General features: G+C 43.6%; 2 protein-coding genes across 7 annotated transcripts; one reads left to right on the top strand and one right to left on the bottom strand.

Moving 5' to 3' along the window:
- Positions 1–40304: 40304 nt before the first annotated feature.
- On the bottom strand, positions 40305–44043 carry LOC124992909 (carbonyl reductase [NADPH] 1). 2 transcript variants are annotated; one of them, XM_047564267.1, is made up of 3 exons: positions 43386–44043; positions 42431–42538; positions 40305–41141 (listed from the first exon to the last, which is right to left on the bottom strand). In XM_047564267.1, exons 1-3 carry the CDS (start codon positions 43930–43932, stop codon positions 40594–40596), a joined length of 1203 nt encoding a protein of 400 aa, XP_047420223.1. In that variant the 5' UTR covers positions 43933–44043; the 3' UTR covers positions 40305–40593. The 2 variants fall into 2 exon arrangements, with proteins under 2 accessions (XP_047420223.1, XP_047420224.1); XM_047564268.1 differs by having other exon boundaries at positions 40305–41030; positions 43386–44021.
- A 4869-nt stretch (positions 44044–48912) lies between these two features.
- Positions 48913–84819, top strand: Setd4 (SET domain containing 4). 5 transcript variants are annotated; one of them, XM_047564794.1, is made up of 11 exons: positions 48913–49185; positions 58472–58575; positions 68583–68678; positions 70633–70670; positions 73132–73220; positions 74701–75130; positions 76401–76575; positions 77882–77963; positions 79095–79175; positions 82468–82591; positions 84599–84819. In XM_047564794.1, exons 2-11 carry the CDS (start codon positions 58503–58505, stop codon positions 84776–84778), a joined length of 1368 nt encoding a protein of 455 aa, XP_047420750.1. In that variant the 5' UTR covers positions 48913–49185; positions 58472–58502; the 3' UTR covers positions 84779–84819. The 5 variants fall into 5 exon arrangements, with proteins under 5 accessions (XP_047420750.1, XP_047420749.1, XP_047420747.1 ...); XM_047564793.1 differs by lacking the exon at positions 48913–49185 and adding an exon at positions 56961–57155; XM_047564791.1 differs by lacking the exon at positions 48913–49185 and adding an exon at positions 56992–57272.
- Positions 84820–144179: the final 59360 nt, after the last annotated feature.

Here is a 144179-nt window from a genome sequence, read left to right as displayed (position 1 = left end):
TTTTATCATCCTTAAAAGAAACCCTGTACCTGTTGGGGGTTATGCCATGCGGACTCGCCAAGATGGCGCCTGGCAGCCAGCCAGAAGCTGTTGTGACCACATGGGAGGTACGTGTGCACAGGTGTTCCCGAGTGCTCCTGCTCACGCCTGCTCGTGATTGGGCAGCTGGCTCCTCGCCTGATCTCAACTGGCATGGCCCCGCCCTCCGCCTCCTGGAGGGAATATAAGCGGACAGTGGGTAGAAGGTAAAGAGCAGCAGCCAGCAGAAAGAAGCAAAGAAGCCATTAGCAGAAAGGAAGAAGAAGCGGCAAGCAGATAGAAGCCACGAGTAGGGGCAGCGGCGGAAGGCAGATCGCAGAGCGGAGAACTGAGAACACATCTTTAGGTTGCAGATCACAGATCACAGTCCGCGGGACACATCACTAAAGCACCTTAGGTAGACGCACCCTTAGTTCACAGGATGCAGGACGCACCTTTAAGAAGCAGCAGCAGAACTAAGAAGACATGGATCTCTGAAAGTATAGTCTCTGTCTCTCTTAAGCATAGTCTCTCTTTCTCTCCAATATGCAAAGCCTCTCTCTCTCTCTCCTCTCAAAGCAAGTAAACCTCATTTCCTCTATCCTCCATAAACAAGCAAGCAAGTAAGGAAGTAGCTCAGAAATAGAAGTGGCTCAGTTTCCAGTTCACCACCCATAAAGACCCGCACAAATTGTTGCTGCAGGTGGTGACAAATACCTGCGTATTTGGTACCGCAAAGAGCCAGCGACATGTACCCACTGGTAGTCATTCCCCATTTCCTTCTGTGTCTCAGCCCTAGCCACCAGGACAGACTTTCCATCTCTATAGATCTGCCTATCCTAGACATTTGTACACATGGAATTACATGTGGTCCTTTGGGAATGACTTACATTTTACATAATGTTCAATCATGTTGGTGCATCTTACTAGCTTTTGAAGTTAGTACGCAAGTCTGATTGTGGATGGGGTTTGTAATGAATTTTTATTTGATAAATGTTCTATCGGGTTTTCATTGCTGTGACAAATACCAAGAAAAACAGCCTAAAGGAGGAAAGACATATCTTGGCTCCTGGTTTCGGAGGCTCTCAGTCCGTGGTCAGCCGGCTCTGCTGTGCTGTCCTGAGGTGAGGAAGCGCATCGTGGCAGAAGGGACACGGAGCAAGCAGAGGGGCTGGGCCAAACACGCCCTTCCATGGCCACCCAGCGCCAGTCTTCCCCCACGTAGGTGCCAGGTCCTCAAGTTCCCACCCATCCCAGACGCCATCAGATCAAGAATCCGTTCCTGGACTGGTCGCGGGTGATCCAGTCACTGCCAGAAGCCCCACCTCTGAATCTTGCTGCACTGGGGACCACGCTTCCAACACAGGAGGCTTGGGGGACATGGCAGGTCTAAACCAGAACAGATAGATTTGTTCCTAAAATTACTAACTGAGCATAAAGTTGATACAAAAAAAAAGGCAATAAAGACTCTACGGCTTTAGAGATCAGTTTTTCTAAATTCATGCATAAATATCAATATGGCCAGTTTTTCAGAATTTTAATTATGTAAAACTAACATTTCAATATTTTCAGCACCATCTCAACTTGTTCTAAAAGTTGATTTGGTTTAGCGTGTTCTTCAGAAGTGACCTCTGTAAGGTGTATTTTTGGAAGAGCAAATGGCAGAGTGGGGCCTGGTGGTGGCAGATGGCATCCGATGGCAGGAGCGCAAGAGGAGTGTGTCACAGGCAGGTGACACGTGGCAAGAGAGGGACCAGAGGCTGAGGAGGCCACTCCTTGATAACGGCCTGCTGCAACAGTGACCAGCCTTGTTCCCAGAGGGCAAAGACCCACCCGGAAGGCCTCATTCGCCCGAGGATACACTACCCGGCTCCAGCTGCCAGCCAGGAACCTCTAGGGACAAGCGTATCCATACTTGCATTTAAAGAAAAATTCAGCTTCTCAAGAATGCATTTCAGAATTCTTCATGAGCAATTACTAGTCAGTATTATAAACTGAGTCCTGAAGAATTATAAAGTTAGGGGCTGGGGTTGTGGCTTGCCTAGCACGTGTGAGGCATTGGATTTGAGTCTCAGCACCACATAAAAAGAAATAAATGTCTACTGACAACTAAAAAAAATTTTAAAAAATAAAGTCAGTAGACTAATATCTACACGTTTGAAGGAAAGGCTTCAGTGTTATTTATTGTTTTTTTTTTTTTTTTTTTTGTACTAGAGATTGAACCCAAGGGTACTTAACCACTGAGTCACATCTCCAGCCCTATTTTGCATTTATTTAGAGACAGGGTCTCACTGAGTTGTTCAGGGCCTCACTTAGTTGCTGAGGCTGGTTTTGAACTCGAAATCCTCCTGCCTTGACCTCCCGAGCCGCTGGAATTACAGGTGTGGGTCACCAGGACCAGCTGGTGTTGTTTTTAAATAAAACTGTGCATACCAGTTGCCTGTTGAACAATTGAAATATAGCTAGTCTGAATGAGACGTGTCATACACATAAATTTTCAAGGATTCAGTACAAAAAATTGTGAATCACTTCACTAGTATTTTTTATTTTGATTATATTTAGCAGTGATCTTATTTTGGTTGTCAGGTTAAAATATATTAAAATTAGTTTTTTCTTTAAAATGCAAAATTTAAAATTATGCTTACATTTGTGCCTCAAATTCTCCTCTTGGATAGTGCTTATTTGAAATGGAAAAGTTTGGATTTAAAATCGATTTACAGCATCATAAGAAAATATTAATTTGTGAATTTAAGGCAAAGTTGCTAGAGTTAAAGAATAGATGGTTCCTCAAGAGATTAGTTATCTGAAATCTTGTTCATGGTAAGAACAAAATATGCTGGGAAAATAAGGAAAAATAGTTTCTACTTATTTAAGCAAACAAATTTCCTCATCAGTGTTAATGCTAAAAAATTGAAGAAAGTCATCTTTAAAGAGTCGCTGAGGTGCTGCTTCTTGTTTCAGCTCCGTACTGTAAACAGGTAGGTCCGATAAGTGCCACATTTACCCCTTTTGTGCCTTTTGTTTGTGATTTTGCAGTTCAAAGTGGCTGAGCATGCAGAGAGAGAGAGCGAGGGCGGTCCAGCTTTGGGAAGCAGGAGGAGGCTGCGGTGTGGCTTAGGAGGTCTGGGTGGGTAGGCGCTCAGGTGTGAGTCAGAGCGGTGGCAGTGGCCACTGCGCTCAACTAAGAGGAAGAGGGAGTTCACCCATCTGTCCAGGAGGCTGCTCTGGCAAATGCTGAAATAACATCACAGTATATGACAGAGCTCTGAAGAGCGGTGAAATGTGTGGATTCACAAGATGAGAACCAATTTAGAAAGCAAGAGTTAACAGCATTGTCCTGAGGTTGACAACCGAACAATCGGAAAAGTGTTAAAGCCTTCTCGGGTAGTGCTGGTTGGCCGGCCCGTGTCAGAAAGGCGGTCCGGCATGACAAATGTGAACTTGCAGGCCAAGCAGATCCTGCAGATCAGCAAACTGGAACAATCGTTAAAAACACCTGCTTAGTATCATACAGGGCTATGTGGAAGAGCTTTTCAATGGTAACGCAATGGCTTGTTTCACCAGGACACTGGCAAATGAACCTTTGTAGCAAGTGGCATTTCAGTTGACATAAATGTGACCAGAGGCTTGTAGGAACCTTACTCTATTTCCTCTATGAACAACAGACTAGTATTCACTAATTCAGTGTTTATAGCGACTTATAAATAGTGACTTGACTAACAAGAATCAACTATATTTCAGGCATAAAACTTGATTCTAAAAATATCAAATCTTATAAAACCTGAAATTAAAAGTGAATGAATGGAAAATAAGGTCTCACTTAAAACATTGAAAATACAGGGTCCTGGGGGTTTGCTCAGTGGCAGAGTGTTCAATGAGCATACTCAAAGCCCTGGGTTCAGATTCCTAGCCCTGAAAAAAAACGAGACTCTAGAAGTTTTCATGCAATATCAATATCTAATATCTCACTCATTGCTCCCTATTGCTTTCTTATATACTATAAAGGAAATATAGTGGGCTGGGGTTGTGGCTCAGTGGTAGAGTCCTTGACTAGCATGTGTGAGGCACTGGGCTCCATCCTGAGCACTACATAAAAATAAATATATAAAATAAAGGTATTGTGTCCATCTACTACTAAAAATTTTAAAAAGAAAGAACATACAGTAACTTTTTCCATCAAAGCCCAAGGTGGATGACCTCATTCCTTCCCCTTCCTTTTGGTGTACTGTGTAAACACAAGCATGTCTGTGTGGACTATGAGATGAACACGGTCCGGAAGTACGGCTTTAGACCTACTAAAGACTTGTCTACTGACAAACAGCCTGACGACCATCCTAAATGGAACAGCCAAAGGCCTGTGCGATGGGAGCTGTACAGCCACTTGAAGGACTGAGACAGCTATCCAAGCTCGGTGGCTCATGCCTACAATCCCGGTGACTCACAGGTTCAAAGCCAGCCTCAGCAATGCAGCAAGACCCTGTCTCAGAAAATCCCCGGGACTGGGGGTCTAGCTGTGTTGGGGAGCCCCTGAGTTGGACAGCTCCAAATCCTGCATAGTGAAGAGGAAGAGGCTTTGAGATGGTTCTTGAGCACAGTCCAGCTGGTGGGGTGGATATTTCTTTCTTTTGTAGCTGCCATAACAAATTTTCACAAACATGGGGACTCGTGACATGCAATTATTGTCTTAAAGTGTAGGAAGCAACCCCCCTCATCCATGGACACCTCAGGGCCCAGGTCTTTCTGGAGGCTCTGGTGGAGTCAGTCTTGCCTCCTCCATTCCTGGGCTGCCCCCATCTTCAAAGCTGGCAACTTGGCAACTGCTCCCCCTCCCTCTCCCCCCACCCCCTTCCCACTGCTGCCTGGGAGGGAGCAACTCTAAGCTTCCTGCCACTGCAGCAGGCCAGCCTGATAATCCAGATCACCTTTCATCTCAAGATCCTTAACTGTAGTCACATCTGAAAAGCCCCTCTGCCCCCCACCCCCCAGAGGTCCCAGGGGTTGGGATGTGGACATGCTGGCAAGGAGACAGTCCTGCCTGGAGTTGCTCCTGTGGTAGGAAACTGTAGGCTAACGGGGGAGCTGGGGGACAGGAGGGCTAACATTTCACTGTATATACCGTTTGGTTTTAAATATATGCAAACTTAATTTAATTGAATAAAATTTAAAGCTCTTTCTAAATTTTTTTTAGTTGCTGATGGACCTGAGTGGTGCTAAGGATCAAACTCAGTGCCTCACACATGCTAGGCAAGCATTCCACCACCGAGCCACAACCCCAGCCCAACTTTAAAGTGCTTAAATTCATTTATCAGTGTTGTATTGTTTGTGTTCTTGTATATCTTCTTTGTTTTTGGTGCTGAGGTTAGAAACCAGGGCCTCACTCATGCTAAGCTGGTGCTTTACCACTGAACTATTTGTATATCTTAAATGCTAAGTAACTTACAAAAAAAGTCTTCTGAGCCTGTCAGGTCCAAGTGGAACATGCCTGTAATCCCAGTAACTCTGGAGGCTGAGGCAGGAGGATCACAAGTTTGAGGCCAGCCTCAGCAACTTAGTGAGGCCCTGCAACTGAGACCCTGTCTCAAAAAAATAAATAAATAAATAAAAAAGGGAAGTGGCTTAGTGGTTAAGCGCCCCATGGGTTTAATCCCTTATTCAAAAAAAAGTCTTCTGGATTCAGCCTCCAGGACTCACCACCACGATGGCCGCCAGATGGCGCGCTTTCGACGCGCCGGTGTGCCGGGTCACAGGGCTTGCACCTTGCCTGCTCTGTCGCTCATCAGGAACCCAGCAGGGATGAGAGGTGAGAGGCACGCTTGCAGGCGCAGGGCAGCTGCCATTACATTTGAAGCCTGCTTCCCCTTCCGGTTAACTCGTGGCCTCCCCCGAGGACTGAGAATCACGTGAACACCTCCCCAGTGCACGCCTGGTAAGCACTGGGTAAGTGCTGCGGTTGGTGACCACATCCACCCGCTGGAGAGTGAATTTCCCCAGCTCTCTCTGCGTCCTATTAAAGGGCATCCCCACCAGCCTTGGGGACCTTTCCTACCACTCTCCCACCTTCGTCCCGACCTGTGGGTTCTCAGGTGCCATTTCCTTTGTCTCCTGTCTCCACAACTTACCATCTTAGCTAAAATGGGATGTTGGATCTGCTCTCTTTTGGGGTCTTCGCTCTATGCATGTTCATCAGTCTTTTGTCAGTCGAATTTGTGGGGCTCATGGGGCACTGAGCTGGGTGTGGGGAGGTGACAAAAAGGTTTTGCTTTTCCTTCGCCTACAGTGACTTGCTTTGTGGAATGGAATGGGTCATGTGATCGAGCAGAGTTCTGAGAGCCGGGAGTGTCGTGAGCGGTGAGTGAGAGAGGAACCGAGTTCGGTTCCAACAAGTGGATTTTATTCACGCAGTGCACACTCGACTTAACCTTCCTAATGACAGCAAGTCACACATACACTGAAGATTCACTCCCTTGTCCACCTAGAGTCCAATCCCCATGGACTTACTCAATGCAACGTCTCTTAGCCAAGAAGTCAGTCAGCAAGACCGAGGGGACTCTTCTCAGCCGTAGCCTCTCTCAGCTCCTCGGGTGTCTTCGGATGTCCTCGGGTGTCCCATAAGCTGGAGGCTGCGTGGCAGTCATTGCCACGGGAGAGGTGGTCAGTCATATGGCCTCGATGACAATGGTCAATCAGCAATCAGCGATGGAGTGGACAGCAGCTGGGACAGTCAAGAGACAGAGTGATGTGGAGTCCTCTGGTCACGGTGCTGCTGAGGGTTTGCTCCAAAAGTCCAGGGGTTTAAGTGGTGGTTCTCAGCCCCGTCACGCTCTGGTCTTCATGGATAAAGACCAGAACACGACTAGACTAGGAGCCCCCACTCAAATCATAGGTAAAGGTTCATATCGGCACCGTTCAGGAGTGTCATCCTGCCACACAGCACGTTTGTCACCAGGCGTCTTTATTTTAGTTTTACAAGTCCAGACAAATACCAAATACAGCTTATTATTAGTGCATAACACACGACTGTGGCAATTCCTATGAATTCCTTGTCTCATTACATGGAGGGCTGGTCTTCTTGTACACAGCGCTAGCAGGGGTCAGGCCTGGGCTAGCCGTCTGTCCTGCAGGAGCTTGAGATACCTGGGGTAGTCACTCCCCGCTAAATTTAGGCTGAGTTGTTACATAGCAGTAGCTCATTTATAGAGTCGCTTTTACCTTTTTACCCTCTACAGGTCCAGGAAGGCACACAGAAGCAGGCCTGAATGAAGTTGAAGGGCTAGTCTTCTTTTCCCGACTGCTGAAAATTTTTTATACTATCAAAGATATTAAGTCCTATGCACGAGGCTATAAATGTTTTCCCCATTGTTTTCTTTGTATTTTCTTTTGTTTATGAACCTTCTTTGGTGAATAGAAGACACACACACACACTTCCAAATCACTCCTTCGCTTTGTGGATTCTTGTCCACACCTCACATTTCTGCGGTTCTGATATTCAAATATCCTTTTGCCACCTTCTAACCAAACCCAGTGGGTTTGTCCCTTGGTGAATGCAAAGGCAGTAAACACCTAGGAGATAAAAGAGTGAAGAAAGGTCCGTTACTTGCAGCAAGAAAGGAGCTGCACCGGAGATAATTCTCAACAATGTCTCTCCAAGGGCACTTTTACCAGTGAGCTACCTGCTCTGTTTATTTTTTTTTTTAATTTTTAATTTTTTAAAATTATTTTTTGATGTTACTGGGGAACTGGAGATTAAACCCAGAGCTGCTTTACCACTGAGTTATACCCACAGCCTTTTTATATTTTTTTGAAAGGGCCTCTCTACGTTGCTAAGCCTGGCCTTGAACTTGGGAACCTCCTGCTTCAGCCTCCTGAGTCTCCAGGATTAGAGTTGAGCGTCCTCAACTGCACGGTTCTTTTCTGGGGGAAATGTATACATATTCATTCAGGAAAGACTCATCTTTACATGTGGAGGTGGCCATATCCCTAAGCACACTCAGTTCAAGGTCCCACATTTGAAATTAAAAAAAAAAAAGGCAGATGGAATGTCTCTGGGTGGAGAATTTAATACCACAGTGTGCAAAGTTTTCCCCAGGGCACCTAAAAAGAGCAAGTCAGAGTGACTCGGTGACTTGGGACTGCCTCCTAAGTGTTTCAATAAGGCCTCACTGAAACAAAGACAAACAGAACCACCTGACTTCGTTAAGTCATTCAAAGGAGCAGCAGCAGCCCCTCCCGCCCCTCCTGCCCCTCCCTGCCCCTCCCCGCAGCTAGCCTGGGTGATTCTGCCTGAAAGCACCTGCCCAGGACTGACGCCTGGTGATCTTTTCTCTGAGGAGCTCCTTCCTTCCCACCGTCTAGCCTGGGATTTCAAGTTCCTCAAAGTCAGCTGACTCCCCTGCCGCCAGGCTCCAGGCTCCACAGCAGGGTGCACGTGAGGGCCAAGAAGGCTGTGGAGGAGGACGGGGTGGGTGCGTTGGCCGGAAGACAGTTCTCTGATGAAAGGTTCAGTGTTTAGCACCTTCCGAATGGAGATTTAGGAACAGTCTGTTATTTTTGCTGGCTCACTGCCGAGGCCCCTTTCTTGAGAATTCCATATCAGATGTACTGAGGACTGGGCAGCCGGGGACAGCTGGACTCTCCTTCCTGCCTCCCTCACAACCGTAGGAAGTGAAGGTCGTAGTTTTAGATTTTCACACTCTTATCGTTTTTTGGTTTGCGACCTGCTCCAGGAGTTATCTACTTACTTCGGCACCCTTTTACTGAGATAATCTAATCAAATAAAATATTGTTGCCCAGCTGACTCACAAGTGGAAAGGGCTCTGATTAATGATTTTTCAGCAACACTATTATGGTGGGTGGGGGACAGTCTATTCCATCTCTCCCACCCGTCCCATTCCACCACCCCTGGCTTCAGCAGGGATTAACACACTGACAGTCTTGTTTATAAGTGCCTCCCTCCACCCCCTCACCCTGCACCCCATAGACTGGGTTTAAAATCAAAGTCATTTTAATTTCTCCATATTTGCCATGGACCCCCAAACCTTGAGGACTCTTCTTTAAAATTCACGATCCTGATGTGATAGGGGCAAAGGACAGAGAGCTGATTATCAAAGAAAAGGAAATAAGTAGATAGCACTTCCCCATCACCTGGCTGCTAACAACCCCAGGGGAGGGAAGGATTGCACTTTCTGACACAGGTATTCACCCCCTGGACGGCTGTTTTTCTGCCTTTTGGTCAGATAGGGATGAGAAGAAAGGAAACCTCAAATCTGTGCAGGTGCAAGACACCCCCACTGCCATGGGCACAAGTTCTGGGTCCTGGCTCCTCTCTGGAGGTGTCTCTCTCTCTTGCTTTCTCTGTTCTAGTCCTTAAATAAAACTTGTTTTCTTGCCTTGGTGTTTGTTGGGTGTTGAATTGTTAATGCTGGAGGAATCGAGGACCCAATTCTGATTTTCAAGACTGGTGTCAGATAGGGACTTATTGGGATCGTCACTGAGGGAAGCTCTTCTGCACCCCACATCTTTCTGAGGTGCGTCTTTCTATCTCTTTCTTTCTGGAGGACAACAGTGGGCACTGGCTTGCTAATTAAATGCAGTTAGTGCACGCTGCCATTCTACAAGACTTGGTGAGAGGATTCAAGGTCTTGGTAGCTCCTGAGCACCTGTCCTGCAGGTCAGGTTGGGTTCTGCCAAAGTGAAGCCAGAATTAAGGACAGGTAGTTAGTGTGGAAATAGGGGATCGGGTCAAATTGAGGAAATGAAGCCATGAAGCCATCTGCCTTTGGAAGTTGGAGACCGCCCCTGGGAGAATGGAATACCAAGGATCTCCTGAGCCCATTGATTACCAAATTTACCTGCCTTCATCAAGGACTGCAAACAAGGGGCTGCTAATTGGTGCCCCCTGGGACCTTATCTGCCTGAATCACCCTGGCCCTCCCCCTGCCCATGGTTTCTCACTTAATGCAAAACCAGGCCTAGTCATGTAGGCAGGAAGGAGAGATAAGCGGGGAGAGAACTGGAGAACAAAAGAGCCTTTAACCTATAAAAGATGTAGGGTGCGCTCACTTCTTGGGACTTTAGAACATCAGCCATGGCCCCTTTCTTCCTCCCGGGAAAAGTCTGTATTATTACCTTTAAATAAAGCCTGCTTAATCTGCTTGCCTTGGCTGCTTCTCTAGTGTTCAAACTTCAACATTAGAAGGAGCAGAACTCGTCACCGGTAAACGGCGGTATCAAAAGCGGTTCCTCACTCTTCTATCTAGGCTCAGAGAGTGTCTGGTGTCTGGTGTCAGTAGACAGTGTCCCTAATCCCGTGTTGCCTTTGGATGCCCAGAGAGACAAAGAGGGGAAACAATGGGAGATTCTGGCTGGGGCCACTCCAGGTGCATCTCAAAGGTTTCTCCCACGACCTCCTCTTGAAATTACAGGAAATTGGGTTGAAACAAGGAATGGAGACCATCTGAGTCTGGGAAGTTGGAGACCACCCCTGGGAGATTGGAATGGCAGCGTCTTCTGAGCCCTTTTGACCACCAAGGTGACCTGCCTGTACTACCCCTCCCAAAAGGCTGCAGGCAGGGAATTGCTAATTCATGCCCCGGGGGCCCCCACCTGCCTGAGTCACTCCATTTGGCCCTCCCCCTGCCATCTCCTTCTCACCTTTTTGCCATCTCACCTGCATCTCCTGGGCCTAGTCACAGAGGCAGGAAGGAGAAAGATAAGTGGGGAAGGAACTGGAGACCAAAAGGAGACCCTAATCTATAAAAGATGCAGGGTGCACTCACATCTTGGGATCCCAGACCACCAGCCATGCCCCCTTTTCCCTCCCCGAGAAGTCTGTGTTACTAATTTTAAATAAAGCCTGCTTAATGTGCTTGCCTTGGCGTGCTCCTCTGCTGTTATACTTCAACATCTGAGGAAGCAGAACTCATCACCGATAAATGACGGTATCACTCTCCTGACAGCCCTCATAGGGTGTCTTAGGGGGACTGGTCAATCAGGCAGAGCTGGGTGAAAGTTCCAGGGACACACGCCTCCAGATGAGCCGAGCTGCACTCTCCTGTGCCCCCTCCTTCTGAGCACTTGTTCCTTGCAGGTCAGACTCTAGTCATCGAGAGAGGGACATTTTACATGGAGTGGTTCCCAGGAACTGCCTGGGTCCCTTTTCTTCACATATTAAGCCCTTACAAGCTTGTAGGGACTGTCCCCATCGTTGTTTTTACCATTTCTGTGCTCCACTGCTAGTTTCTTTGGCTATAAAAAAGGAGGTGTTTTCAATTCCTCTTCCATAAACTCTGGGGAGAAGGGTGATAAGCGTTCAAGAGCCACTCCATGTCCTCATCACCCTCTGGAGATTGCGTGGCCCACAGCGAGTGTAAACTCTTTATTCCAGCCTTTACTCCTAGTGTTCTGCTGCTGCCCAACATGGTCTCAATACAAACTCTCCGATAGAAAGTCATGGTCATCGGAGGGAAATAAAAATTTCAATACCATTCAGACTGTTCTATAAAAAGGAAGGAAATAAGCCAAAGTTTCTATTGTGCAGGCCTAAGGACTTTTCAGACCTTGTTTAAAAAAAAAACAAAGTGCACCACAGGTGTAAATGAGCTCTGATCCTTTGTTCTAAGTGAGGCCCGATTCTGCTCCCCCAAAGTTCATTAACAAATGGTGGACTCAACACAGAGGGATCAGGATTCATTACACAAAAGACTTGTAATGACTAACTCCCAGGGTTACAAGTCACATGGTAAGTGTGGATAATCCAGAGGCCTGCATTTTTTCATGGCTACCCATGAAAAAGCACGGGGGTTGTGACCACACTAGGGAGGCAGCAGTTAAATCCAGAGGTCATGCATGGAAGGAGGGGTGGAACTGCTGGCTGCTAGAGGCTCCAGCATCTAGAGGACAGGTAGCCGTCCCCTTGCCAAAAAGACAGTACTACAGTGCAGACACCCGTTCTGTTCTCTTTCGTTCATTGCATTTCGTTGTTCAGAGGGGAGCCTTGTACTTAAAGGTATGAATGGGAGATGATGATTTTCTGCATCCAAACCTGGCCTCATTACCAACTGGGGAATGGAGAATGGTCTCCAGAGGAAACACAAACTATAACACCACACCTTAAGAACTGATTTTACAAAGGTAAAAAATGGCCAGCGTGCCCTAGGCATAAGGTTTTGCCCCTCAAGCTCAGAACAGTAGCTTTCCTATCTTGTCAGCCTTCCACCAGATCTCCATCTCTCCAAGGCTTGGATCTAAAATGTAAGCTGCAGAGGTGATTATCCAAAACTGGTTTGGGACCAAAGGGGGAAAAAAGTGTCACTTTTAAATTCAAGCTGCTATGGGACCTAAATGGCTGGTTGTCTTATCTGCTCTTGAACTCTGCCACCTGCTTTCTTAAAAGTTCCTCCCTAAACACTACGGCACAGGGAGGAAAAATGGAATGTTCTTATGTATACAAGTCTTCTTTATCTTGAGACTCTTTGCCTGTGAATTTCAGGACTCACATTCTTTAAATATGAGTTTTGGGATCTAATATCAGATTAGATCCCAAAGGGCACTCTGATCTGATAAAGATGTTCTGCATGATTCCTTACTAGAGTAATTACAACCATGTCATTTTCTCTTTAGGACTCCCAGAAGAAATTTTAAGCATTTCAAGAATTTCTTAAGAATTTTTTAAGAATTTCTTTCTGAGGATTCATCACTTCTGTATAAAAATGCATTAGATTTATGAGCACTGATCTTATATCCTGCTACTTTATTGAATTCACTTATGAGTTCTAAAAGTTTTCTGGTGGAATATCCTGGTTCCTCTGAGTAAATAATCATGTCATCAGCAAATGGGGATAGTTTGAGTTCTTCTTTTCCTATTCGTATCCCTTTAATTTCTTTGGTCTGTCTAATTGCTCTGGCAAGAGTTTCAAGGACGATGTTGAATAGAAGTGGTGAAAGAGGGCATCCCTGCCTTGTTCCAGTTTTTAGAGGGAATGCTTTCAGTTTTTCACCATTTAGAATGATATTAGCTATGGGCTTAGCATAGATGACCTTTACAATGTTAAGGAATGTTCCCACTATCCCTATTTTTTCTAGTGTTTTGAGCATGAAGGGTGCTGTATTTTATCAAATGCTTTTTTGCATCTATCAAAATAATCATGTGATTCTTGACTTTAAGTCTGTTGATATGGTGAATTACATTTATTGATTTCCAGATATTGAACCAACCTGGCATCCTTGGGATAAAACACACTTGATCGTGGTGCACTATCTTTTTAACATATTTTTGTATGCGATTTGCTACAATTTTGTTAAGAATTTTTGCATCGATGTTCATTAAGGATATTGGTCTGAAATTTTCTTTCCTTGATGTGTCTCTGTCTGGTTTAGGTATCAGGTGATATTGGCTTCATAGAATGAGTTTGGAAGGGTTCCTTCCTCTTCTATTTCATGGAATACTTTGAGGAGTATTGAAATGAGCTCTTTAAAGGTTTTGTAGAACTCAGCTGAGAACCCATCTGGTCCTGGACTTTTCTTTGTTGGTAGGTTTTTGATGACTTCTATTTCATTACTTGAAATTGATCTATTTAAATTGTGTATGTCCTCCTGGTTCAGTTTAGGTAATTCATATGTCTCTAGAAACCTGTTGATGTCTTCAAGATTTTCTATTTTGTTGGAGTATAGATTTTCAAAATAACTTCTAATTATGTTTTGTATTTCATCATGTCTGTTGTGATATTTCTTTGTTCATTCTGAATTTTAGTAATTTGAGTTTTCTCTCTCCTTCTCTTTGTTAGTGTGGCTAAGGGTTTATCAATTTTGTTTATTTTTTCAAAGAACCAACTATTTATTTTGTCAATTTATTCAATTGTTTCTTTTGTTTCAATTTCATTGATTTCAGCTCTGATTTTAACTATTTCCTATCTTCTACTACTTTTGGTGTTGCTCTGTTCTTCTTTTTCTAGGGCTTTGAGCTGTAGTGTTAGGTTGTTTATTTATTGTTTTTTCTTCTTTTATTGAATGCACTCCATGAAATAAATTTTCCTCTAAATACTGCTTTCATAGTGTCCCAGAGATTTTGATATGATGTATCTTTGTTCTCATTCACCTCTAAGAATTTTTTTATTTCCCCCCAATGTCTTCTGTTATCCATTCATCATTCAATAGCATATTATTTACTCTCCAGGTGTTGGAGTAGTTTCTGTTCTTTATTCTGTCATTTATTTCTAATTTCAATCCATTATGATCTGATAGAATACAAGGTATTATCTCTATCTTCTAGTATTTGCTAACAGTAGCTTTGTGGCATAATATATGGTCTATTTTAGAGAGGGATCCATGTGCTGCTGAGAAGAAAGTGTATTCACTTTTTGTTGGATGGTATATTCTATATGTCCATTAAGTCTAAATTGTTGACTGTGTTATTGAGATCTATGGTTTCTTTGTTCAATTTTTGTTTGGAGGATCTGTCCAGTGGTGAGAGCAGTGTGTTAAAATCACCTAGTAGTATTGTGTTGTGCTCTATTTGATTCTTGGAATTGACAAGGATTTGTTTGACGTACATGGATGAGCCACTGTTTAGGGCATAGATATTTATGATTGTTATGTCTTGCTGATTTATGCTTCCCTTAAGCAGTATGAAATGTTCTTCTTTATCCCTTCTGACTAACTTTGGCTTGAAGTCCACATTATCTGATATGAGGATGGATACTCCGGCTTTTTTGCTGAGTCTATGTGCATGGTATGTTTTTTCCCATCCTTTCACCTTTAGTCTGTGGGTATCTCTTTCTATGCAGAATTAATATTGTCAAAATGGCCATACTACCAAAAGTACTCTATAGATTCAATGCAATTCCAATTAAAATCCCAATGATGTACCTCACAGAAATAGAGCAAGCAATCATGAAATTCATCTGGAAGAATAAGAAACCCAGAATAGCTAAAGGAATCCTTAGCAGGAAGAGTAGGGGTATCGCAATACCAGAACTTCAACTATACTACAAAGCAAAGTAATGAAAACATGGTATTGGTACCAAAATAGACAGGTAGATCAATGGTACAGAATAGAGGACATGGACACAAAACCAAATAAATACAGTTTTGCATACTAGACAAAGGTGCCAAAAACATGCAATGGAGAAAAGATAGCCTCTTCAACAAATGGTGCTGGGAAAACTGGAAATCCATATGCAGCAGAATGAAACTAAACCCCTATCTCTCACCCTGCACAAAACTCAACTCAAAATGGATCAAGGACCTCAAAATCAGACCCTGCATCTTTTTTTTTTTTTTTTTTTTTTTTTTTTTTTTTTTTTTTTGGTGCTGGGGATTGAACCCAGGGCCTTATGCATGTGAGGCAAGCACTCTACCAACTGAGCTATACCCCCAGCCCTGAGATCCTGCATCTTATAGAAGAAAAAGTAGGTACAAATCTTCACCTTGTTGGCTTAGGATCAGACTTCCTTAACAGGACTCCCATAGCACAAGAAATAAAAGCAAGAATCAATAACTGGGATAGATTCAAACTAAAAAGCTTTCTCTCAGCAAAGGAAACTATCAGCAATGCAAAGAGCGAGCCTACAGAGTGGGAGAAAATCTTTGCCAATCATACTTCAGATAGAGCACTAATCTCCAGAATATATAAAGAATTTAAAAAACTCTACACCAAGAATACAAATACCCAATCAACAAATGGGCTAAGGAAATGAACAGACACTTCACAGAAGATCTACAAGCAATCGACAGATATATGAAAAAATGTTCAACATCCTTAGTAACAAGAGAAATGCAAATCAAAACTACCCTAAGATTCCATCTCACCCCAATTAGAATGGCGATTATCAAGAATACAAGCAACAATAGGTGTTGGCGAGGATGTCGGGGGAAAAGGTACACTCTTACATTGCTGGTGGGGCTGCAAATTAGTGCAGCCACTCTGGAAAGCAGTGTGGAGATTCCTTAGAAAACTTGGAATGGAACCACCATTTGACCCAGCTATCCCACTCCTTGGCCTATACCCAAAGGACTTAAAATTAGCATACTACAGTGATGCAGCCACATCAATGTTCATAACTGCTCAATTCACAATAGCCAGATTGTGGAACCAATCTAGATGTCCTTCAATTGATGAATGGATAAAGAAACAGTGGTATATATACACAATGGAATATTACTCTGCCATAAAAAATAATAAAATTATGGCATTTGCAGGCAAATGGATGAAATTGGAGAATATCATGCTAAGTGAGATAAACCAATCTCAAAAAACCAAAAGCCAAATGATCTCTCTGAGTGGATGGTGATACATAATGGGGGGTGGGAGGGGGACAAGAATGGAGGAAGGAGGGACTGTATAGAGGGAAAAGAGGAGTGGGAGGGGAGGGGGGGAAGGAAAAAATAACAGAATAAATCAAAAACTATTACCCTATGTAAATGTATGATTACAGAAATAGTATGCCTCTACTTCATGTACAGAGAAACAAGATGTATCCCATTTGTTTACAATAAAAATAAATTTTAAAAAATTCTGGGATCTCAAACTCTCCTATATCATAGCTGCTTCCTCATCTATGGGTGTGATAGCTGCTGTCTATTTCCAAAATACATCACTTACATTAATCCTGTTTCCTCTGGGAGCTCTGGTTCCTTTGATACTATTTCTTCATGTACAGAGAAACAAGTTGTACCCCATTTGTTTACAATTAAAAAAAATTAAATAAATAAAAAAGAATTTCTAATTTTTTGATCTCATGATTTTATTCTGAATTCACATTTGATCTTGTGTGCCCAAAATTAATCTATTTTTTTGATCAGTCTTATTTTATGTAACTAGAGGTTTTTATACTCTGTCTTTGTTTGGATGCCAATTTTTCAAGGGTTAGGTCTCAAATACATTAGAAAATCTCCCTTTAAAGAGGCCATAGACATGGTGATGTTGAGAAGAAATCTGATAGCCATTGAGGACAAGAGGTTACCTGAACCTTTGATTTCAGTGTCCACCATGGCTGTCAGACTTTGTCAGGTCTGCCCTATATTTAAGTCATAATGTGAAAGTCTGATAGGCTCTATTTTAATTTCTGTCAGGTTAAATCTAATAGAGGCTTTAATAAACATCTGTAGGATTGCCTACTACCTGTGGAGATCTATGTGCAAAAATCTATAAGATCTTTGTTTCCTGTTTTATGTATGTGTGCACACCTGTGTATTGTATTGTTGTGTCTACATATGTGCTTTTGTCCATATATCATGTACATGGTATCAAAATTGTTATATAGATAGATGAGCTCTCATAAATTAAAATTTAAGTAAGAAAAGAATCTAAATACCTTTTAGTTCACATGACTTAAAAAATAGGTTCAATTTAAGTTGGCAAACAGATGAGATTAAAGAAATATTTAAAATGACTAATACAGAAGTTTTTCTAGGTGGTCAGACAATTAACATAGTGTTGGTTTCCATAAAAAAATCTATAATATAATATCAATTGCTTCTAGGAATTTTCTAGGAATTTTCTTCTAGGAAGAAGTGGCTAATGCTGTTAACTATACTTGTTTGCTATCTTACGTTTAAAAAATGAGTTAAGTTAGATTTCACACAAATGGGATTAATCTCCATAAATGTGTTTGTTAAAGGAGACATTTGATTAATTTACAAAGTTAAAATGGTAAAATGTCAACTGCTCCATATAAAATCAAGTACTCTTGATTTTTTAAATTCCATAAAGTAATATAGTTAAACATTAAGTGTGTTTTCATAAATTGGTAAATGGAAAAAGTTTAAGATTGCTTTGTTTCTGTGTCTTCACTGAAAACAAGATTACTTGTTAAGATTCTATCAGGTGCAATTCTGTATAGAAAGAGTACAAAAGATTTCAGTTAAGTTTCACTTAAAGTACTAATAAAAACATTTAAATATTTTGTCTTCTTAAAATGGAGTAATTTGTCTAAATTCAGAAATTTTATAAAGATTGTTTCAAAATGTAAATTTAAAAAGGGGTCAATATTAGGAAAGAGATATAAGGAAATTCTAGGTATTGAAATATATTTTAATATGGAAAGTAGAAGAAAAAAAGAAATGTTTCTGGATGAGAAAGTCTCTTATGTGGGTAAAGTAAAAAGTTGTCAAATGCCTAAATAAGTTGCATAAGGTTTGTGGAGAGTAAGTTTCAAAAAGTTTGTGTGTACAGCAGAATTAATTGGACATAACTTTCCTGTATTAATTTATGAATACACAACCAGTGTAACTCCACTTCACATACAACCACAAAAATGGGAAGTTATACCCCATGTATGTATGACATGTCAAAATACATTCTACTTTCATGTATAACTAAAAAGAATAAATAAAAAAAAATTTTAAAAATTGTTTGTAACTAAATTGACTACAATTAACACAATCAGTTAAAGTAATTCAAGGTTTTATCCTAAGGTCAAATATCAAAGTACTGCCATAAACCAAAGTTTAATCCTCTATATGTTGAAGTAACAAGGATTTTTAAAAACATCAATCTGCTCTTGTCCAACAAGATAATTTCTTATGCCTCTTAAGTTTTATCATTTAGAGAAATTAGTCTTAAAGGAATTAGAGTTTGTTCAACTCTGGTTAAACAACTGTTATTTTAGAGTATTATAGTACACTAAGATTCTAAATTTTTCTTTAAAAGCTAGACTTGGTTATATTAAAATGTCACTGTAATTGTGGTGCCATTACTGGCTTCTTTGTATATTAGATGTTTTCAAGTTTTTGAAGCATACAAATATCTTTAAACTGTAAGGGTTAATAGAATAGTTTACCAAGATGGTGTCCTTCAAACTAAAGTTTGAAGTAAAGGTTTGGGATTATTAAAATAATGTTTCTTGGTTCATAGCTATTATATGAACTAAATATGTTCTCATTCTTGTTAATCTTATTTTGTATTTTTCTTATAAACTTTGTAACTATTCTCTGCTAATGCCTTACAAAAGTACAACTTCTAATATAGCAACCTGACTTACTTTGAGATAATGCTATCACCTCTAAGACAGATAGGATATAAGGCTAACTTCCAGTACTAATACTGACCCCGATTAAATGGAAGGGAGAAATAAACATAAAGTTATAGACGTTAAAGCTAAAACCCAGTACTCCTACTCTAGAAGTGGTAAAACTGGCTTGCTAGATGTTTAAAACCAAAACTTGGAGACTAAAGTTAAGAAAATAAAAGGACCAAGAAAGAAAATAGTATTTGGCTCTTGTCTTCTGAGGTCAGCTCAAACCCAGGGGAAGAGGGGACTTCTCTGAGGGCTTTGCAACTCTGGGGCACACGATCAGGGGGATCAATGAAACCCTGGAGAACAGAAAGCCAACCGGTGTACATGCCGCAAAGAGGAGGGTCATCGGAGAGGGAAACATCCCTGATGCTTCCGGGGGAAACCTCGTGTGGCCAGCAAGACCCTGACCTATCCTGGCAGATGGCACTAAAGGAGCTAAGAGGCTTTTCTCAAGTTCCCAGAATGACCCTGTTGGAAGCTGTATGTGAACTACGGGTTTTGTTTGAGCCATTAAGATAGGGAAGCTGTTTTTCTGGGAACTCTTGGGCAAAATTTGAGAAAGCCCAGATAATGCTGGCACCCTGCCTTAGCTCACAGACACAGGTTCAAACGCAGCAGCCTGGAGATGGATGTAACCTGCCGAGCACCAACCTGTTTACCTCAAGAAGCCTGCCACACTGAAACCTTTGATGTGCTTCCCTTCAAATAAAGGATTGGAGCCTTTTTCAGTTGTTTGATTCCAGTTCCTAGCAGGGCTGGAAGACTCATCATGCACCCCCCTTTTTAAGTCTAACTTCTGTCTTTTTCTTTTATTCCTTAATGATTATTTTCAGACTTTTTATTTTCCCAGGTGACTCATACCTCCAAGCAGGAATCTGCTCTCCTGGGGTGCTGGTAGCCCCAGCATATGACCCCCTGAGAGAACTCAGTTGACTCTTAACAATAGATAGGAACAGGGTCAATTTGACCAGTGTGGTTTTAAACACCTGGCAAGAAAGTTATAACCAAAGCACAGCCATACCTGGGCATTTAAAAGGAAAGGTAATAGTTCTTTTAATGTAACTTAAGATGTATACTTGTGTCAGCCCCACCAAGAGAAAGTGAGATTGGAGGATATATAAGAGGGATTCTTAGACAAGACTGCCTAAGAGACTCTCAGAGTCAGAAGCTTTTTAAAATCAATTTAAGACCTACAAATATTCCTAACCTCCTACATAGGAAGATGTGATCTGTATTTGCTAGTCCTGAGGGACAGATATAAAGGAATCTCTGTGACATTGTAGAAACTAAGTGTGTTTACATTCCTGAAAACTGTGGCAATGTCACTAAGAGTCTTAAAGATTTACATTCCCAGGTAGAGGCCATGTCCTCACCAGCTTGTCATGGGAACAACTTCTTAGATCTTCCCAGTTCTGGTACCTCCTGGTGGACAAACTGCTGGTCTCCACTAGCATCATCACATTCCTTGACTTGTCTGCCTGCAGCAGTATTTATTGTATTAATCTCATCCCAGTACTCAAGTCTTCTTGTTTCTCTTATAGAAGCACCCACTTCTATATGACTTTACAACCTGTTCTTTCTGAACCAGAATTTTACCATGGACCCCTCGACTGACCCAAGATATTCCTAAAAGGGAAACCCAAACTGCTTGCCCGTGTTGCCCCCCTCAGCCTGAAGCAGCCAGAGCAGTCATCGCCCACTTTCCCTTAGAGCAGTAAGGGCTCTCTTCATCAGAGGGGGGAATGAGACAAGGACAAAAGACAGGTAGGCGGCATAGATAATGAATGATCAGGTTAGAAAGGGGATAATTATCAAAGAAAAGGAAATGGAATGCTAACACCTTCAGAGCATCCCCCCAAGCTTACAATACCTCCAGGGAATGGCTCCTCTCAAGCGGTTGCTTATGAGCACCCCAGGATGGCTCTTTTCCTGCCTTTTGATCACACAGGCAAAATATGAAGAGGAGGGGGTGGGAGGAAAGGAAACCTGAGATCTGTAAAGGGGCAAGGCACCCCCCTTCTGCAGATACCAGTTCTGGGTCTCCCCTGAGATCTGTAAAGGGGCAAGGCACCCCCTTCTGCAGATACCAACTCTGGGTCCCCCTGAGATCTATAAAGGGGCAAGGCACCCCCCTTCTGCAGATACTAGCTCTGGGTCCCCTGAGATCTGTAAAGGGGCAAGGCACCTCCTTCTGCAGATACCAGCTCTGGGTCCCACCTGAGATTTGTAAAGGAGCAAGTCACCCTCCTTCTGCAGATACCAGCTCTGGGTCCCCCATGAGATCTGTAAAGGGGCAAGTCACACCCCCTTTCTGAGGAATCCAGCTCTGGGTCCCCCCCTGAGATCTGTAAAGGGGCAAGGCACACCCCCTTATGCAGATACCAGCTCTGCGTTCTGGAGAAGTCTATTTCTGTTTGTGCCTTAAGTAAAACTTGCTTTCTAGGCTTTTCTCAGCATCTCGTGGGTGTTTGATCTTCAACACCAGGGGGATTGAGGACCCGATCTTGGTTCCTGAGACTGGTATCAATCACTCCCACAGTTAACAACTTCTCTACTTAGCTAATTGAATCAGAGTTTAGATTTTCTTGATCATTTCAAATATTTTAGAGTTGACTTTTACAAATCAGGATACGATTCACATTTACGTAGTACATTTTATTGCTCTGTCTCTTGATTATCTTTAACTTATGGGTTTATTGCTCCCCCTTTTAAAAAAACATGTCATTTTGTCCTATAGAATTATCCTATAGAATTCCCCACAATGCAAAGCTTGCTGATTGCAGCCCTGACTGTTCTTTGGCTTCCTTTATTTTATATCAACAGTCCCATATCTAGGAGTGTGGCAAGGTCCAAGTTCACTTAGTATGGCTGTTTCACAGGTGGAATGCCAGGTACTTTCATGAGGCACACTGTCAGCCCAAGGCAGGTAGGTGCCTATGGGGGCATTCACCTATGCATGGGGGAGGCAGAGCTGCTGGCCCTTTGAGTGACTGTCCACCATCCAGGTTTGTTTTGTGTGTGTGTTGCAGCAAAGGCCCTCCAGAGAAACTTCTAAGGAGTCAGCCAAAACCACTGAGTCACTCTGACTTGCTCCCTCTGGGTGACCTGGAGTAAACTCTACTCTTTGTGATACTGAGGTCCCTGCCTAGAGGCAGCCCGGTCCACTGGTTTTCTGAACACCTGGTGAATGACCCCTGCCACGGGGCTGATGGGTACCTCCTCTAGGAATATGTATGAGACCCTCCTTGCTCGCTTTGTCGGGGAGATACTGCTTTGAGAAGAATCTCCAGTCCACACCTTTCTAGCTGCCAGTAGTGAACCCTTCCCCACTCTTTCTTCTCTGGCTGTGATTCCTGGCTCTGCACTCACCAAGGGGCAAACTCATCAGGTTCCCTTATGATGTGCCATCTGGTTCTCTCACTTCATAATTGTGAAGCATCTTAAATTATACTCTCTGAATCTTAAGTCAAACCAGAGGGCCAATTGTCCCGACCCACGGGACATCAACGGAAGACGACGAACCTAAGAGAGAAGGAATGAAGGGACAAGAGACACAGGGAGTGACAGCAAGACAGGAGTTCTGATCAAGCTGCAAATTTTTATTGTTCACACGGGTATTTATGCTGACGGAATGAGGGGTATGACGAGACGCAGGCTGGTTGGCTGTGTTCTTCTATTGGGCTCCTGATAGGGTGCAAGTTCGCGCCGGCGGGAAGGTGAAATCCCGGAAGAGAAGCAGGGACGGTGCCCTAGGCGCCATATTGTCAGAACTATCAGCCAGGAGGCGGGAGGGGCGTGCCTTGTGAATCTGTCAGTTGCCAGTTGCAGGGTGTTTGTGCAGGGCAAGGCAACTGCAAAATGCACTGGGCTGCTGCTGATCGTAAAGGTCAGGACGTTCTCAGAATGAGAACTTCTTCTTGGTCACCGACAGTCAGTGATTTTAACTTCCTTTTAGGTAAACACACTTGTGTGTACCTGTGATGGTTTGGATGTGAGATGTCCCCTAAAAGCTCACGTATGAGACAATGCAAGCAAGTTCAGAGGAGAAATGATTGGGTTGTAGGAGTCTTAACCCAATCAGCGATTTAATCCCTGATAGGGATTAACTGAGTGGTAACTGAAGTGGTGGGTGTGGCTGGAGGAGGTGGGAATTGGGGCCTGGCTTGGGTATATATTTGTATCTGACAAATGGACTCTCTCTCTGCTTTCTGATCATAATGAGAACGGTTCCCCTGTGCCACACTCTACTGCCATGACGTTCAGCCTTACCTGGAGCCCCAAGGAATGGAGCTGGCCTTCTATGGACTAAGACCTCTGAAACCATGAGCCCTCACATAAACTTTCCCTCCTCTACAGTTGTGCTGGCGGGGTCATTTAGTCACGGCGGTGAAAAAGCTGACTAGAACAGTACCCTCTCCTAAGCATGCGTCTATACCCCCCACCCCATCCCACATAGAATGTTCTCTTATCCTTGGATAAGTAGCATCAGAAGGGCCCTAGCAGAGGGAGGGCCACCAAGGGGTTCCAGCTGACAGAAGGGGGCCAACGTTCTCAGGCATGAATGTGTGGACCAGCGGAAATAAAAGTACAGAGTTAGAGAAAAAGAGTCCCATTGTTAGATAGTTCAAGTAACCAAAGTAAACTTTTTCTAAAATGTGCTTAAAAACCAGACAAACAGCAAGTATTGATTAACAGTTGATGGCTGGAGATTTATTTTTCTTTCAGCAGGTATTGGTACTCCTCCATCCCCTGAGAGTTCATAATTTTTGAAGGGTGACAGACCATCTAGCTGTAACTAAGGACTGATTTCCTCAAGGGGAAATTCTCATGCAGAATGCCCTAATACAACAGAAAAGCAAGGCTTCAGATGTGAGGTGGATTCCTTTTGTGTTGAACTCACCAGGGAAAGCATCCTGTGGTCAAATAGAGCCAGCTGTGAATTGATCCTTTCTGTCCTGAATATTTGGATTTAAAAATTTGTTTCCTAGGGACTGGGGGGTGCAGCTCAGTGCTGGAACATTGCCTAGTATGTGTGAGGCCCTGGGTTCCATCCCCAGCACCACCAAAAACAAGAAAGAAAAAGAAAAGAAAATACCCCTGAAGGGTTATGGAAAATAATATGCCTACAAGACAGCCGCCCCAAGAAAAATGGAGGGACAGTGCAGCTCTGGAAAAGAGATGGGAAACTAACCAAGGATCAACCTCCCAGTAAATTCTTTCCTAATAACAATGGGCCCTAAAGGAAAGGGGCAGATGCTGAATGCTGGGTCCTGAACTTTGACCTTTCCCCATCACGAATTAGTCCTAAATGGAGGCACAGCAAATATTGAAACTCTGAGAAACAATGGATCCTAGAGAAAGTAAAGCAATGGGCAAGATTTGAGTACTCATCCCTCGGGATCTGGGCTCCTATCTCCCCAGATAATAATGGGTTTCAACCTTTTTACAGCTACCCTCCTAAGTTAAAGTTTTAACCTGTACAACTAGCCCCTGCATGTCCTAACTGCACGTCCCAATGATTAAGCCATTCTCATTGTACCCTATAAAGCCAAAATCCCCTCTGTAACTGACGGCATTTTCAAATCCGGACAATGAGCCCTGACAGGGACAAGTCCTCAAATGAATGAAAGGCTTCTCTGAATCCGTTGAGGTCTGCATTTATCGTTTTGTGCTTACAAGCCCCATTGTTTCTTTTCTTAATGTAGAAATTCTTATTTACTTTAAAATAACTTACCAGGAATATCATGTAATAGTGACTACGTATTTATCACATTTCATTTAATTATCAACTCTGAGATGAGTATTATTGCCCCTATCATACAGATGAAAAAATTGAAAGTAGAAGATTAGCAACTCACAGATGGGTTGTCATTGGCTTTTTTTTATAGCAAGCTATAATACACCAACTAGTAGAAAATTTTATTTTATTTTTTTATGGTGCTGACATGCTAGGCAGGTGTTCCACCCCTGAGCTACACCTGCAGCTAGTGAATAGTCTGGATAAAATGTTTTTATGTTTCAGATACAAATACTTTCTGTTTTGATGACTCGTCTGATTCCATGGAATGATTGCTTTAAATGTTTTTTAAAATAAAACATTTTAAAGATAAAGATCAAGATTCCCTACATCCCCACATAGGCCTAGGAAAAAAATTCAGGGAGGAATGCCAAACGATTTGACTAAGGGAAGCTGCCCTTGCTGAGATGATTGCTTTGAAGAAAAGATTTATCTTGGGAAGGACTGTGTTTTAACACCCTGGTGACCCTGTCCAATGATATTCTACCCTCTTACTTTCATTGTGCAAATTAATCTCTTTTTAAATTTTTACTCATTTATTTATGTTATGCTGGGGATTGAAACCAAGGCTAAGAATGCTAAGCACATGCTCTACCACTGAGCTACACCCCTCAGCTAAAACTCATCTATATTTTTATTTTTCATTTTTTGGAGTACTAGGGATTAAACTCAGGGGCACTTGACCACCGAACCACATCCCCAGCCGTTTTGTATTTTACTTAGAGACAGGGTCTCACTGAGCTGCTTAGTGCCTTGCTTTTGCTGAGGCTGGTTTTGAACTTGCAATCCTCCTGCCTCAACCTCCTGAGCTGCTGGGATTACAGGTGTGCATCATCACATCTGACCATAGGCATTTTTAAACTTTAAATCATGGAGGTTTTTCTACTGCGTACAAAACCAGAAGCAAAGGGAAACCCATCAGTCGCCCTTAACAACCGCCCATTTATGACCAAAACTGTTTCATCCATGCCCTCACCTTCTTTGTGTTCCTTCTTATTGGTTTCTTTCTTAAAGACACATTTACTGAGATATAATTGACATGACTTACTGAAAAATAACTCACATACCATAGACTTCATTAGGATTTTAAAGTCCATGTCTTTGCTATCATTAGATAGTCACACACATCACCATAAACAATCTTAGAACATTTTTATCACTCCAGAAAGAAACTCTACCCAATCGCAGTTACTCCCTATTAACCCAAACCCACCAGATTAGGCAACCCCTAATCTTCCTTCCATTTCAATAGATTTGTTTATTTTGGGAACTTAATATAAACGACATGGTATATGTGTGGGCATATGTGACTGACTTCTGTCACTCAGTATTGTTATGGTCTAGGGGTGCTGGGGTCATTGTCTCCATTCAGCAAAGAGTTGAAGAACAGGATATAGAGACAGCAAGCAAGCCACAGGCTTATGGCAAAAGTGACACAGATAAAGAGATAGACCTTTCCAAGGAGAAGGGGCCCCAGAGCTGGGAGTCCAGTGGGGGAGTTTTGGCCTGTTTTTTGTTTTGTTTTGTTTTGTTTTGGTAAGAGATCAAGTTTAATAAATAATAATTTCTCATTTCAGTGTAATTTTGCTCTGTTTATGTTGTTTAGAGTTGGTGTATCAGTATGCAACTATAGAAAAAAAAAAGCCTGCCAAAGACACTCGTATTCACATGTGAAGTTGTTCATAAATTGTTCTACCCCTGCTAATGCAAAAAAGCAGTGTCATCTTAGGGCCACCACAGCTTTCCCAAGAATTACTCATAAGATGAGTAATGGCCAGTAACCTGCCTAAGTAAGATAAGTGATCATACCAATTACCTAGCTTTTTACATCCTTCCTATTGCCCCATAAACACCATCTAAGCTTCCCTAAATTCCTATTATTTCTATTATTCATTTTCACATTACATTTAACAATATTATATTTTTATAGTAATAGCAGAATAAACCCCTTTGTTTTCATTAAGCTATTTCTCTTAATTTTGTATTGATTTTTTTATTTGTTCTAATTATTTGTACATTATTTGCATATATATTTTGGTTGATCATACACAAATAGAGTGTAATCTCTCATTTTTCTGATTGTACGTCTTATAGGATCACATCAGTCATGCAGCCATACGTGTACATGAGGTAATAATGTCTGTTTCACTCTACTATCATTCCTTCCCCCTACCCCTTCTCTTCCCTTCACTCCCCTCCACCTATTATAAAGTAACTCTATTCTTCCCTATCCTTTACTACCTTATTGTGAATTAGCTTCCGCATATCAGAGAAAACATTCGACCTTTGGTTTTATGGGTTTGGTTTATCACTTAGCATGATATTCTCTAACTACATCCATCTACCAGCAAATGCCAGAATTTCATTCTTCTTTAAAGCTGAGTCATGTTCCATCATGTGTGTGTGTGTGTGTGTGTGTGTGTCTGTGTGTGTGTGTCTGTGTGTCTGTGTGTTTCTTTATCCATTCATCTGTTGAAGGGCATCTAGGTTGGTTCCATAGCTTAGCTATTGTGAATTGAGTTGCTATAAACATTGATGGAACTGCAACACTGTAGTATTCTGATTTTAAGTCCTTATAAACCGAGAAGTGGGATAGCTGGGTCAAATGGTGGTTCCATTCCAAGTGTTCTGAGGAATCTCTACACCGTTTTCCATAATGGTTGCACCAATTTGCATTTCCACCAGCAATGTATGCGTGTACCTTTCCTCCCACATCCTCACCAACATTTATTGTTGCTTGTATTCTTGATAATTACCAGTCTGATTGGAGTGAGATGAAATCTTAGAGTAGTTTTGATTTGCATTTCTCTAATTGCTAGAGATGTTGAACATTTTTTCACATATTTATTGATTGTATATCTTCTGTGAAGTATCTGCTCAGTTCCTTAGCCCATTTATTGATTGGGTTATTTGTTTTTTTGGTGTTAAGTTTTTTGAGTTCTTTATATATCCTAGAAATTACTGCTTTATCTAAGGTACAGGTGGTAAAGATTGTCTCCCACTCTGTAGGCTCTCTCTTCACATTGATTGTTTCTTTTGCTGAGAAGAAGTTTTTTAGTTTGAGTCTATCCCATTTATCGATTCTTGATTTAACTTCTTGTGCTTTAGGGGTCTCATTAAGGAAGTCAGGTCCTAGGCCGACATGGTGGAGATTTGAGCCTACTTTTTCTTCTAGTAGTCGCAGGGTCTCTGTTCTAGTGTCTAAGTCTTTGATCCACAGTTAGTTGAGTTTCATGCAGGGTGAGAGATAAGGGTTTAATTTCATTCTGTTACATGTGACTTTCCAGTTTTCCCAGCACCATTTGTTGAATAAGCTATCTTTTCTCCAGTAAATGTTTTTGGCACCTTTGTCTAGTATAAGATGCCTGTATTTATGTCAGTTTGATTCTGTATCTTCTATTCTATACCATTGGTCTACATGTCTGTTTTGGTGCCAATACCATGCTGTTTTTATTACTATAGCTCTGCAGTATAGTTTGAGGTCTGCAGTATAGTTTGAGTATAGTTTGTGATGCCTCCTGCTTCACTTTTCTTGCTAAGGATATCTTTGGCTATTCTGGGTCTCTTATTTTTCCAAATGAATTTCATGATTGTTTTTTCTACTTTTATGGAGAATGTTATTGGGATTTTAATAGGAATTGCATTAAATTTGTATAACACTTTTGGTAGTATGGTCATTTTGACAATATTAATTCTGCCTATCCAGGAACATGGGAAGTCTTTCCATCTTCTAAGGTCTTCTTCAATTTCTTTTTTTAGTGTTCTGTAGTTTTCATTGTAGAGGTCTTTCACCTCTTTTGTTAGATCGATTCCCAAGTATTTTATTTATTTATTTTTTTTTGAGGTGATTGTGAATGGGGTAGTGTTCTTTATTTCTCTTTCAGTGGATTCATTACTGATGTATAGGAATGCATTTGATTTATAGGTATTGATTTTCTATCCTGATACTTTGCTGAATACATTTATTAGTTCTAGAAGATTTTTGGTGGATTTTTTGGATCTTCCAAGTATAGAGTCATATCATCAGCAAATAGTGATAGTCTGAGTTCTTTACTTATTTGTATACCTTTAATTTCTTTCTTCTAATTGCTCTGGCTAGAGTTTCAAGGACAGTGTTGAATAAAAGTGGTGAAAGAGGGCATCCTTGTCTTGATCCAGTTTTAGAGGGAATGCTTTCAATTTTTCTCCACGTAGAATTATGTTGGCCTTGGGTTTAGCATATATGGCTTTTATGATGTTGAGATATGTTCCTACTATCCCTAGATTTTCTAGTGTTTGCAACATGAAGGGGTGCTGTATTTTATCAAAAGCTTTTTCTGCAACTATTGATCATATGATTCTTGTTTTTAAGTCTATTGATATATTGAATTATGTTTATTGATTTCCATATGTCGAACCAACCCTGCACCCGTGGTCACTTGATCATGGTGCACAATCTTTTCAATAGGTTTTTGTATGCAAGTTGCCAGAATTTTATTGAGAATTTTTGCATCTGTGTTCATCAGGGATATTGGTCTCAAGTTTTCTTTCCTTGATGTGTCTGTCTGGTTTTGATGTCAAGGTGATATTAGCCTCATAGAATGAATTTGGAAGGGTTCCCTCCTTTTCTATTTGATGGGGAATAATTTGAGGAGTATTGGTGTTAATTCTTCTTTGAAGGTCTTATAGAACTTGGTTGAGAATCCGTCTGGTCCTGGGCTTTTCTTAAATGGTAGGCTTTTAACAGTGTTTTCTATTTCATTACTTGAAATTGTTCTGTTTAAATCATATATGACCTCCTGATTTAGTTTAGGTAGGTCATATGTCTCTAGAAATCTGTCAGTGTTTTCAACATTTTCTATTTTATTGGAGCAATAAAAAGCAGTGCAATACTGACACCTAATAAAACATGAAGAATCTAGAAAACACCATGCTGAAGGACTTAGGCAGTCAGGGCAAGATGTTGAGTGAGGAGTTTGGGGTCAGGGCCAGAACAAAGGAGTAGGGAGAGGGTCTTCTGATGAAGTTCAGTTCCTGCTCAACGGAAGTACTCGTGGACACAAGCAGGGGACCCAATCAGACAGACACCTCCATACTTTTGCTCCTAAGCAAGGGATCCAATAGAAAAACTAAAATGGACATGTGGACCCAGGGGGCATCAATCAATTTTCCACCATGATTTATTTTATTTTTATTATTTTCTTCTCTGACTTTTTTTGCCAAATAATATTCCAATGTGAATATCACATCTTATTTATTCACTGAATATTTGGTTGATACTCTGCATTTTGGCAATTATGGATAATGCTGCTGTGAATATCTGTACACAAGTTTTATGTGGACCTATGTTTTGATTTGTATATCCCTAGAAGTAGAATTACTGGATCAAATAGTAATTCCATATTTAACTTTTTGGGGAAATGCCAAAATATTTTTCATGGAAACTGCACCATTTTATGTATATTTTTACAATTTTTATTATTTAAACATTTTTTTGAGACAAGGGTCTCACTAAGTTACCAAGGATGGCCCTAAATTTGTAATCCTCCTGCCTCAGCTTCCTGAGTAGCTGGGATTACAGGCATGTGCCACCATGCCTGGCCTATTATTTTTGTTTGATTGTTTGTTTTTTGGATGGTACTGGGGGTTGAGCGCAGGGCTTTGCTCATGGTAGGCAAGCCCTCTACCACTGAGATACATAGGCGGCTGGGCTATCATTTTGCATGTCAACTAGCAACGTATAATTCCAAATTCTTCACAGTCTCATGAATACTTATTGTCTGTATTTTTTATTATAGTGGGTGTGAAGTAGTAGCTCATTGTGGATTTTATTTGAACTCTCCTGCTATTTAGTAACTTTGAGCCCCTTCCTTCCTTCCTTCCTTCCTTCCTTCCTTTCTTCCTTTCTTCCTTCCTTCCTTCCTCACTCCTTTATTCCTGTTCATCTTCTTCTTCCTCTCCCTCTCCTTTTTATTTTGTGCTGGGGTTGAACCCAGGGCCTCATACATGCTGAGCATACAATCTATCAGTGAGCTATACCTGCAGCCCCTGGGCATCTTTTCAGATGCTAATCTTCCATTTGTAAATATTCTTTTGAGAAATGTCTATTTAAATCCTTTGATCATTTTATAATCAAGTTGTTCGTCATTAATATTTAAAATATCAAAATTTTAAAGCATAATCATCACATAGGATGCAAGCTAAGTTGGGAGGCCATGTGGACAGAGGCTCCTAGTTATAGTCCTAAGCAAGTGATAGGGTTTCCTACGCTGTCTAGTGTTAGCCAAACTGGGCAGAACCTGAAGAACTCCCGAGATGAGTGGAAAGATCATGAGAAATACTAAATCGTTGTGCCGAGGTGTCTACTGGGGATTTTTTTCCTTCTACCTTCCCTCTGGGGGACATAGGTCAATAGCATCAGCAAGCAGGACACAGATGGTGGAAGCCATGAGTTACAGCTTGGATCTGAACTGTTTCCAGAGGCTCCATGGAAGACTTGGTCCCCAGCTGGTGGTGCTATTGGAAGCTGGTGGAAACTTTAGGAGTTGGGGGAGGAGGTGAGTCAGTGGGGTGAGGCTTCCAAGGGTGAATCTTCTTCCCAGCTCCTGCCTCTATCCCTGCTTCCCTGCCAATCTGGGTACGAAGTTTTGCTCTGCTCTGCGGTCCCCACTATAAGCCTGCAAGCGATGGGCCAAGCAACCCTGGACCGAAATATGAGCTAAACAAGTCTTTCCTCCTTCAAGTTGCTCATGTCAGGTATTTTGTCACCATGGTGGGAAGCTGATGAAGGTATGGTGTGTTGAGGATGGTGGAGCCAACGCCAGTCTGGACCTTGGGTGACTGCAAGCCTGTCCTGTATCACCTTTTACTTTCTAGTATCATAGGAGACAAATACTTATTTCAATCAATAAGTCTCTGTTAGAGTGACTTACTCTTTGCTGTGATTCATATTCTGGCACTCGGAAGTGAGGTGCTTGGTAAAACTTATCAAAGAGCTGGCAGACTGCAGAGGAAAGTGAAGGGAAGCTCTTATCCAGCATGTCTTCTCTACTGGAACCTCTCGCTTCCAGAAGACTAAAGGCAATGTCATTAACTGGAAGGGTGGGGTGCTGAGTGCAAAAGCTAACATGCTGACGAAGATTTCGTGGGTTTAAAAACCGTGTTGGGCAGGAAGGTCTGGGGAAGTCACTGCCACACGGAATTAACCTGGAGGATACCCTCGGGCATGGCCCAGTTCAGTCCTTGTGGACGTGCTCTTGGTGTTGAGTATCTTCTCCTCACAGAAGGCATGACTTCCTCCCACACAAGCTGGTGCTCATTGAGGAGTCAAGGATGTTTGTTTTCATGAACACTAAGGGAACCCTGTTTCCTGACTCTTACGTTACATTTCGAATGAGGTTGACAGAACATCTGGTGGGTGGCCATCTGAGAAGCACAGTGGGGCCCCTGGAGGGGCCTAGTATTTGGGATGTAGTATTTGGGATGTAGTATTTGGGACTGCCGGGGAGCCTGGTAGCCGTGATTGCACACTTGTCTGATCCTGTCCTCCAGTGTGATCCGTACCTAGCCCTTGATTTTGCCTAGTGTTGTAAGGTGGGTCCCCCAAAACTCAAGACCTGCTTGAACTGTGGGTAGGAAGCAGAGCAGGTGCAGACGCCGTTCTAGGGGGAGGGTAGTGATGGGGAGCTGAACTAAGCAATTTACTGTTTGACACAAGAGACTGTCACTTCTACATGAGAGTTTTTTTAAAATTTATTTTATTTTATTTTATTTTAATAGTGCTCTAGTTGCATCTTGGGAATGGGCAGGGGGCAGATGGGTCATGTTTTATTTTCCTAACCCACATATGGGAAGCAGTCCTACGGTCACTGCTGAAGCAGTTTTCAGGTGTGACCTTAGAGGGATGTCTAGCGTGCAAACCAGCAGAGTTCTGAAGGACCTGTATTCTCAGGAAAACTAGGAGCCTCGCCACCGTGGGCTGTGGCTGTGGAGGAGAACAAGGAACCACAGAGCTGCTCAGGGTGCAGAGCTGGAGGCGAATCAGGAAACCTGCTTCACCCTGGGCAGGTTGTCCTCACAATGTCTGCCCTGAAGAGTTTTTCCTTCCCTAGGGCCCTTGGTGGCTTCTGCACTGTTGCTTTCCTTCTTTCCCACAGGGAATGGGCTCTCTGTTCTGGATCCATTGTTGCAGGCTGAGTGTGGGGGCAGGGCTGTACCTGGTTTAATCCCTCACAGGTTCCGAACTGCAAGGAGCAGTTCCCGAGGTACAGGCCTGGTGAGTGGGCCTGTCCCAGAGGCTGACTCTGAGTTGCTGGTGGGCGCTGGTGGGGCTCCTGGTGACCTCCTTAGGGGAGCGGTGAGCCTGTGTTCCTTCACCCAGAGCCATTGGAATTTTAGGTGTGTGGCTCTGTCCTGCTGTGGATGACACTTCCTAGCCTTCTGATGTTGGTTATGGTCATGGGATTTGTGTGGAACCAAGGGCATTTGAATGTAGCCATGTGTGATCCCTCTTATCTGTCTTGTCTAAGAGAAAGCTGCCTGTGCGGGTGGAGGCATCCCTCTGTCCCCTTGCTGTTGACCGAATGGGTCAACACTTGGGGCTGCAGCAGTGTGCTCAGACTCAGGAGCTCTGTGTTGAGGGCTGCAGATCTCCCCTGCAAGCCCAGGGCCCTGGACCCCCTGTGTGTGTACACACCACACACAGCTGCCTGGGCCAGCACTGCTCAGGCTTTATTGCCCACACTAACCACCTGGGGAATGTGTTAAATGCAGATGAACTCAGGCCCTGAGGAAGGGCCCAGATTCTGCATTCCTCATGGTCCCTGGAACATATCCATGTATCCATACACCCGCCGAGTTTGCAGGAGCCTTATTAAATGCCTACCCTTTAAGCAGTATGTAAGAATAATCTTTCTGATTAGTCCACTGTGTTTTGGTCTCCATTTTGGAGTAGTTTCATTTTTTCTTAATCAATATGCTTTTTAATTTTTGTTCACATTTTGAAATATCATAAGCAACTCATACATCTCAATAATATAAAGAGAACCCCTTTAAACATGGACAAATGACTTGCATAACTATTTTTCTAAAGAAGATATCTAAATGTCCAGTGAGGACCTAAAAAGATGCTAGATATCATTAGTCATTAAGGAAAAGAAAATCGAAATGACAATGAGATCTACTGCACACACATTAGAGAGGCTACAGTCAAAATGACAGGCCATGACAACTGTTGCTGAGAACATGACCCTAACTGGAATGTTTGTTCACTGCTGGTGGGAATACATAATGGAACCGCTTTGGGAAACAGTCTGGCAGTCCCTCATGGAGAGACAGAGTTATCACATGATAAAATATTCTGTAACAGTGGTAATAGTTACAACACTTTCTTTTACTTCTCCATATTTGAGAATAGCTTTACTTTGCAAAGTTGTCCCTTGTAAAGTTATTGTTTCCTCATTTGTCCAGCATTGTAATTTCTAAAGAAAAATATCCTTTAAATGGTAGAGATATTAACTCCTAGAGTCAATTAGTCCAGGAAAAGGGGACAAAGAGGTAAAGAAGTTCTCTTTGGGAGATGGTCTGGTCATTTTCCTCATTCGCAAGCTTATCATAATACAACCTGGTATCTTTCCCACCAACTCTCGCCTTCTTAGTAATGGCTTTGTGCAATAAGCAGCAAGACCTGGGTTCAGTAATATTTCCACTCCTCGGTACACATACATCCAAGAGAAATGAAAATGTGTTCACAGAGGAACTTGTACGCAAATGCCTGTGTAATCATGAAAGAAACCTTAATTGTTCTTCTTTCTTTTGGTTGACTTTACAAATCACTAATTTGGAGGTCACATAGTCAAATGACCTGTACTTTAAACTCTGGGTCAGATTTCTACAACTCTGCGTGTGAACAGATTAATCATTCAAGGAATGTTTATCTGAAAATGTCAGTATAAGATCGATTGCCCCTAAATGTACATAACATCTCTCTTACCCCTTCACAGCTCAAGACACCCATATAAGAGTAGATAGTTTGAAGATTTACCAGGGGATCATGATCAGCAGATTAACGACTACTGCAACCAGCACAGCTGTTAATTCAGAAACGACGAGGGGTGATGGGGGATGAAGAAAAGACAGACAGACACACGGAGAGAGAAAAAGTTGGAGCCAAATGGGACACTCCTCTCTGATGGAGAAACAGTGACTCAGAGCTGGCTCAGCATGTTTATGGGTTTCATCATCAAAAGGTTATGTGTGGCAAAGTTTCAGCAAAGCAGGCAAACTGAAAAACGCAGGATGGCAAGACATTAGGGTCATCTTGTTTTGCTCAGAATCCTCTATCCCTGGGAGTCAGTGTCTGAACTTAAGGTCTTGACTGATGACTCTGAGCCTTTGCACAGTTTCCTCAGGCCGGCATCACCATGGCAACTGGGCCATCTTGACCTGCACCTTCTCACAGGCGACTCCCAGCACAACTGCAGCCAATGAGAGTCAGACCATGATTCAAATCACCCCTCTCCACAAACGACCATGAGGTTTCATGGCGTCCTGTTCCAGACCACTGGATTGGCACTGGAAGTATCCAATCATCAATCCATTCCTAACCTTAATTCCCTGCTGTCCCCCTTACATTGGGAAAAAAGGAGCCGGAAACCTAGACTGGGTTTAGATGTCTTAGTTGGAGATAGCTGGCCATATTCTTTGGTTTTCTGACTTTCCAAATAATTTTTTTTCTTTGCCCAATAACCTATCCTCCAGTAATTGGCCTTTTGGAGCAGCAAGTAGATGACTTTTAGCACAATTATTTATAATAGCCAAAAAGTAGAACAACTCAAATGTTTACCACAAGATAAGCACCATGTGACATATTCATAGAGAGATATTCAGCAATAAAAAGAAGTTCCAAAAGGTGCTACAATATGCTATATGTGTGTATGTAAATAAATGTGTGTATATATGTATTTACATGTATGTGTGTGTATATATGTATATATGTGTGTGTACGCATATATATTTTTCTTTACTTGCTTTTTTGTGGACCAGGGATATAAACTAAGACCATGTGAATGCTAAGAGTGTGCTTTATTACTGAGCTATATGCCAGTGTGCAATGTGATGTATTAATCATGTTTTGATTTTTCTGTATTTTTTGATGTTTTGCCGTCGTGGGGGCCTTGCTGCCTGGCTAGACCCCCACCTTGCATAGCTTGATTCTTAGAGATAGCAAACAAATTATCATGAGCATATCTTTTCTATCTTAACATATCCAGAGCCCATACCCACACGAGTCTCCTTATCAAACTCCCACACACCAAGTATGAGTGAAGAAACACTAAGGTTGTTGGTCAAAGGGAAAAAATGCATTTGGAAAGTCAGAAAATCAAAGAACGTGACCAGCTATTGCAACAAAGGCCATCTTAACCCTGCCTTCAGTCACCCCAGAGTCGGTAATGGACAACTTGAAAGCTCCCCTGTATCCCACAGCTCACTGAAACTGTTTAAAGCATCCAATCTTAAACTCGTCCAAACTTGCATACCTGGCCTCACACATTCCTTCTAGCAGAACTCGCATGTTTTCCTCCCGTATGGCTCCAGAATGACCCTAGTACTTCCCTCTGCATGTGACCCAGCATAGTGCAGTGTGTCTCTTCTTCTTGGGAACTTAATACACTTCAAGCTGTCCTCATGTCTGTTACTTTAGCACACCTGGTTTGAATGAATCCTGGGTACTTTTTTTTGGTACTGGGAATTGAACCCAGGGGTAATTAACCACTGAGCCACATTCCCAGCCCTTTTTATATTTTATTTAGAGACAGGGTCTCACTAGGTTGCTTATGGCCTCACTCAGTTGCTGAGGCTGGTTTTGAACTCAGGATCCTCCTGCCTCAGCCTCTGGAGCTGCTGGGATTTCAGGCATGTGCCACCGCGCTTGGCTCTGCTCATTGTTTTTGAGTTGGGGTTACCTGCCTGTGGACTGGACTGGATCCTGAATTCTTCAGGTTTATCCAATATAAATGTCCCACATGGAGTCACTAAGAACAAGAACTTCTCTGTTCCAGAAGGCCGAGGAGTTGAAGCTGGCCAACGCAACATAGAGTTCCAGGGACAAGTGTCTTTGTTGGTGTGTGAGCCACCCAGAGAGCTCCACAACGTCCCTGACGCCATCTTGAGCCGAGACATTGAGACCACAAACCAGGGCGGAGGAGACAACATCAGGCTGTGGGACAGCTTTTCCCAAGATGTCCAAAGAAGACTCCCTTCTGTGAGCTGCTTCATTTCTCTTTGCTCCTGCCTGAGTCTTGGTCTTGGCACGATGATGCTGTAATCAGCTTTCCACAATCAGTGGCTTCTTCAGGTCACTTGACAGAGGGTTGGATCTGTGATGGCAAATAAAACTCCTGACATGGCATAAGAGATCCCTCAGTCTGGCCGGTGGCTGGCTTTAACAGCAGCCCTCTGCAACCGTTGTTCCACCGGTAAAGCGCTCCCCCCAGTAGACAGCCTCCTAGACCAGCTTGTTCTCACTCCTCTTTTTAGTGGAACCCCGTGATAGGATACTAGATAATAGAATTGAACCTACTAGCTGAAAAGGAAGGAGCCTGTGCAGTTGCTGATACTCTTTGTGGCCCATGAAGTAATTCTTGTGTGGCTTCAGGTGCCAAAAGTTGAAGAGCCGGTGACTTGGTTAAAATGAGTCGACCCTCATCTGGCTAATTCTTTGATCCATTTGATTTTAGTTGGTTTTGCTCACTGGGACCCTGGCTAATGGGTATTTTAAACTCATGATATGATCCTCTGACAGTCAGTAGTCTGCCTGGTGCACTGTGTCCTCTGAAAAAGTGTGAAATGTTCACAAGAAAGCATGTCCTGAACAATGAATTGTTTCTTTTCAGCAGGAATGCTGGAAACTCCCCAAGCCCATGATCATGAGGACACCAAAACCTCTGAATGACTCATTGAGACTGGAAATGCCAATGATCAGACCAGAATGGAGTTGCTCATCCTCAAAGTTGCGTGCTTGAAGCACAGGGAGCTCCCCTATGCCGAACCAGCGTAAGAAAAATAGCTTTGAGTGTAACCTCCCATTCTTGAGGTCGTGCAGAATGTGGAGTTATACTCCATGTATGTATAATATATCAAAATCCACTCTACTGTCATGTTTGTCTACAAAGAACAAAAAAGAAGAAAAAGCAGCTTTGAAATGACCAATTTGACTCTCCTCAACCCTTTTTTTCCTGTGAAACCGACATGCCTTGCTCAGCTTATGGGAGCCTTCGTTCTTTTGTATGGAATGAAGTGCCTGCTGTCTTGTTCTCTAATTGTAAACAAAAGCCAATTAAGATCTTTAAAAACATTTCTTGCAATTTTGTGTTTTTTCAGGTAGAGCGGATTCCCAGAAAGCTACCCTAGGGAATGTTTATGAAGTTTTATTAGTTTGGGAGACCTGAAGGAAGAAGAGTAGTATTACAGAAAGGGAAATTAGGTGTTTGGGATTGAGGTAGCATCTGCTAGCAGCTTCACTGTCCAGTTGGGATTGCGATTGTAAATCTCAAGAGAGCCCAATCAGCCTGTGATTCCTTCCTCCCCGTTTGTCTAGCTGCTAGTACAGGCTGGGTGTGGTGGTTCCTTTTGAGGGTTGGGTGTTTTCTGGGCTCATAAAACCCTTCAGGGAAGGGTTGTAGCACCAGGCTAGGACTCTGCCACTCTGAGAAATTTTGCATGTTTATAAATTGTATGCAATTGGTAGGTGCATGTGCTACCTCCTCGTCTAAGAGAGATTTGACTGACTTCCTCTCCAGTGAGGAAACACCAGCTTTTGTCTTCATTTGCAGTTCAACTCAACTTCCCTTATTCCATATAAATCTGTACCCCTTTAGCTTTTCACGTGAGTTGGTTATAACACCTGCCTGAATCCTTCATATGATATATTCAATATGAGATTTAATTTTTCTCTCCTTTCTTGATTTCTCTCCCCCCCACCCCCCCAGAATGGTTCTCATGTGTTCCCATGTGATCTTGGTCTTATTCTTGGATTCCAGCTTTGCACCTACACAAGGCATGGAAGCAGCTGGCACTGCAGGTGTGTACCACTGCACACACCTATCAAAAATGTTATTTTTGTATCTATGTGACAGTCTTAATTTTACATTTTTCTGAAGATTTTATTTTAGCAACTTGTACCTTACCCTTCAGGTTGAGAAATAAATCACAGCAGTGTGATGGAATACCTTTCTCGCACCCCAGAGGCACCCAGGGACTTAAATTTGAAACCATGTTGTTTTTAAAGCTCTTAAAGAAATCAGAGGTTATTAAGGTATTAAGGAGAACTATCTTTGCATTTCAACTATACATTTCTAAACCAGCACCTGAAACACTATAGTCTTGACCTAGAGATTGTCGATTTTCTGGTGTCTGTTTACAAAAACAAAATACCTAGGAGGAAATGAACAATCCTGTTGAAGGGTGAAACCTGGGAACTAACCCTCCCTCTTCAAATGAGGGCGGATGCTGGTTCTCAGGGGTGCTCACTCTTCAGGTCCCCAGGCATAGCAACCCCTGGGGCAGATAAGGAGTCCTGAGTCTCAAGACACGGATAGCACAGAGCCATGCTGTGGGAGGGAAGGAGGAGTGGACACTTCCCAATGCCCTCTGGAGCCAGCTGGGCGATGGGCGGTGAACACCAGGGATGACGTCTGCCCTGATCCCAGGTGCTGCGGAGAGCACACGCCTGTGGTACAGGAGACACAGCAAGGTGTTGTTAGTCTGCTGAGTCGTGCTAAGGTGCCAGATCCAGGGCTTTCCTTTTCCACTTCCGATTTTTATTTATTTTTGTGGTACTGGACTTGAACCCATGTCTGCACCCACGCTAGGCAAGTGTTCTACCCCTGAGCCATCCTCTCCGCTCCCCAAGTTTTCAAAGCTCACAATAAACAAAAATTTGGAAAAATAGTAATTGATATCCAGATATCCATCTATGGTCTGCAACTGCAAAATTCTGTTATACTATTCCTTTCTGTTTGTATTTGGAAAACACGGGGGTATGGCTATTGTCCTAACACTTCATTCCTACATAAAAACACTCACAACCAGGGGTCTCTATAATACTCTATCTCAGCCATCAGTGACCATGCGTGCAGCACCACCTCACTTTTCTGGAGCTGCTGATTATTTTCACACAGTGACCTAGGCTTTGTAAAGAAACCAGGCCGGCTGCCTTTGCCTTTGTGGTGGTTTCTGTTTTCCTAGGGGTGGGTAAACCATAGTCCAGGGGCCACGTCCAGCTATGATGCTTGTTTTCCTCAGTGTGCCTGTCTCTCTGTTTGAGAACTGCAGACCTGAGCAGTTGTAACTGGACCACAGAGCAAAGGCGTCTGAGGCCTGGCTCACTCTATGTCTGGCCACCCCTGAGATCCTGGGTCCCTCCCCTTGACCTAACTTTTACACTGACCATGCTCCTGACATGGAGTTGCTTCAGCATGGAAACAATATGCAGAGTAGACATTTATCAAGAATCCTTTATTCACCTACTGATTTTCATTAGTTATTTTCAGCAATTTTACTTTTCTCTCCTTGTGTTGCAGAACAGAATCAGAAAAGACCCCAGAGAATTAGTGGTGACTGAGTGAGCGCCCTACTGGAACCGTGGCATGTGAGACCTCAGCACTTGATAAGGATGCCTATTTTTAAAAAAATATACATAAGGATATTTTTGAAAGCATAAATGTCCTTTGGGTCACATCAGGACAGGACAAAAAATGGGGACAATGGTGGAAGCCTGACTTGAGCTCACCACTGATTAATTTTTTTATCCTCAACAAACTGCCCATGAGGCCCCTCTGCCTCTGGGGGCAAAAGGGCCAAATACACAGGGGTCTCAGCCCCTTCTTCTGGGCTTTTAGTGGCTGAGGGTCCTGCCATGTCGGTTCTCACCCACCCTGGGCAGCAGGCATTTAGCAGGATCTTGTCTCCTCCCCTCTGCTCACTGAGTTTCCAGGCGTGGATTCTGGACAGGACAGTGACGCCGATCTTGGACACTCCATAGGCAGAATTGGGCCAGCCTTCTTTCTGATGGACTCCGTTCTTTGCGTCTTCCACAAACTTGTTCATGAGCCCCACCAGCTCCTCCTCCGTGATGGTCTCACTTCGAAACTTCTGCTGCAGCTCTGGGCTGCAGCGTTTAAGGTTCACCAGACTCAACATGCTGGATACGTTAACCACTCTGCCTAAAAGACATTCCAAACCATCATGTGGAAGGTATGGGAGAACGGTGAAGACCAAATTTGCTGAGATTTTAGAGCAGAAAATTTCCATTTGAAAAGAGTTACCAGTATGAGCTGTAGGAGAAATAGACATGGAAGGTTTGGGGGTTGCATAAGGAACCTACTGGGAGCACAGAGTGCCCATAAGGACCGGAGTTAAGAGGAAGCTGTACATGCAAGTCCTAAACTCTAAGCTGCACATTTCGCTGTTCTAAAGGTGGCTGTTTGCTGGTGTGTATGTAATGAGAGGTGGGTCACTCACTGCCCACACTGAGTGGAGAAGTGCTAGAGCACTTTTCAATGGAAGATGCAGGACAGTATGTGATGTACACAGCATGAACACTTTGATGGGGAGATGAACTGAGCTGGGAGGTAGACAAGGGCAGTTAACGCACATCACTATGAACCACACTGAGGTCCTAAATTTCTCCTGACGGAGTTTTGGGAGTGGCTGGCACAGCTGCAGAAGCAGACACTGAGCAGAGCCCTGGGAAAGGAAATGACTCAAGAAGGGAGGCCTCTTCGGAGGGTTTGCAGCGGTGTGGTTTGTCAGCTGAGAGCCCATTTAGGGCTGGGATGAGAGAGATGTGGGTGACACTCAGTGGGCACAATATTTTTTATTTATTTTGCTGTATACTGAGGATGGATCCTAGGGTTGCTTAGCCACTGAGCCACATCACAAACCTTCTTTTTGAAACTTGAGGTGGGTTCTTGCTAAGTTGCTTAGGGCCTTGCTAATTTGCTGAGGTGGGCCTTGAGTGTACAACTCTCCTGCCTCAGCTTCCAGAGTCACTGGGATTACAGGCATGTGCCATTATGTCCAGCTCAGTGGGCACATTCTTAGCATATGGGCCTTGGTGATGAGAAGGCAGAGTCTGGTGACCACCAGGATGCTGGTGGGTGGCCAGGATGATTGAGAGGGAAGGATAGACATCCTCTGGAAATGTCTATTTTAGATTGGGGGGGTATCAGGAAGTTATGGAGAAGCAGGAAGATCAATATGTGTGAGTTGGTCTGAGAGTGTTTGGGGCAGGTGACAGCTTTAGTGGGCACAGGTCTAGTGAACTGGTAGGAGTCTGAATGAGTACACTCAGTAGAGAGGGTGCGCAGGATGGAATCCTTTATCATTGGAAGGGAAAGAATAAGAGCTGCTCCGAGGAGACCTTTGAATAGAGACTTGCAGGATAAAAAAACCCAGGTAGTAAGAGCAGTGGGACAGAGCAGCAAGCCACTGGAGAAGGTGAAAGAAGCAGAGCTGCACCTGGCAGGGTGGAGACCAGCAAAGCAGAGTCACAGATGCAGCAGGAGAGGAGGCAGGGCAAAGGAGATGAGATCCCAGGAGGGCAGGCCAGCTCACCACTCACCTTGGGGTTTCATGAGAGGGAGTAGCTCTGTGCAGACATCTCGGGTACCAAAAAAATTTGTTTTCATTGTCACTTCTGCTTGAATATGAAAGGGGGTCGGATCAGCCACTTTTAAGAAAGAAAGAGAAAGGAGTCAATAAAAGTAGTCATGGAGTAGAACTTCTCAGAAATAAAATAGTGCATGGGATATCCAGCACCCTCCAGGTAAAGCCTTTTGTATTGTGCAGAGTTGTTCAATCTTCAAATCTGCTGGGAACAGGGTATATGGCAAGTAGGGAAGGAGAGGGGAAGTGTTGCAGGGTGGTAGTGAACAAATTATATTTTCATATTTTGTTCTGTCTTAATATGTAACAAAAAATCCCATCATTATGTATAGCTATAATACAGCAATTAAAAAATGTGGAAAGAGGGGTGGGGGTTATGGCTCAGTGGTAGAGAGTTCACCTAGCACGTGTGAGGCCCTGGGTTTGATACTCAGCACCACATAAAAATAAAATAAAGGTATTGTGTCCCCCTACAACTAAAATAAAATAAAATAAAATAATCTGGAAAGATAAAAAAAAATCTATCTCCTGGCTTCCTAACAGTGTTATATTTGTAGAATGGCACTATTGGGGTAGTTCGGGTCATGGCCAGGTGCATATTTACAATATTGGTATAGTCAATTCTTTGCAATTCTTCATTTCAAAACTAGTCAAAAGTTCACCCAACTACTGTAATGTGCAATCAAAGGAAAACAGTGTAAAGAAAACCTAGAAAAGATCCCATGAGTCCCAGCCAGGCAAACACAATGTCCATTTGGCTTGCACCTTCCCAGCCTCTGCTTTTCCTGCAGCTCCCAGACTCCGCTGCTTCTTTCTACGGAGACTTTTCTGGACCCATGAACCAGAGGGGACCCCCCGCCCCCAGCTGTAGTCCTTGCGAACTACAGGCTTCGCCCCGCCCGACAGCTTACTCTTAAAGGCGATGCCTGCGTTGTTGACCAGCACATCGAGTCCCCCGTACTCCCTGCGCAGGAAGTCGCGCAGGGCGCGGATGCTCTGCATGTCGTCGATGTCCAGCGGGTGGAAGCGCGGGCTCAGGCCCTCTGCCTGCAGCTGCTGCACCGCTGCCCGGCCCCGCGCCTCGTCACGCGCGGTGAGCACCACGTCCCCCGAGAACTGCCGGCACAGGTCGCGCACGATGGCGAAGCCGATGCCCTTGTTGGCTCCGGTGACCAGCGCCACGCGGCGGCAGGACGACATGGCGGGGGGCAGCGCCGGACACCTGCGTGCAGGGCGGACCTCAGAATTTATGCGCGCCCGGAGGTCGCCTGAGTAGCAGGGCAGGTTGCCGTCCCCCGCTAGCCCAGCAGCCAGGCGCAGGCGCAGCAGCAGCCCCGCCCCGCGCAGGGCGTGGTTTTCCTGGAGCCCGGGTTGCCAGAGCGGGCCAAGGGCCGTGTCCTGCAGGTTGGGATGTGCCTCGCAATTTGATCTTCGCAAAACTCTCGTCTTTATTGGCATGTACTTGATGAATTGTTCACTGTTGTCGCATTACTTTCGGTTGTAGAGGAGCGTAAACAATGAACTAGGCGGCTGGGATTGAGCGCTGGCCTGGCTTGTGTGAGGCCCTGGGTTCGTTCCTCAGACCGCATATAAATAAATAAAATGAAAGATCCATTGACAACTAAGAAAAAATATTAAAAAAAAAAAAAAAAAAAAAAAGAACTAGGATAGGTTTTTATACGTGGAATATGGGGAATGTTTGCCAGAGGTAGGCAGGGGCAGATCCCAGGCAGCTCTAAGAAACATGCTAAGGGCTCGGACTTTGTTCTGAAGGATTTTTGGAGCAGGTTGCCAAGCAGACTGTGTGTAGGGCCCTGGGAAAGGAAAGGATTCAAGAAGAAAGGCTCTTTCCTTGCCCCACAGGCCGGTGGGCGCTTCCGATAGGCCATGGGACTACATCTGTACTGACTCCCCAGTGCTGGTCCGCTGAGGTTTGCTTTGTATCCCCCCAGGTATCCAGCTATGCTTGCAGAAAAAAGGCTTCTGTATGAATGCCCCGCCGCCCTTTATCTCTGCAATGGAAGTCTTTCAAACCAGAGTTGTGGAATGAACTGGAAGGAAGTTCCAGGGCATCAAATTTCTGTTGATTTCACCCTAAGTATATGAAAGCAAAGCTACTTGCCTGTTCTTTTCAAGAATGGAGGGAAATATTTACTAAATAGTTACTGTTAGGTTGGAAATTAGGCGACTGTAGGGGGCAAAGCTGAGCAGCTAGAACAAAGACCAGCCCGCCAAAGGTGACCAGAAAGTTCGCAGCAAGGTGGATGGAAAGTTCCACTGACCCTTCACACCCACCTGTTACTCAACAAGACCCCCTCCCATCCTAGTCTATAAAAGCCCTGGGCAGCCAGGGCCATGTGCGATTTTCTCCGGGTCCCTATACCCCGGGGATCTGGGAATTTCGCCCGAGAGCCAAATTCCAATAAAGCTTGCTTCGGCCACTTTTCTGTCCCATTTTATTTGGCTGCTAACTGTGCCAGCCAAGACCCGCCGAGTTTACATTTGATCCCGCCGCTGAGCCCAACGAAACCCCCCCCCCCACCCCCCAGCTTACAGTTACTTCACCGTGTATTTGCAAGAACACCATCCTGCCTGGCTGGCTCTGAGAGCTGCAGGGTACAGGTGCCAGGGCACCTCACAGCCCTTTATACACACACACATGCGCGCGCACGCGCGCGCGCGCGCGCACACACACACACACACACTCACAAATCGTATGTCAGGATGTAACTTTCGTTCCCCATTTTAAAATGAAGTAATGGACTGGTGCTGAGAAAGTTTATAAGTTGGTTCAGAGGTTGGGAATAAATTTTCATCACCCCTTGCTACTTACAATTAGGGAAGAGGGGACTAGAACGAGTTTCATTTCTGTCCTGTCCCGTAGGTACCACCAACTGCAGTGGCCATTTAAATCTAAATTGAAATAGATTACAATTAATGCAATTAAAAATTCCATTTTTTCAGCAGGGGGTGGTGGCGTACACCTGTAATCCCAGTGGCTTGGAAGGCTGAAGTAGGAAGATTGTGAGTTCAAAGCCAACCTCAGAAAAAGCGAGGTGCTAAGCAACTCAGTGAGACCCTGTCTCTAAATAAAATACAAAATAAGTCTGGGGATGTGGTTCAGTGGCCAAGTTGCCCCGAGTTCAATCCCCGGTACCAAAAAAAAAAAAAAAAAAAAAAAAAAAAAAAAAAAAAAAATTCCATTTTTAGTTTCGGTCACCACATTTGAAGTGCTCACATGTATCAGTGGCCACTGTATTGGGCAGTGCAGATATAGGGTATATGCATCATTGCAAAAATGTCTTTTGCACAGAGCTGCTTTAGATTCTAATTATGTTGCCATTTCAAGGTGATTTTCCTGTTAATTGCTTAACAAAAAGTCAAAGACCCTTGGTTTTTTCAATGGAATTTTTTATTGAGGTAATGATAGAGTCACAGGCAGTTGTAAGAAAACAATAGAGGTCTTACAGATCACCCAGTTTCCCTCAATCTGCAAACTCTAGTACGATATCACACATATATTGACAACAAAAGAAGGCACAAGTCATTTTCAGAGTACTTCTGTTTTGGGTCCTTACTTCTGGGTGTGTAGTTAGTTCTGTATGATTTTGTCACATGTGTAGTTTTCGTACAGACCGTGCTCAAGACAAAGCATTTCCAGGGGTAGAAGGACCTCTGTTGTTGTGTTTGTGTAACCAAACTCTCCTCTTGCTCCCAAACCCCAGTCTGTCCCCTGGCAACCAGGCATCTGCTCCCCGCTTCTCCGGTTTGTTCTTGGAAACTGGTTACACAGATGGAGTCATATGATATGCACCCTCTGGATTGTCTTTGTCACCTGGAATAATTAAGTGATTTTTCACCTGAGTGTAGGTTTCCTCTGTGGTTGGGCAGCCTCTCCACGCTGCCAGTTGCTTCTGTAGGTGCGGTGAGCCAGTGCAGAAGAATTAAGGACGTAGGTTGCCTTAGACTAGGTAGGAGGGCCACTCACTGGTGGCGCATGGTGAGAGCTTGGGACACCGAGAGCACCTGCTGAGTAAAAAGGCAGCGCCGGAGGGGGCCCTGGATCAAGATTTTCAAACTGGTTTGTTTATCCATTTAAAACTGGTCCCCTCACAAGAACTGACATTTCAAGGGGGCTAGACGACGCTCCAGAACATACCTTATAGAAACCATCAAGTATTAACAAGAAGTCGCTGTTACCCAATCAGGCCTGCTTTTCTGTCAACACTGGGGCAACTTTGGTGAAAGAGAAGGAGCTTATTTACTTGTCTGTAGTGCAGGGATGACCCAAATCTCAAGTTCTGCCACCCCCGAAGTAGGGGTTAGGGATGTTTATGGGATAAAGAAGAGGATGGTCTGACGAATGGGAATGTGAGATTGGAGTTGAAGTCACCAGTGGTCTGAGCATGCACAAGCAAACTTTATGGTTCTTCACAGGATGTCGGGTAATGGCATTAGCATGAATGGAGGGTGCAGTTTCCATCTGGCTTTGTCAAAGTAAAGCTGGGAGAGGTGGCACAGTCCTGTAATCCCAGCAGCTTAGCGAGAAATTGTTTCAAAATAAAAAAAGAAGGACAAAGTGTATAGCTCTGTGGTTAATCTCCAGTGCCAAAAAGAAAAAAAAAAAAAAAAAAAAATCCCATTGGCCTCTTGCATAGGCCCAAGTGACAGCCAGTGTATGTGACAAAAGTAGCCTTCAAGTCCCTGAAAAGAAACAACCTCAGCAACTGTTTTCATTATAGGCTGCTTGTAAGAGGTGTCACCTACAGGAAAGCGGGAGACTGATAATATTGCTGAGCTGTGTGACCACCAAAATGAGTGGTCCCCCCCCTTTTTTTTTGCCACACTGAGGCTTGAACACAGGGGCACTCTACCACTGAGCTACATCTCCAGACCTTTTTATTTTTTATTTTGAAGCAAGGTCTCTTTAAGTTGCCTAGGCTGATTTTGAACTTGTGATTCTCTTGTCTGAGCCTCCCCCATTGCTGGGAAAACAGGCGCACATCCCTGAGCCTGACAAAATTCGTGATTTTCAAAGCCTACTAAAAGCAAGTAACCCAAAGCAAGTGAGGTGGAGATTTTATTTAGGTTTTCTTTTGGTTTCACTAGTATATGAAAAAGGTTGCATTAACAGCTAATGGGGCAATGGGAGAATTATTCAAAATCGGTGCTAAGGCAAGAAGTAACGATTGGGCGTGGAAGACATAAACCCTGAAACATACACTAAATAATTTCCAAAGACAGAAAAAAATTAATTGATAAATGCGACCATGAAATAACTATAAAAATAAATAACATTTGCCTTTTCAATCTGGGAAAAGCATTTACAAGCCCATGCAGGGATCGCCCCAGGGGCACTGACTGCCACCCGAGTCCTGCTTTCCCTCCAGTGTTCCTCCCCAGTGCACCAGTTCCTTGGGCGAAACCAAGGGCATGGCTTCCGCCTCGGAAGGCAGGCAGAGGTGAACGTTTTCAGTATTCTCTTCTGAACTTCTTTCCCTGTTTGTGTATACGGTTTGGGTTGATTTGTTTTTTGATAGCTGTAGTATATTTCATGTACTGGAGGTCATGTGTTTTTTTTTTTTTTTTTCCTAAGATGTTGATGGATCTTTATTTTATTCACTTATTTATATGCGGTGCCTCACACCTGCTAGGCAAGTGTGCTACCACTGAGCCACAGCCCCAACCAGCAGACTCCTTCTTTAGAGGGCCAAATAGCAAATCTTTTAAGCTTTCCAGATCATACAGTCTCAGTCTGAACTCTACTACAAAGCAGGTTTAAGGCAGCGTATAAGCAAATTGCATGGCTGTGTTCCTGCAAAACTTCATGTGGAAAGACAGACAATGGGCTGTAGCTTGCTGACTCCTCTGTTACTCCAGAATTTCTCCTGTTGCTACTAGGGAACCTTTCAGACCTAAATATATCGTTTCCTTTATACCTTTCAAAGTGAAAGCCCCCTTGAACTTTAAAAACTTTGCAAACAATGCTTGGTAATTAGTTCAGTTTTCCATTGATTAGAAAAAAATGCATACAACGACGAAAAGCAACTTCTCAGATACACTTATAATTGAATAATACTCCATCAGCTACGACTCATCTTCATTTATTTGAAGAATGTGGCGCAAGACTTTAGCTGGAAGGCAGTGCTTGGCACACGTGGGAAATGCAGACTCCTGTGGGTGGTCTGGTCCACCGGGTAAAGCCACAGTGCGCAGGCCGCCCGCTGCCTGCTGGCCTTGTTCTCATGGAACCAGGATCAGGGCCGCAGACCTCTCCCCCAGGGCGGGAGGCCGGGCCCCTCCACCTCCACCAGCCTCCCTGTAATCTGTCTCGCTTTCGGTTTTCTCTTTTGTGCGCCTGCGCAGGCCGGAGGTTCCCGAGCACTCCTCCCGCTGGCGTTGGGTCACTGAGCTTGTGGGTGGTGGAACTCCACTGCTGACCTGGCCGCGCACAGACCCCGCGGTTCAGGACGATTCCAGGCATTCCTCTAAGGGCCCTCCAAGCTGAGTTAGCCGTGGCCCCCCAGACTGGGGACTTGAGGGGCCCGCGTGTATAGGTGGGCACTGGCCTTCTCAGGAAGTCGGAGGCACGGCTCTGAAGCCCCTGGACGCTGCCCTGAGAGGGCTGCGGGGACAGAAGAAGGGAACTTCTCTGAGATCCCCCGCTGGTGAACAGCAGCTGCGCCCTGAGTGACAGGATGAAGCTGAGCAGTAGGTTTTGCCCACGGGGAAAAGTCGAGCGGGACCCATACTGGTCGGCTGGTTGACAGCTGAACCCAGGGGCTTTGTCAGGAGCGCCACATGTTGGAACTTCCATTTAAGATCCGGAGAGTCACCGTGAGCTAAAGGGAGCAAGAGCAGTGTGGGGAGGGGGAGGCCTGATGCTCTGTTTTTTTCTTTTTAAGATATTTATTTATTTATTTTAATTGGTTATACGAGTCAGCAGAATGCAGTGGACACCTTGGAGCCTGACTTCTCACTCCTCTGACTGTACAGGTGCTGAGTCACACCAGTGGTGTGATCAGACACATGTAGGTTGGTAATGTCTGTCTCATTCTACTGTCCTTCCCACCCCCACCGCCCCGCCCCTCCCCTCCCTTCCCTCTGCATAATCCAAAGTTCCTTCATTCTTCCCTACCACCCCTCACGGTGGATCAGCATCCACTTATCAGAGAAAACATGTGGCCTTTGTTTCCTGGGATTGGCTTATTTCACTTAGCATGATTTTCCCTAGTTCCATCCATTTATTTGTAATGCCACAATTTCATTCTTCTTTAAGACTGAGTAATATACCATTGTGTATATATACCACAATTTCTTTGTCCATTCATCTGTTGAAGGGCACCTCGATTGGTTCCATAATTTAGCTATTGTAAGTTGAGCTGCTGTAAACATTGATGTGGCTGCATCACTGTAGTATGCTGGTTTTAAGTCCTTTGGGTATAAACCAAGGAGTAGGATAACTGGGTCAAATGGGGTTCCATTCCAAGTGTTCTGAGGAATCTCCATACTGCTTTCCAGAGTGGTTGCACCAATTTGCAGTCCCACCAGCAATGTATGAGTGTATCTTTCCCCCCACATCTTCGTCAACATTTGTTGTTGCTTATATTCTTGATAATTGCCATTCCGACTGGAATGATATGAAATCTAAGTGTAGTTTTGATTTGCATTTCTCTAATTGCTAGAGATGTTGAACATTTTTTCATATATTTGTTGACAATTTGTATTGCTTCTTCTGTGAGGTGCCTGCTCAATTCCTTAACCCATTTATTGATTGGGTTATTTGTTTTTTTGGTGTTAAGTTTTCTGAATTCTTCATGTATCTTGGAGATTGATGCTCTATTTGAGGTGCATACGGTAAAGATTTTCTCCCATTCTATACGCTCTCACTTCACATTATTAATTGATTCCTTTGCTGTGAAGAAGCTTTTTAGTTTGATTTCATCCCACTTATTGATTCTTGATTTTACTTCTTGTACTTTAGGAGTCTTGTTCAGGAAGTCAGGTCCTAGGCCGACATGGTGGAGATTTGGGCCTGCTTTTTCTTCTAGATTTGCAGGGTTTCTGCTCTAGTTCCTAAGTCCTTGATGTACTATGAGTTGATTTTCATGCAGGGTGAAAAATAGGGTTTTAACTTTATTTTGCTGCATATGGATTTTCAGTTTTCCCAGCACCATTTGTTGAAGAGACTAATTTTTTTTTCCAACATGTTTTTGGTGCCTTTGTCTAGTATGAGATAACTGTATTTGTGGGTTGGTCTCTATGTCCTCTATTCTGTACCATTGGTCTACATGTCTACTTTGGTGCCAATACCATGCTGTTTTTGTTACTATGGCTCTGTAGTATAGTTTAAGTTCTGGTATCATGATGCCTCCTGCTTCACTTTTCTTGTTAAGGATTCCTTTGGCTATTCTGGGTCTCTTATTTTTCCAAATGAAATTCATGATTGCTTTTTCTAGTTCTATGAAAAATGTCATTGGGATTTTAATAGGAATTACATTAAATCTGTATAACACTTTTGGTAGTATGGTCATTTTGACAATGTTAATTTTGCCTGTTGGGTTTTTTGATTGTCTGTTTTTCTTTTTCCAGTGCCATGGGGGGAACCCAGGGTCTCTCCCATCACTGAGCTACATCCCCAGCTCTGGGTCTTGGCTGTGGTTTGTTTATTGGGGTACCCCAGCACAAAGCACTTTGTCTGGGTTTCAAATATCTGAGAAATAAAACCAAGGAGTAGGGTGGAGGCTCTGGACCTCCCTTCTTTCTGCCATCCATTAAACTGGAAGATGTGCCTGAGTTGTGAGAGTCAAAGTTCTGGAACCTTGGCTGCTGCGTGGAGAGAGACTTTCATCCCTTCTTATTTCCACCGCATGCAGCAAGGTTGCTGAGGAGGATACTCCTGACTCACGGGAGATACTCTCAGAGGAACAGGGGAAGAATTCATAATATTAAGTAAGCTCTTTTTAGTTCATTCTTTAAGGATGGTCAGGGGCCTGATGTCAAATGTCATCTAAAATAAATAGTCAATTGTTTGCAGCTTCTAACATTTTCAGGAAAGTGCTTTCAGGTGGAGTGGGGGCTAGACTTATTATTGGGACAGAACCTTGAGCTATTAGGAACTTTGTTAGTGTTTAAGTTGTTTGAGGTGGGGGCATGGGTGAACAAAATCCTTTGTACTGAGAGTCTGTAGTTTTTATAGGACAAATTTTAACTCAGGAATCTCGCTAGAGTCCTGTCAGGGAGAGAACCTCTGTCAGTTCCCATGTAGCAAATACGATCATACATTATTTTCATTCTTCATTACAAGAAAGGCCTTATTTCAATGCTACTTTTCTTGATGTCTAGAGGGCAGGTGCATGTGATGCCCAGAGCTGAGGCAATTACCTTGAGATCATAAGAGAACAAATCAAAAAGTGTATGGAATAGCCAACTCCCCAAGGATGGTAATATGGAAAGCTAGAAAAAGGGTCGATCTTTAAAGACATCACTGAGTCTCAATCTGTTAAATACAGTAATTAAGTAGGCCAACCAAGTAACAAAGAAAAATTAACAAAAAGAAATGAAAGGTCATTAGACTGAAATAGCTTTAATGCTCTAGATTCTTATGAAAACCAAAATCTGACTGAGATGTAAAAGAATATGAGGGCTGAGGATGTTGCTCAGTGGTTGATAGGAGCACGTGCAGGTGCAAGCCCCTGGGGAGATTACCACACACACACACACACACACACACACACACACACACAATTTAAAGGACAACAGAACTCAAGCTAGCCAATGACAGTGGTCAATGGGTATTTTCTTGGACTTCCCATGGGAATAGTTCAAATAAGGCATATTTTTTGTTGTTAAAATTCAGTTTTGTTGCTTTGCTTTCACTTTCACCCTCTAAAAGCTGCCTCCTGGTACTCTTTCCAGGTGGAAATCAAAAGAAATTCCAGTTCATCCTGCCCCACTCATGAATCTCTGTTCAAATAAACTCTTAAAAGCTTTTATCAGTTTTTTTTTTTTTTTTTTTTTTTTTAACAGTTCCATGTTTGGAAGCATCTGTTTCTAGCCCACACATTTTTTTGAAGTTTTAAGTTTATAATAGTTTAATTTAGTGTAAAGTTGAAAGTGCAATACAGAGAATTAAAAGTATGCCCTAACTTGGTTTCTCCTATTAACATCTTACTACTATTGTTTCTGATCATCTTATTGTGTTCTTCTGTTATTGGAAGATTTAAGGGAAGATTTGAAAAGTAGCAAAAATAGATGGGCACTGTGTCACATGCCTGTAATCCCAGGGACTCAGGAGGCTGAGGCAGGAGGATCACTGGGGATTTATAGCTCAGTGATAAAGCACCTCTGGGTTCTATCCCCAGTACTAAAAAAGGAAAAAAAAAAAAAAAAAAAAGGCAAAAGTATAGCAAAGTTTATTTAAAAAGTTAAGAATATACTCTCAGAGCAGAGTGGGTTGGCTCAGAGAGGAGACACAGAGCACATAAAGTAAATAAGCACAACTGTTTTATCTAACAAAACAAAAGTACAGTCCAGAGAACATGGAGTGATCTGTCTCAAGAGAGCAAGCAGCCCTGGATTTGGGTTCAGTCTGTTTTCATGTTCAATCTGGTTTGAGTTTAGTTCCTCCCTTGTGTCTATGTTAATGATTGGCAAGTGATTGGCAGGCAGTTATATAATTTCAGGCCAAGAGCTCAAAAGCTGTCCCAGCATTCCCCAGGAAAGTCCACCTGATCCCCCACCTCAACTCCCAAACACTAACAAAATTTCTAACAACTCAAGGCTCTGTCCCAGGGAGGAGGAGCCTAGCTCTGACACCACCTTTAAGCACCTTCCTGAAAATGTCCAACTGCAAAAAAATTTATTTATTCTAGATAACTTTTGACATGAGTGCCGGGGTCCAGCCCTAGCAGGGGTCGGGGGTCCTAGGTGGATGGGAGGTGTCGGCACAGTGGAGAAACAGCAGACGGAGACACCAAGTGTTCTGAGGCTGAATCTTTATTTTTTCTGCCAGTCTTCTTATAGATATTTTTTTAGTAATGATTATATCATTTTATGGTTAGTTTAAAATAAGAAAAACCTTCAAAAGTACCATCTATGCTTCTTAAAGTACACATTCTCTCTGTATGACAGCCCAGACCAAAACAACCTTGCCTCCCAGCTAAACTGAAGGCACCATGATCTGCGAGCCTTCAACCTTCAGAACATGTCACTAGATTTTCTGAGAAACCACCCCCACCATGAACTCCAGTGTTTAACGGTGAAAAGTTTTTACTATTATTAACAAAGGGCAAAGAAATCAACTTATAGTTAATATTTAGTCTATTCTATTTCATATAATGGTGGACTGCAATCTTATTTTGATTCTCAAAGAATTAGACTAAACATAGGAAAAACACATCATATTTATGACTAACCTAAATATTTTTATTATGTAAAGTATCTCTAGAATCAACTATTAAAACTAGGAAAGCAACAAAGGCTAAACATCGCATCCAAGATCAGAGGAATGCCTCTTTATCCATCTATTATTATACTAAAGCAATCACAGGCTCCTTTTAACTTGAGCACAGCTACAATTATTTATTTTCATATATATATAATCTATGTATTACTGCTAAATTTTTATTGTGTACTATTCTGTGTCCCAATACAGTAAACCCTTCCCAATGTTTTTCCAATGTTTCTAATGATATATTGATTATTAATATTAAAAAGTAACTACACATGGAGACATGCCATGCCTATGGCCCCCAAGAGGGAGGATGATCAACAGAACCGCGTCAAGTGTTGAGTCCTCTATTCCAACAGACCGTGTCAAGTGTCAGATCCTCTACTCCAACAGAGCCGTGTCAAATGTCAGAGTGGCAGGAAATAGATGCGGCACATGAGGTCCCTGACCACCCTTCCTTAAATAATTTACTAAAAAGAGTTTTGTATTATGAATTCTTCCCCTGTTCCACTGAGCTATATCTCCCATAAGTCAGGAGTATAAGTCAGGAGTATCCTCCTCAGCAACCTTGCTTCCTGTGTAAATAATATGATCAAAGTGTCAGTTCATGAATTAAACACTGTGTTGCTGTTACCAGGAATTGGTCCTTGTTCCCCTGGTGTTGAAGATTAAACACCAAAGAATGGAGAGGCAAGCAAAGAAAGCACTTTATTTAAGAGCGGGACCAAGGTAGCAGACTTCTCTGGAGAGGAGGCGGCCCAGAGCTGGGTGCCTGTGGGAGTGGGTGTGTCTTGCTCTTCCATAGATCTCCAGAACCCCACAATCTTCTGTGTCTGTGCCTCAGGGCCGGAAGGAGCGGCACAGGGGGTAATCCCTTGGGTTGGGAAGTGCTAACCCGGATCCCAGTGATGACCAGCCCTCATCCTCTCCACCAACATCATTCACCATCTACACTGACTGCCAGGCCTTCCACCCCCAGTTTGTTGAGGAATGTGATGTTTCCTGACCCCTCAGACTAGACAGGGCTGCAGGCATATTGCTTTTTGGCGAAGGCTCATTTTATAGAATTATTCTCTTCACCTTTTGTTCCCACCATCCTCAGGTATTTGTCCCCTTACATTGCCATAGTTTTCTTAGGTGTACAGTATGTTTACAATAAGGGGGGATTGCAATGCTAATGATATTATGATATTATATGATATATGATATATAATGATTTGGTAGTTTGCCTAAGGTTATCTTGAACATATTGCAGTTTAGGGAGCATGCCCCAGATCTGTTTGACAGAGTGGGTGTGCTGTTTGTAGAAAGAACCACTAACTCTGACCACAACTGGTTGTAGCCTTTCTGACAGCAGGTTCTGGGATCCCTCCCTTTGGTCTGCTCCTATCTTCCCTGTCCCTTCCAGTGACCTTGCTCATGTCTATATGACCTAACACTATGTTGTTTTTGTCACAATAAACCGACACTGAAGCCACTGCAATAACTAAGCTCCACACCTTATTTGGATTCAACACGTTTTCCTAATATCCCTTTCCTATTCCAGGATCCCCTTCAGGATATCACACTGCATTTAATTGTCATGTGTCTCTGGTTTTCTCTGGCTTATGATAGCTTGTCAGAGTTTGGTTTTCATAACAGATAAGATGATTTAGGAGTACTGGTCAGGTATATTGGGGTTCATTTTTTCTTTTTCAAGGAAGAAAGGGGATTATGGGTTTGGGGAGGAATACAGCAGGAGCATGTGGTTCACGTGACTTATTCCCGATGATGTTGAAGCCAGAATTAAGGACAGGTAGTTAGTGTAGAAATAGGGGATCGGGTCAAATTGAGGAAATGAAGCCATGAAGCCATCTGCCTCTGGAAGTTGAAGACTGCCCTTGGAAGAATGGGATGTCAAGGATCTCCGGAGCCCATTGATTACCAAATTTACCTGCCTTTATCAAGGACTGCAAGCAAGGAGCTGCTAATTAATGCCCTCTGGCCCCTTATCTGCCTGAATCACCTTGGTCCTCCCCCTGCCCATGGCTTCTCACTTAATGCAAAACCAGGCCTAGTCATGTAGGCAGGAAGGAGAGAGAAGGGGGGAGAGAACTGGAGAACGAAAGAGACCTTAACCTATAAAAGATATAGGGTGCACTCACTTCTGGGAACTTTAGAACATCAGCCATGGCCCCCCTCCTCCTCCCGGGAGAAGTCTGTATTATTACCTTTAAATAAAACCTGCTTAATCTGCTTGCCTTGGCTGCTTCTCTAGTATTCAGTCTTCAACATTAGAAGGAGCAGAGCTCATCACCTGTAAAGGTAAACGGCCGCATCCTCCACCACCTGGCCAAGGTGGTATTTGCCAGGTTAGTTCCAACCAGCCCCTCTTCCACGCTTTACTTGCAGGAATCGGTTCAGGAGGACAGCCCACATCCAAGGTGGGTGGGCAGAAGTGGAGCTCGGTCTCCTAGAGCTGGTACTGACGTAAATTACTTGGAATCCCCCCCGCAAGGCGGGTCTGGGTCTGGGCAGAGAGAGGGAAGCGCGGGGCAGGTGGGCAGATGGGCGTGGGAGGGAGGAGTGGAGCGGATGGGCACCAGGTGACGCCAGTCCTCCAGAGCTGGCGGGCGGCCCTCGGAGCTGCATCATAGCGGTGCCTAATGAAAGACGCCGGAGGCTGGGGCGATAGCTCAGTTGGCAGAGTGCTTGCCTTGCAAGCCCAAGGCCCTGGGTTCGATCCCTAGCACGGCCCAAAAAAAAAAAAAAAAAAAAAAAAAAAAAGGGGATTTTCGGGGCTGGGGTTGTAGCTCAGTGGCAGAGCGCTTGCCTAGCATGTGTGAGGCACTGGGTTCGATCCTCAGCACCACATATAAATAAATGAATAAAATAAAGATCTTAACATCTTAAATAAAGATCTATCAACATCTTTAAAAAAAAGAAAAGAAAGACGCGGTAGGTCAGCTCCTTGGAGGGCGCTATCCGCCTGCGCATGCCGGGCGCTCCCACCTGGGCGCATATGGGCGACGCGGAAGAGTCGCGAGAGGTGCGCATGCGCGCGCAGCGGCAGCCCGCAGCGGAAGGGGCGGAGCTCCGAGGGTGACGGACGTCTGGGCGGTCGAGGCCCGAAGGAGGGCGTGGCGACTCTTGGCCTCCAGCCTTGCGGGTTGGGCGGGCTTCTGAAAGTGGCACCTGCCTGCGGCCGCCCTCCGCCCGCTCCGTGTCAGAGGCCGTGGAGAGCTTGCGGGTGAGCCAAGGGGACTTCCGGTCAAAACCGCGCGCACTTCCGGTCGGAGCGCGCGTTGCCGGGGTGGCGGCGGCTGGGGCGCGCAGGAGCTTCTCTGGAGTTGGGCGTAGGAGACCGGTGCGTGGCCGCCGCCAGCCCCGGCCCGCCCGTGCGCTCGCGCGGCCTGTTTCCTCGGGCGTGCGTCTCGGGGACAGCAGGGTGGCCCGGCGTCGCGCCTGAGGCCCGCGCCTCTGTGAGTGGCCGGCAGGGCGCAGGGAGCGCGCGGGCCGCCCCAGCCCCGGAGGAAAGTGCGGCGGGCGCGGAGCGCTGCTTCTGTGGAAGCCGCACGTAGGAACTCCAGCAGCCGTTCCTCCTCTTATCTCCTTGGCTTGTCTGCTTTTTTGGCTCTCATTCGCTCCCTAGTCGATTGCAAAAACCTCACGGTGTTCGTTTCAGTACTCTGATGGCCAGGACGAGCAAAGCATTGTATACACTGAAGGCTTTTTTTTTTTTTTTTTTTGTGCTGGGAATTTGGGGATTGATCCCAGGGATTTTTACCATGGAGCTACTCCCCTAGCGCTTTATTATTATTATTATTATTATTATTATTATTATTTTAAATTTTGAGCTGGAGGTCTCATTTAGTAGGTGAGGCTGGATGGCCTTGAACTTGTGATTCTACTGCCTCAACCTCCTGAGTTGCTGAGATTATAGGACTGTGCCACTGAAAGCGAATTTTTTGATTTGTCAGAGACTTTATGGAACAGGAATTTCTAGCTCTTCATATTCTAAGTTTGGTTAATTTAAATTGATGCTTTCCTAAATGTTGGTCAGGATTGCGATGGGCAAGTCACCAAGCACTTGTTTTTGAAATCAGTTATGATCTGGGTTTGGTGACGCACGCCCTTAATCCCAGTGACTTGGGAGGCTGAGGCAGGAGGATCTTGAGTTCAAAGCCAGCCTCAGCAAAAGCGAGGTGCTAAGCAACTCAGTGAGACCCTATCTCTAAATAAAATACAAAATAAGACTGGGGTTGTGACTCTGGTTGAGTGTCCCGGAGTTCCATCCCTGGTACCAAAAAAAAAAAAAAAAAAAATCACTTATGAAGATTTCTGCCATTAATCAACATTCAGTAGGGCCTCAAACTGAAATTGTTTCAGAGGGACTCATGTAATGGGGTCTCCTTTACTGCAGAGGCTTATGGCACAAACTTTTCATGAACAAAAAGCACATTAGAGAAACAGTTTACCCAAATATACATTTGCATATTCAGAGGTCCAAGGGTGGTTATTGTCTTGCACCTGGAAAATATGACATAGACATGCTTTCTATTTCAGACTGGGCATCTGCACAAACTCCAGTTTCAGGATGCAGAAGGGAAGAGGGAGGACAAGTCGGATCAGGAGACGAAAATGCCTCAGAAGTTCAAAATCAAGAGGAGGTACGCTTTTGTTTGTTTTATTAGTAAAACAGAGCTCCTTTTTGTCTAGTGTCCAGTGATACACATAGCTTTTCTGAAAACCATGTAGACATTGTCCAAAAGTAATGTTTATTAAAGAGCGCTTTTTTTTTTTTTTAATGGTGCCCTTGTGTTCTTTCAACCCTGGTGAGTATATGAATATATTTAGCTTATTGCTTCAGTAGTCTTTTTTGGTATGACCAAGGTTCTGTTTCTGGCCATGACCTTAATTATGTGTAGGATGTAAACGTGGGAGTGTAAATTCGTCACTTCAATCTGTGTAACTCAGCCAGAAGGAGAGACAGTTGATGAAAATGCCTGGACAACTAAACAGTGCTGTGTAAATGTAAATGGTTTCTGTGTAAAATTAGTAACACTCCTCCTAGTTGACCCCAAGCATGTGGGTACCATCTTGAGGCAATTGCCTCACGCTTCCTGGCCCTCCATAGCCTGACTTTAGGCTGGTTTCCACTCCGCCATTTGCCCCCTGGGATGATTTCAGCTGCTCCTTTGCCTCCACCCTCTTTTCTGTCCTCTTGTTGCCCTCAGTGCTTCCTTGTTGCCTGTTGGTTAGGTGTGTCCTGGGATCCTCATGCCTTTGTGTGAGATCTCACCTCCTTTTGCTGACACTCATGTCTCTCAGTAAGGGAGCTCCAGTTGGCCACTCTGTATCCTGGCAGTATGTCATCTGTGCTCACCTCTTCTGAACAAGGGCCCTCACTTCCAGCTCTGCCATTCTCCATAGTCCTCCTTAGCCTAGAACTTCTCTTTGCCTTCTCCCAGCTTGTTGCTTTCTCGCCTGTGTTCAGGACTGAACTGAGGTCCTATATTTTTGAAAATGCCATATCTGCTACTTGTTAATGTTAGTCTTTGCAATCATCCTTTTTAGCTGTCCTCTTCTTTGAGGACCTATTATTTTTCCAGGGTTTCTCATGAAGATCTTTCCAAACTAAACTATTTTTTGAGGGTCAGCAATTTATTACATGTTTTTCATAGAGGATATCATAAAGCTGTGTCTATCTGTGTGTATTTATGTGCTCATTCTCATTGAACTTGACATACTGGTGGGTACCTGTAGTTCCAGCTATTGGGAGTATGAGTGGGTAACATCAATTGGGCTCAGAAGCTCAGTGCCAGCTTAGACAACACAGTGCTACCACTTTTCAAAATAAACACATAAAAAATGCTTATGCTTATTAATTTATTGCTCTTTCCGCAAAATCTATTTGTTTGTTGATAACATACTTTGAAAGGCTTATGCCTTTGCATTTTAAAAAAGGTTTTATTGGTATAATTCACATAATGAATATTCCATAATTAAAGTATGTAATTTGGTATGTGTATACATCCTGTAAAGTTTCCATTTTTTTTTTTTTTTTTTTTCTTATAATCTCTACCATCCCTGCCTGAACCCTCTGTACTACAAACCTTGGGTAACCACTTGCTGTCACAACAGTTTAGTTTGCATTTTATAGAGTTTGTATAAATAGAATCACAGTGTGCCTTTTTCTTAAAAAATGTGATTTCCTTTATTTAATATAATTATTTAATTTTGAAATAATTTCACATTGTTACTCGTATGAATAGTTCATTCTTTTTTCTTCCATTGTTTGTTCATCCTGTTGATGATGGAAGGATCTATAATATATTGTATATATTTAAGTTTTTTTTTTTCTCTTTGTAAGCTCGGGGGCACAGCCAGTGGCCAAATAAAATCGGACAGAAAGCGGCCAAAGCAAGCTTTATTGGAATTTGGCTCTTGGGCAAAATCCCCCAAGTCCTGGGGTACAGGTCAGGGTAGCCAGCTGGAGAAAATCGCACGTGGCTCTGGCTGCGCAGGGTCTTTATAGGCTGGAATGGGCGGGGGTCCTGCTGAATGACAGGTGGAGGAAAGGGTCAGTGGAGTTTTCCTGCCTGTTTGATTGGGCACCGTATGGTGCGCTGCCCTTTGCCTCAGTTGCTCCGCTCTCCTTCATATAGTCGCCCAAATTCCGACCTAACATCCCAATCTTTTTGGTGATATAGGGCGCCGGAGTCCATCTGGCTACTTCCTGCATGTTAGGGGGTGTCATGGGGAAAGAAAGGTTCGGGTTCTAGGTCGGTGGGGAGGCGGGGAGTGTAGGAGCATCTGGTTGTATGTCACCTGGCAGCCTCACTCATGCAGTTCTGGGCAAACCTGAGAAGACAGGGAGCAATTATTAGCAGAAATCCTCTCATAAATAGGGGAGTAAGGGTAGGGGGTCAGCCAGGTGACAAGAGTGGAGTTCAGCCATCCTGGCCAGTGGTCATTTTATCCTTCTTGCTTCAGCCTTTCATTTAGACGTCTGAGAGTTTCGACGTTTTTTCCATTAGACCGGTTTCATTGATGCAGCATTAACATTCTTCTTTTAGGAAGAGGCGTGTTCCCTCTTTTTCTGCCATTGGATCTAGTGCTTGACAGTTCTGCAAGGAAACTCGAGTAATAATATTCAATAATATTCATCTTTGCAGGGATGTCAGGGGGGCAGCAGATGCCTGTACTACCTTCTGGAGTTGCTGTTCTAACTTTTTGGTGGCAGTGACCGCATAACCAAGTCCTCTTGTTGGTATAACCTGTGTTTAGTAGTGATCTCTATATTTTTGTGACTTAGGGCTAGATAATCATACTAGCAAGCATAGATTAAGCCTACCTGTGTAGCTTAGGAGGATCTGTAGGCCTTAAACTGACTAAAAACTCCTGATTCTGGCAGTTTCTCTTGATAGTTAGCAGGTACATCTGCCTAAGAATCTCTCTCTTGTAGCTTCCAGTCTTTATTTATTCTAGGTGGGTAAACACAAGTATACATCTTAGATTGCATTTAACTGTTGTTTCTTTTAAATGCCCAAGAATGGCTATATTTCAGTTTTAACTGTTTTGCTAGGTGTTTAAGACCAAGCTAGTCAAATTGACCTGTTCCTGTCTGTTAAGGGTTGGCTGAGTTCCCACAGGGGTCACTCATAGGGAGCTTAAGAGCAGCTTCTTAACTCCGTTAGTGCCATCCATTAGGCTTGGTCTCCTCGATGAGGTGGCTTCCCTTGGAAGCATCAGGGATGTCTCCCTTTTCCAATGATCCGCCTTTGCAACAGGTGCACTGATTGGCTTTTCATCCTCCAGTGGTCTCATGAATCTCCCTGTTCGGGAGGTTGTGTGGCCCAGAGTTGCAAAGTTCCTTAAAGAAGTTCTCTTGTTCCCTGGTTCAGGCTGACTCTCAGCAAGAGCCAAATACTGGCTTTTCTTGGCCTCTGTATTTAATCTCAATCTCTAAATTTGATATTAACCATCCAGCAGGCCAGTCTCACCAGTCATAAAGAATACTGGGCTTTAATTTCAATGTCTATGACTTTATAGTTATTCACTGCCTTTTATCTAATTGGGGTCTACATTATCTGCCCTATCAGTGATACCTTACTATTTCAAGTTAATTTACGGTGTTTGCTCTTGAAGCAGTACTTCTGCAAAAAATTAATCAGGCAACAGTTAGAGTTCACAAGGAAAATACAAAATGAAATCACCAACAGTAAAACATTCAGTTGGCACCAACAGTAAAACATTCAGTTGGTGCAATAGCTATCTTGAATTTTGGCTGAGTTATTCATTATATCACCTGTTTGAGATCACAGTAATCTTTACAACAAACATCAAACTTTGAACACAGCTTTAAATGGGTTAAAGTCTGGCTTATTTTGGAGCCATTCTAACATGCAGCAGTGTGTGATGCAGAGCCTTATCTCAGGTAAGGTGGGGCTGTTCACAAATCTTAGGTAAAATGTTCTAATTCTGAAGGAGATTTTTACCTCTTTTACCATGACCAGCATGACCAAATTCTCAAGTTCAGTGAAGGGCAAAGGAGGAATAGAAAATAAAAATTTATAAACACAGATTTTGAAGATTAAACTGAGATCAGATGGAGCTCTGTTCTCTGATGGAAATGCAGATCTAAAGAGTTATGTCAGCAATCTTCATTTATGTATGTCTTATTATCAGGTTAAAGACTATGTAAGCATTATTCTTTGTTTTCAGGAAAGCTACAGAGACTAGGACATTGATGTAACTTTTTCACAGCTGCAAAGTGCAATGTTAGGAGCTCTGTGTAGCTCTCAAGGAAGTCCGCTGTCCAAAGTTACTGTAAGGCAGGCAGGAACCAGAGAAGGGAGCTGATGAAACACTGGTTATCTAGCAAAAGAATTCCTTCCTATCCAAGAACTGTGTGTCTGAGATCAGTGTCAGAGCTGATAGGACTCGTGCACAGAGTCTCCCCAGGGAGGGTACTGCTACAGCAGTTAGGCATCTTGTGCTCCTGCACAGGAACACTCCCAGGTACAAGGCATGCCACAGCCATGAGGTCAGAGACCCCAGTCTCAGTCACTGTTGTCCCATTTTTGCTATAGTGCATTACACTCTTTCTTAAATGTCATTTTAAGAAGCTTATAAAGAATAAAATTTAACAGACAATGTCAAGGGTAAATTAGTGTTTTTAAAGGAATCCTTGTCATTTTAACATATAGATTAAACTTTGGCTTATATCAGTACAGTAGTATTTGACCTTAGGGAAAACCTTAAATAGCTTTAACTGATTGTCTCACATACATATAACCAACTTAGTTATACAAACTTGTTGAAATTTGCCTTTTACTTACACAGACTTTCTTAGCACTTTCTTCAACCCTCATATATTTCATCACACAAGAACTTTCTTACCCAGAAACATTTTCTTTTCCCTTCTACTGAATACATTCCTTACTTAGAAACTTCTGTTTTTCTTTCCTATTTGGTGACCACTTTGTGGTGAAAAATCCGCACTCCTTCCAAATAGCCGAATGTGAGTGAACAATCAAGAAGGCGTATTTGGAATCTGTGTAATGTTAACCTGTTTACCTTTGGATGGAATTAGAGCCCTAATCAGAGCAAAGAGTTCGGCCTTTTGGGAAGTGTTCCCTTCTTGAAGGCAATTGACTTCCAGAACTCGGGGTGGTGACTACTGAGGTAAGCGGTTCTACAATGTCCACTGGGACCCAGCACAGAGCTGCCATCTGCAAAAATGGTTAGGTCAGGTGAGGGGCGTGGGTAATTGAAGAGGTCTTCACAAGGTGAACGTAGGACCTCTAGCACCTGTGGGAATGGAAGGGATTTATGGCTTAAGAGGTCCTGTAGTCGATGGGTGGAAAACACAGTTACTGGTTGGAGTAGGGTGAGTTTTAGACCCTCCTTAGTTAATTTAGCTGCTGCAGTCAGTGCTTGGTGACATGGTAGCCACCTACGAATGGCAGAATTAAGTTGCCTGGAGAGATATGCCACCAGTTTGTAGGAAGGTCCGGTTGGTTGCGCCAGGAGGCCAGTGGCAACACGCTGTAAATTAATTAGATGTTTCCAAGAAACATATTTGAGTAATCCCATACATGTCAAATTCTTATTTTACTGTAAAAACCAAGATATCAGCTAGGTATATTGAACAGTATTTGTGGCCTCTTTTCTGTTAGAGACAAGTTCTAGAAACAAATTAACATTTTTAAACTTGACCACCTGGAGACGTGTGAGGTAAGTCATGATATGTCACGATTTTTGGACACAAAATAGACAACACAATATACACATAACACAAAAACAAAGGCCTTATAGTTTTTATAGGTGAGATTTTCATTGCAGTGTAACAGATACTCAAAAACTCGAGTTTAATAAAAATAGGACTGATCAAAACATCAATGTTATGAGCTCAAAAAATACAGGATTTAAGAAAAAAAAAAAACAAGTGTCCTGGAAAAATGACACGGCCATTAATTATCACTTTGTTGAAGTTCTGGTAAAAGACTTTTTTTTTTGCATCTGTGGGGAGAGTCATGTCCGTTAGGTGGACTTGGTCGGCAGGATCTTGTGGTGCTGTTGGATGCAGGGAGGTTAGTCTGGGGTGAGAGTGGAAGAAGACAGGCTAAGTCTGGAGCGAGAATGGAGCTTGGATTGGCACAACGCCCTCTGCACCCGCCACCTCCGGAGGAGAAGGAGCTCTGGGCTAGGCGGTGGGAAGGTCTGATGAGATCCTGAACGAGTACTCACAGGGGAGGAGGGAACAGAGTGGGTGGAGGGACCTTCTGGAGGAGAAGGAAGGGAGGGAGGTGGGAGGGTTTTGAGGAGGAAGAGGAGGAGGAGCTGTATCCATAGGAGGAGGAGGTGGGTTTGCAGGAGGAGGACAGGAAGAGGAGGGGAATTCTGGCCAGAACGTGGAGGGGGTGGGGTTTGGGACCGGTGGTGAAAACTTGGGTGGTGGAACAGGTAGAAGAAAGGGCAGGGCAGCGCCAAATCCAAGCTTGCAAATGGTCGTGAGTACCGTTTGGTGGCCATCTTGAGATCTAAAACATACTGAGGCCAGGCCACCATCAAATAAAAGCTAGCCGCTTACCTGTAAGTCTTGGGGGAGTCCCAGTTTAGTAAAATTACAGTAGAGACAGCCCAAAGGAGTTTTGGGGTCCAATGAGGTACTGGTATTTCCCCTTAGCTGTCCAACTTTACCCAGATAGGTGTAGAGAAGCAGAAAAAGGCATCCCAATATTAGCTTGTGTACACCAGAAAAATGTGGACGGGCCAAAAGCCAAAATGTCTTTTGACTTTCCGGGGTCCAGAACGGAATAAATGGGGGGGATGCTAACTGGAGGCCGGGATGTCTCCAAGGCAACCAGAGCCCAAATGGAATGGACACTGCGTCTGTGGCCCATGCAACAGACAGACCCCGTGCGGATTGGATGGTAAAGATTGGAAAGGCAAACGGGAAAACCCCAGGGCACTTACCCACTCTGATGCCGGATAAGAGAAATGGGATGGAGCGGAACGGACTCTCCTGGTTCATCTGAGGTAGGGTGTGGACCTCAACCCCGATGCGGGGAAGCCCGAAAACCCTCCTGGGTTTCGGCACCAAATGTACGCTCTGGGGCACGGCTAGTGGTCAAATAAAATCGGACAGAAAGCGGCCGAAGCAAGCTTTATTGGAATTTGGTTCTTGGGCGAAATCCTCAGTCCCCCAGGGTACAGGTCAGGGTAGCGAGCTGGAGAAAATTGCACATGGCCCCTGCTGCCCAGGGTCTTTATAGGCCAGAATGGGTGGGGGTCCTGCTGAGTGACAGGTGGAGGTAAGGGTCAGTGGAGTTTTCCTGCCTGTTTAGTCACCGTGTGGCGTGCTGCCCTTTGCCTTGGTTGCTCCACTCTCCCTCATATAGTGGCCCAAATTCTGACCTAACACCCCTGAATTCATTTTCCTGTTGTTTAAAACCAAAGCCTCTGAGTAGTGTTCACTGGTCATAAATCTGCCCAGAAGTTTTGGAAATTGAGAAGATTGACTCTTATCACTAGAGACGAGAACCTGGCACTGGGATAAGAAGTCACCTTAATAAGTGTCATCACAAGACTGTCATAGCTCTCATCTCTTCTGGGGGCCTGTGTCTTTCTAACGGCCCTTCATTTTCCCATAAGTGCTTTCTCCCCAACCAAGATACCCTAGTAAGATGGTACTGAAGCCCCACATTTTACCCACCTCCTTGAGTTGCATTTTTTCTGTGAATATCTGGGTATAGAGGTGAATAAAATTCTGTCTTTATTTTCTTGGTAAGGAGTCTTTTGCCAGTGTGCTTGCGGACCCCCAGGCACTAACCTGGGTGTAGAGTTCAGGTTTTGCCTCCCTCAAACTGATTGCTGGAGTAGTTTACAGTTTTGGGCCATTGCAAGTGAAGCTGCTGTGAACATTTGTGCACAAGTCTTTGCATGAACTTACATCTTTGTTTCCTTAATAGCTACGTGGGCAGGAGTGGTGAGTCACATGGCAGACGGGTGTCTAACTTGTAAGAAACTGCAGCATGGGGAAGTTTCCCAAGTGGTTGTATGTTCTATACTCCCACAGCGGTTTGTGAGTCTCAGTTTTCCATGTTCTTGCCACTGCTTGTTGGTCTGTACCATGGTCTGTCCTGAATGCTTCACGTGCACCTGAGAGAAATGCACTTTCTGCTGCTGTGGGTGACGTGGTTAGTATCTGTCTTTCAGTTCTGACTGGGTCCTTGTGCTTCTCTGCTTCCTTCTTGATCCTTTGCTCAGTTGTTCTAACCATTATTGAAAGTGGGGTCTTCAAATGTCTAGTAATTACTGTAGAATTGACAACTGCTCCCTTTAATTCTTCCAGTTTTTGCTTCATGTATTTGGGGCTCTGTTGTTGGTTCATATCTGTGTGTAATTGATGTATCTTCCTGATGGATGGACCCCTTCATCATTATTAAAGATCTCTCTCTACTGACCCTTGCTTGAAAGTCTTTCTTGTCTTCAACTGGAGTAGTCACCTCAGCTTCCTAGTGCTGTGTATGATCAGTGGGTTTCCATCCTTTACTTTCAGTTTCCGAAGTGTGTCTCTTGACAGGATATACTTGGATCTTGTTTTTATCCAGACTACCAAACTTTGCTTTTTCCCAAATTGCCTAATCATTGACATTCAGTGTTATTGATAGAGGTGGATTTTACATCTACTTTGCATTTTGTTTTCTGTGTGTCTCCTATCTTTGCTTTTGTTCCTGTATTTCTTCTTTACTCTTTTGTATGAAATCAGTATTTTCTAATGTGCTGTTTTAAGTTCTTTATTGTCTTTTCATTATGTTGTTTTGGATTACTTCCTTAGTTATAGTTCTAGGGCTTACCATCTGTTTCTTAACTTGATCAGAACATATTTTAGTCTTGGTCTTCATCAGCATGCGCTGATGTAACAACATACCATAGAATAGGCTTCAGCAATGTTAATTTACATCTCATAGTAGTAGAGGCTGGGAAATCTAAGGTGAAGGTGCTACTGATTTGGTTCCTGGTGAGTGCTGTCTTCCTGGCTAGTGGCCAGCAGCATCACCACCGTCTGCACACAGCAGATCATGTCTGTCCCTCCTTTTTGGTGCTGGGGGACGGAACCCATAGCCTCACATACGGTAAACACATGCTACCACCCTCAGTCCTCTTTCTTCGCCTTTTGTAAAACCACGAATTCCTTGTTTAAGGCCCCACCCTCGTGACTTCCTGACCTCCTAAACCTGAGTCTCCCTGTGTATGGGTCCATCTTCAAATACAGTGACTGTTTTAGGATTAGGACTTCAACATACTTATTTTGGGAGGGCAGTGTCATTCAATTTGTAAGAGTCTATTTCTACATTTTTAATTGTAATATTTTGAAGTTCTTGATGTGTAGGTCTACATTAGATTTATCTAAGTTTTAGGTTTTTTTATATTTTTTGATGCTATTTCAAATGATATTTTTAATATTAATTTTTGTCTTTTGCTCATAGAGATACTACTGAATTTTTATAAGTTGATTTGGTATTCTGCAACATAGTATTTTAGTATTTGTATATTATTATTATTTCATAGTTTTGAGATTGTATTTCTTTGTATTGCCCAGGATGGCGTCAGACTTGCAATCCTCCATCTCAGCCTTGGTAGTGACTGGGATTTCAGGTGTGTGCTCCCACGCTGGCTAGTTGGTTGCTTTTTTGTAGACGCCCATTAGATTTTCTCTATGGGTGCCCACGTCTTCTGAGAATAAGGACAGGTTTACTTATTTTTTCCAGTTTCATTCCTTAGGTTTGTTTTTCTTGCCATGTGAACTGGTGTTAATGAAAAGGGAGAGGTGAGACATGCTTCTCTTGGTCTTGAAAGCACTGTTTGTCACCATTGTGTCTTTATTAGATATTATTTACTGGGCTGAGGAATTTTCCTTATGTTAGTTTGCTTAGAATTTTTATCAGGATGGATGTTTGACTTGATGAAATGCTTCTGAGCTTCTGTGGAGATGATCATATAGTTAATGGTCTTGCTGTTTTAGTTGATACTAAACTTTAATAAACTTCTTTGTTGAAGTTTATTCCCTTTTATGATCAGTCTGTCTGCTATTCTTGATCAGAGGTATTCTTTTACAGTGGTAGTCTATGCTTTTAATGAGCATGTTTGTTCTTCTCCTAACCAGTGAATGAGAGCTACAAGTCTGAATTTATAGAGCTAAAGAAGTGGCTGAAAGACAGGAAGTTTGAAGATAGGAACTTAACTCCTGCTCATTTTCCAGGTAAGAGTTGTGCTTCAGCTTGCTGAACTCTCCCCATGGAGCCGTGTGGACCGTGGGCAATCCTTGCGGGGCGGAGTTCTGTTGGGTAGCATGTCTGTTGCTGAGGTCGGGCTTCTTCCTTGTAGCTACACTGTACTTTACCTTGAAAAGATAAATGAATGTGGTGGGGGAAGAGAAATGACAGAATGATGAAATCAAAAGAAAATTTGGAAAAGGAGAATGAGAATATAAAAATAAGATGAAGCCATGGGCAGGGCTAACATATAAAAGACAAATTATGGTATGTCGCACACCTGTGGGAGCGGGGCTACAAATTCGACTGATCCAGTATTGACAGGACCAGTGCTGTGAATCTGGGTCTCCTGTGCACTGAACCTAATTGTCTGCTCAGTGGAAGTGCAAGTGTTCCTGGACCTCGACCTCCGGGGAATGCTTGGATGGTTGTCGTAGGAACGACACTGGTGTAACATGTGACCCGTGTGCTTCTTACCTTGCCTGTGGTGGTTTCCTGGGATTTTTCAAAGTGTGCAGGCTGATGGGATTATCCTTGGCCCCAGTGAGTTGGTGTAGTTTTCTGTAGGCAAGGGAGGGTCCAGCCTACCATTTGAGGTACTTGTTCTCTTGAGTGGTGTGGCTTCAGGAGGAGCCTCAGCCCATCTGTCCCTTAGCTAACTTTTTAGATGAGCGTTTTGGAGGAGGAGCTGGTGAATGGCCCGTTGATGAGTGCTATAGGCTGCACAGTCACCTGGGCTGAGGCAGTTCAGCTTTTGATCTGGGAATTGAAGAGCTCATTGTGGAGGTTAGGTTGTCATTTTCTTCTGGAACATTCTGTCACAGAAGTTGGATAGCTTGCTATTAGTGCATACCTGCACACAAGGATACCCTGCTGTGCCCATGGGTGGCTAGAGATAACCACAGAGTACACCAGGATGCCCTTCAAAAGGACTTGGGGTCTGCCACAGCACAGAGAGGGAGTTGTGTGATAGAAGGTCCTGAAATTCTATATCACAAGGCAGGATACAGACATTTTACCTTATAGAAAACTTAGAAGTATTTGTTACTGAATGCTTCCTCTGGCCATTAACATTACCATTCAGTTACCCATTAGGTAATTTGACTTTGAGCAAAATAAGTTCCTCTGTATCTCCCAAGATAGATGATTACTGTGTGTGCCTCTGGCCAAGTGAAATGATATGATAAAATTGTTCCCCAAGAATCAGTTACATGTGGTGAGTTTGGGCTAAATTGCTTGATTTGTGCTAATAACAACAGAGAGTGGCTCTCCAAAACAGTGTAATTAGGAACGGCAAAGGCATTGCCATGGTGAACTATGGCAGAGGAAGGAAGATAAGGGTTTTTAAAGGTGAATGAGAAGAGTTGGGTAAGATGTTTTAAACAATTGTTGGCTACAGGGATCAATAACAAGGATGGCTTCATTCCAAGGTCAAACAGACAATTGCTGGGCAATTATTCTCACAGAAGTATTTTTGTTTGAGGTTGTGGTTTTGGCAGAATCTTTTGTGACAGTTGGTATTGTCAGGCAGTCAAGTGTGAGGACCCTCCCTTCATGACCTTTCCTGGCTTCATTCCTCAGGGTTTGACACAAGTTAATTTCATTTTGGGTTCTGACAACGTCCACCTAGTTGTTTTGTATTAGGGTTTCTTCTAGTTTTTGGTTGTTAACCATGGTTGTCAGGTTCTAACAGAATGTTTAATTTTCTGTTTTTGCAAGCCAAAGAACAATCCATGAACGCCACACTATCAAATGGATTATAATCTCATAAGGAGGTCAGGACATTTGCCAGAATAACTTCCTGATCCTCTCTCCTCTGGCTAAGAGACACCATCTTCAGCTTTTTGTAATTTTGAAGCTCATTCACATTTTTCTTTCAAAATGGGCTCTCTAGGACCTTGATGATACAGTTGGATTGATCTCTTTTCTCTGCTTTCCTAGGTACAGGAAGAGGACTGATGAGCAGAACAGTCCTGCGGGTGAGAACTTCTCTTTTATCCTTGAAACCCAATATAGATTTTGCTGCTTTGTTTTTGTGGTTCAAATCAAGTGAATCAAAAGTTCTTCAGACTTACAACTATTTTTCTTACTTACTAATGGAGGTTTTGAATATAATTCTTGCAAGTAGGTTTAAGTTTGCTTCATATAAAAGATAAAACTGAATGTTTCAGTGCTTAAATAGCCCAGAAGTGTATTTTGCTGTCATTTAATAAATGTCTGTATCCATGGCCTTCAGAGGCTCAGACTCCTTCCAGCTCTCTGTCACTCCCTAAGCCTGCAGGACTGCTGGAGCAAGGGGAGAGGTGGTGCAGGGATCCTCCCTTTAAGGACATTCCCAGCCCCATGTCATTGGCCAGTGTTCTGACCCTCAGCCCTGCAGCCGCTTGGAAGGGGAAGACCTGCTATCCTTTCTCTGGTCCCTTGCTCTTCAAATGAGACTGTTGGGAGAAGAAAGAGAGAAGTCATTTTGGGGTAGGCCACTACAACATGCTCCACCACATCAAGGTTTAAAAATCAGGTCATGTTGTAGATGTGGGAGGGGAGCTGTTTGTGGTAGGGGAAGGAGGCCTGAGCAAGCTGGGGCCAAGACCTGAGACCATCCAGGGCTTGCTGCCAGCTCTGGGATTGGCAGCAATCCTTCCTGCTTCTCTGCAGGAAGATGATCTTTAAGGTCCCTTTTAGTTTTTCTGTAGTATTTTAGAGCATTATGTGATGCATGATTTTCTTTAAAGTTGGAAATGAATTAATTGCTTCCTTTAGCTTACATTTGTCTAGTTACCTTTTTTTTTTTTTTTTTTTTCTTATGGTGCTGTATATTGGTGCATGGAAAGCACTTAACCCCTGAGCTACACCTCCAGGCGCTAAATTTATTTTTAATTACTTTATTTAATTAGGGTTAAACTTAGGTAAGAAAATGGTATCTTTCAATTTGTAATTCTATTGTGCTGTTTTTATATTTTTATTAGTTTTCAATTTTTAATGGTAAGATATATATACCTTAGAGTTTGCCATCTTGACCATTTTTTTAAGTGCTCTTTTTAAAAAAAATATTTTTAGTTATAGGTGGACACAATACCTTATATTTTATTTTTTTGTGGTGCTGAGGATTGAACCTAGTGCCCCATGTGTGCCAGGTGAGCGCTCCACCACTGAGCCTCAACCCCAGCCCATTTTGACCATTTTTATGTATATATAGTCAACAGTGTGTTAAGTACATTGACATTGTTGTGCAATATTTTTATGTTTTTTCAGGAAGGCATAATATGTCAATTATGCCTTGACTTATTTGAAACAGAATTTGGGCAGAAGAAATAGACCTCTTATGTACACAGCAGTATCTGTAGGTAGTTTTTGTTGAGATTGAAAAATAATTAGTAGTTGTTTCACTTGAACTTTCAACTGTGACTTTTTAAATTTTTTGAAAGTAGAGACATTTTACGTGCAGTGAAATGCACAGATCTAAACTGTATAGTTTGGAGGATTTATTTATTACAGAGATATATACCAATCAAGATAGAAGATTTTTTTTTTTTTTTAAGTAGAAAGTCATGGGATGTTGGCGCTCAAGGAGTCTACATTGATCATCTGCTTTGTAGATTCAGAAACCAGAAATTGAACCCCAGAGATCTTTGACTGAGATAATTTACTGACTGGTTAAATTACTGATGCTGGTTAAAATGAAAGCAGACTCTTAGATCTGCTTCCTAGTGTTTTATTTGGTGACTGTTACTGGTTCGATACTGTTGTACACTATCAGTGTCCACAGGGTCTAGTACCTGCTACTTTATTTTTTCTCCCTATGCTTGTATTTTAATAAGAGAAATTGGAATATACATTTTTGCAAGTGGTAGAATTAGAACCTTGTGTCCTGCTCGGCCACCCTCTCTGGCACAGGAGATTAGTCCATTGCCTGCTCACTAGGATTTAACTGGATAGATTCTTTTAAGAGGAAGGGTCTCATTATGTTTCCCTGACTGGTGCCAGACTCCTGGGCCCAGGTGATACTCCTGCCTCTGCCTCCTGAGTAGTTGAAACTAAGCAGCATGCTGCTGTGCCAGGCTTCATAGGTTGGAACTTTTTTGAGTCCTTTCTGCCTGTTTCCCCAGGTGTCACTGGTTCCTCACATAAGAAATTGGAAGAACTATATGGTTTGAGGTGTTCAAGTGTTTCCACGTTTCCTTCCTGTGTAGGGTTGACAGGTGGGAGTCATTCCCATTCTGAACCTTTAATTCTGTGGGGTTGTCGAACCTAGTGCTGGAGCGATCTCACCTGCATCTGCTGACTCAGAATTGGGAGTGTGCCCGCTGGTGGGCTCATTTGTGGCAAGTAGTTGGGTTATAGGGGCTTTTGGCTAGATGATTGTGGCATCAGTGACTTCACAATATGTACAGGTCCATCCCAAAGTGTAGGTGTCCTAAACTTTACTTTCTTTTTGGCAAGGAGGGACAGATGATTATTTCGTTGCCCGAGAGTTGCCTGCTCACCACGGAAACAGTGATTCGAAGCTACTTAGGGGTGTACATTACTAAGTAAGTGGCCACATCATGTTTATCTAGTGCCAGTGGTTCTCCCTGAATGCCTTGTCATTGGCAGATGTGTTGTCCAAGGCACAATTCAATAGGAGCCAGACCCTCGTCTAGCAAATAAATACCTGAACTCAGTGGAACTCAAATTGAAAGGTATATTCTGTTCTAGAGGTTTATTCTTCATGCATATAAACTGCATTTTGAGGTCATTAATAGACTGTGGGGGACACGGGTGTGAGTCCTGACCCATCACCTAACTAGAAAGTGGAGGTTAAGTGGGGACTGTATATGTTAATCACAGCCGAGTGCTTTGGTGGGTAGCAGTTGCTCCCCTTCGCCTTAGTAGGTATCCACAGGGATTATTGAAACCTTTCTTTTAGTTTAACCCTTATTTTACATGCTTCAGTTCTTCCCCAACTATGAAGAGCTTTAACATTATGAAAGAATTTATTCTCTTTAGGTGCAGAGAGGAGGTGATGTGGGAGTTAAGAAAGTTGGGACTATTTTCTCACTCATTTCTGGTGGACGGTTTGGGGGCACCTCTGAAGGCCTTGTGTGAGCCCTCAGCAGGAGTTTCTGCATTATGGGGACTGAAATGTTGTACTTTTTCTTAACCCCAAGGACAGCTCTGGGCACCCCTCTTGCATCTTTATATGCCTGAGTCGGGGCATACTTAGGGTTATCTTTTTCTCAATCAGTCTTTAGTTTTGGGTGGAATGCATCTCAGTATATGGATCTGGATATTAAAAGATTAATGATAACTTTTGTAAACACAATCATGCCACATGAGATATTTTATCAGTAATTATGTAAACCAAAATTGTGTAATTTCTAACAAAGCATATAAGTTTAGGAGCAAAAGTCTTGGCACTAAGTGTATTATGATTTCACTCAGTTTCCTGTCCAGGTTAGCGCTGTCTGTAGAACTTTGGGGAGTGACAGGTGTTTTATTTTGCACTGTCTAAAATGGTACCCTTCCGTCAGAAATGGCTTTCGAGTACTTGAAATGTGACTTGCCGTACTAAGGAACTGAATTTTAAACATCAGTTTAATTCTATATAACTTAAATAGCTATATAGCATCCCTGTATTAGATGGTGTAAGTCTAGGTTTTTTCCCACTAATTTTTTTTCCCCACTGTATTTTATACCCTTATCCAGGTGAAACCAATGGGCTTATGGCAAAAGCTTTCAAACAGGAGACCCAAGTTGGAAGTAAAGAGGTGTTTTATTTATTTTTGTTTTCAAAAAGGTGTCTCTTGTAAACAGTCCTGGAATTTTGTTAGAGTCAGCTTTTCTGACATGTAAATGTGGCTGGTGGGATGTACCTGGTTGGGGTGTGCTCTGGAGAAGAGGAGCCTAAGGAGGAGACAGCTGTCTTGTTGGCAGTTTGAGCACAATCCCTCCTTCAGCACACCAAAGTACTTAGCTTATTCCATGTTTCAAATAAGAGTAACTCCTTCAGTCTCTCTTTAATTTTTCAAGGTGGAAGCCTCGTCCATCTCCTCTGCTGGCTTTGTGCACCTTTTTAGTGTCAGAAAGGCATGCTGGGGACCATTCTCTCTGGAAGCCTTACCTGCAGATTTTACCCAAGACCTACACCTGCCCTGTTTGTTTGGAACCAGAAGTGGTGAATCTTTTACCCAAACCGTTAAAAGCAAAGGGTGAGGAGCAGAGAGCCCATGTGCAGAAGTTGTTCACTTCTTCCAGAGACTTTTTCTCTTCTCTGCAGCCTCTGTTTGCAGAGTCCATTGACAACATCTTCAGCTACAGTGCCTTCCTGTGGGCCTGGTGCACTGTCAACACCAGAGCGGTGTATCTGAGGCCTAGGAAGCAGGAATGCCTTTCTGCAGAGCCAGACACCTGTGCGCTTGCTCCTTACCTGGATCTGTTGAATCATAGCCCGCACGTCCAGGTGAGAAGTGGACATGGTGACGTGTTCTGTTTTGATAGGAAGATTTCAGTGTGTAGAACCTGGGACTTTGAATAGTGAGCGCAACCACTGGGGAGGTGTAGCTGACTTCAGGTGAACCCATAGGACCCACCTACCTTTCCTGCATTCTGGGTTTTTCTTTCTGACCCCGTTGTCCTTCAACATGCTTTTTCTTTGCCCGATTTCTCCACTTTGCTGTCCAGGACTGAGGCGCCCTGGCTTTATACTCTGGTCCTACCTTTAGCAGCAGCTCGTGTGGCAGAGTCCTCTTTCCTTCCTGCTCCTTCCAGACTGGGGCGAAGTCTAGCTTGCTTTCCTGTCCTGTCCCTTTTGCAGTTGGTGGCATGGCTGTCAGCCTTTACCTTTGCTCTGATCGTGATGGACTTGCTCCTTCCCCAACTAAGCACCAAAATCTTGGTTGATGGGGACTTTGTCTTGTTTCTCTTTGGAACCCCAGGGCTCGGGGCATAGGTTGGCCTATAATGGATGTTTGGTAGATGTTTGGTAAATGTTTACTAAATGGATGAATCTTTGTGGGGAGAGGAGTCAGGAATTCATGAAAGAATCCTTTGGGAGATAGTCACAGAGTCACAGGTACACTTTTTCCCTGCCCTGTCCTTGTGTGGCAGGTATGGGAATATATCCGCAGGGTTAATGAGTATCCCGAGGTAAGGGACTGGCCTGCAGGGCAGAGAGGAGTCCATCAGTGGGCTCGCCTGCAGGTGAGGGGTGCCTGAGGGGTGCACCATGGAGGTGCACGGCTGGGCTCTGCTCTTCCCTTTATGTGACATCCTCCCATGAGGACATTAAAGAGTCCAGTGAGTGGAGAATGGGAGGGCCTGCTGTGCTTGCTTAGGCCCAGGACAGTCCCCTGGCCTGTCTGATTATTACTGTTACAGAAAGAAGCCTTTTCCACAGTTTGACACACGAGTCTGAGGTCAGATGGGTGTTTCTGTTGATGTTGATGAATTGTATCAGGATGTGCAGTGCTGTCGGATGCAGGACTCAGGGACTCAGTCAGTCCCCATTGGCATGACTTTATTTTGATGGGTCTTTTGGTGCATTTGTGCTACAAAGCAGTGATATTATAGACAACTGTAGGAAAACCATGGAATGCCATCTATGGGTGTGTGTCCTGGAGGCCCTGAGCAAAAAATGGTTAGTACAGTTTTAAAGGATTGTCCAAAAATAGCTTATGACAGAGACCACACACTCAACTTTTAAAATAATCTGTAACAAATTTCCATTCTAGGTAGAAGCAGCTTTTAACGAGAAGACTCGTTGTTACGAAATTAGAACGGCTTCAGGCTGTAGAAAGCATGAGGAGGTGTTCATCTGCTACGGCCCACATGATAACCAGCGGCTGCTGCTGGAGTATGGCTTTGTTTCCCTCTGCAATCCTCACACTTGTGTTTACGTCTCAAGAGGTTGGAATCTGTTTTGCTCTTCTTATTAAGACAATTTTTTTCCCACTTGGATATGTGGTTATTTTGAATTTTATAAAAATAGCAAAATCTTGAGACATACTTACAAATCATTTATTTTATCCTGGGTAGAGCTTGCTGTACTCCTAATTGTTCAGTTCAGTATTGAAGTAAAAACAACAAAGTTTTGATTGACAGTGTGGATAGGAAGAACTGAGCAGAGTTTTATTGTGCTAAGTCAGAGGCCTTGACTGGAAGAAACCTAGACCTACACCATCCAATACAGTGACCACTGGGTGCACATAGCTGTTTCACTTTAAATTACCTAAAATTAAATGAATATTTAAATTCATTCTTTAGTATGGCAAGTCACATCTCAAGTGCTTAAAAGCCATTTCTGACCCACTGGCCACCATATTGGGCAATGCAAAAGAAAAGGAAAACAGCTAAGGAGATAAACATAGTATTAGTAGATGGAAGGAAATGGAAATGTTTGTACTGGAGTGTTGTTGTCACTGACGACAGGATTAGAAAGCAGGGAATGAAAATATTAGACATCTGTAAGAAACTGCTAATCAAAGAGGTAAATGTGATATGCAATCCTTATGTTTGGTGATTAATGCTATGGTGAAATGTTGATTTCACTTGTGTTCTTTTGTGGTCTGCTAATAGCCATTGTCATTGATATTACTATTTTAAAATATTAGTTTAGTCATTAAATTTATGATGTGAAAATTCCAAATTTAGTATTAAAAATGGTACACAGAGTGGGCTGGGGATATAGCTCAGTTGGTAGAGTGCTTGCCTTGTGAGCACAAGGCCCTGGGTTCAATCCCCAGCACTGCAAAAAAAAAAAAAATAATAAAAAAAAAATTGTACACAGAAAACTGATTTCCCCCCCTCTTCTGAAGCAGCAGAAAAGCAGTTTGTAGGCCTTGAAGAACGTTCAGAGATTTCCCCAGTATATCATTTGAGGTAGTCTTGTATAAGTTGAAAGGGACATAGAAATGGTCAAGGTCATACTATCCATTCTGTGTACAGACCAATAAAACTTCTTGAAGTATAAATAAAACAACAAAAACTGGGCCTTATGGGTGTTCTGTCCTGAGGCCTTGGAATTCTTACAGTTTTTCAGGGAATAAATAATGCTCTCAGTGAATTGGACTTGAAGAGTAGATTTCCTTTGTGTGAATTAGGAAATTATACTCGATTCCTAATGGGAAGGAAGGTGAGTTCAGATGGAGAGGAAAGATACACTTTTGTGTGAATTATACCCTAAATCTCTGAATGAATTTTTTTTTTAATGTAGATGTGCTTGTTAAATATCTTCCGTCAGCTGATAAACAGATGAAAAAAAAGATTTCCATTCTAAAGGATCATGGCTTTATAGAGTAAGTGTTTCCCTTTCCCTCTTGAAATTACTCTTTTAGGAAGAATTCATGACAAAATTGTGGGTTTTCCATGAGATACCTCCTATCAGCTCACTAGTAGGTGTTTGTTGACCACTTACTGTTTGCAGCCAAGTGGTGCTTTGGGTTGTGGAGAGAGGACCCAGGACTGAGACACTTTAAAGAAACTTACTTGAGGACATACCCTACAAACTTGAACTATTAAATTACTATGCCAAAAGAGAGTCCCTGCCTCTGCCATCTGGCAAGACAGAGTGGCCTTGAGGGTAACCAGTCACCCAGTATCACGTACAAATTCTGGGGGAAGCGGGTGGTTGGGTGGTTCCACACCACATGGGTAGACAGGCCTTTGGGTTCTCCCTTCCAAATTTTCTTTGGGGATAGAATTAAGATTTAAATAATCCAGTAGTTGTGTGAGAGCTGTCTGATTGTGCTGACTGTGGTGGTTACCACTTGTTTGATCCCCAGGACAATTCGAATTTTTCCAGCATTCATCTCACTATGAACTTTGTCCTGTGCCCTTTTTCTGTGTATCTCTTTTTTTTTTTTTTTTTTTTTTTTTTTGCGGTACTGGGGATCGAACTCAGGGCCTTGTGATTTCGAGGCAAGCACTCTACCAGCTGAGCTATCTCCCCAGCCCGCTTCTGTGTATCTCTTAACTAAGTTTAGCTTCTTACTAAAAATGATTGGAAGATAGCTTTTTTTTTTTTTTTTTTTGTACCAGGAATTGGATCCAGAGGTGCGTAACCACTGAGTCACATCACTAGACCTTTTTATTTTTTATTTTGAGACAGAGTCTTACCAAGTTGCTTAGAGCCTGGCTAAATCGCTGAGGCTGGCCTTGAACTTGGGGTCATCCTGCCTCAGTCTCCTGAACTGCTGGGATTAAAGATGTGTGCCACCATACATTCTTTAAAATAATTAAAAAAGAGAATTTTCCATTTCTTAAAACTTTATTCTTAAGTATTTGCAGACTTATTTTTTTCATCTTTTTGACCAAAATCGTAGGTAACAATGTTTTGTGGCCCCTTTTTAAAAAATGTTTGGCTTATCAACCATTTGTCATGGTGTCATGAAATACTGAAATAACAAATCTTTGTTTTTCTACTTTAGGAATTTGACATTTGGATGGGATGGACCATCTTGGAGGTTACTCATAGCTCTTAAGTTGTTATGTCTGGAACCTGAAAAATTGTAAGTTCCACATGTACTGGTCTTAAGTTGTAGCTACAGTCTGGACACAATTTTGGGGTGTTTTGACTTGCATTTAAATACCGAAACAGAGAATAAAGGAAGGCCGTCTGTGTGTAACTTACTGATTGAGGGTGTGTTTTACTCTTTCCACCTTCTCTGGCATTCTGGTTTTAGTCATAATCAGAGTTCATGCCTCTGAGACCTTTCAACCTCAGCTGGTGTGTTTCTCCCCTGGTGACCTGATAGCTGGTGAGCATTGTCACCCTTCAGCATCAAGACTCAGAGTAGGTCTGCTTTTTAGAGCTCCTGACCACAGCCCCACCTATCATGCCCCAGGGCAGATCCAGAAGCTGAGCTGAAGGAGAGCCCTTGTTTTCCACAGGGGAGATGGGCAGAGGAGCCCCCATCATGGACATGCATCTGGCAGGCTCCCTAGTGTCCTGTGAAGCTGTCAGTACCACTCACAGCAACTGCTTGTCAGCACATTGGGGTGTGCTCTGCCTAGCACAGGGCTGCTTCAGCCTGGGGCCTCTTCGGGGTAGCAGCCTCCATCTTGCTGCTGCCCATCGTGGAGGGAGGACTTGAAGATGGTGAGGCCCAAGGATTAAATGCATAATGCTTAGAAATTGTCCTTGACACAGTGCTGGATGTGTTCGTGTTCACTCAGTGTTGCCTGTTGTGCTTGATGCTGTTTTCTTCTTTTCCTGTAGGGACTTGGGAAGCAGAAGATCTCCCAGCACCAGAAATACAGTTGACCCTGGACAATATAATATAGATTTGCACTGTGCAGGTCCACTTAACATGTTTTTTTTTCTTTTTTAATTTGCGATAATTTGAAAAACCTTGCAGATGAACTGCATAGCCTGGACATTTTTTTTTTTTTTTTTTTTTTGGTACCAACGATTGAACTCAGGGGCACTCAACCACTGAGCCACATCCCTAGCCCTTTTCGTATTTTATTTAGAAACAGGGTCTCACTGAGTTCTTAGTGCCTTGCTTTTGTTAAGGCTGCTTTGATCTTGTGATCCTCCTGCCTCAGCCTCCTGAGCTGCTGGGGTTACAGGTGTGTACCACTGTGCTTGGCTAGCCTAGATATATTTTAAAAATTAAGAAAAAGTTAGATATGTCTTGAAAGCATCAAATATGTATAGGTAACAGTCCATTTTATCACTTACCACCATAAAATATACATAAAGTTAAATTTTATAAAAATTTAGCACAAACATAGATCATAAAGATGCAGTTTAAATCATACCTGCATAAAATTTAGCATAGTGCATATTGTGCTACTGTGAAACCTTTGTAGCCCCTCCTGCTGCTATTGTGGTGTTTGGAATATCTGCTTAAAACTCTGCTGATCATCTTTGCCTGAGCATTTTTCTCTACAGTAAATTGTGTATCCCAGTAAAAGTCATTTCTCCCAGGCCATGTGTATTTTTCATCATGTATGATACACATACTTGTGTATTAATCGACTGCATTATTGTTGAGGCTTCCACTTACCAGCAGGCTAGTAGTAGTTGAATATTTTGAATCAGCAGTTATATGTGGCTGGGCAGTGGTACCTATAATCCCAGCAACTTGGGAGGCTGAGTTAGGATCAGAGGTTTGAAGCCAGCCTCAGCAACTTAGTGAGAGTCTAAACAACTTAATAATACCCTGTCTCAAAATTAAAAGGGCTGGGGATGTAGTTCAGTGGCTAAATGTCCCTGATACCAAAAAACAAAACAAAACAAAACAAAAAAACAAAAATAACAACAACAAAAAAAAACAAAAACAAAGAACAAAAGAAAATTACATGTGGATGTTTAACTGTGTGTCAGCACCTCCACGTCCTGAGTTGTTCAAGGTCAACTGTAGGTGTTTTTACTCTCAGATGGTGTGTTCTGTTTCTGATATGTTTTCTTTTTTTTTTAATTGTAAAAGAAATCTCAGGGGAAAATTTGTGGTCCTCCCAAATATGTAGGCATCCATTCATTCCTGGCTGGATTGTATTTTTCCTCTTCATTTTTTCCTTTGACTAGTTCTCCCCATTCATTTGTTTTACATTTTGTTTTGTGTAGACCCATGCAGGTGTTTTTAAATCCTTCTCAGAATAAGGCATAAGCGAGTCCCTTTTAGCACTTCAGCCTAAAAGTAAAGAGAGCCACTGGATGTTTCCCAGAAGTCGTCTTTAGACCTCCTTCCTCCCTCAGAGTCACTTCTGAGTGGGGTGCAGGAAAAGCAAGTGATGGGCTTCTGCCTGAGGGGGGTTTGCGTGCTGGTCACCTCCTGCGAGCTGTCTCAGGCTGAGGTCTGCAGCTTCCGTTCTCTCTTCCCTTGAGTCTGACGTGCACAGTGCTTTGTTGGGTGATTGTGAAGATTCAGTCAGGAGAGGCAGTGCCTGGAACATTGTCCGGGCACAGGGTAGTTTTCTGCTTTCTGTCACGAGCACTCTGTGCCTGAAGTTCAGTGTCCTCTGTGACTCTGCAGGCTTCGCTACTTCCCGGTTGTGTCTCATCAGCTGCTCTTGAGTTTCTGGCTGGCTATGTCTGCGTCCACTTGCACATCGCATCGCTCTTCCCTTCCCTTTTAGGTCGCTTCTCCAGAATCGCTGCTTCCCAGTCTGCCCCTCCATCCTCTCTCCCTGGTGGTGCTCCTTCCTCATGTGTAGACTTGGCCCTGCAGCCTTCTGGCTCGGCATCCTGCCCTAGCTTGCCTGCACTCTGCCTTCAGGAAGTCAGCCCACCTGCCCACTGAGCTTCACTTCCCACAGACCTGCATAGTGTGTAAGCAGAGGGGCCTTCGTGTACAGAAAGGCATGGTTGTGCATGTAGAGCGTTTTCCGCTGTGAAGTGTGTTTCAAGTTGTCACCCTGCAGGAAAGACTGGCTCTTTGAAGAATAGGGCCACTCCAGAGCCTTGACTCCCGAGTCCTCTGGTCTTGCTGCTGTGGACCTGCCTCCCTGTCCTCTCTCTACCTTCCTCTTTTGTCTCCATCTTTTTCCCCTTGGCTGGTGGGCATGGCTCCACTTACTTGTGTACAGACACAGGATTGTGATGTAAAATCTCATCGCAGCCGGCAAGGAGCTCCCAGTTCCCTGCCTTTTATTCTAGGTACTCCTTTCTAGTGCACCGTGTTGCGTCTACTCAGGAACTGCAGATGGTATGGAGGTTTTGGGGAAGCTGCTTATAGAATGAGTTTTATTATGCTTCTGGAAGAATTGGAGGAGAGTTTGTAGTTTGCAGTATGAAAGCTATCTTTATTTCTCAAGAGCCTGTTGAAATTTTCTTATTGAACATTTTGGTTCTAGTACATGCTGGAAAAAAGTACTTCTTGGAGAAGTAATTTCAGATGCAAATGAGAAGACAAGTTTGGACCTAGCCCAGAAAATATGCCATCATCTCCTGGAGGAGAGTTCTGCAGTGCTTCAGAGGGTACGTTTCTAGAATATTACATCCTTTTCTCAAGCATTGTGACTGTGAAGTTATTTGTCTTATATGTTATTAGGGACAGTAGGCCTTTTTTTTGCGGGGGGAGGGTACCAGGAATTGAACTCAGGGGCACCGACCACTGAGCCACATCCCCAGCCTGTTTTGTATTTTATTTAGAGACAGGGTCTCACTGAGTTGCTTAGCACCTCGCCAGCTGAGGCTGGCTTTGAATTCTTCATCCTCCTGTCTCACCTTCTGGAGTCGCTGGGATTACAGGCATGTGCAACTGCACCTGATGACTAGGTTTTTTAAGAGCAGTTTTTTGTCGGGGTTTCCGGGACCCCCAGCCTTGGGCACGGTCAAGATGGCGCCTGGCGCTGAGCCAAAAGCGGCCAGCTATACAGTAAACAACCAGCGAATTCCAATGATTGGCTAGTTAACGATGCGATTAAAGCATGCCCCCCTCGTGTACCTATTCTATGCCTGCAGTTGTCCGCGCGTTTACCTCGTGTGCTCTCCCCTGATTGGTTGAAGTGTATATAAGCTTGATGGGTGGGGTAGTAGAAAAGAAGCTGAGAGTAGGAAGAAGCTGAGAGTAGGAGTAGAAGCGAGGAAGAAGAGTGCGAAGCAGGCGTGAGCTGAGCGGGAGAAGCGGAGCGGCCGAAGCAGGTGTGAGCCGAGCGGGAGAAGTGGAGCGACCGGAGCAGGCGAGAGTTAAGCAGAGGGAAAGAGAGCGAGAGAAAGAAAAGAGAGAAAGGGATAGAAAAGAGGGAAAGAAAGGAAGACTGTGCACAATAAACTTCCAAAGCTTCAGACGTTTGTCGTGTCTCTCTCTGCGGGCAGAGGGAACGCGATAGTTTTTAGTGTCTTAAATGTTGTAAATTCTAGATTTTACTGTTGACTTTATACCTACACCTTTAAAATTTTCCTTTCTTTTTAATTGACAGATTAAAAATTGTACATCCTTACATTGTACTACATGATGTTTTGAGACATATTTATATATATATACACACACCTATGTAGACACACATATTGGAATGCCTTTGTCAAGATATTTAACATATATATCGCCTCATACTTTTTTTTGATGGTGAGAACCTTTAAAATCTAATTTCTTACCAATTTTCAAGGACGCAATATGCATACCGTAATTAACTGCTGTCAGCATGCTGTACAGTAAGTAGATCTCTGCTCGTTGTTAGGTGACTTTGAAGGTCTCTGGAGCCTTCTTTTCCTGTTTAGCTCAGGCATCGTATCCCTTGACCAGTGTCTCCCCTGTCTCTCCACTTCTTGCATCTGCTGACACCATTCTGCTCTTTTTCTGTGTTCAACTTTTTACTGTCCACATACAAACAAGAACCTGTAATTTTTGTCTTTCTATGTCTGGCTTATTTCATTTAACATAATGTCTTTCATTTAGTATAATGTTCATACGTGTTGTCACAAATGACAGGATATCCACCTTTTTTTAAGACAGTAGTATAGTATTCTCTTGTGTATGTCCACCATGTTTTCTTGATCCATTTGTCTGTGATGGGCACTCAGATGGATTCAATGTCTAATACCTATACATTTAAATAGGTAAAAATTTATCTTTTATATTTTAACTTAATATTTTAAGTAAATGAGAAATCAGCTCATTTATATAAAAATGGGACTAGGATTATAAGAAGCAGTTTTAAGGAACCTTGAAGACATTATGCTAAATGAAAAAAGTCACACAAAAGGACATATGTAGATTCCACTTATATAAGGTAAATCTGCAGGCAAAGTCATGGTGACACAGGAGAGTGCAGGTTACCGGGGCTTTGGGGAGAGAGGACTAGGGATGCCAATGTGATCACAGGCTTTGTTTGGGGAGGTAGAGGGTTGGAGGTGAGCAGTGGTATTGGTTATACCACACTGGGAATTATGCAGTGCCCTGAACTGTACACCTGAAAATGGTTAAAATGGCAAATGTTATGTTACATTGTACTACAATAAAAAAATTTTAAAAATAACTTCCAGGTTTCCCACATGAAGGATGAAAAGGTGTCTTTGATAAGCCAGCTGTCTTTGGTGGAAACACTGTGGCGGGAAGAGCTGAAGGTCCTCCAGGCCTCTGCCGAGATCCTGGCCAGCGTGCACACCACTTATCTGGCCTCCACCGAGTGCCTTGGGTCACCTCCTATGGTGGGTGTGACTTAAGCTTTTTTAAACTAAGTTGGATTAAATGAATTTTATCTCGACTGTTGCAGGCTCTGAGCTGTTTGTATTCTACCTGTGCACCTAGTCCTTTTCCTGCAAATACTCAGCTTTTAAGATTGTGTCAGGTGGCTGCTCCTCGGATGTGGACGCATATCTGCAGGGGGCAGAGGAGTTCTGGGAATTGGGGAGCATCTGAGTGGCACCTCACACTCAAAGAATGAACAGCAGTGCGCGGGAAGGGGGCGTGCTGCGAGGAGGGGGGTCCTGCGGGGCCTGGAGCCATCCTGGAGCCACCGCACTCCGGCTCTGTGTGTGGTCTGTCACTGTGTGTCCTGCTTTTTATCTGACTCAGCAGAGGGAAGAGGCCAAGAAGTTGTGCTTTTAAGATGCTCTGATACCGTCTGGTTAAAGGGCAAGTTGGCGGCGGGTGTGGGGAGTGCGATGCAGCCTTGGGTCCCAGCCAGGGTTCCTCAGGCCTCCTGTGTGTGGGTGCTCCAGGTGGGCATTGAGAAGGCTTCCTGGGGCATGGGGTCTCCAGGAGGACAGACTCCCCCAGACCTGCTCCTGGCCTCTGGTGGCTGGGCAGGGCTCCCTTGTGATTATTTGGGAACATGCCTGGCGAGCCTGCGGCTCTCAGTGCTCCTCCACCACCTCCCCTGGGCAGGCCTTTACCTGGGGAGCAGGCCCTTCCTGTGTCGCTGGGCCTCAGTGGGCTGTCTGCTTGGTTTAGGGCTCAGTGGAGGACAGGTGGCCTCAAGCCACAATGATATTTTGGCCTCTGTCTTTACTCTTGGTTTTATTTTTCAATATCTTTTATACCCAGGGTGGCGAGAAGGGAGTATGCCTCCAGAACTCCTTTGTCTTTGGCCTTAGGGACCCTCCAGTGTCAGTGGAGCCAGGACTCACAGAGCTGTGGCGTGGCCCGTGCAGGGATCACCCCAGCGGGCACTGCCACCCGAGTCCTGCTTTCCCTCCAGTGTTCCTCCCCAGAGCACCAGTTACTTGTGCGAAACCACGGGCATGGCTTCCGCCTCGGAAGGCAGGCAGAGGTGAACGTTTTCAGTATTCTCTTCTGAACTTCTTTCCCTGTTTGTGTATACGGTTTGGGTTGATTTGTTTTTTGATAGCTGTAGTATATTTCATGTACTGGAGGTCATGTGTTTTTTTTTTTTTTTTTCCTAAGATGTTGATGGATCTTTATTTTATTCACTTATTTATATGCGGTGCCTCACACCTGCTAGGCAAGTGTGCTACCACTGAGCCACAGCCCCAACCAGCAGACTCCTTCTTTAGAGGGCCAAATAGCAAATCTTTTAAGCTTTCCAGATCATACAGTCTCAGTCTGAACTCTACTACAAAGCAGGTTTAAGGCAGCGTATAAGCAAATTGCATGGCTGTGTTCCTGCAAAACTTCATGTGGAAAGACAGACAATGGGCTGTAGCTTGCTGACTCCTCTGTTACTCCAGAATTTCTCCTGTTGCTACTAGGGAACCTTTCAGACCTAAATATATCGTTTCCTTTATACCTTTCAAAGTGAAAGCCCCCTTGAACCTTAAAAACTTTGCAAACAATGCTTGGTAATTAGTTCAGTTTTCCATTGATTAGAAAAAAATGCATACAACGACGAAAAGCAACTTCTCAGATACACTTATAATTGAATAATACTCCATCAGCTACGACTCATCTTCATTTATTTGAAGAATGTGGCGCAAGACTTTAGCTGGAAGGCAGTGCTTGGCACACGTGGGAAATGCAGACTCCTGTGGGTGGTCTGGTCCACCGGGTAAAGCCACAGTGCGCAGGCCGCCCGCTGCCTGCTGGCCTTGTTCTCATGGAACCAGGATCAGGGCCGCAGACCTCTCCCCCAGGGCGGGAGGCCGGGCCCCTCCACCCCTCCACCCCTCCACCCCTCCACCCCTCCACCCCTCCACCAGCCTCCCTGTAATCTGTCTCGCTTTCGGTTTTCTCTTTTGTGCGCCTGCGCAGGCCGGAGGTTCCCGAGCACTCCTCCCGCTGGCGTTGGGTCACTGAGCTTGTGGGTGGTGGAACTCCACTGCTGACCTGGCCGCGCACAGACCCCGCGGTTCAGGACGATTCCAGGCATTCCTCTAAGGGCCCTCCAAGCTGAGTTAGCCGTGGCCCCCCAGACTGGGGACTTGAGGGGCCCGCGTGTATAGGTGGGCACTGGCCCTCTCAGGAAGTCGGAGGCACGGCTCTGAAGCCCCTGGACGCTGCCCTGAGAGGGCTGCGGGGACAGAAGAAGGAAACTTCTCTGAGATCCCCCGCTGGTGAACAGCAGCTGCGCCCTGAGTGACAGGATGAAGCTGAGCAGTAGGTTTTGCCCACGGGGAAAAGTCGAGCGGGACCCATACTGGTCGGCTGGTTGACAGCTGAACCCAGGGGCTTTGTCAGGAGCGCCACATGTTGGAACTTCCCTTTAAGATCCGGAGAGTCACCGTGAGCTAAAGGGAGCAAGAGCAGTGTGGGGAGGGGGAGACCTGATGCTCTGTTTTTTTCTTTTTAAGATATTTATTTATTTATTTTAATTGGTTATACGAGTCAGCAGAATGCAGTGGACACCTTGGAGCCTGACTTCTCACTCCTCTGGCTATACAGGTGCTGAGTCACACCAGTGGTGTGATCAGACACATATGTAGACAGGTAATGTCTGTCTCATTCTACTGTCCTTCCCACCCCCACCACCCGACCCCTCCCCTCCCTTCCCTCTGCATAATCCAAAGTTCCTTCATTCTTCCCTACCACCCCTCACTGTGGATCAGCATCCACTTATCAGAGAAAACATGTGGCCTTTGTTTCCTGGGATTGGCTTATTTCACTTAGCATGATTTTCCCTAGTTCCATCCATTTATTGGCAATGCCACAATTTCATTTCTTCTTTAAGGCTGAGTAATATTCCATTGTGCATATGTACCACATTTTTTAAATCTATTCCCTGATGCCCTTTTCTACAGCCTGGCCAGTAGCCCCCACACAAAGCACCAGTGCCTTGCACATAGCAAAGCCAGCGTCCCCCAAGCAGCAGCCATCGGCTCCCTAATGTGGGTCACCCTCCACCTTCCAGAGGGCATCTCTGTCTTTATCATTTTTATAACTTTAATTTCCTTCTTTCTGTATTGTTTTAATATTAGACTGTAAGTAAATTTTAAAAAGTAGAATTTATTTAATGAACATGTAAAGTTACCACTTTGTTCCCGGCCATAATCAAAACGATTGCTCGTAACACATGTTGTCCAGGGGTGGGCAGTTGGAGCCTCCTGAGCTGTGGGGATGTAGAATGGTGCAGCCACTTCGCAGAGGGTCTGGTGGCTCCTCCGAGGACATGCAGTCGCCTCGTGACCCAGCGGCACCACTGGTTGCGTATATCTTGGGATATGTATGCCCAAGAGAGTTGAAACATGTCTCGAAAAACTGAATAGCAGCCTCATTCCCCAAAGCCAGGAGCCCCGGTGTCCCTGTGGATGACCGGATGCGCAAAACGAGGCAGTCGCATCAGATGGGCCGCCACGGAGAGGAGGAAGTGCCCAACACAGACACGGCCACAGGGAGGGCAGCCTGGAAGACGCGGAGGTGGGGGTGCGGGAGACAGCGGGTAAACGTCCAGAAGAGACGCGCCCCCAGGGAGCAGGGGCTATGGCAAGGGGAGCTGCGGATGGCTCACAGGTGAGTGGCGACTGATGCCACCTCTGGGAGACAAGCCCGTTGTTGGCTTGTGCTCTCTAAATGGGTGGATTTTGTGCTGTGTGCATTCTATTTCAATAAAACCGTTTTTAGAAAAGTTAAGTGAGTTCCTGAGAGTTAAATCCCTTTTCTCACTTTCAGGCAGGAAGCCATGGCAGTGTTAGGACCAAACCCCCACATTCTGCTAGTCACCTTGTTCAACGTCACAGTGGTTCTTGGAGGTGACAGTCTCCTGGTTTTGTTAAGTTTGGAACAGGAATTCAGAGGTGAAGTTACTGTAGGTGGCACGGAGCTGAGTGGCAGGGCCAGGATGTGCCTGGTGTGGCCTTGGTGAGGGGCACCTGGGAGCTGTACGACACCAAGGTGTAGAAGACAGGCCGGCTCAGGGGTGTGTCGGGAGGGCCAGGGGTGCAGTCCTGCTTGCTAACGACCTCTCCCTGCACAGTCATGGCCTGCGTTTGCTAAATACTTAGTAACTTATAGGATCCTGTCTGAAGAAATGACAGCCCAAGCCAGGCGTGGTGGTGCTTGCTTGTAATCCCAGTGACTGGGGGGGGTGGGGGGCTGAGGCAGGAGGATCGCAAGCTCAAAGCCCGCCTAGGCAACTTGGTGAGTCCCCAAACCACTAAGCAAGATCCTGTCTCAAAAAAAAAAAAAAAACAAGGGCAGAGGTTGTGGCTGTGCGGGTTTAGTGCCTCCAGGCTCAATCCCTGGTACAGCCCATTTTTTGAGAGAATTATTAGCCACACTGTGTAGAAGACTCAGTGGGAAGTGGTGCCCAGGGGTGGGCAGGTAGGTGCAGAGCCCGTGGGGTGAGGCGGAGGCCGCCCCACCAGGCAGGTGCAGCCTCTGCTCTTACCGTGCTCTTCCGTGCTAATTTACAAACCGAGGAGTGATGGCAGAGGAAGGCCCCAGGATTTTAGTTGGTGCCTTTGTGGCCTCTTGATATGTAGCATTAGGCACACTTGGCCTGAGACCTGTGAATCAAGGCCAGATCTCTCAATACCCTTAGCCTCAGAGGATAAGGACTGAGGGTCCGTGAGATCTTCCACTCTGACCCCCTCACTTCATGGTGGAAGCCCCAACATGTTGAGAAACATGCCCAGGGCCATAGATTTATCCAAACCTACGTTTTCACCAGTTCCCATGGACTTCGCCTCTGTATCCTCTCCAGAGAGATCCGGGCGCCTCAGAGCTCCCCAGATGATAACCCCCAGATGAAGAACCAGAACGCTGAGCCAGGCCATGGGAGGAGGAAGGGGTGGTAGGCCACACCCAGGAAGAGCAGCCCTCCTCCCTGGCCTTCCTGTGTGTGTGTCCACCCTCATTTAGTGTTTTTTTTTTTTTTTTTTTTTTTTGTGGGGGAGGGGTACTAGTTTGAAAGCCAAGTAACTTCACCACTGAGCCTCACCCCCAGCCCTTTTAAATACTTTGTTTAGAGACAGGGTCTTGCTGAGTTGCTTAGGGTCTCGCTAAGTTGTTGAGGCTGGTTTTGAACTCAGGATCCTCCTGCCTCAGCCTCCCAAGCTGCTGGGATTTCAGGTGTGTGCCACCGCGCCTGGCTCCTCATTTAGTTGTCACGGCAGCTCTATGGGGTATTACATCTTTCATTAGACGTGAAGACCCCGAGGCATCTAGGGGTCAAGTGATTTGCCCCACATCACTGACGGGTAAGAACGTAGGAGTGGTGTGGGTTCAGGTGTGGAGTGTCCGTGGTACCTGCTGCTGCCTTCAGAGACAGGCAGTGGAGGGTACAGGATGAAGCAGCTCGCTCCTGTCCTTGCAGTGTAACGAGCAGCTTTACTGACCTCGGGCTGGCTGGTGTGAGGGCATCCACTCAGGTGGAGCTCCTGCAGGCTGGAGGACCTGCCGGGGTCGTGCCCTCTCCCGGGAGCCCCACCTTGGAGCCCCTCTCAGTTTTACAGCTCCCTCCTGGTCACAGCAATGCACACCTTGCCAAGGGCAGTGGCTTTACTGGAGGGCTGAGGCAGGTGAGGGATGGGCCTTTTCCATTTCTGAGGAATCCGTCCTGGGGGAGGGGCTGTCCTGCTGACCTGTGAGTCCCTGTCTGTCTGTGCAGCTCTGGCACTGAGAACTTGAGCGCTCTCTCCAGGTGCCAGGGAAGCTGCTCAGAACCTGAACACGCTGCTCGACGCACTCTGAAGGAATCCAAAGACCAGGCTGCAGAGCCTGCGGAGCAGTTATCGGGATGGTAAATAACTCCAGTTCTAACTTTGCCCTTATCTCAAAGGAAGACTAAATTGTTTCAAGGTAAAAGGGAGTTCTCAATGTCACTGAAGAAGCAGGCCAAGCCTAAGGCATGGGGAGTGGGGGACGTGAACTGGGCGGCGTAGCCCTTTGCTTCTCAAATCAGTCCCCCAGACCCATCTCATTATCTCTGCCTCCCAGGCTCCGATGGTGGTTCACACCTCAGCTGTGCGTTGGAAGCACAGTGGAACTTTGAAAAATCCTGAGGTGGGGTCCTCCCCTAGGAGAGCCTGACTTAGCATTGGTCTGGAGTGTGCCAGGGCATTGGGGGCTGTCAGAGCTCCCAAGTAGTGACTGTTCCCCAAAGTTGCCTTTCTGAGCCTCTGGGATGCAGGAGCAAGCTGCTCTAATTATTCCCAGTGGGAACGTTCTGGTTTCAAAGGTTTTCAGGTACCATAGTTTTGGGAGGCAGGATAGAGTGTCCGTTCCTGAATTATGCAATATGATGCTGCATCGATGTGTACAGATAAATCCAGAGATCAAATGTTTTCATTTGGTTTGGTAAATACCGTTAAATATAGGAGCCCAGCCTACAACTGATGATCAGTGCACTTTAGTTCTCTTAAGTGTCTCCTTTAAAAATAAGCCACACCTGTAAGTGAGTGGGTTTATGCCTGAGAAATACCAGGTGGGTGTCTGAGTCCTGGGACTTTGCAGTGTGCTCAGGTCATTTCCAGTTTAGACACTAGATGGCACGAGAGGATCACCATGCTGAGGATGCTGACTTGGGCACCGTGCGTGCACTGAGATAGCAGGATCCCCGCAAGGCAAGAGCAACTCTGCTGCCACTGGGATCAGAGGCAGGCGTGCAGAGGCTCCTGCGGGCAGGAGCTCCTTGAGTGAGAAACAGGCGGATGAACCTCTGTTCAGGGAGACAGCTGCCAGGGAAGGGACTTGCTTTTGAAGACTTTTCTCATACCAGGTAGCAGGTTTTAGTTTCTGTGATCACTGAGAGCAGGTGGACTCAGGTCTACATGACAGGCAAACAGAGAGGAACTCCTTTTAAGGCATTAAAGTCGAACACCCACACGAAGAAAGGGAGATGAGTCCTGTCACTCAGCTCCTCATCTGCCAGATGTTTCTCGAATAAGAAAGTGGTGCCTCTTGTGGATAGCTGGAAAGAATCCATTTCTGCTGATGACTGGGAGGGCTGGCCGATTCATTGCTACAGGTGCCTATTTGACCTGCGGACAGAGCTTCAAGGTAGAGTGGGCAGTCCCCAGGGTGCCCGTGGCTCCTCTGTCTGCAGGTGGCTGTGAGATGCAGACCCCAACGTGGCTGAGGTAGAACTACCACACACTGACTTCGCTGGTGGCTGCATTCAAATTGATTTCTTGGGTCTGCTGGACCTTGTCAGTGCCTCTATCTGTTACATCTCAAAGACTTTACCTCGCAGGCTGGGAAGCTCCTGTGAAGGGCTTTCCTCCAGGCCCACTCCCCTCCCTCCCTTACTGCTTTTGTCTCGCCGGGATGTGATCTGGAGAGTGCTAAATCAGAGTCTTGGAAGAGGCCCTTATCATGACACTGAATTTTTAGTTTTTAATTGTGAGAGTTAGAAAACTATAAACTACGTTCATCTGATTGGAGTTGGTGGGGAAACTGGTTGTGTGTTTGGGATTTGGATACCGCTGGAGACCATTCCGGTTGGAATAACAAGTGAAGTTTGGTGGCTGTGGCACAGCAGGTAGCCACTGTGTGGCCTGAGTTGGGAGCCATGACTCTCCTGGAAATAACCATCAGCAGGAATTTTTCAAGGAAGGAAATGTATTCAACAGTGTCTCCGATGCCAGTAGGACGGAAGTACTGGCAGTGGAGAACTGGGAGGCTTCATCTTTATCATTTACCGGGGCAGAAGTCTGTGGAGGAGGTCCCTGTCCCCAGAAAGTACCCAGGAAGCCAAAGGAGCACTTCCAGCACTTCTTATTGGGGTTGCTTGCTCAGAACCCCACTCCTCAGAGAGTGAGCTGCAGACAGTAGCACCAGAGGCACTCAGAGCCTTCGGCCCCTGGGGTCCACCAAATCAGACTCTGCTTGGGAACAATTTGCCTTGAACATAAAAGTTAGAGAAGCTGAGCCTGGGGGGCCGGGGTGTAGTAAGACACCAGCACACACTGGTCCTCCGTCCACAGGTCACTCCAGTAGAGGACTGAAATATTTGGAAAAAAAAATCGTGTCTGGACTGAACGTCTACAAACCTTTCTCTTGTTGCTAACCCTAAGCAATACAGGATAGCAGCTATTTACATGGTGCTCACATTGTACTGGGCATCTTGAGTGTCTAAGGTGGCTTCAGGTGAACAATACGTGTGGTTATGTGCAGACACTGAGCCATTTTATGTGAGGAACTTGAGCATCTGTGGATTCTGGATGGAGTCCCAGCACAGTCCCTGATGCGTACCCTCCAGGAGTCGATTCCATCCTCATGGCTACGCTGCTGTCCTCCTGGAGATGACAAAAGTCCAACTCAGTCCATCAGGAGGCAAAGCTTCTTCCTTGCCCTAGGCCACCAGCTGGAAGGAGGCAGATCTGCTCTGAGTCCTGGGCATTTTGTTCCCATCCAGACATTTCCACATCAGATCTCTGATTCCCCACGGCACCGAGGTCAAGTTCAGGGACGAGCTTCCCTGGGGTCTTGAAGTGCGAGGTGCAGGGAAGGATGCTGGGAGCCCGCTCAGCCTTGGCTTTGTCTTAGGCATGGCGGGTTCAGCACGGGAGGACCTCAGAGAAGGAGGAACCCTGGGGGGCGGGGCAGACAACTGCACTGGCACCGCCGGCTGGCCCTTCTCTTTCTTGTGGCTTCGGTTCCCACAGCTAGTTCTGACCTGCCCACGGCTCCTGCCGAGGCTGGGGCGCTGTCGGCAGCTGCAGGCTTGCTGGCTGGCCGATTTCACAGACCCGGGTTCACCCATTAGCTCATCTTGTGCGGAATGATGGGGAACAGGGCCCGGTGTCCCTTCCTTTGTTTATGTACATTTTTTCTTTGTGAGGAGGGAAGAAAGAACGGACTCCCTTTCAAGAGACATGAAAACTGAGTTTCGTCTTTCCTTCCTGTTACTGTCAAACAAAAGTCACCTTAGAAGTCCAGATCACATGGGCTCGTCCCTGTCAGGAAGCTGGGCCTTCCCTCCTGCACGTGTAACTTACAGTGAGTTCTCACCAGACCAGAAAAATCCCTTTCATCATGCTCTGTTTTTTCCCTCACTGTTTTATTTCACTTACAACCACTCACACCACATGGCGCTTGTCAGGAGTGCGGGGCTGGCGCTGGAGGCCATGCTCAAGGCCGCCCGTGCAAACCCTCCAGGCAGTCGTCCATGTTGAAAGAAGATGTTATATTTGATCTTTGAAAAATGATTCCTGCAGACATGATATGTCTGCATTCTTTAGCCTCCCAACCCCTTTCTGTCTGGGGGGGTCCCTGTAGGAAGCAGCACTTCATGGGGAAGTTAGAGTGTGCCTGGAAAGTCAGCACAACACACGAACAGCCATTTTCAAAACTTGACCATGATTTATTTTTATTAGTTGTGCAATAAACCAGGTTTGCAGGTTGTTTTCTATTGAGTTATGTCTTCAAGCTTCGCATTTCATGTTTCTATGACAATATTTATTCTTCTGAGTGGAAATATACCTGAAGACAGTGGCGACCATCTATGAGGTGGTATAATGCCCTCTCTTGCCATCTTGTTTGTAAGCTACCTGCCTTTTTGGTGCAGGACACCATGTAACCAGCACGTTAGACTCATTTGATTCCCCGGAGGCCCAGAGAGCAGAAACGAGTTGACATCATGCAGTAAGTGAGGACTGGACCCCCGGTCTTACGCTCTGTGGGCAGCACCTTTTCTCTGCACATCCATTGGAGAGTTCCTTCTCTTGGTCTCTGGGTTGGATCCAGCTGGTCATTGCCTATGTTTGGTGGCCACAGGTGATTCATACTGGGCATGGTGGAGTGGCCAGCATCATTTGGACTATCCCATGGACATGCTGCTGGCTGCTCAAGAGATCCTGCCTTTTGGCTCTCGTAAAACCTACAGCAAGTATGACCTGTACCAGGGAAGCATTTTTCTCTCTGCCTCAACAAATATATATTAGTTTCCTAGGGCTAAGAAACTACCACAGACTTCTCTCTCCTCCTGGCTTTCTCTCTCTCTCTCTCTCTCTCTCACCCTGCAGAGAGACACTCTGCCTATCTGCTTAATAAAATCTCTTGTGTAAAAAACAAAACAACAACAACAAAAAAACCAAAAAACTACCACAGTCTTGATGGCTTAAAACAAGAGAATCTTCTCTCACAATCTTGGCAGCCAGGCTGATATGGAGATGTAGGCAGGGACCTGCTCCTTCTGGAAGCTCAGGGGGAGTCAGTCCTTAGTTCCTTGGCTGGTCGGCACATCACTCCCAATTCTGATTCTGTGGTCACATCACCTCTCTCTGTCTCTGTATCTGTTTCTCCTTTTTGTTTTTTATTTTTTTGTTTTCTTATAATAGCTTGTCATTGGGCTTGGGTTCACTCAGTCTAGAGTGAGCTCATCTCAAGGTCTATTAATTCATCTTCAAAGACCCTATTTCCAAAACAGCTTGTATTTGCAGGTCCTGGGGGTTGGGACTTGGCTGTGTCTTTTTTGTGGGAAGGGGAGTGAGGGGATGCCATTTCATGCATCATAACATGTGATGAGTGGCATTCACATCTAGACTTTACAGATGCGTATATATGTCTAGCAAATGACAAATCCCATGAGTGAACTTAGGTGTTGAGAAAATATAAAAATTCTCCTAGGGAAATAAGGGAGATGACACTGCTTTTCTTCTGTTAACTTTCATGAACACATTTATCTACATTTTGTGTAAGACAGCCATGTAAAGATATAAAAAAAACTAGTCCTTTTTAAGCAAAAGACTGATATTGCTAATGTCATCATTGAAAATAATTTAAAAAATGCATTTAAGGAATAATTTTTAAAAATATTTGTTTTTAAAGTAGTTTGTTTTAAAGTATCAAGAAAGCCGGGTGTGGTGGGACATCCCTTTAATCCCAGCTACTTGGGAGGCTGAGGCAAGATGACTGCAAGTTTGAGACCAGCCTGGGCAATTCAGCAAGACCCTGTCTCAAAATAAAGAATAAAAGGAGTGGGGGGTACAGCTCAGTGGTAGAGCATCCCTGGGTTCAGTCCCCAGCAACACACACACACACACACACACACACACACACACACTCGAAAGGGAGAGCGTGCCAGGCTTAGAACAGTTCTGCAGTCAACATAATGAAGCAAGCGTACTCTACAGGAAGTACCACTTCAGTAATTATTACACCAGATGGAATTCACAGATTTGTCAGTATTACGAGAATGAAGAGGCTTAGTAGGACACCTTGATTCCCCAGGGCTGCAGATGGCTGCCCTTGCTCGAAGGAACATAGGGAAATTCAAACTGCCTGATTTTACTTGTGATGTATGAAAGGAAATCTAAATAGTGATTTTGGAAAAAAAATAAAGAGTTGTTATAGTCTGACTGCCAATTTTCCCAGCATGCTGTTATAGTTTGGATCTGGAATGGCCCCAGTGGGCCTGTGTCCTAAAAGTTTGGTCCTTGGTGTGACAGTATTTGGAGGTGTGGAACATTTAAGAGGTGGACCTAGTGTGAGGTTTGAGGTCCCCCTGCAAGGGGATTGGAGGACACCAGTTCTCTTTCTGTCATTCTGAGTCCTGCCATGAGGTGAACACTACTCTGCCATGCACTTCCGCCATGATGATCTGCCTCACCTCAGGCTCAAAACAATGGTGCCAACTGACTATGAACTGAAACTGTGAGTCAACATAAACCTTTCCTCTTTTTAAGTTGACTCTCTCAGGCATTTGTTATAGTAATGGAAAGCTGACTGACACACACACACTGAGTTTGCTCAGGAGTGATACAGGGTTCACACGTTCTTCGTTCATTCCTTGATGTCTTTCTTATTAAGAATGTATCTCAGAGTAAAACTAAAAAGAAAACAGCATCAACTATAACAGCTCACTTCATAAGCAGTGAAGAACATGTAGTTGCCACATCTGTTACCTGTGTATCAAGGATTTGGGGTCTGGGAGGAAAAGGAAGGTTGGTTAACTATCTCCTCATTCTAATCCAAATTTTCTTTTTCTAACTCAAGAAAGCTTATCAGAAGTGAAATTATCTTGGGGATAATATTAAATCAATTCTAGGTTATTAAAGGAAAAATTTAATTTTATATCAGTGATGTTAAATTTTAATTATAACAAATTGTTTTGTGCTGTACACATAGATACCTGGGATGATGTCATGATTGATCTCAATATGCAAGATTATTTATTTCCATGTTGAAAACTTAGGGCCTTCCACAGTCAAGCATGGTGGTACAGTACCACAGTGAATATGGGCTATGGCTGCATTTTCTGGAAAAGAGATGTCAGAGAGGCAGATGAAGCAGAGAGGGCCTTTCCTGTGAAAGCCTGGGTGCAGACATCAGTTCTGGGGACCTCTAGAGCTGTGCTGGTAGGAGTGGGGCTACCCAGAACCAGGCAAGGCAACTTGCACACACCTTGTCTTTTGAGGTGAGCTTTCTGGTGGTTCATTGAGAAATGGAGAACATGCCAGAATTGGGATAGGAAACCTTCATGGAAACAAGGGAACAAGATGCCCCTCAGCCTTGAACACTGTGGGGAGGAGGCATGGGAACACACCAAAGGTCATCTGCAGACACGGGGAGGCCTGTGACCTGTTACCTCCCTGGGGTCCTCCCTTGGCCTCCCTATCATCAGCACACTGGTTTCAAAACATACCTCTCCCAATCTTACCATGCAAAATGGCACTCCAAATGGAGATGAAGAAAGGAAGTGAAGGAGTGTGGATGGGAAGCGAGGGATTTACTATCATCCTACAACTTGCACCTGAAAGTTCTCATTCTGCTGTCTCCCAGGCATTTTGTCTTGCTGGGACTCAATCCTGGAGGCCATGGGGTAGCACTGGGGAGACTTGTAGAGTGAGGCACTGTTTGTCTCTCAACAGTACATGGCATCTCTGGATTCATGGCATAGCACTGCCAGGTAATCTAATAGTGAACAAAGTGGAAAGAGATGACTTGTCTGATGTAGGACAAATACAAAATATGATCATTCATGCAACAGCTATTTGAGTTGCAAAGAATAAATCATGGCCTTACTGATTCTAGTATAGAATAAGCCAGACAAACTACACTCATGGACCAAATCTGGCCTGGTGCCGCTTCTTATAAATAAGGTTTTATGGGAACATAGTCACACACATTCGTTTGTATATTGTCTATGGCTGCTTTGTTTTTACAAAAACAGAGTTGAGAGTTGCAAGAGAGACCATATGACCTGCAAAGCCAAATATTTTAACTATGGATAAATAGAAAAACGGTGCCAATAATCAATAGTAGTAGTCTGCAAGTCAAACAAAGTAGCATTCCCTGGGAAGTGAAATTAACCTATGACTGCTGCTTTCCCTTTGTCTTATTTATAAGTAGAAGATTTTTTTTTTAAATATGCTTTGATGGGAAAAAAAAGAGAATAGACCAAAAAGAAAAAAATCCAATCAAGAAGAAATCAAGAAAAAAATTTGCTGATCTCAATTGAAAAATCAAGATGGAAGCCAAGAAAAGATGAACTACGGGCATGATCTGAGTGAGGATCTTCTGTCAAAATGTTAGGTTGTATATCTGTCCCTCTTTGCCCCACCTTAGCATTTATTTTCCTTCTGAGATAGTTCTAGATTAAAGTGAAAAACTAACTGGTAAATGCCAAAAACATTAAGTAGGTGGCCCAAGGTTCTTGCCCTCTTCCCCAAGAGTCTATTGGTTGAGTTCACAGCAGAAGTAGTTTCTCTGTGTTCCCCAAACACTGATTCACTTTGTCTCTAAGATGTTGATAAATACTGACTAATGGATGTTCCCAATGTTTGTAATGGTTTTGAAAAGCAAATAGTAACACACAGTAATGACGTCATTCATCACATGTGACAAGTCCCTGTACATAAAATCGTCAATTCTCATTATCAATTCTGTAACCATGAAATAGCATCACAGTTTTTTCCAAACTCAAATTATAACTGCCTAAGACCCCATATTTTGACAACAGAAGAAAAAGCGTCTTTAAGTTGCTGTTGAACATGTAGGACTTTGAGACTCTGGGGATGTTCAAGAGTCACATTTGACCTTTTTTCAGCAACTGTAAAGAAACAGTGGATTCAAACAATGCATTTCGGGTTTAGAAGTAGTGGGTTCACCTTCATTCTGGCCAGCGAGGAACTCACTCCACCTGTCTTTTTTGTGTTGTTTTCCCACCTAACACATCTGGGAAGTCTGATTCTCACCCCTGCGGTGGGTTAGGCAAGGTACATCCAGAGGGCTTTGTCTTCACATCTTTGATGCAGCATGGCTCACCCTGCAGCAGTGTACTGTGAGGGAGCTCGGTGCCAACAGAATTCCCATCCTTACTAGAGTTTTATTTTGCTTTGACGTGCTGGGGAGGGAACCCAGGGCCTTGCATGTAGGCAAGGGCTCCACCACCAAGCTACCTTCCCCAAGGATATGCTGTGTGATGACATTTCAGTTGACGGCAGACAGCATGTAGATGCAGGTCCCATAAGATGCTGCTGCCCAGTGCCACCGTAGCCATCTCAGTTTGTGTATGTGCACTCTGTGATGGTCATGCAGTGTCTGAATTGCCCAACGACACTTTCTCAGAATATGTCCCTGTCCTTCAGCAGCACATGGCTGTACTTCATTGTGGTATGTGGAGAGCCGTGATTTGAATCATGGCTCCTGACTCTCATGGCTGTGCTGTGCTGTGCTGGGAACTTCCTGTGCAAAAGTGCAGGTTAAGATGGCCCAGTTGCTATGGCGATGCTGGCCTGAGAAGGCTACCTGCAAAGGCAAGCAGCTGTGATCAGTCAAGACCTTGAGCCCAGGCACCAACTCTCAGGGATAGAGGATTCTGGACATAACAAGATGCCCTCGATGTCTTGCAAGTGTGACCGTGAACTTCAAGTCCGTCTGCTTTTCTGAAATTTTCTCACAAATAACCTTTTGATGACAAAACCTATACAATACAGGTGCTGAGCTAGCTCCGGGTCAGTCCATCAGAGTTGGACTACCCACCTGGCCCCAGCTTTTCCTCTCTACGCATGTCTGTTTATCTTTTCTTCATCCCCCATTGCCCCTCGTGGGTTCTGGCTGTGGTGGCGGTTCCTAAAGGAAGTCTGCTTCTCATGTTCCCTCGCCCCAGAACTCTCTCTCTCCAGCATGTCTTTCTATCAACCTGTGTCCCTCTGGCCACAAACCTCTCCCCAGGTCCCTCTCCCTCTGTGGAGTCCTGTTTGCTTCCTTCTCTTGTCCTCGGGTCTCTTAGTTCATCTACACTCCTCCATGTTTCCTGAGAGCCCCTCCCTGCTTCCCCTGGGCCCCGTCTGTGATGGGAGTTTCTTCCCAAGGTCCTCCTTCCCATCCTCCCCCAGCAACTGCGGAGTTCTGTGTGTGTGTTGGAGAAACATTTGCAGGATATCATTCCCCGTCACCTCCAGGTCCCACGAGCCTGTGTCTCTAAGACATTGCTGAGGCTATTACGGCCTGGGTAGCTTCCCTGTGACATGCCCCATGCTAAGGGCTGCTGTTCTTCTCCTCTGCAGGTTTGATGGTGTGGGGTCCTTGCTGTCCCCTGAGCCTGTTGTGTCTTCAGTCTTGCAATGGGGATTGCAGGGACCCCTTTCACATGTAGCAGCATCCGCTTAGAGTTGTGGCTTCTGTGTTCAGGTCCTTGGGGTCCTTGTGAAACTGCGTCAGTCTGGTAGTCCATGCCTCTCACCACCTCACCCTTCCCGCTCTTCCCTCTCACCCCACCATTTCCTTTTGAGAACCTTATTGGGAACGTTAGATTCTCACTGGATTTTCAGATATTGGGAGATAATGCTCATGTCGTAAGATCTGCCATTTAAAAACGTATAACTAAGTAGTTTTCAGTATATATACTGATTGTATCATTCTCTCTGTCATCAAATCCCAGGGCATTTTCAACACCCCAAAGAAAAGACTTGACCCTTGGGCTGATGTGACCCACTGCACCCTCCCTCAGCCACTGTAGGCACGGATCTACTTTCTGTGTCTCTGGATTTTCCCGTTGTGGACATTTCATAGACGTGCAGTTGTAGAGTGTTTGGCCTCTGGACTGGACCTTCCACTCAGCAGTGTTTGCAGGGGTCGTCCATGTTGCAGAACAGATCAGAACTCCACTCATGTTTACGTGGGACAGTGACGCCATCTTTTACTCACTCACGGTGGACATTTGGGTTGTGTCTGTTTTTAGTTTTTGCTCATAATGCTGCTGTGCACATTGCCAGGTTTTGTGTGAACGTGTGTTTTCAGTTCTCTTGGGTGAAAATGAGGGGCGAAAGTTTTGAGGAGCTGCCGCCCTGTCTTTAGAAGCAGCTGCCCTCCATCCATCGTCTCCTGCGGTGTCCCTGGGTCCCAGTTTGTGCACATCCCCACCGCACTTGTTTGTCATTACCCCTCCCGTGGATGTGAAGCGCCTCCTCACTGGGGTTTTGATTGGCATTTCTCTGATGACTAATGATAACCAGCACATTTTGGTTTGCTTATCAGCCATTGGAGTATCTTCTTTGGAGAAATGTCTACTTAAGTCGTTTGTTCATTTAAAAGTTGGGTTGTTTGTCTTTTTGTTCTGAGTTGCAAGAGTCAGACACGTATTCTGAATGATGGACACGTAGGACGTAGATCTGCGAGTGTCTTCTCCCTTTCTGTGGCTCATCGTTGCACTTTCCTGAGAGTGTCCTTTGAAGCTCAAACGGTTTTGATTTTGATGAAGTTTAATTTATCTATTTTTCTTAGGTTCCTTGTGTTTTTTGGTGTCATGGCAAATAAATCATTGCCTACTTGAAGGTCACAAGAGTTTACATCTATGTTTGCTTTTAAGAGTTTCATAGTGTTAGTGCGTACATTTAGGACTTTGATTCACTTTGAATTAATTTTTGGATTTGGCCCCAAAAGCTCAGGCAACAAAAGCAAAAATAGACAAATGACATTACGTCAATTAAGGGACAGAGTGAGGAGGCAATGTAAAGACTGGGAGAAAATATCTGCAAGTCACACATTTGGTAAGGGGTTAACATCCAAGATACATAAAGAACTCAAAGCAAGAAAACAAGCCTGTTAAAACCGGGCAATGAACTGAATAGACTTCCTAAAAGAAGACATACAAATGGCCAAAAGAAAGATAAATTCTCTGCATCAGTAGTCATTAGAGAAATGCAAGTTAAAACCACAATGAAATGTCACCTCACTTCTGTTGGAGGGGAAGTGGCCTCCAACAGAAGGCCAGTGGCTTCTTCCATTCCCCCTCAAAAGGTGAAAGGTAACTAGTGCTGGTGAGGATGTGGGAAGTGGGGACCCTGGCACACATGGTGGGAATGTGTTGTACAGCCATTGCCAACCATGGATTAGTGGGTCCTCAGAACACTAAACACAGCTACCACGTGATCCAGCAATCCCATCTCTGGGTATATATCCCAGGACTCTGAAGCTGGTATGTCAGAGAGACATCTGCACATCCGTATTCCTGCAGCACTGTGCACGAGAGCCAGGCAGTGAACCCACCACCAGTGGATGGGCGGATTAAGAAACCATGGTAGAACGCACAGTGGAAGGGACATTCCATCATTTATAGCAGCAGGGAGGACATTATGCTAAGTGAAAGAAGCCAGGCACAGAAAGACGGCTGTCACAAGTTGTCAGTCTGACGTGCAATCCAAACAACTGGCTTCTAGAAGCAAGACTAGAATGACAGTGACCAGAGTCTGGAGGGATGGGGCGTATAGGTGAGAGAGTGGGAAGTTTCAATTGGATAGAGCACTAGGTTCTGGAGGGCGATTGCACAACACGGCAAACTGGTTAATAGAACATTGTGTATTTCAAAATTGCTAAGAGTAAATTTCAAATATTCTTACCTTAAAAATAAGTATGTGAGATGATGAGTATGTTAACTAGCTTGATTCAATCATTCTGCATTTTATACATGTAACATTGCTTTGTATCCCATAGGTAAATACACTTAAAAATTTGTCAATTTACATTGAAAAACATGACATTAGCTATGGATATTTGTAGATGCCCTTTATCAGGTGAAAAAAGCTCCCTTCTATTCCTGTTTGTTCAGTGTCTCTATCATGAAAGAGTGTTGGGTTTTGTTAAGTGCTTTATCTATGTCTGACCATGTGGTTTGTGTACTTTGTGCTGTTAATAAAGTGTTTTACATCAACTGACTTTCCTGTCAATCAGCCTTGTACCCCTGGGGTAAATTCACTTGGACATGGTGCATAATCCTTTATATGTGCTGCAGTTGGATTCAGCTTGCTGGTATTTTGTTGTGGATTTAAAAATCTATATTCATAAAGGGTGATGGTCTGTAATTTTCTTTTCTGACAATATCTTTTGTTTTGATATCAGGGAAATACTGGTCTCAGCTTGGATTTGGAAGTGTTTCCTCTTCCTTTTTTTTGAGCAATTTGTGAAGTATTGATGTTTTTCACTGTAGATTGCTGAACAATTTAATTAAAATACAAAGAGGTGAGTGAGAAGGTGCTTTTTCATCTGTTCTTCTAGATGCTGTCATCCCTATGTGATGCCTGGATCTATGGCAGCCTTCTTGGGCATATGAGGACAGCCATCCCAAGTCAACAACATAAGGATGGCAAAGCAGAAAGAAGGAAGGAACACCTGTTATTTATGAGAAATTGAATAACCCTTTAGCCTCTCTGTTTCCAGACTTCTTATTCTTCTTCCATTCCCCCTTGCTCCTCCTCCTCCTCCTCCTTTCTTCTTTCTTCTTTTTTTGAGGTCTGGGGATTGAACCCAGGGATACTTTAGCACCAAGTTACATTCCCAGTCCTTTTTATTTATTTATTTTTAAATTCTGAAACAGTCTCACAAAGTTGCTGAGGCTGGCCTTGAACTTGCAATCCTCCGGCCTCAGCCTCCTCAGTCACTGGGATGACAGGCGTGGGCCACTGTGCCTGGCTCCAGACTTCTGCCGGTGTGAGGGACTACACATCTCTCTTGCTGGAACACTCTGGTCAGGTTTTCAGGACGAGCAGCTGAACACATGGCTGGCGGTTGTTACCATGCCCTTCGCTGCAGAGGCGCCCTGTTGTCCTCCCCATCCTCTCTTCTCGTGGTGTCAGGCTAGAGAGCACCACCTGTGCCTGCGGGAGAGCATCCCGCGGTGGCTCCTGGCTGCTGGTGCCTGACGCGGCACGCAGCCTGCTGGATGGAGCCCTTCAGGCTGCCCGAGGACCGAGACCCCTGGGCCAGCAGCGTTCGCCCTGCGTGAGGGCGGCTGACGTGAAGGGCAGACGGGTTTGGAGAGGTGCAGGTGAGCCTGAGTTATAACTGACGCTCAATCCCTGGGGACTAGTCCCGGGTCTCCCGAGGGACAGAACCAGTAGGGTTCTGAGCTGGCTCTTGGGGCAGGTCCTCTCCGGTCCTCCCTGCTCTCTGCAGGATTCGGCTCCAGGACTCCACAACCCACGCACGCTTGGGCCTCTTCCATGAGATGGAGGGGCTTGCACAGCGCTCTGTCCTCCTGGATGCTTGAAGCCATCGCTAGACGATTTATAACATTTCATACCAGGTAATGCTGCATAAATATCTGTTGTGCTGTATCGTTTAGGAAACAATGACAAGAAAAAATCCGTAGGTTCAGTACAGATGCAATTTTTGTTTCAACTATTTTGATGCATGTTTGGTTGGATCCTTGTATGTGGAACTCAGAGATCCTGAGGGCCAACTGTATCCATCCCCCTTTCATCTTGAGTGTGGATGGAACTATAAATATATGGTAGGACGAGAGTAAAAGCGTTTTTCAGGTATAATTAAGGTTCTGAATCACCTGACTTTAATCAAGAGAAAGACGATCCTGTAAGCGCTTGGCTTATCAGGTGAGCCCTTAGCTGGATTGGATCCTTCTTGCAGATAGCCTTGAAGTTTGAGGGTCTGTTGAGGGGACCATGTGCTAGGCACTTGAGAGCAGCCTCCAGGAACGGAGTGTGGCTCCAGGCTACTAGCTAGCAGGAAAATGAGGACCTGATTCCTATAATTGCAGGGAAGTGGATCTGTCCCTAGTTAAGCCTCCAGATAAAGACGTGCCCGGATGGTACGTTGGTTTCAACCCTTTGAGACTGAGCAGAGAACCCAGTTAAAATGTGCTGCACTCCTGGCCTGAGAAACTGGGAGAGAACAATGGGGGTTGCTTTAAGCTATGAGGTTCATAGCGATAGAAAATGAATACAGAACTCTTCAAGTATTGCTCCTTTATATTGGAAAAATGTTAATGATTGGGAAAGAAATTGTGAAAATTCATGTTTGAGAGCTCAGGAAATGACAGATCAAATGTCCCCGCAAATTGTCTTTTCTTTTTTCCCATGAGGGCTACATTCCCAGGTTTTTGTTTGTTTATTTGAGATAGGATCTCATTAAGTTGCCCAGGCTGGCCTCAAACTTGTGATCCTCCTGCCTCAGCCTCTCAAGTAGCTGGGCTTACAGGTGTGCATGCTTTGTGTGGATTCTGAGTTCCTTCTGTTGAGAAATCTATTTCAGACAACATCCAAATTAAGAAGAGCCACAGCATTGGGAGAGATTGCTTTGAGAAATGAAACCCATATCTGGTTGGTTATTTTTCTTCCATGGCATGCATTATAACTGTTTCTTGAAACCTTACTGCTCCGTAAAAAGTGTTCAGGCAGATCCCGTTTGCTGGGTTAAATCTCTGATCCTGTTAGAAGTTTGAACATAATTCACAGTTAGTACAGAGATCATGTCCTATCTATAGATTATTAAACTATTTTTTACAAAATGATTTTAAAAAATGGTCAAAACTGCTGACTTTTATTAACCTTATTTAAGAAGTTTTTGGGATTTTTGTTTTTAATGTTACAGATTTATACAGAACAATTTTATTTCTCTTTCTTTGGCTTCAATGGAATCAAAGGTAGTTGCTATGTTTCTAGTTTGTAAGACAAAGAAAAACAAGAGGCACCTTTTTTGTTGTTGCATTGGCAATGAAAAGGAGAATCAGATGGAGTTGGTTTTTAAAAAAAAAAAAAAAAATGGCCAGTCATTTGTACAAATGGTTTAAAAGCCTTGAGATTTTAGGAATATGTACTTGCAATTATTCTCCTTTAATAATTAATTACTAATATGTTTTAATCACTGAGAACATTGTTTTGATCATTAAGAATTTACAATGTAAAGATTATTTCAAGGTCAAATTTCAAATGTTAATCATTTTAACCTAATGCATGTAAATCTCTACTGAATTCAGTTTAAAAATAAAAAGTAAATCATTAATTCGAACTGGCATTCTTACTGGAAATTGTCTTTTATTATTCTCTGCTGTGGTTCAAGGTCATTTCTTTAATCAAACCTCAGAGTAGGATATAGTCACTGGAAGCAAAATCATTCTTCTCCTTCTCTTTCTCTCCCTAAAAATACAACTCTCTCGGGGTCTCTCTTCTAACTTTCTTTTTTCTCTGAACAGTTCTCATCTCATCTTTAATTATTGCTGCTGCTCTTAGGCATTTTAAAAATCTTTTTTAGTTTTGAGGGCAGTTTGTGTCACTGGGCACAAGCTACTTAGAAATCAGGCAGCTTCATTTGCTGTGGAGAAGTTCAGGGGCGTCTTCCCTTTGATGCAGTGGGCACCTGGAGGACCCCGGCCTTTCTTGGAGCTGTGTCTGGCCAGGGCCGTGTGAAGTGCTGATTGCACATGTTGCAAGCATGGGTTCAGAGTGGCCCCTGGCCTTGAGTCCTGGTGCCCCGCTTGTTAGTTCTGTGCCATGAAACTTGATGTCCGCCCTGTGTCCTGACCTCCTCCTCATAACACGGGGACATGCAGAGCAGCCATGCCAGAACCCTGTGGTTGGGACCGCGGGGCGCTCAGTGCCCAGTGGATGCTGACAGCTTTGCAGGTCCTCAGTTTAACCCCCACTACCTAGAGAATGTGATTCCCATTGGCTGTTGGGGAATATGTGGCTTTTAGTCTCATCCAATCTAAGTTAAAAAACCAGCTAAATCAAATTCGTTCCTTCAGAGGCAATACTCTAAAGAGCAATACGCTGAGATGGTCCCCGCCTGGTGTCGGTCCCTGTGTGGCTTCAGGGCGTGAGAAGCGGTTGTGTGTTTGCTGGTCTTCCCTGGCTGGCTCCCCTCCTGCAGCTGTGTCCCCCTGTCCACTGGGGATGTGTTCCCAGGTCCCCAGAGGAGGCCTGAAACCTGCGACGGAGCCCCACCCTGCATGTGCTGTTTCTTGTTGTACGTACATACCTGTGACAAAGTTTGCTTTATGAATTAGGCACGGCAAGTAACTAACAACACTAACTAATGATAAAGAGAACAACTCTAACCTTATGCTGGAGTAAGTCATGGAACGTGTTCTCCCTCCCATTATTAGGTAAGTAGAGGTCCTGTGACCATAAGCACTGCTGCAGACACTGGGAAAGTTGAGACAGCTACTAAGCGAGTTATAGGCAGTATACAGTGTGGATGTGCTGGACAGAGGGATGGTTCATGTCCTGGGTGGGACAGAGTGGGATGTCAAGAGATTTCGTCACACCACTAGGATTGGGGTGCTATTTAAAACTTATGAGTTGTTTATTTCTGGACTTTTCCATTTATTGTTTTTGGACTGTGACTGATGACAGGTAACTGAAACCACAGGATGCAAAACCTTGGCTTAGAGGGACTACTGTTCTTCTGTTCTTTGGGTTCAGGAAATATTTCTGGGGTACGTCTGCTATCTCTCCCTTGTTGTCGTTTGCTGCCGGAAGACTTCTGAACCTTATTCTCACCTGGCCCCTGGCCAGGGATCCATGCTGTTGGGGGGTTAGTTGGCCTGCTGGCTCTCGGCCCCATGGGACTGAAGCGGCCCAGGACAGCTGATCTTCAAGGATTCCTTTGAAATGGTCATGCTGTTTGAGCTAGATTTACTAGGAAGTGTCCCTGCTGGATTGGAATATGGGAAGCCTATCAGGTGGCTGTTTCCATAGCCTGACACAGGTATGAAGGCCTGGGAACTCTGTCCTGGAAAACTGGGACAACTTCACCTGGCTCCGAGTTTCCTTTTCCTTACCACACCTCACGTGGAGCTAGAAAGGGGCAGGGCCTCCCTTGTAAACACGCGCGGTTTAGCCTCTACACCTGATGTGCTACAGGAGGATGAGAAAAACTGGGCATCTTCCTCGGGTGCCCAGCTCAGCCTGAAAGGTGAACTCTTGCTGCAAAATTGTTCTTTTAAACGCTTGAAGGTAGCACACGCCTGTAATCCCAGCAGCTCGGGAGACTGAGGCAGGAGGATAGCAAGTTCAAAGCCAGCCTCAGAAAAAGTGAGGCACTAAGCAACTTGGTGAGACCCTGTCTCTAAATAAAATACAAAATAGGGCTGGGGATGTGGCTCAGTGGTTGAGTGGTCCTGAGTTCAATCCCCGATACCCGCCTGCCTCAAGTGCATGAAGGTGAATATCCCCTGCGTCTGTCTCTTCGCATTCCTCATCTTGGTAGAAGGATGTCTCTAAGATCACAACAAGGAGAAAAGAAAAAGAAAAAGCACATTAGTACTCTCCAGACTTCTCTCTGTAATGCTGCAGTGCTCATTACAGGACCCAGCACAGTGTCAGTTCAAAACCTATTGAATGTTTGTTGAATGAATAAGTGATGATGACTGATTTCATTAGAGTTCTTTATAAGCTAATATGTATTAATATAACTAATATGTCATGTGCCACATAACAACGTAATGGTCAATAGTGCTTGGTGTTTCAGTGGTGGTTTCATAAGGCCGTATCACACAGGGACGTCATAGCCCTCTTCGCTTGTCTAAGTGCACCCTATGTGTCTACACAGTGGTGGAACTGAGTGGTGACACACTTCTTACATTCCCCATCGTCAAGTGACACACAACTATGTGTGCATCTCAAACAGCTTGCCGGCAATTCACAACAGATATCTTATGCCTATCTTCCCATGAAGAAATTAAGAAACCTTTGTTAGTTGTGAAGTAAGTAACTTTTTGAAGCTGAGAGAAAAGAGCTTTCCACTTTTCTACAAGCAGAGCGAAGTCAGAGGAATAAAAAACTGAATCAAAGCAAAAACCGCATTGGACGAATCTGAATAGGCAAGGAAGACAGTCTTGCCATAGGTTCCTGCCGTAGGAGAGAGGCCGGTACTGGGACCCAGTCTGCTGAGACCAAGAGCGGGAGGGGCTGAGGGAATGGGACGAGCCCTGGAGCAGAGCTGGAGGATGCTGGGGGCAGGCTGGCCCGTGGATGTGCCGACCGCAGGGCTATTTCCTGAGTCTGCCAATGTTTTCTCCGTGTTCAGGCCACTGTGTTGGTTAATTGGTGCCCACAACATTGACTTCCTACCTCTCCAAGAAAGACCAGAAGGCAGGGCATTATTTTCCTTAATGATTCCATTTCAAAAGGGATGGTTCCCAGTTATTTGATAAAGAATTGCTGGGTTGTAAAATTGTCAAGAGGCTTTAAAAAAGATTTACATATTTCAAAGTGACAGAGACTTTACAATTATAAGTTTTAAAGAACACACTGTAAGAAGGAGAGATTGGGGTCAGGAGTTAGGAATGGACTGTCTGAAGTCTGGTCGGGCTGGGCACTATGGGGCCTGTCACGGTCACTCTAAAGGAACGCGCGGTTCCCCTTGGGAGTTTAGTGTGAATGTAGTGTTTCATGCTGCCTGCTGAGAATATTCCTTTCTGAAGCAAACTACCATTGAGTTAGTAATAGGAGAACATAGCTGATGTTTCTATATTTTGCTCTGCAGGCCAATCATTTGGGAACAGTAGTCAGAAAAAGAGACTGGAGAGTGTAGCTCCGGTCTGTGGAAGTCCTTCCGACCCTCGGTGTCACCAGCAGGAAGAACTTGGTCATGGTTCTTCCCACTTGAGAGTGAGTGTTAACAGTGAGTGTTTTCCCAGTTCTGAAGCCACAATCAGCCAAATTAGGCACTTTGTGGTAAAAATGCCATAAGTATGCAAATATCTTTCCTACAAGCATCCTGTGCTGCGGCTCCTTCTTCTGTGTCCCTCCCAGCTGGAGACTTGTCCCCCGTTCTGCTTATAATTGCTGGTAGAGCATCACCATAGCTTTCCAGCATGAGAGAAGTTCAGAGAGAAAACTTCCACAGAGATTGGACATATTGGGTAAAGGCACAGTTGTACAAAAACACAGATTAAAAGGAAGTAGCCCAAAGCTAGAAAGAAGGAGAACCTGACCGTGAAAAGACGAATGAGAAATCTGAGCTGATGGTATTGTTTAGGTTAAGAAGACACCAGCACATTTTCACTTTGATGGTGTCAGCTCTGGGCGGTTGACAGAAATGTGAGCTGCCAAAAACGCTGGGCACAGTGAGGTTCAGAAAAATCTATCAGTTGGGGTTAATTAAATCTGTCTGAATTGGTCGCATCCACATAGTTTAACACAATTTAGGATTGTTTCCAGGACCATTCCTTTTAGATGGTCTCTTGGCTACATTATCCTATTTGCAAAACAGATATTTGCCAGCCCTGCTGCAGTTTTATAGCCATACACCTTGACAAAGAAAAATGAGAGGTTCCATGAACCAATAATGGCTTAGCACCGGAAACCATACCTCCTCTGTCAGCTAGTCCCATTTGGTGATTTGTACACATTTTACACATCTTGGATTAGGAGCCTTCTGGATTATGGCTCATTGTGTATTTAAATAGTAACTGTTTATTAAGTTCAGCAGCAGCAGTGGTTTTCAGATCATAAGGATGTCAAAGTGAAAAGCCCTTGTCCCTTATTTATTAAATGCTGCAACCACATTTTTCCCCATCAGAAGTGAACGAGAGAAATTCAGAGAAGTTCAGACTAAGGTTTGTATTTTGCCATCTGGGTATGAAATGAATGTCTAAGAGTTTCTGACTGAGTCGAAGCCCCATTTAATCATATTAAAAATGAGAGATTAGAGATAGAATCAGTCCTTCCCATGAATGCAGTGAATGCAGTGTCTTCTACATTATTCAGTTTGTAGTCGGTTGTTTCACACTAGTGAAATAAGGAGGATTTGCACATTGATGATGTTATGGTTCAGGTTATAATAGAGTAATTTAAACTCTGCCATTCTACAGAGTGGTAATGATTGACTCTGTAATGTTTCTGGGATATATTCTTTATCATGGGCTACACTGTATTGTCCCCAAAACTTACACGTTGAAGTTCTAAATCCCAAATGTGACCGAATTTGGAGCTGGAGACTTACTGAGATAATAAGTAAAATGAGGTCACAAGGCTGTGGCCCTCATTCATATGTCTGGTGTCCTCATAGGAAGGGAGAAATACTGGGTGTGGAGACACAGAGGGGTGACCTTGTGAGGACACAGTGGGAAGGTGGCCATTTGCATACCAAGGAGAGCATCCTTGGGAGAAACCAACGCTGCCAACGCTTAGTCTTGGACTTCATTCCCCAGAGCTATGAGAAAGTAAATGACTGTTGTTAAACCACCCAATCCATGACATTTTGTATGGCAGCCCTTGCAAACTAACAGATCTTTCTAAGAAAATAAATGTTGGACCCCGGCTTAAAATTCAAGGACTCAGAAAATGCCCCCAACACATCAAAGCCACTATGCAAATACTTGACCCTGTAGCCCACTGAAAACGTCTTTTCTTTCTACTAATTTGCATCTGAATAATAAAATGTTGCTAGAAATGGAATTATCACAGTGAGACTGTGAAAGCCAAGAAGGCACTTGTCTTCTAAGGCAGGTGAATCAACCCTAGTACTCCGAGCCTTGAAGGCTCTCCCGGGGTCCCAGCAGTCCTTAGTAATGGTTGTGTCAATTTGATAAACAAGTGCTCATAAATGATGACGATTCCTAACAGAGAAAGCATTAGAAGGCTGGGGGTGTAGCTCAGTGGTAGAGCACGTGCTTGGGAGGCCCTGGGCTCCCTACCCAGCACAAAACCGAGACCAAACCAAAACCAGAACCGCCACATTGTAGCACTGACTAGCACTTCTTTTTATTACTGATTATCTCATTGTATTCATATATCACATTACACTTACCTATCATCGATGCACATCAGAGTTGTTTCTACCTCTTGGCTCTCATAGGTAATGACTTTCTTATGCTTTTAGTCCATTTTTAAGTTTTATTTAGTGTAGAAACTGAGTACGCATGAGTACGCACGGGTGACAGGCTCGGTTCACAAACCTGCAGTACGGGGTTCTGGGCCATCCTGCTGATCCCCCAGTGCTGCATGATATTCATGTATTAGCCGGCCACCCTCCCGGTGACACCTAAGCATGTCTTCCCTTTTCTCCGGCTCCACCCTCACCTGGTCAGCAGCTTAGCTCATTGCCTGGTGTTGGCCTCCATTAAGGCCACTCCATGCGTCCAGGGAGACTTTCCCCCCTGAAGTGTTTGCTGGACACTGCAAATCCCATAGTCCGTTCATTTACCTGTAACTCTGCAAATCCGGCCCGATTCCCAAAACAAAGTTATTTGATATTTAAGAAGTGACTGGAATTCTTAGTTATTTTTACTTGCAATTTCAAGGCTTTTTCCTTTCTCCAAATCTCCTTGGGCTATAAATTAATCTGAGTCAAAACATGCTTCTAAGAGAAGGGAGCTCCGAGCAGGACAAGGACTTGTTCTTTTTGAAATTGCATATGATTTAACATGGTGTGACCTCTGAAGAGGAAATATGACCCACCCAGAGCAGTGCCGTGGGATTTACGGAGGCTCAGTGTCTGAAAGCTTCATCTCAAAGAAAGCAGGTATTTGGTTTCAAATTATCCAAACAGCCTTGTACTCTTCTTGGAGTTATTTTGACATCTAAATAATAGTTCTGGCATTTCTTTCAGAGTGTAAATCAATAGCATTGACTTAGTGCATTCTTTCCTCTTATTTTCATTCCTTACTCTTACCTTAGATCAAGTATTAATCATTATTTTAAGCCTTAGCCTAGGTTTGGTAATTTGCCACTTAGTGATACGGGAGGCACCCCCCTTCCACTTCCCTTTACCAGCTTCCTTGCTCTTCCAGAATATTCTCTTCCTGTGACAAAGACATCTTCAAAAACAAAGAAGTAGATTTAGCAGTTGCCCAGGACACACTTAATTTTCTTCTCTTTATTTCTCACAGTTTTAGAACACAAACATCCTTCTCCTACATTTATCAACCCTCTGTTATGGTTTGGATGTGGAATGTCCCCCCAAATCTCATGTGCCGATGGTTCGTTTCTCAGTGCAAGCCATGCACAGAGGTGGGCTTTGGGGGAGTGACTGGATCACGGGGTCTGACCTCATCGGTGGATGAATCCACTGAGAACTGAATGGACTAGTCACTGGGAGCTGGTGGAAACTATAGGCAGGTGGGGCATGGTTGGAGGAAACAGGTCACTGGGGTGTGCCTTTGGGGACCATGTCTGGTCTCCCTGACCCACACAACTTTCTGGCTGCCGTGAGGAAAGATGCTATCATCTGCTGTGCCCTTCACCTTGATATCCTGCCTCATCTCAGGCCCAAAGCATGGAGGTGCCGACTCGGGACTGAAAACTCTGAAACTGTGAGCCAGAGTGAATCTCTCCTCCTTTGTTTGTGTCAGGTATTTTTGTCAGTGACAGAGTCTCAGAGATGCTCACAGCATTCACAGGCAAGAAGCCCTCCCTCACACCTTCCTGGCTGCCAGTTATTATCTCTTTATTCCAGTTGCACTCAAAGTAGTTCCTGAATTCTTACACATGGAACTCTAATAGGCTACTACTGAATTTTCAGAGATGCCTGTACCAGTTCCCAAGTCCTCACAATTGACTTAAAGACTCTGCGGGATGTGGGAGGCAATATGGTAGAGGCAGGGTTTCGAGGGTGGGGTAAGGGAACAGAGGGCTGTAAAATGAAGTGGGAGAGGTTTTGAGATCAGTCAAACCTGGGTTGGATTTCCAATTCTGCCATATAAGTAGGTGAATGACCTTGGGTGTGTTATCTGACCTTATGAAACTCAAATTTCTCAGCTCTATCTAGGGGTGATCATTTATCTTGCAGGGTTGTTTAGGAGGATGAAAGGAAATAGCGTAGTAAGCCAGGAGGTGCCATTATGTGGTAGCTTTTGTTGATCTTTATTCCTTTTATCTTTATTTTTTGGTTGTCTTAGTTCCTTATCCTTTTCCATATTATCCACTTGGGTAACATCCTTCTTCTTCTTCTTCCTCCTCCTCCTCCTCCTCTTATTCTTCCTCTTATTCCTCTTCTTCTTCTTCTTCCTCTTCCTCTTCTTCCCCTTCCCCTTCCTTCTCTTCCTCCTCCTCCTCCTCCTCCTCTTTGCTGGAAATTGAACCCAGATACTCCTCTTTAAAATGGTTTCAGCTTATTCAAACCTTTTATTCTTGACTTTTTAGTTTGACATTTTATCCTTGATCTATTATCCTCAGTCCTTTTTATTTTCTTAAATTTTTGTTTTGTTTTTTGTTTTTTGGGTGCTGGGGATTGAACCCAGGGCCTTGTGCTTGTAAGGCAAGCACTCTACCAACTGAGCTATCTCTCCAGCCCCTCTTAAATTTTTGAGACAGGATTTTATTAAGTTTCTTAGGGCCTCTTTAGGTTGCTGAGACTGGTCTCAAACTTGAGATCCTCTTGCCTCAGCCTCCAGAGTCTCTGGTCGCTGTGTGTGCCACTGTGGCTGGATTCTTGGACCTTCTATTGTTGTTCTATTGCTGTTCACTCGCTGGACTGAGTGGTGTGGTAGAGAGCTTCCATGTTGCTGTGCTGAGCACCCCCATCCAGTAGAGGCACCTCTGTTCACCTTTGGGGTCCTGCCACTCTTTCCCCATCATGCGTGACTGGGTAGGCCTGGTGAGCCTACCAGGGCTGTGGTACTCATGGCACCACATTAGTCTCAGCATGGCAGTTGGTCCAAGAGTTGTTGTGTAATGTAAGCAGCGCAGGTCAGTGTTGTCCTCTAGTTTTCTGGCTTGCACTTAAAGATAGAGCTGGTTTTTCCTTCTGGAGCTCCAAGTTTCCTGGGGCTCTAGGACTCTTGGGTTGCTGACATTGGGGTGAGGGTGCAGGAGGAGGCACTGTCTGCTGCTCCTGCTCAGGTGTGCTGGAGCTTTAGGTTCCTAGCAGGGAAGCACATTTTCAGTCTACACTCTCTGGAGGAGGCCCCTCTTCAGAGATGCTAGGTACTGGCTCCCAAGGATTTATTGCTTTCTTAATGGAGTGTACCATGTACCCCTTTCTTTTACAAGTCATGCACACTCTCAACATGGATGCATTTATACCTGGAATGGCTGTTTCCCCTTTCCTGAGGTCCTTTTGGTGAATCTGGCCCATCAGGTTCCATCTTTTAGCTTACCCCATAGACTGCTCCCCATCCCTGCAATCTTCTATTCCCACTTGTTGGCTTCCTAGACTAGAAATTGTTATACCTGCCCATAGTCTCAAACGATGTTGTGGTAAATTCCTGGGAGGTTTCTGGTTCCCTCACCAGGCTTCATTCTCAGCCTAGATGGGACTTCTGCTACACGTATCATCAGAACTGTGCAGAAGTGTACACGTCATCCAAGTGTGGGAATAGCGTAGCACGGGAACCATCAGTGGGCACAAGTTCAACAACTGCAATTCTACTTAATTGGGGATAGCCTCAGTGGGAGTGGTGAAGACGGCAAGAGGTAGGAATGAAGATAGAGCTGGAATCTGTCTCTGGCACTGATCAGCTGTGACCTTCAGACAGGTGAAGAAGGCCCTCTTCCCATAATTTTCTCATTGACAATGAAGAGTTTGGTTTACATACACCCCCAACTCTAAACCCCACATGGCTCTATGACAATGTTTCAAAGTGGAAATTTAGTGGTCCCTGGCAGTGAATTTTGGGCAGTGTACTCCCCAGGGCTGGATAGAGGCTCAGGGGCTTAGTCAGGAAATAGGAGGAGTTCATATAGGTAAATCTGAGTCTTCCTACTGCAAGAAGACGTGCTCTGTGGTCAGTTTTATGTATTAAAGATCTGAATTGGATTTTATTCATCAAAAGGGCACTGCTGGGGCTGGGGATATAGGTCAGTTGGTAGGGTGCTTGCCTCGCATGCACAAGGCCCTGGGTTCAATCCCCAGCAACACACACACACACACACACACACAAGGAGGCAATGCTGCTTAGAAAAAAAAATTGCTGGAAAAAAATCCTGGACTATCCCAAAAAGTGAAACATCTGGGTAGATCCTGAACTAGCCAAACGTCTCTTTCATTATTCCCAAATGAACTTTCCAGATCAATCAGGGTGACAATCTCACGGCCCCCGAGTGCTTTATGCCTATCTTTGCTCACACAGTTCTGTTTGTATGAATCTAAGCTGCACTTGGGAGACGAGGAATTGCTGACTGCAACACCAGTTTAGTTCCTGCAGTGACTCAACTTGGTGGCACTTAGCAGGGTTGGGCGAGTGATATAAAGGAGGCTGCACTGCTAGCCAGAGGAACAGGTGTGCAGTAGTGAGTTGGTGGCTCTGAAGTTCTGTGTCTGATGTGACACCTTTGGAGCGGGCAGGGGGCCTGTGGGAAGTGGTCTTTGTGATGAGAGGAGTAGGGGATGGCGTCAGGTGCATGAGTGGAGGGGCTGCTGTGGGTGTTTCTTGTTGGCTCATAAGATTTGTCCAGATCTGCTCATTTCTTTGGAAAGTCACCTGGAGATGGGACTGAGCAGTGGCAAAGCCATGAGATATCACGTACATTCTCAATTGCTCTCTGCTTAGAATTTCCACTTGAGGCATGGGCTAGCGGCCTGGGAGCCAGGGCAGTGGGTGTGGGACAGACTTTATTCCTCACTTCGAGCCACAACACTGCCCTGCAAACATGTACATTTATCAGATGTTAACCCATTTTGTCCCATTGTCCCAGGTAGCACAGTTGCCCAATGTTCTATTTATAGGATGGTTTATATATGCAAAAGATGCTATGTGGTCCCAGTGTCCTATTTATAGGTCTATCTGTAGTTTTGTTCTTAATAATAATAATAAGGAAAATATAAACTCTAGATTATGCTTTTAAACCCATTTTAATGCACTTGTGTGAATTTCATTGAAATATTTGCGGAATTGGAAACTTGGGACTTATGCATTGGAAGGATTACTGTTGAAATGAGATAAATCACGAAACAACAGGAAAAAGGTGGTTAGACATTTTATGATATGACTTTTCCTTGAGTTAAAGGGCAGGCACCATGGAGTTCAATCTCCACAAAACCCACCTTGGTTCCCGGTACAGTTCTTCTGGCCTTAATCTCCTTCCCATCTCAGCCTTGTCTGCTTTTGGCATCAATCAGAGTATAAAAAAATGAGTATAAAAAAATGAGTTATACTACTTCTTCTTTACCTAGTCTCTGAAAAATTGAGATTGAAGTTCCCCCTTTTTTGGATATTTGATAAAACTTATCTAGAAAAACATTTCTTTATAAGAAATTATTATTATTACCTTTCTATATACTTTAAATGGAGAGAATCATATAATAAATCCCATACACTTAATGTTCATCTAAGGAAAGATTTCAAATTGGCAATAAATTTTATAAATGTTTATAAGACAATTCAGGTTTTCTATTTCTTCTAGTGTTATTTTTGACGATAATGTTTTTCTAGATATTTATGTATTTTAATTATGTTTTCAAATGAATGGCATAAGTTATTCATAATTTTTTTCAAAATTTGTGCCTCAAGATTTATATTTGTTTTCATTTCTAATCCTTTCTATTTGTGCCTTCCCCCCATCAGTCTTATAAAAGCTTAATTGGTATAATTAACTTATTCCAAGAGTCAACTTTTGTCTTGCTGTTACTTTGTGTAAATGTCTGGGTTAACTCCTAGGACAGGTTCTGGGGATGGGAGGAGCCCGGGGCTATCAAGAATGTGCCAGCTGGGATGCCATTGGGTAGGTCAGAGGACAGGTTCTCAAGACCAAGTTAGGGAAGTACAGTCCACTTTAAAAGCTATGTCCCTGAGAGAAAGGTGGCAATGATAAACTTTCATTGCTAACATAGAGATAATCACGGTGTGCTGTAACCTGGGTCAGGTGCTTTATGTGCATTGCCTTGTTCAACCTTCACAGCAGGTCTGTGAGAACTCTGTGAACAACCCCCTTTTCAGATGAGGAAGCTGAGGCTCAGTATAATTGTATAATTTGCTCAAAATCCTCTAACTTATTGGTGCCAAAGCTGATGTTCTTCCTGTTTCCCCACTAGCCATGGACAGGGTGGACTGCTGCAGATGTGGGAAGGATGGGCCATGAGACCTGGAGAGGCTGGGAGACCGAGCAGAGCTCAGTTCCTCCCTGCTTTCTTGGCAACTCTGAGGGAAGCCGTGATTAGAGTTGTCCCAGTTCCCTTTTATTCCCCTGTTCTTCATTTTATTCTGGGGATAAAATAAATCTGGGAGAAAAAACTTACCTGGTAAAAATATCCAAATATAAACCAATTATTCTTTTTCAATTAAAAATTGGGTAACTTATTAAAAATGAAAAATAATAGTGTTAATGTTTACAAGAAATGATTAGCTGGAATGAGTGATGTATGAGCTTTTATAGTTTTAGTTTTTCATGTAAAAAATGTAATGATGATAATTTGGTTTTTTTATTGTTTTGTTTTAGTTTCTTTCAAAGACTTTAATATCTGTGATAAAATTTCAATATTTAATATTTAATTTAATAGTTAATATCTTTGATCAGACAGGCACACAATCAACTTAACAGAAGAGCTTTGGGCTGGGAACATATCTCAGTGGTAGAGTGCTTGCCTAGTATGCATGAGGCCCTGGGTTCAATTCCCAGCACTGCAGGAAGGAAAAAAAAAACAGCTGTCAAATAGGGCTGTTACAGAAACGCTCACTTGAACTGTGAAAATGTCTGTAGTTTCCCCACATCAGCTTATTTATATGGTAAATAAGGCAAATGTATTCAGAAAGTTAAGCATAAAAGTCTGCCTGCCAAACTTTAATCTCAATGTAAAATATTTGTCCTCCTTGAGCAATATGGCCATCAGCTCCTGAGAGTGTGTCCTGTGAAGTGTGTCCTTGAGGTCAGAAATGCAGGTGAGCGATTGAACTTGTTTCCAGATTTTATGGACCTGGTATTATGCTACTTGACCCTTTCATTCCTTCAACTTGCCTTTTCTTCTCCTCACACCTTTCACTGACATCACGGTCTGTGCGTGAGGATCTGAGAATGGCCTCCTCCCTGCTCACCTGGACCTCAGTGGCTGCCGAGGACACACTCACACTAAGATGGCGTCGCCCTCCCTCCATGGTTTTTTAGGTCGCTGGGAGATAATTGGGGCCAATTCACTTACCTGGACACTTGGAATTATATCCCAGAAATTCTGAGCACCAAACAGCAGTGAAAATTCAGGGGTCATGGAGCACCTGCATCTGCTCCTTGGAGCTGTGGGTGACCTTTTAATCTGTGAGAAGTGAAGCAGAGAATAAAGTTTGAAGAGTGGGAAGAAGTAAGTAGTTAGACAAAGAAGCAGAGATAGAGGCAGGGATAATTGGTGAAGTTACAAGTTCTCATGAAGTCTCCTTATCTTTGGGTTCTGTGAGGGACCTTGGAAACGTTCTTATAAATTTCCTCTTCTGATTAAAGTTGCTTAAATGGGTTTCTGTTAATTGTTATGCAAAGAATCTAAGATAATCTCTGCTGTTCCATAGCTAGCACCCAGAGTTGGGCAGGTTCCTGGGGCAAATGCTCGTTGTATAAATTCCTAAAACAAAAAAATATTATCTAACTGATAATGAACATATATGGAAAGGAGAAGGTCAATGAATAAAATGCATATCCTAAAAGTGCTTCAAGTGGGATGTCTTCCTGTTCTTTTTCAGGAAAAAACTAAGGTCATTCCACCAGAATTCAAAACAGATTACCAAAATGAGCATCAGGCTTTCAGTCAACTTTTTGTTTGAAAGGGTTATTCTCAGATTAAAAAATCATTATAAAAATAATTACACATGGCACACGTACTGTTGCTGTGGTCTTATGGAACAACATTGGCAGATCAAGTCCTAGAGTTTTTATAACAAATCACCTTCAGGAAGTTCCAAGAGGTACACAATGGATACTTAGGTTTCTGAGCTTTTTTTTCTTTTCTTTTTTAAAAAAGATCTTTTTACCTCCTTTCTCTCTCCCTCTCTTAGTTTGCTCATCTCTCTGTCACTGAGGGGGTTGGTTCTGAGGACTCCTCAGTTATCAAAATCTGCAGATGCTCATGTTCCTCATGCAAAATGGATACAGTTTTGCATATAACCTATACATATCCTCCTGCATACTGTAAATCATCTCTAGATTACTTATAATGCCTAGTACAATGTAATACCATGTAAACAGCAGCTACACTGCATTGTTTAGGGAACCATGATAAGAAAAAGAGGTCTGTACATATTCAGTATAAATGCCATTTTTTTCAAATCTTATGTTGGTTAAATTCATGGATGCAGAACCTATATGCACAGAGGGTCAACTGTATATTCAAACATTGATATTCTATAGTTAGCTAAAGATTAAGACCAGAACAGAGGCCTTGGAATCATTCAATCCTGTTCTGGGAGAAGGACACTCTGTGACAACACATCTTTATCTGCTTTGTCTAATCTGGTGGCTGCTAACTACCTGCAGCTAGTGAGCACCTGGAGTGTCTGGTTAGCATGACTGAAGAGCTGAAATTTAAATCTGATATCATTTTAATGAGTTAAGTTTAAATTTAAATAGCCACATGTGGCTGGTGACTACTGAATTGGACTGTGCTGATTTAATCTCACAATACACTATAATTTTTGTTCTTGGTGTTTTGAAAACATCATTTGAGATATCTGGTGGGGTTTTTATAGTGGTTTGATTACCCATCTGATTTCCCTAACTCTCTCATTTCCCACTTCAAAAAGACCAGTGGTTGAGAGGGGGGTTGTACCACCTTTTAATCAAATTCCATTTAGTTCTTTGGATGGGAAACTCTGCCTCAATTCTGGTTTATTGTAGATGGGGGTTCTGTGGCCAAGTGTGGGTGAATTGTGGCTTTCTATTCTATTGTACTGGCATTCACAAAACCAACTGGATGCTGAGGGCAGTCAAATGAAACCTGGAAGGAAGGGTATTTGCTTATCTTTCAACTTGTTTGAAGACCAAACCACAGCCATGTTGGGATCAAGTGGCCTGGTGAGATAGTAGCAGCAAACTCTAGGGAGTCCTCAGCCTGGCTCACCACAAAAACCTCAATGTTGATGTGCCTTTCTTTTCTTTATGGACCTTAATGACAGACTTTCCTGGGTCCTGGTTGCTGTGAAGAGGCTGCTGAGAGTGGGGAGTATATTCATTGCATGTCATTATTTCCACAGTTGCCCTACTTTTTAAAAAATAAGCTGACAGCAGTCTTTTGTATAAGAGGTGAGTTGACACCCTTTTGTTCCTCCTGGGTAACTTGTCCTGATTCCTGATACAATTGTTTCCTGTCATTCTGTATGAAGTTCAAGTGTGCCGGATCCACAGCTAGTATGTTCTGATATGTGACTGAATACACTGGTTCAAATGACAAAAACTGCAGGCCTGTAACAGAAAAAGATATACCAATTGAGATGGTGGAGAAGGTGTCCATTCTTTGTTCCTGGTTGTGCTTCTTCATTATACATTTTCCTGGTCTCTGATGGCTGGATCATTGCATTTTGTGCACTTCCTACACATCTGTGGCCTAACTACCTGCAGGCTTGGCCAAGCCAGTCAATATGTACATGATGTGGGCAGAAAAACTTTTCTTCTTTGAGCTTCCTGAAAAGGATGGAAAAACATCCTTTTCTGCACTGTGATCATCTGATGCTTAAACTGCCTGTGGGTGAAGGGAGGTTATTAATTGAAGGTACGAGTGGTTCAGTTCACTTTCTGGGGAACACTGGCATGCCAAGGCAGGAGAGCAGACAGGCCAAAGTCTGGGGCCACTTCCTGCTATTGTCTCTGCATGTATCCATGTCAGGAGAATTCAGGAAGATCTGAGTGTTCTCCTGCACATCAGCCGGTGCCTGTGTAATTCTCCTTGCATCCCACTGAACTGCATGGAGTCCTTCACTGGAGAATTTCCACCTCAGTCCAAGCTCCTGTGAGAGCCAGGAGGACCCAGCCCTTGGATTTGACTCTAGGTTTCTCCTGAACCTCCCTTTTCCAAGCCAGACTCTTACCCTGGGCTGAATCAGGGTGAAGATGGGTGCAAAGGGAGTATCCCATTCTTTCCAGCCTTCTGTTCACATCAAACATTCATTCCTTTATTTCTTCAGTTATTTATTAAGCACCAGCTATATATCTTCACTGTTCTCTGGGGATACAGGTGTGAGTGACATTTGCACAGCTGGTTTCTGGAGTATTTTTTTGGGATATCGGGGATTGAATTTAGGGACACTCAACCACTGAGCCACATCCCCAGCCTTATTCTGTATTTTATTTAGAGACAGGGTCTCACTGAGTTGCTTAGCACCTCGCGTTTGCTAAAGTTGGCTTTGAACTCACAATCCTCCTGCTTCAGCCTCCCAAGCCATTGGGATTACAGGCATGTGCCACTGCACCCCACTCGATAGAATATCTTGAAGACAGATTTTCTTCTTTTAAAAGTTCTCTCCATATTCTCTTTGTAATATCTGTGCCCCAACACCTTTTTTGATGGCAGAAAATTCTCATGAGGATGCTTAAAATATGGCTTTCTAATAGATTCCTCACTTTGGATGCAAAGTGAATACAACATAATGAAAAATGGAACCAAAGAAGCGGGTGTTAGAAAGTAAGCAAAATCTTTGTGATTTGAGATAATGTACTGAGATTCCCTCCTGCCCTCCTCTATTTCTATGTCCAAGGGAGAGCAGGGTTTTGAGTTCAGGAGACCTAGAGTTTTCCTTGTCCAATGGCAGAGTCAGAAGGCATTTTGTTTTCAAGAGTATAGGATCCCATTCAGACAAGTAGGGGACAAGAATGGAAATTCTGGAACCCTCTGAGTGATGCCTGAGAATGGAAGTGGCTGCAGTTCTTGTGTGCAAAAGAGAGGTAACTCCCTGGCAAGGTGTCCAGAGATGGTGGGGCCTCTGATTGGTGGATCTTAGGTGAGAGAGTTGGGGTGTGAGAGTCCGGGTATGTGTGAGAATTGAGTGTGTTGGGGCACCTGTGAGAGTTGAGTGTGTGAGTTGTACATGGTAGAGTTGGGGGTCACATGATTGTTGAGGTGTGTGTGGAAAGGTGTGAGAGTGAGGTTTGCTTTGGAATGGGTAGAACCTTGGGGCATGTGGAATGGTTGTGGTGTGAGACCTGGGGTACATGGGTTGTGGTGTGTGAGGGTTGAAGTGTTCAAGAGTTGGGGTATGTATAAAAGTGGGGTTATATGTGAGAATTGGGGCACTTGAGAGGTGAGGCATCCATGTGAGTTGGGGTATGTCATGAAAGTTGGGGTGCATGTGACAGGTTTGGAGCATGTCATGAATGTTTGAGAATCATAGTGGGGACTGAGTGTTATGAGAGAGAAAATTAATCACTGAACAGGAGGGGGTGGATCTTGGAAGCTTCTGAAACAGAGCCCAGACCCTCATCTTCTGGTGGACTTGGGCAGTGACATTACAACAGTAAAATAACAGTCTTCTGAATGCAGTCTTCAATTTTGTTTACCTCAGTTTGGGTAGCTGCAGAAGGGTTGCAATCTCCAATGGATATGTGTACAAGTATATTCACAGCAGCGCCATTCCTAAGAGCCAGAAGGTGGAAGCAACGTATCAGTGGATACGTAACACAATGTGGTCCATCCATGCAACAAAATATTTGGCTTAAAAAGGAAGGGCTGGGGCTGTAGCTCAGTTGGTAGAGTGCCTGCCTCACATGCACAGGCCCTGGGTTCAATCCCCAGCAGAAGGAAATTCTGAGATGCTGAGATGTGCTACAACATGGATGAACCTTGAGGCCATCATTCTGAGGGATATAAGTGAGACATAACAGGACAAATACTGGGTGATTCCATTTATATGAGGTTCCCAGGGTAGTCAAACTCATCACACAGAAGGCCGAATGGAGGTTTACCAGGTCTGAGGGGAGGGGCAGTAGAAGGATATTATTTAATGGGCAGAGTTTCAGGTTGGTAAAATGGAGAGTTCGGGAGACAGATGGTGATGGTTACGCCACAATGTGAATGTACTTAGCACTACTGAATGTTTCTTTAAAAAATAGGATGTAAATTTCCTGTCCTGTGTATTTTAGCACCTCAGGGGTCTTCTCCAGGCCTTATTCCCAGACTCGTGGTTGGTGTGGAGGCTGACACTCAGTACTGCTCCTTTCCTCTCCTACTGTCTGTGTAGGGTGATGTACCCACAGTCTGTAACAGGAGGATAAACGAGGTCACACTGGCCCAGAACTGGGGAAATATCAGCTAGATTCAATACATGAATGACAGGGATGGCCTCCTCTGGGGCCTCTTCAGAAACAACGGCATGGCTACAGATTGTATGTCCAGAACGAGGGAAAACCCAAACCCGAACCAAACAAAGCCCTGGCTCAAAGATTCAAGATGGAATTGTAGGCTGATTTGGACAACAAACTTTTTACCCAAGTCTAAGCTTTTCTCTTCTGTGTTCAAAGGGTGCTGGCAAAAACTGCCTTTTCACAGCAACTCTAAGAAGCGAAATGGAAATGGAAATGGCAGGAACAGTAAGGGGCAGAGCCATGGGCTAACGCCTAGTGCAGTGCTTTATTCCTTCCATTTCCTTCCCCTTCCTCCCCGTCACCCAAGGTCATGGTCTGTTTGCACTGTGTGTGTTGTGTTTAGAGTAGGCACTTTCAGAGGCCTGGGGAAGGAGGACTTCTCTTTTCACAGTGGAGATGTGACTCTGCTTTCCTTCCTATGGCCTGAGTCTGAGGAGTCCCTACAGGCGGACTTTAGGGCTTTGGGGGTAGCTGTCCTGCTGCTGCTACAGGCTTGGCCTCTGAGTTTCTGTTCATCTGGGGCTCAGGTCATATTCCAGAGTCACTTCAAGGTGAGCTGCTTCCTTTAAAGTCCTTTGATATTTTGACTTAAGCTGGTGTTCCATTTGAGGCACCGACAGATTCAAGTAACAGCTGGGGCCTTTGTTTACGAGTCTCTCATCTCACATTTCTGGGGGGATTTCTTTTTGGAGACAATATTCTATGAATCACCTTTGAAATGAGAATTTATCAGCTTAGGGACTATTCTCTTTGAATTGTCTGAACAAGAATAAACGTAGCTCTCTGAAGTCCTCTTTCCATAGTCCTCAGTCCATTACATAAATGGACCCACCCCCATAACAGGGACCTATGCTTTTTTCTTTCCCGCTAAAGAACAGCACAGAAATTTTCACCTGTTTGTTTGATCCCTCCTTGGAACTGCTGACCTGGCCAGTCCCATTGCTTTCCTGGTTCTATCACTTAATACTTGCTCTGTGACTCTATGAGTTTCTTTCTCTATCTGTAAATTGGGTATAATAATAGCTTAGGATTGCTGAGAGTTTTTAGTCTCTGCATGTGAAAGCACTTTTATCAATCTGAAGATGCTATGCAAATGTGCATTACTTTTCTGCTAAAAAACCAGGAGAGGATGGGCAGTTTGTCTTTCTGGACTCACTGCCTGACAGGGACAACAGAAGTCTTGATCATGTTGCCATATTAAGAAAATAAATTAATAGTGAAGAGTCTTTCTCTTGCCTCCCTTTGGCCCTCTTCCACACTGCCCTACTTATGCCTAGGGGGTAATAAAAATTGGTTTTCACTTCCTTCTCTTTCCTGGCAGTTGGGCCTCACCATTTGGAGAAGGCCCTCGAGGCTGTTCTCCCGTGAAATACTGGGGTTCTTTCCACTGGCCCTACAACATCAATCGAAGTGCAGTGTTAAGTGCAGAGGTGCTGCAAAGCCGGACAGCCTTCCTGTTCTGACCCGCCGACACACACGGCAATCTGATGACCATTTCTTAGGATCTGCTTTTCTCCTGGGAAACGACTTGGCCAGGAACATGCGGAACCACAGACGGCAGGCTCAGTTGGGCCAGAGCGAGCAGCACGTGCTCTTCCATCGTGCGCCGCTGTTCTGACGCAGGTGGACGCACACGCCTTCCCATGTGCTCTGCTGTTAGGACGCAGGTGGACGCACGCGCCTTCCCGTCGTGCTCTGCGGTCCAGACGCAGGTGGACGCACGCGCCTTCCCGTCGTGCTCTGCGGTCCGGACGCAACATGGCCTCCGGAAGCTGAGTCTGTGTGTCCAGCAGGGCCTGCTGTGCTTTAGTTCTGCCCAGGGGTTTGACGGTTTGAATCAGGCCGTGTTCTTCAGGCCATTAGTGGCAGACTTTTTTGTGGGGAGTTTGCAGGGGTGAGAAATCATCTCGGTATCGCGACCTGGGAAAACTCGCTGTTGACTTCACTGCACGTGTTCGCAAGGCTCGTGGCCGCTGGGCGGGCCCTGGTTCTTCCTATCACATGAAGCTCGGTGGATGTGGCTAAATGATACTTAGGTGTGTGGTTCATCGCTGGGAACCTGAATGCGCGTGCTCTGCATTTACTGCCAGCCCCATATCTCTAGGGAATGACAGGGTCATCAAACAGCCCTTCTCCCTGACCTTGGTATTCGTGGTAGAGCTTGAGAATTACCACCTTGTGACAACATTTTGGTTGACTGTGTGTGGAAGACAAGTTTGTGTGAAAATTGCCACCATACATGGTATTTCTGCTGGCGATCTCAGAGGGTTAGCAGTTGTGCAAATGATGTGCTTTGTCAAAGGGCTGACAGGAAGTAAAGGTGAACTAGTTGTTATTAGGTTGCTGAAAGTCAAGCTCTGGGAAGACATTGGTGAGATCAGAAAGTCAAGTATATTGTGAGAAAAGATTGAAATGGAAGTCCTTGCTACTTCTGTGAAATCCAAGAAGTTGGTGACAGGAAGCAAAATTTTTTTTTTTAAACCTTTCATTTTGAAATAATCATAGATCCACAGGAAGTTGCAAAGAAAAATATTGGGGTGAACATACCCTTCACTTGTATAATACCTTGCATGATTATAATGTAATAGCAAAACCAGGAAAGGAAACAAAAGGCTTTTTAGACAGCTAGTGGATAAATTCAGAAAATGAAATCATAATCCTGTGCGGAGATAGCATCCACATTTTTTCTGAGCCCCTACTCTGTGTCAACATAGTGTCTGTCATTTAATGATGGGGGTAGTTCTGAGAACTCCATTGTTAGGTTATTTCATTGTTGTCTGAACATTGCAGTGTATTTAAGGTAAACCTAAATGGTATAACTACTACATAACTAGGCTACAGGCCTATTCACCATGAAAGGTACAAGGTAAGAGGAAATTTTCAGCTTTATTATAATCTTGTGGGACCACCATCATATCTGCAATCCATCATTGACTGGTGTGGTTATACAGTACATGACTGTGGGGCACTGGGAATGTAAACTAATTAGTGCTGGTTACTTTCTTCAGGGTTTATAGAATAGCTAGGGAGACTTAAGTAAATAATTATGTAAGTAGTTAAGTAAATAATTATGAAGAAAATTCATTAGTTTCAATTGTGATAAGTGCTGTGAAATGAAAATATAGTAAAAAAAAATGATTTCATGAAGAGACCTTAAAAATTTCCATGATGTTTAGTACTCTTTAAGATTTTTCAGATAACTGCAACCTTAAAGTTATACAGCAGCAATTCGTCTGCAGAAGGGAATCAGGCTTCAGAAATATCCTTACTGTAACCAGCAATTAGAAGTGATAAACCCAACATAGACACCTGCCACGGGAAGGGATTCTTGAAAGCTGACTGTGTTTGATGAGACCCTAAAACATCTTTTCTATTGTAAAACTTCCTGTTTGGTTTCAGAGGGCAACTTTGGCAAGCCAGAGTCCAAATACACAATGCTCGTTCATATGGCTCAGTGATATGATCTAATTTGGAATCCTTATGGTTTATGTGAAGAGAGGAACAATTAGATTTATGTTCCCTCTTGAACGTAAGACATGGTATCCAGGCAACTCAAGCTGAACGCATACAAGATAGCGACCTTACCCACCTACTTGGTAAACTCTGCACAGGTGGCGAAAATAATACCTGGATAAATATCACCGGTCACTTAGGACGTTTTCTTTATATCAACATTTGCTATAGGAGGTTCTCACATCTCCTGGCTTTTGCCAAGCAAACATTGTGTTTCAGACAAGAAGTGGGAAACAAAGGTTTGCCAGAAGTTGCTGAGGAGTAGGTGATTTTATCAAGTGATGTGCATAACCTGGTTATTCTACTGATTGTCAGCTCCAGTTTTTGTGAGATGTGCTCTTGACTTATGGTAGCTATCCAGGAAGTATGTAATATTTAGAAGTGCTGATTTAATGTTTGTTCAAGTGGAGTGTCTTGTGTAATTTTTCATTACTCATTTGATGTTCTTCATCACTGAGTCTTTCAGTATAGAAGCAAGAGTTCCACTTTAGTTGTTGCATTTGATCACCTGAAAATTCCAGTTAACCTCCATCATTACTAAATAAAGTAGGAAAAAAGTCCTCCAAACTCAGATTGCCCCAAGTCTATTTTTTATTCCTTTTGTACGGAGATCACAGGATCCATTGATTACTCTCTATTATAAATTATAATATCTTTATTTAATTTTATTTTCAATAAATTTTGAAAATTATAGAATTTAATATTCTTTTTCAAATGTTAGAGTTGAGTTTGGGAGAATTTGTTATTTTTAATAAACTCTGGTGAATGGATGCATATGCTTTTGGACACTGGAAGCCACATATACCGGTTCGAGCAGGGTAGACTAACTCTTGGAGGCAGGATTCCAGTCACCTCTGCAGCCATAGGGCCTGGCACTGTCCCCCACACATATCCAGCTCTGAACACACACTGGCAGCATTTGCTGTTGGAAACTTGCAGCTAGATGGTTTAAGTGTTAGCTAGATTTTGGAGAAAGTAGATCTGATTTTGAATCCTTGTTCTGCCACTTAGTCCTCTGAATCCCTGGTCAGTTAGTTTCCTCATCTGTAAAATGAAAATACCCACCACATAGAGTTGGGAAAATTAAGTGAGATTATATTTAGCACCTTGTATAGAACCTGAGACATGTTTACTTGAAGATGTCTCCCAGTTAGAGTATAAGCTCCTTGAGGACAAGGATTTATCTCACTGCTATATCCCAAAGACTAGCACAAAGTAGGTGCTAAACAAGTGTTTGGCAGATTAATGAATAAAAAAGTATGGTATATTTTTCTATGATATTAATATAAAGAAGAATAGTGTTAGTATTTGAGGAATGAATCATGAGAGTTATATTGGAAAAAATCAAATTATTGGAGGAAGATATTTTTATCAACAGGAATTACCTGGCTTTATTGTCATTTTGTACATAAATTCTGTTTCTAAGTAAATTTAACATTTTAGCTAGGAAGTTATCACTAATTTTTCCAAACAATATTTTTCAAGGTTCCTGACAGAAAGTGATGTATTCGTTTTGAATCTTTGATTAATATATATATATTTAATATAATTGTGTATTATTTTGGCTCAACACCAAATGTGGCTATGACTTCTCCATTTTTCCAATCCTTGACTGTCCCCTTCTTTCTTCCTGTCTTACTCTGTCTCCAGAGTGAAACAGTATCCAGCATTTAAAATATTTCTGAGAATTAATGTTATGGGGGAATGTTAGTTTGTTAGGGAAAATTTTAAAGTCAAAATATTTTTTCCTTAGGAGTTATTGAGAAGTTAACATTACATAATATATTTTTAATTCACCAAAATTACAAATTTTGTAAATTACCAAAATCTGGTTTTTACTAAGAACCATCCGAAGGACCAATGTGCCTAACTGCTGGGAATCAGTTACCTGTACCTGACACTGCCCTGCGATTGAAGTGTTTTGGAGACAGTTCTTTAGGTCACCACCAGATGGCGAAGGCACTCCATCGACATTCGGTCCAGCAGTTGCTTTGTTGAAACAGGTTTTGGCACTTGCCTTCTTTCAGGACTGGATTGTTCACATTTTTCTGGATACAGAAAAGAGCTTCTCATGAAGACCTGTGTTTTAGCATTTTATGTAGGAATTGAAGTACATGTTGTTACAGATTCTAAGACTATCTATGCACTTAAATCATTGAGAGTTGTTGTGTATTTTTAACCCTTAAAAGAATGGTGGTGTCAGGTAGTTTTGATTATTTCCCTCCTCAGGGTGAAGTTCAGTTTCCCACTTCTTAACTTCCAGCCCCCTCTCTTGTCAAGTCTCTCCTCCAGGTTTGTGGGATCATAACATTAGGTTAATAATTAAGAACTAGAATATTGGAGAAAAGTGATTCTGTGTTCAAGTTCAGATTCTTCCACTTGGATGAGCTGGGTAACCTCCCCATGCCTCAGGTTTCTACATACAGAAAATGCCCTCTTCTCAGAATGCCTGGGGTTGTGGATGACACAGTGTAGCTGGTACCTGTGCCTGGAACCATGGGTGCTTATGCTAGTGTGTTTATTGTTGCTCATCATTTATCATCCTTGGGTGAACAGGCAGGTAAGTGCAGTGTTTTGTGTCTCTTCCCAATACATTGGACTCTCAGACTACACTCAATTATTATTTGGTTACGGCCCTTCTGCCTGCTTCTCTTCATTCCCACCCCCACCCTGTGGTTTGCAGTTGTGGGGGTGGGAGGAGGAGACTACTTCCCCTGGGAATACTTGGCAATATCTGGAGATGTGTTTGGTTGCCACCATTGTGGGGAGGTGGGTGTTACTGGCATCTGCATAGAGGCTGGCGATGCTGGTAAACATCCTGTAATATACAGGATAGCCTCCCTACAGTGGAGAAGTATCTGGCCTTAAATGTTAGTAGTGCTGACGTTGAGAAACACTGGGCTAAATAGTGCTCAGTAGAAGGAAAATTGCCTGTCTTTGGTCTAGTCAATTCAAGTTGATTAAATGCCAAACTTACTAATCAGGACCTGTGCTAGACTCTGGGGACCCAAGAATGAAAGGACATAAACTTAATTCAAGATCCGTGAAGAGTCTGTATTTTGCTCCACTTTCAGGCTATTAAAGTTGTCTCGGTTGTTGTTTCGTGCGCACTGGCAAGAGAAGCAAAACTCCTGGGTCAGAGATAAAGGACTTTATCACTCATGGCACAGCAAGCTGAGTGAGCTGCATGTTGGTATCATTCTCCTTGTCTGCTAAGTCTCACAGGGTCAACATGGAGGGGCCTAGGTGAATGTTAAGCCTGCAGTAAGTCGATGTTATAGCTGAGGAACACTGGGCTTGGGGAATCCACTACTCTTATGGTAAGTGACAAACTGACTCCCTCACCCCAAGGGGAAGACAGCATCCATTCAGGTGTAACAAAAGGTATGCACAGTGTAGAGGATATAGACCAGAGAATTTCAAATTGGGTTTGTTTGAGGTTGCATGGAGAAGAAATTCCTGAACTGGGTTTTGTAGGGTGAATAGGGATTCAACCCAAGGACAGGGGTAGAAAAGGTGTTCCCAGAAGTAGAAACAGTATAGGCAAAGGCACAGAAGCATAAACCATCATAGCACATTTGGCAACAACACACATGCTCTTCAGGGTTGTCCAGGAGTACACCATTCAGGCATCAGAGAGGGCCGATGGTTTGCACGTGGTAGAGTGTTAAGGAGGTACATCTAGCCTATTAGGTTTCTTGTAAGTAGGTGAGCAATAGGAACATCTCTTACTGTGGGCTGTGGGGGCCCCAAACTAAGGGGCGTGAGAGTGTGTGTCCTGGGCATAACCAGAGTTTCAGAGCTTATTGTGAAATGGTATTTGATACAAAGGAATATAAGGAGGTGGAAAAGAATTGAGTGTTCTGGTGATGCTGGGGGTTCCCCCAAGAGAGGGAGTTTTCTTCCCAACAAAATAAATGAACTTCTTTCCTGAGCATCTTGCGCTTGGTTGTGTGAGGACATGGAGGACTGTGAAGTCCTGTTGAGTGTGATTGATTAGTGAGCATGTGTGGGCTGTTGCACATGTGATGTCATGCAGCTGTAAACTTATATATGACAGTAATTTACTGTGAGCAGATGAGAGCTACATTTCTGTGAAATGATTTTTTTTCATGCCATGGCTGTGGGTTTTAGTGATAGTGGAGCTAGTCTTCTTCACCAGTAGACCTTCGTTTGATACATGATAAGATTGACAGACTACAAGCAGGATCCCCTGGATCATCTACAGGAAAAGTTAGGGGAAATGGTGAGATCAAGGAGGGCTGAGTCTAAAGGGTAATCAAGAGAGCCACTGGGATAAACAGAGCAGTCTCCTGTGCCTGTGGTGGACATCACTTGGCTGGTTAGAAGCAGGCCAGACAAGTGTGTTTACATTAAGGAAATTGGCCAGTGCTACAGGTCAGGCTTGTTTTGTTCATTATCTAGATGCAAGAGAGTGATAGATAAAATGTTAATAATGCAGATTAAACTTACAGGTTAATCACGCCTGTGGCTGTTGCATTGTTAATAGCACTGAAATTGGAAAATAGTTGTCTAGAATTTGAAAACTATTGTCTGATTCAACAAAGAGGTTGCTCTCATGAATGATGAAAAAGTGACTTTTCACTATATGTCATTGCCATTATTCTTTCTTGTTAATGTAAACAAAAAATCAATCAGTATTCATATTAGAATTACCTTTGTTTATCAATTGTAATTGTTGGTGAACTGCAACTACAGCAGCAGTTTGACAAAAACCAACAAAACATTCATTCTGTGAGAATCAGTTGACTGTGCCAATTTATAGTAAAGGGTATCATATACATTTTATTTTACTTTTATTACTGTATAACAGTGGTTCAGTTGATGGTGGACTGCCATAAGTTTATAATGGCACTGAAAAATTCTTGTTGCCTAGGGACATTGTAGCCATTGTAACATCATAACATATCATTTTTCACATGTTTGTGGTAATGCTGGTCTAAATAATCCAACTGTTCTTTTTCTCTTTCTTTCTTTCTTTTTTTTTTTTTTTTTCTGTCTGAGTATTGAACCCAGGGATACTCTACCACTGAGCTATATTCCCAGGCCTTTTTATTTTATTTTGAGACAGAGTCTCATTAACTTGTTGAGGCTGACCTCAAACTTGTGATCCTCCTGCCTTAGCCTCCAAGTTCCTGGGATTACAGGCCTTTCTTTCCATGTCTGGTTTTACATAAGTCTGCTGTTCTGACAGTCATATGAAAGCATGCTGCATGCTGGGAACAGTGGCTTTGCCTGTAATCATAGCTACTTGGGAGATTGAGGCAGGAAGATCACAGTTTTGAGGTCAGCCTGGGCAACTTAGTAAGAATTTCACTCAAAATAAAAAAGGGTTGGGGATGTGACTCATTAGTAGAGTGCTTGCTTAAGCATACATGAGGCCCAGGGTTCAATCCCCAGTACTGAAAACAAAAGTGAACACACAAAACAAAATAAAACACATGCAATTATGTACAGTTGTACAGTGTGTGTGTGTGTGTGTATAATTTTAATTTTTGTTACCAGGGATTCAACCCAGGGGTACTTAACCACTGAGCCACATCCCTAGCCCTTTTTGTTTTCTGTTTTGAGGCAGAGTCTTGGTAAGTTGCTTACATCTTTGCTAAGTTTACTGAGGCTGGCTTTGAACTTGTGATCCTCCTGCCTCAGCCTCCTGAGTTGCTGGGATTACCTACGTGGCTACATACTGTTTCATAGTGACAGTAAATACATTACTGGTTTATGTATGTGCTATACTTTTGTGTGTGTGTTACTGGGGATTAAACCCATGGCTTTGGGTGTGCTACTCTACCACTGAGCTGTATCCCAGCCCTACTATTATGATTTTAGACTATGTCACTGGTATATGTATTTACCATAATCATTGTTAAGCATAGTTTTAATATACTCCTCCTCCTTATATAAAAAAGCTAATTATAAACAGCTTCAGGCAGGTCCTTAGTAGGCATTCCAGAGGAGGATGTTGCTATCCCGGGAGGTGGCAACTCTCTATGTGTTCTTCTAGGGGAACAAGATGTGGAGGGGAAGATAGTGATACTGATCCTGACCCTGTGTGGATCTCAGCTAATATGTGTTTTTGTGTCTTAATTTTAACAAAAAGTTTAAATAGCCAAAAACATTAAAAATTAGAAAAAAACATAAAGTCAGGATACAAAGAAAAATATTTTGAATAGTTTGTACAGTGTGTTTGTGTTTTAAGCCAAGTGTTATTACAAAAGAGTAAAAGTTAGAAGATAAAACATTTATAAATAGTTACAGTAAACTAAAGATTAATTTATTATTGAGAGTTTTTTTTGGAGACATATCAGTACATCTTTATGGGGTACGCTTGGTGACTCAGTGCATGTGCACAGTGTGCAGTGATCAGATCAGGGTAATAGTTTCCATCTCTTCACACAGTCCTCATCCTCATGGGCTGGGATATGCTATTTTAACCAGTAGTTACCCTATGGTACTAAGGAGAAACCAGAAGCAATTCCTCTACTCTGCTTTAGTGCCCCCTACTGAACCTCTTTCCCCTCTCCTCTCCTGCAGTTCTAGTGACCTGTATTCCACTCCATTCCTCTAGAAGATTAACTTAATTACCACAGGTGAGTGAGAACATGTGGTACTTGTCTTTCTTGTCTGGCTTATTTCACTTAATATAATGACCTCCAATTCCACCCATGTTGCTACAAATGACAGGACTTCATTCTTTTTTTATGACTGAATAATGTTCCATAGTGTCCAACACCACATTTTCTGTATTCACTCATCCACTGAAAGGCATCTGGGTCTTATTCCATATCTGAGCTCTTACGAATAGTGCTGCAGTAAACATGCAGGTGTCCTTTTGATGTCATGATTTCATCTTCTCTGGATATAGGCCCAGTGGTGGAATTGCTGGATTACATGGTGGTTTTATCTTTAGTTTTTTGAGGAGTCTTCCTGCTGTTCTCTCTAATAACTGCACTAATTCACATTCCTACCAACAGTGCGTAAGAGTTCCCATTCTCAACCCTTGGCAGCATTTGTAGTAGTCATTCTCGTTGGGGTGAGGGGATTTCATCATGGTTACGATTTGCATTTGCATTGCTCTGGTGATTCCTGAGACTGAGCATTTGCTCACATACTCATTGACTGTTCACATGTCCTCTTTTGTGGATCATGTTGATGTCTTTGAGATTTTCTATTTTATTGGAGTATAAATTTTCAAAATAACTTCTAATTATTTTCTGTATTTCAATAGTGTCCATTGTTATCTTTCTTTTTTCATCATGAATTATAGTAATTTGGGGTTTCTCTCTCCTTCTCTTCATTAGCGTGGCTAAGGGTTTATCAATTTTATTTACTTTTTCCAAGAATCAACTTTTTATTTTGTCAGTTTTTTTCACTTGTTTCAATTGCATTAATTTCAGCTCTGATTTTAATTATTTCCTGTCTTCTACTACTTTTGGTGTTGATTTGTTGTTTTTTCTGTAGGACTTTGAGATGTAGTGTTAGGTCATTTATTTGTTGACTTTTTGAGCTCAATGCAATAAACTTTCCTCTTAGCACTGCCTTCATAGTGTCCCAGAGATTTTGATATGTTGTGTTGGTGTTCTCATTACTTCTAAGAATTTTTCAACACCTGTAAATCAAATGCATTTCTGTACATCAGTGATGATTTCTCTGGAAGAGAAATTAGAAAAACTACCCCATTCATAATAGCCTCAAAAAATTACTTTAGAATAACAAAAAAGAGATGAAAGATCTCTACAATGAAAACTACAGAACACTAAAGAAAGAAATTAAAGATCTTAGAAGATTGAAAGATCTCCCTTGTTATTGGATAGACAGAATTAATATTGTCAAAATGGCCATACTACCAAAAGCATTATACAGATTTAATTCAAGTCCAATTAAAATTCCAATGATGTTCCTCATAAAAATAGAAAAAAAATCATGAAATTCATTTGGAAAAATAAGAGACCCAGAGTAGCCAAAGCAATCCTTTGCAAGAAAAGTGAAGCAGGAGGCATTACAATACCAGACCTCAATACTATACTACAGAGCCTTAGTAACAAAAACAGCGTGGTATTGGCACCAAAATAGACTTGTAGACCAATGGTACAGAATAGAGGACAGAGACAAACCAAGACATACAGGTATCTCATACTAGACAAAGGCATCAAAAACATACATTGGAGAAAAGATAACCTCTTCAACAAATAGTGCTGGGAAAACTGGAAATCCATATGTAGCAAAATGAAATTAAATCCCTATCTCTCAACCTGCACAAAATTCAACTCAAAGTGGATCAAGGATCTAGGAATTAGACCAGACACCTTTTGCCTAATAGAAGAAAAAACAGGCCCAAATCTTCATTGTGTTGACTTAGGACATGACTTCCTCAACAAGACTCCTAAAATGCAAGAAATAAAATCAGTCAATAAATGGGATGGATTCAAACTAAAAAGCTTCTTATCAGTAAAGGAAACAATAATGTGAAGAGAGAACCTATAGAATGGGAGAAAATCTTTAACCACATGCACATCAGATAGAGCAGATATAATCTCCAGGATATATGAAGAATTCAAAAAACTTAAAACCAAACAAACAAACAAAACCCAGTCAATAAATGGGCTAAGGAACTGAGCAGATACTTCATTGAAGAAGATATACGTAAAATCAACAAATATATGAAAAAAGTTCCAATCTAGCAATTAGAGAAATGCAGATCAAAACTACTCTGAGATTTCATCTTACTCCAGTCAGAATGGCAGTTATCCACAATATAAGCAACAATAAGTGTTGGCAAGGATGTGGGGGAAAAGGTACACTCATTCACTGCTGGTGGGACTGCAAATTGGTGCAACCACGCTGGAAAGCATTGTGGAGATTCCTTAGAAAACTTGAAATGGAACCACGATTTGAGCCAGCTATCCCACTTTTTGGTCTATACTCAAAGGACTTAAAAATCAGTATACTACAATGATGCAGCCACATCAGTGTTTATAGTAGCTCAATTCACAGTAGCGAAACTGTGGAAACAACCAAGATCTACTTCAATAGGTGAATAGATAAACTGGTATATAGACACAATGGAATATTACTCAGCCTTAAAGAAGACTAAAATTATGGCATTTGCAGATGATGGAATTGGATACTATCATGCTAAGCAAAATATGCCAATCCCCAAAACCAAAGACCAATATTTTCTCTGATAAGTGGATGCTGATCTATAGTGGGATGGGGGCAAGGGAAGAATGGAGGTACTCTGGATAGGGTAGAGGGGAATGAAGGAAGGGAAGGGAGTATGGGGGTCAGAAAGATGGTGGAATGAGAGAGACATTATTACCCTATATACATGTATGATTACTTGAATGGTGTTACTCTGCATTGTATACAACCAGAGAAATGAAAAGTTGTGCTCCATTTGTGTACAATGAGTTGAAATGCATTCTGCTGTCATGTATAACTAATTAGAACAAATTAAAAATTGGATTGTTCACTTTTTTGGTTTAGTCCATTTAAAAAAATTGGATTGTTAGCTTTTTGAGTTTCTTATATATTCTGGAGGTCAGTCCCTTATCAGGTTTATAGTTTGCATGTATTTTCTCCCTTCTGTGGGAGGTTTTCTTTTCACTCTTGAGAGTTTCCTTTCCTGTGCTGAAGCATCTTGATTTGAAATAATCCCATTTGTCAACTTTTATTTTTGTAGTCTGTGCCTTTGGGTTCCTAGCTAAAAAAATCATTGCCTACCATGTCTTGCAGTGTTTCTTCAAGCTTTTGGTTTCAGCATCTAGGTGTTAACCCATCTTGAGTTGGTGAAGGGATCTGGTTTCATTCTTCCTCGTAGGTATATCCAGTTATGCAAGCACCGTTTATCAAAGGGACTGTTCTCTACTCCTGTGTTCTTGGTGCCTTTGCTGAAAATCATTTGGCTCTATGAATGTGGTGAGGAAAACGGATATTTTTTGACCAATAGATGTAATGTAGCTGAAGTGTGCAGCGGTGCACAGTACTGTCCTGGGCCTTCGCATGAAGTGTGCAGCGGTGCACAGTACTGTCCTGGGCCTTCACGTTCACTCCATTCACTCACCAACACCCAGAGCACAGCAGTCCTGCCGGCTACATTCATGGGAGTGCCCTAGACAGGTGTGCCACGTGAAAACGTTCATCCTCTTTTTACTCTGCCTTTTTTATGGTCAGATATGTTCAGATATATAGATTTACTATTGTGTTAGAGTTGCCAGCAGTTGCTGTACAGGTTTGTAAGCTTCAGAGTGAGGGGCTGTACCATAGAGCCTTAGTGTATAGTAGGTTATACCGTTGAGATTTCTCACTCTGTGAAGTTTGCACAGTGACAAAATTGCCTACCAGTGCATTTCTCAGAGCATATCCCACTCATTAAATGATGTGTGACTATATTTTAAAATTGTATCTTAAATGTGTTTTATGTAAAGAATTTATAATGCACATTATGAATATAGTTAATGATACTGTATTCATCTTAGTTCGTTCAGGCTGCTATAACAAAATGCCATATACAAGTTGGCTTATAAATTTGTCTCTCAGGGTTCTGGAGTGGGAGAATGCTTCAAGGGCAAGATGCTAGCAGATTTGGTGTCTGACCAGGGCTTGCCTTCTGCTTCAATAGTAGGTGAGGAGATAGGTTAGCTAACTTGACTTAATCACCCTTGGGGGCCCTGCCTGTTACATTGTACAGTGTACACACATATAATTTTATTTGCCAATTTTACCTTAATAAAGCTGGGGGAAATTTTTAAAATTTATAAGAAAATTATAAAGGGAAACACACACACACACACACACACACACACACACACACACACATACTCGCTATTTGGAGAGTTGATTGTTAAGCACTTACCATCATACCACAGTGTGTACCCACTTATGTGTATAGCTTCAACATTGTATATATACTATATATACTATGTATATTACTACCTACCTACCTACCTATCTAGTGAAGTAAGGAGGTGACAACTACATTCCATAAAATGGTTATTCGGAGAGAGGTTGGATGGATATTCTCCCAAACTTACCTTTGTTTTGTCTGTTTTGCTTTCCTCTCCTCACTTGCCATCCACTCGGTTGTTCAAATTCAAAATTGGGGAACCATTGGGGAATCCTCCATCCTACTTCACATCATATCAAAGGCCAGCTATTGAGTTTTCTTCCCAAGCATGTTATGGTATTCATGGTTCCCATGATGGAACCCAACTGAGAAATAGCTCTTCCTGCTGATTACATCCCCATAACTTGGTGCTCACAGATTTTGCCAGAGAGAACATGAGGGAGAGGGAAAGGGAGGAAGCTCTCCATTTTACCTAGCTTCTTTAGCAAAGTGTTTTGTGAGCACTTACTGATAGACAAGGAAGCAAACTTCTGCAAAAAACCCTCATGAAGAACATATATAAAGGCAACTGTTTTAGTCAGCTGTTTCACTTCTATAACTCAAAGATCTGATCAGAACAATTGTAGAGGAGGAAAAGTTTATTTGAGGGCTCACGGCTTCAGAGGTCTTAGTCCATAGAAGCTGACTCCATTCCTTGGGACTCGAGGTAAGGCTGAACATCATGGCAGGAGAGGGTGGCGGAGCGAAGCAGCTTACATCATGGTGATCAGGAAGCAGAGAGAGAGTCCATTCTCCAGATACAAAATATACACCCATAGCCACATCCCCAATTAACCACTTCCTCTAGCCACAACGCACCTGCCCCCTGTAACCATTCAGTTAATCCCATCAGGGATTAATTCACTGCTTAGGTTAAGACTCTCACAACCTAATCATTTCTCCTCTGAATCTTCTTGCACTATCTCACATGTGAGCTTCTTGTACTATCTCACATGAGAACTTTTACATCTAAACCATAACAAGAACTTAGAGTAATTCTTAAGGAGAGACCAAGAGTAAGGTCTCTGAGGAAAAGAAAGTGATATCCAGATGTGGCCTCTGCAGAAAAAGGGTAGGATATACAGAAAGGGATGCACCACTGGGAATCCGGAGCAGAGGAAGGCTGCTTTCTGAAGCTGTTCCTCAGGGTGGAGCACCTGGAAACTGGCATGCAGGGGCGAAGTTGAGTGAATGTTGCTGGGCCCAAGGGTGGGTCAGCACCTCTGCCCAGGCAGCTGCTTCTCCATACAAACTCCCAGGGAGAAAAAGGGCCAGTGTGAAAGGGACGTGGGGGAAGTGCACTCTGTGAGGGAGGCCCTGCCCTCCCTGGAGACCCAGGCCTCCAGTCCACCCATGAGACACTTGTTGACCTCTTCACATAGGTTCAGTCCTACCTGCCTTTTCTGTAGGACATTCATTACCTGGGCTCTGAGGCAGACACTGGTCAACTGGGTGTGCTTTCCTGTCCCGACAACAAACCTCTGCCTCCTTCCCCCTCTTCCTTTCTGACCCTGCACTTAGTATGACCCCTTTCCACTTTCAGAGAAGAAAAAAGGGGAGACACTTGTTACCCTACAGTACACTGGGCCTCACCTCTTGTGTCAGCATCTGGCTAAGTGTAAACCTTAGATGTGACTGTAACTGATGCCCAGGTCACCTCCTGGGGAATAAATATACATACAGTCAGTTTTCACCACCACCACCTCCTGTGTTTGGAAACCTCTGCTTAACATTCAGCATTGAGACTTGAACCGGCTAGAGCCAACTTCCCTAAGGTGAACAAAATCAGGAAAGCAGTGCACCCTTTTCAGAGGTGTGTACCAGGTTATATAGAGACAGAATTCAGATTCTGTGCTTGTGGCTGGTGTTTGGAGTTTGGAATGTAAGACATTGCCTAGTCGAGTCAACCATAGTGTCTGAGGATAGAAAGGAGCCTGAGTACACTTAATGAGGAAGTGCAAGTTAAAGATGTGGCTTCGTTCCTCCCCCAGAGCAAAAGCCCAGCAGCCCTGCCCTGAAGGAAGTGGGTTCTGAGGCTCTCTGTCCCGGGCTCAGACCTCAGGTAGCCTTGCCACTAAGACCTTATTCCCTTCTGTCCCTGCCTCTACCTTCGTTGTTCCCTGGTGCGTTGACCCGGAAATACTTATCCCAGCTCCAGTGCCAGGGAAACTCTGTGCTTAGCAAAGGCTGTTGGCCAGTCCCTGTTCACTGGACAAGGAAGTCATGATACTTTTTTAACCCCTACTCAGGCACACACTAGAACTTTCCTTAGGGGAAGATTTCCACCTTACTGTTCAGCAGTGTGCAACCTCACAGGAATCATTCATTCACTGATTCTAGGCAGTCTCTTATTGAACAAGTATACGATGTAGGGCATCCATCCATTCACCCTCATTGTCATCTGAACTCTTCCGGCATCACACAGGAATATAATGTTGGGTTGGCAGGACTTGTTCACCAGTCACTGGGAATTCTCCTTAAGAGAGAGAGATGAAGTATGCTCTCTTGGATGTGGTGAAGTTTAAGGTAGCACACCACCTTTGCCTCCTTCTGGCCATAGATACATGGAAGTTCTTATCCCTGTACAAAGACTAGCACTGCATTCAGATGCCAGAGAGGATGGAAACACTGATATAGAAATAAGGGCTAAAGGGACACATTTCATTAACTGCTACCCTCCCCCCTCCAAAAAAAAAACATGTAAATAAACAAAAATCCCCCAAATAACAAAACCTAAAAAAGCAAAAAAAAACAAAAAACAAAAAAAAAAAAAAAAAAAAAAAAAAAACCACCAAAACCTGGCTGCTATTTTACTTTTTCTGACTTGGTTGGGTGTTGCTGTGGCTTTTTCCAGTTTTAGTCCTGGAAGGGAAATAGTCCACTTTTCTAGTGTAGTTATCATTTTTAGGCTTTGTGAATGACCACAAAACTAGATGGAACATTCTCTTAAGAAATGGACGCATACTACAGCTAGATCAAAAGGAGCCTCTCTGCAGCTATTTGTGATTTGGCTGCCGAGCGAGGCTTCTTGGCCTGGGGCTGTGGGTATGGTTGCTCTTATCACACTGGGCCCACATTCTCTGTACTGTTTGCCCAGCTGGTGTCTGTTTAGAGCACTATTTAGATTCTCCCATAGAAAAGAAAGCTTTCCATTGTCAGAGAAACCACAGTGATTAAGTACAGATAAGAGAAAAGCATTATGATGACTAATCGGAACAAAATCAATGATTCCCTTTTTGCATTATAAATGATGAGGTTTATAGTTGACAGCTTTTAGCAAGAGTGAGGGTGTGACTTTGGGATGGGGGGGCAGGGGGAAGAACCACAACAAATGCCCTGGAACACAGCACTGGACCTCAGTTGGGGAAAGGATGGAAGACTTTATGATGGGATTGGGTTCCTATTGAAAATCCAGCCTGGGACATTCTTACTGACAAAAGGAGAAAATATTATTGAAGGAGCCAGAACTTTTGGTTAACTTATATGTAGTCATTGGAGCACACCCAACCTGACCTCTTAATCCATGTGGGAAACTTCTACAAAACCTGACCTTGAAGCCTGAAGAATCTCACATTGTCTTCAATTTCCATGCAGCAGAACAATGGGAAAGAACCTGTGTAGGAATACATCAGGAAGCTCATCACCTAATAAGACTGCTCCAGTTTTTGAATGATTAATTATTTGGGAGATATCACCCATTCAGCAGAAAATTGTATCTGTTGGTTTTAGTGTTGCCCTTTCTTCACATTGGTTCTTGTGACATTTAATGACAGCACTTATGTTTGCACTGGCTCACTGACTCACTGGCTTCTGCCTGTCTGTTCTGGCCACTTTCTGATGCTAAAGAAGAGCACTCATCCCTACTTGGACACCTATCTGCAGGGTGTCCAAGGACACCTATCTCAGTTCTGAAGATGTGGGATCCATGTGTTGTCATAGATGGAGAACTGTGGACCTGTTGTCATCTGTGTTCTTGACAGTGTACCTCTATTAATTCATCTTAAGAACTTGTTATTTTTTCTTTTAAAGCAGCTATGGGTTTCTGCTTTTCTTAAAGTATGAGCAGTCAACCTCCTATTCCCTCAAATTTCCATGTGCTTGAGAAGTTGGAAAGGAGCAGAAATAAAAATTCTGTCCTGGTCACTGTTGACTTATGTTGCTTTTATCAAGGCCTTTGCCTGTGGCATTGGATAGGTCTTAGGCAAATGGATACATTATTCACTTTGCACATTTTTTTCATATGTAATGTGACAGGATCCTACTAAAATCAATAATCTTTGAGAATGGTGCTAGAGCTTTTTTATATTTTGAAAAACACTACATTCTAGTCAAAGCCACATGAGCAGTTCAATAAGCTGAAGGTATTATTCTCAAGAAGGAACTAACCCCACCAGAATGAGAAATCGAAGGTCATTTGTGTGCAGTGTCTAAGAACCATGGTGCTATAGTTTGGGTCTTGAATGTCCTCTAAAGACCCCTGTGTTGAAGGCTTAGTGCCAGCCTATCACACTGTGGAGAAGTGGAAACCTTTGGGAGGTGGGGTCTAGAGTAAAGAAGTTAGGTCACTGGAGGTGTGTCCTTAAAGGGGACACTGGAGCCCTGGCCCCTCCACTTCCTCTATCTTTGCTTCTCAACTTCCATGAAGTAAACAGCCCTACTTTGCTTTGTTTCCGCTATGATTCACTGTGTTGCCACAGGCCCAAAGCAACAGGGCCAAGTGAGCATGGACTGAAACTTCAGAAACCCTGAGCCAAAAAAACCTTTCCTCTTTATAAGTTGTTAACTCAGGTATTTTGTCACAATGATGGAAAGTTAACACCTGGGGAATTCTTACGTCATTCTGGAAATGTCATTTGTATGCTTTGTGCTATGGCGGGATCTGGCTGAAGCAAAGTTAGCAAAGTTGCACCAGGCTTAGTCTCAACCTTCAGTGTCAAGTATGGCCTTTGTAGTAAGTACTTTTGAGCAGGCCCTCCAAAAGCATTTGTTGAGTGATTCAAAACTATTTGTTATATCTGCCTGCTTTGAGTGGACTGAACTTGCCTGAATGTTTCTGTCATCATTGGGACAACTGTCAATTTGATGACCATCTCGGTACAGAAAGAGGACTGACTCAGTAACAGGGAGTCTTGGCTTTTGGAAAGGAAGGTGGGAAGAACTTCTATATTTCTACCTCCTGTGCTGAATCTTTAACCTCAAGCCCAGGAGCCCAAGTGTGTGTCTCCTTTTGTAGAATTTCTTTAGCACTTATGGCTTATATGAAACCTGGGCACTTGCAAATTTCATTAATAAACTTGTTAACTTTTCTCCTAAGTGTGGGATTTTGACTATAAAAATACCTAGGTAAATAAGTGTGCAATTAAACTATGGAGATCTAGAAGAACTGGTTTCTCTCAGAAGAAAGAAGAGTAAAATAAAAATACTTTTAGGAAATTACTACTCTATGTCAGGCACTGAACCAAGAACTTTACATTTGTT

This window comes from Sciurus carolinensis, chromosome 9 (genome assembly GCF_902686445.1).
Source record: "Sciurus carolinensis chromosome 9, mSciCar1.2, whole genome shotgun sequence".
NCBI lineage: Eukaryota > Metazoa > Chordata > Mammalia > Rodentia > Sciuridae > Sciurus > Sciurus carolinensis.
The sequence above is the reverse complement of the archived record's forward strand: the minus strand, read 5'-3'. Positions and strand labels throughout refer to the sequence as shown.

What these genes read in the sequence shown, in the direction of transcription:
- LOC124992909 (XM_047564267.1), bottom strand. Translation starts at nt 43,932, where the DNA reads ATGCCAATAAAGACGAGAGTTTTGCGAAGATCAAATTGCGAGGCACAT. An exon ending in CGCAGGCATCGCCTTTAAGA is followed by an intron (nt 42,539 to 43,385) that starts GTAAGCTGTCGG and finishes CTTTCTTAAAAG; the next exon opens with TGGCTGATCCGACCCCCTTT. An exon ending in CCCTCTCATGAAACCCCAAG is followed by an intron (nt 41,142 to 42,430) that starts GTGAGTGGTGAG and finishes TTTCTCCTACAG; the next exon opens with CTCATACTGGTAACTCTTTT.
- Setd4 (XM_047564794.1), top strand. Translation starts at nt 58,503, where the DNA reads ATGCAGAAGGGAAGAGGGAGGACAAGTCGGATCAGGAGACGAAAATGC. An exon ending in TGAGCAGAACAGTCCTGCGG is followed by an intron (nt 70,671 to 73,131) that starts GTGAGAACTTCT and finishes CTTTTTGGCAAG; the next exon opens with GAGGGACAGATGATTATTTC. An exon ending in TTGTGTTTACGTCTCAAGAG is followed by an intron (nt 76,576 to 77,881) that starts GTTGGAATCTGT and finishes TTTTTAATGTAG; the next exon opens with ATGTGCTTGTTAAATATCTT.